General features: G+C 41.6%; 7 protein-coding genes across 9 annotated transcripts; 6 read left to right on the plus strand and 1 right to left on the minus strand.

Annotated features, from left to right (window-relative positions):
• Positions 1 to 742: 742 nt before the first annotated feature.
• LOC140313930 (claudin-4-like) lies at positions 743 to 1,886 on the plus strand. Its single transcript, XM_072391918.1, has one exon. It carries the CDS (start codon positions 841 to 843, stop codon positions 1,462 to 1,464), a length of 624 nt encoding a protein of 207 aa, XP_072248019.1. The 5' UTR covers positions 743 to 840; the 3' UTR covers positions 1,465 to 1,886.
• Positions 1,887 to 4,429: 2,543 nt separating this feature from the next.
• Positions 4,430 to 7,459, plus strand: LOC140313931 (uncharacterized). The gene is made up of 2 exons (XM_072391919.1): positions 4,430 to 4,945; positions 6,628 to 7,459. The coding sequence occupies exons 1-2, from the start codon at positions 4,477 to 4,479 to the stop codon at positions 7,386 to 7,388; spliced, it is 1,230 nt and encodes a 409-aa protein (XP_072248020.1). The 5' UTR covers positions 4,430 to 4,476; the 3' UTR covers positions 7,389 to 7,459.
• Positions 7,460 to 8,451: 992 nt separating this feature from the next.
• On the plus strand, positions 8,452 to 13,380 carry LOC140313932 (claudin-4-like). Its single transcript, XM_072391920.1, has 2 exons — positions 8,452 to 9,100; positions 12,374 to 13,380. The coding sequence occupies exons 1-2, from the start codon at positions 8,625 to 8,627 to the stop codon at positions 13,047 to 13,049; spliced, it is 1,152 nt and encodes a 383-aa protein (XP_072248021.1). The 5' UTR covers positions 8,452 to 8,624; the 3' UTR covers positions 13,050 to 13,380.
• A 1,656-nt stretch (positions 13,381 to 15,036) lies between these two features.
• Positions 15,037 to 15,672, plus strand: cldnj (claudin j). The gene has a single exon (XM_072391672.1). It carries the CDS (start codon positions 15,037 to 15,039, stop codon positions 15,670 to 15,672), a length of 636 nt encoding a protein of 211 aa, XP_072247773.1.
• A 2,940-nt stretch (positions 15,673 to 18,612) lies between these two features.
• On the plus strand, positions 18,613 to 21,151 carry LOC140313946 (claudin-3-like). The gene has a single exon (XM_072391937.1). The coding sequence runs from the start codon at positions 18,744 to 18,746 to the stop codon at positions 19,416 to 19,418; it is 675 nt and encodes a 224-aa protein (XP_072248038.1). The 5' UTR covers positions 18,613 to 18,743; the 3' UTR covers positions 19,419 to 21,151.
• sbds (SBDS ribosome maturation factor) lies at positions 21,075 to 23,744 on the minus strand. Its single transcript, XM_072391936.1, has 5 exons — positions 23,497 to 23,744; positions 23,213 to 23,342; positions 22,922 to 23,122; positions 22,109 to 22,273; positions 21,075 to 21,965 (listed from the first exon to the last, which is right to left on the minus strand). The coding sequence occupies exons 1-5, from the start codon at positions 23,622 to 23,624 to the stop codon at positions 21,840 to 21,842; spliced, it is 750 nt and encodes a 249-aa protein (XP_072248037.1). The 5' UTR covers positions 23,625 to 23,744; the 3' UTR covers positions 21,075 to 21,839.
• Positions 23,745 to 48,482: 24,738 nt separating this feature from the next.
• tyw1 (tRNA-yW synthesizing protein 1 homolog (S. cerevisiae)) lies at positions 48,483 to 103,490 on the plus strand. 3 transcript variants are annotated; one of them, XM_072391927.1, is made up of 16 exons: positions 48,483 to 48,622; positions 48,872 to 48,999; positions 49,229 to 49,360; positions 49,631 to 49,732; positions 50,575 to 50,769; positions 51,435 to 51,713; positions 52,469 to 52,591; positions 61,589 to 61,706; positions 65,382 to 65,434; positions 65,539 to 65,657; positions 66,898 to 67,007; positions 73,056 to 73,233; positions 77,932 to 78,067; positions 82,165 to 82,275; positions 94,916 to 95,083; positions 101,818 to 103,490. In XM_072391927.1, exons 1-16 carry the CDS (start codon positions 48,559 to 48,561, stop codon positions 102,037 to 102,039), a joined length of 2,238 nt encoding a protein of 745 aa, XP_072248028.1. In that variant the 5' UTR covers positions 48,483 to 48,558; the 3' UTR covers positions 102,040 to 103,490. The 3 variants fall into 3 exon arrangements, with proteins under 3 accessions (XP_072248028.1, XP_072248029.1, XP_072248030.1); XM_072391928.1 differs by lacking the exons at positions 82,165 to 82,275; positions 94,916 to 95,083; positions 101,818 to 103,490 and adding an exon at positions 81,179 to 81,591; XM_072391929.1 differs by lacking the exons at positions 48,483 to 48,622; positions 48,872 to 48,999; positions 49,229 to 49,360; ... (1 more) ...; positions 50,575 to 50,769; positions 51,435 to 51,713 and having other exon boundaries at positions 52,483 to 52,601; positions 61,605 to 61,706.
• Positions 103,491 to 118,665: the final 15,175 nt, after the last annotated feature.

Consider the following 118,665-nt stretch of genomic DNA (forward strand, 5'->3'; position numbering starts at 1 on the left):
TCTGTTACTGGAAAGCTAAGGTTAGTCAGAAAAGTGTTCTTTTGAAAACTTTTTCATGCACATGCTCTTGCTTTTCTCCTACATGGATGTGGCCTGTTTCAGTTAATATGATCACAGTTGGTTTTATTATGGATTACGGAAACAGGAATTGTGTTTTATCCACTTAAAAACACTTTCTGACATATTTCAGTCTCAGTAACTGGGCGCTTGGAGACGAAAAAACATGTGGATGCTCTACTTTTTCCTCAAACTGACAACATCAGGAGCAAATATCAACTTTTAAAAAGGCATTTCTATACATTTTGAGCCTAAATAAAGTGTCCTGGGAGATATCAAAGACATGTAATCTGTAGGGATTTAAGAGGAATCTTGATAATTGCTTGTTCGAGCTTTAAAAGACGCACTCAAAGAAATCTGCTTTTCATCCACTGATGTTTCAAACATGCATTATTTTGATCTACCCTTCTGCAAAGTAATTTGCCGCAACAAGAAACCAGCTAAAACTGTTTTTTCAAGGTGTGGTGGCCACTTTTTTTGTTTAATCTTTGGTGTGCTTTTCTATGCTGAGCACATATGAGTCACTCTATGGTGAAACAACAAAACCTGACATGATTACACATGTCTGGCACAGAGGGGGGGGGGGGGGGTGTTACAGAAACCACGTCACAGCTGTGTGACAGTGTGTCAGCATGTGTCAACCCCCTACTGAGTTAACTGTATAAAAGACCTGCTCCAGCCTTACACTGACATTCATTCTTGGGGATCGCTCAAGTAAGACTTTCAGAGACGAAACCTTTGGACCTATATTTTTTTGGACAACTGCAAGAAACTTTCTGAGACATGGTGTCAGCGGGATTTCAGATTTTGGGCATTGCCCTGGCCATTATAGGCTGGATTGGGACCATCATTGTCTGCGCTCTGCCGCAGTGGAGGGTGACGGCCTTTATCGGACAGAACATTGTCACGGCTCAGACCACGTGGGAAGGCATCTGGATGACCTGCGTGGTTCAGAGCACAGGCCAGATGCAGTGCAAAGTTTATGACTCCATGCTGGCCCTCAGCCAGGACCTCCAGGCAGCCCGCGCCCTCATCATCATATCTATTCTGGTTGGAATTGTCGCCCTTCTCCTCGGCATCGCAGGAGGCAAGTGCACAAACTGCGTGGAGGATGAGAGCTCCAAAGCCAAGATCGGCATAGCTGCTGGTGTCATGTTCATCATTGCCGGTGTTCTGTGCCTCATCCCTGTTTGTTGGACAGCTCATTCCATCATAAGGGAGTTCTACAACCCGATGCTTATAAACTCCCAGAAGAATGAGCTGGGAGCAGCACTCTTCATTGGTTGGGGGGCCTCTGCCCTGCTCATACTGGGGGGAGGACTTCTCTGCGCCAACTGCCCTCCCAAAGACAGCTACAGTGCCAAGTACACAGCTCCCCGTTCAACTGCACCCAAGGACTACGTCTGAGCAGCAAGAAGCCAAACGAGAAGCCAGAGAGACTGAGAAAAGACTTGATATAAATGCTCAGTGGTCCATGAAATGAATTCATGATGCCACTAAAGTATTTTGCAGTGATTTAGTTGTGTCCAGTGCTTAGTTTGATGCTGAGTTACAGCCCTTCAAGATTAATTCCATCTAAAGATGTGAACCCCACCCAAACAACTGCCACTGCATCACAAAGGGCTTCATCTGCAGGAGGGAAAATGTCTGCTTAGTTACTGGAAAAACATTTTTATATGAATCTATAGTGTTTTTTGTTTTTTTTACTTGTATCAATCATTTCCATTCATTTAATTCATTTTGACCCTTTTATATATAACTTCTTTTAAAGTTCTGCTTATGAATAACTGTCTGAAAACTGTAAATAAAATTGTTTCTGTTAACACTCAGATATGCGGTTTTGTGTGCTTTTCTTCGAATACTTTTAAACGTTTTATTTCAATTGTTTTGTGCTGAGCTAAGAAGTCACAAGGTGACACCCTGACTTCCTTTAAAGAACCCATAAATTTTAGAAAATGTAAAACTAAAACAATATTTTGTAAAAGTTAAACTAATTCTCAGATTAACTTGATATATACTCTTTACAATTTAATACATTAAAGACCCTGTAAACTAGACAAAGCAGGTGTCTGAAGAGCTTTATTCACACCAACGCCTCATTTCTGATGTCATTTTTTAAAGAAACATTAAAATACACCTCAACACATATTTTTACACCACTGCAGGAACATTGAATCAAGCCTTTCCCTATTTTAAAGAAATTATTTGATAGATTGTTGTTATTATTACCATTACCATTAAATTTTTCACATTCTTGCTGAAAAATACATTTTACAAATGTCTCAAAACCAAGAAGATGTAAAAATGATAACAGTGGTACTTCTACAGCAAAGCAAACTAACCCTAATGAGAGTAACTTGTGCAACACTGCCCCTTGCTGCAGGAAAAGAACACTTCCTGTAGTTTCTGTCACGTGTTCATGCTAATTTCATGTTTGGATATTAATACGTCATAAACAAGCACAACATTTCACATTAAGCTCATCTTGTTTTTGACAAACCAGATAAGACAATTAAGATCTTTTATCCGGTTTTGCACAACCTCAAAGCAGCTCATTTCTGTAGGAAACAATGGTCATAAAAAGCCTGATCGAAAGCAGAGTGAGCATAGAAATACCCTAAAATGCTGCCTTTATATGGCAAAACAGCAAAAAGATAAAGATGTGACAGTAGCTAAGCTAAAGATAATGAGTCAAATTAAAACGTCTTGTTGTGTCAGTGAGTTTTTATTCTCCTCTTCTATTAATTACCGCTCAGTCTGCCCTCACCTGTGGTCGCGAGCTGTGGGTAGAGAGCGGAAATGTGCGTCCTCCGCAGGGTGTCTGGGCTCTCCCTTAGAGATAGGGGGAGAAGCTCGGTCATCCGGGAGGGGCTCGGAGTAGAGCCCCTCCGCATCGAGAGCTGGAGGAAGTGGCCGGGGACAGGGACGTCTGGGCTTCTCTGCTCAAGCCGCTTCCCCTCGCGACCGACCCCCGGAGAGGCGGCAGAGGATGGATGGAGAAATTATTCAAGAGTTCATAAGTCAGATTCAACAAGTCATGTCATCCTAAGACTGTGGTTTAATCATTGCTATGTGAGAAAAGTTCGAGTTTTCCCAGCTGTCCAAACCATAGTGTGATGTGCAGTGGTTTCTTTAAGGTTCCGGGTAGGATTAAACATCTGGGCTGCAACAAGAGTCCAGTTGAACTCACAGTAAGCTGCGATGTGGGTCTGCAGTCACAAAACTACAGATATTCAAAAAATTATCCACTAAAGGCACATCAAGTACTTCTGCTGGTTTTTTTTATCACGTTACAATACAAAATATACGTCTTTGTGAAAGTTGGTCATTCAAATAGGACATAAGAAGCCACAAGAGGGGAAAATATCGTTGTCACAGGATGTCCTTCTGTCCTTGTACTTAATATATATTATTAAGTATAAAACATAGGAGATGCCTACAATCAAAGGAGATGATTGTAGGCACTGGTTCAGTGCTTCTTTTGCTGAATAAGATGATAAAGGGAGTAATGTCGGTTCTTAGAATTAAAATGTCAGCTTCATGGCTGCTGCTCAGTACATTTTACTCAGAAGGATTTCTAAGCGTAAAAGATATGCTGACCAGCTTTTTTATTTGCTCAGGGAAATCTTTAAGTTCAGGTAATGAAGACTGTTAGCAAGATGTTTTGATTGCATTCACAAGCATGAACATTGTTACCACTGCAGTCTTTTAGCACTGCTGTGCTGCAACCTGAGTTTATCTGACAACCTGCAGGAATTACACACACCTGAGGGAGAGCTCCTCCCTGCAGCACCTAATGTACGGCACAAAGGTTACCCGTTATACACATTTATTTCCCCTGCTTTCACTTTGGAATTTACATTAACCCTCTCAGTGTTTTTATCTAAGTGAATATTTGTCAGTGCCATATTTTCTACTTATAACTAATTATGGTTTTCAAAGAAAGGGACAAAATGGCCCCTTTCAGAAAGTGTTCGGGACGTGTTCCCAGTGATGCAAATCACATCTACATATTATATTGTTGGCCACCGTTTAAGAGACAAAGTAATGCAAACATAAGCAGTAGATTATGTGAAAAATGCATCTCAATAAGGAGTATCAAAGTGAAGTGATGTTTTTCAAAAGTTAAGATTCATATCAAATAAACTGCCAGATTTTTTTCATAATGACCCCAAAACTGTGTGAATACCATGTTGCTATCTGACCTTGAAGCTCTGGTTTCTGGCAGGTCAGCACAGCTAAAGGGCACCGGGTCTTTGTTTGTGTGCAAACTCTTTTCAGCCAATAGGAGCAGAGGGCTGAGGTATCACATACCCTCATGTCTTGGTTCCTTCTTCTCACACGACAGACTATAAATTCAAGCTTTCACCGTTTCAGTTTTTTTGTTTTTGACTTACGTGGAAGGACTAAAGCCTAAAGATGGTCTCCCAGGGGATTCAGATCACTGGTATGTTGATGGCTGTGATTGGCTGGCTCTTTGTCATCATAGTGTGTGCCTTGCCCATGTGGAAGGTCACTGCTTATGTTGGAGCAAACATCATCACTGCTCAGAACGTTTGGCAAGGCATGTGGATGAACTGTGTGGTGCAAAGTACAGGCCAGATGCAGTGCAAGGTGTACGACTCCATGCTGGCTCTGCCACAGGACCTGCAGGCGGCCCGTGCCATGATCATTATCTCCATCCTGATGGGAATCTTTGGCGTGATCTTGTCAATCGCGGGGGGAAAATGCACAAACTGCATTGAGGATGAGCGATCCAAGGCGAGGGCTTGCATTGTTTCTGGTGTTACATTCATCGTCTCAGGGCTGCTCTGTCTCATTCCTGTCTCCTGGTCTGCCAACACCATCATAACCAACTTCTACAACCCAGTGCTGCTCGGAGCCCAGAGGTACGAGATCGGAGCGGCGCTCTACATCGGCTGGGCAGCTGCCGCCCTGCTGCTGATGGGAGGGGGACTTCTGTGCTGGAACTGCCCTCCCCAAGATGAACACCCCCGCTACATTACCAAATTCACACCTGCGAAGTCAGCCTCCACTTCCAGAGAATATGTGTAAGATGGTTCCCCATCTCTGCATAGACTCTCGAGGTCACAAGAATGAAAAAGCAGGAACTAATTTGCTTTAAAACTAATCATCAAACTAAATGTTCACAGACAATGTAAATATTCCACAGGCTGATTGATCAGGTTTGACAGAATTCTGTCTTTGTAAAAGTGGCATTTTGTTATGTGAAGCTCAAGCTTCAGCTTCTATGTTACTGTAAATGTGATTTGCCTTTAATGAAAAACATTTTAAACATTAAACATTAGTCTTTTTTCTCAAGATTTCACAAGGATGTAATCGTCTGGATTATCTTTCAGATCCAGCGCTGAAAGTCTTCGTGTATAACTTTCACTTAATCAAGAAACCATCTGCCCTCATAGCAGAGTGGATTTGTTTAACTGCTCCATTTATATCTGTCGTAACCTGAAAATTCTGCGCTTACTTGTATATCTTCAAATGTTCTATCAATATAAATAAACTATAATTCAATTATTACTGTTTAAAGCTGTCAAAATGATGAGGATTTAAGAGGATTTGAGCACATGGTGTAAGGAGAGGATTATGCTTTCAAGTAGTTTTCAACATGCACAAATGAATGGGTAATGTCCATGTTTGTGTACACAACATTTAAGGATTAACTTATCACACATTTAAACCTCAGTGACACTTAAAATGTGTCCTTTAAATACTGTTTAAATTCTTTAGATTCTGCGCTTTGAAACCTTAAATGAAACTTGAATAATCTGTCGCACCAGGTGAAGGTTTTATGAGATGAGGGAATTATTATCCTTTAGGTGGTTGCACAGCTGTTGGATTACGGGCCTTAGTTTTTCTACATTAATGACACATTACACTATGAGGTTTTAATCATGTTCTGATACTGAAAACCGAGGAAATGTTGGTGTGTTTTATTTCTTACACGACTGTGTTTTAAAAGTCTTGGCTGGAAGCTATGGTTCAGTGACCAGGCAGAGTATGGAGACACAATCAATCAAGAGATAAGCAACGTGTCAACTTTGCTTCCACTGAATTCGTGGTTATAGCTGCCAAAATAATAAGAAGCTTGAGTAATACTGAAAATATTTCCCTCTATAGTAGCTGTTATGTCTTGTGCAATTCTTTGTTTTTGTAGAATCAGTAAAGTGCTATTTCACTTTACTGATTCCTAACCTCCCGAAGACAAGTGCTAACTTTAGCTTTGTGTTTAACTGCATTATGAGCCCTGAGGTCCTTTGTGACAGAGCAGGATTTTATCATTTTCCAGCCTCCAATTAACCCACTGTTGCTGGACAAAAAGAATCTGCATATTAAAGTGCGTTTTTCAAGACCCAAAGGAGGGTATTGTTTAAAAGTGAGGGCCACACCTTTTTCCTTCAACAGCAGGAATCTTGTTTGACCAGAAGAACTCACCTGACTACAGGACAGCCCTCCTCCTTCACATCCTGTGACAAACAACAGGTGACAGAGCCGTGTCACTCCGAAAGGGATTCAGACCTGCACACTGAGAAACTGCTCGCTCCTGCCGCTGACAAACCCTCTTCACCATGGGGAGGCTTGGCAAAGAAGTGGCAGGCCAGGTGCTAGGCTTCATAGGCCTTGTTCTGGCTGCAGTCACCTGTGGGATCCCCATGTGGCGAGTGACCTCCTACATCGGAGCCAACATTGTGACGGGACAGATTATATGGGATGGGCTGTGGATGAACTGTGTGATGCAGAGTACCGGACAGATGCAGTGCAAGCTGAACGAATCTGTGATGAGGCTGTCGCAGGACCTGCAGGCTGCCCGCGCACTGGTCATCATCTGCCTCGTGGTTGGCCTCATTGGCTTCATGCTCACGTTTATTGGAGCCAAGTGCACCGGCTGCCTGAAGAAAGACGCATCAAATGCCAATGTGGTCATCATCGGCGGCTGTCTCATCATTTTAGCGGCTATCCTGGTCCTGATCCCCGTTTGCTGGTCTGCGGCTATCACCATCTCAGACTTCGAGAACCCCTTGACCATCGAGACACAGAGGAGGGAGATCGGAGCTTCTATTTACATTGGCTGGGCCTCTGCTGCATTTCTTCTGATCGGAGGGATCATCCTGACCACTTCTTGTCCTCCTCAAAGACCCATGTACCCCGGCTACCCACCAGGACCAATGTACCCATATGCACCGGCGAACCCAGCAACATACGGCCCCATGTATGCCCCCCCATCCAGCCGGCCTTACACAGCCACAGGCTCATATGTTGCCAGCAAACCTTATGCGGCACCAACCGCATACTCTGCTCGACAGTTTATTTAAAACTGAAGGGACAAGCAGAGTTCAGAGACTTTAATATCTACCGTGATGGCTTCTGAATATTGACTTGCTATAGGAAAGTAAAATCATACCAAAATGCATTTATTTCCACAGGATGGTTTGTATACCAACGCACTCTGGTGTAAAATTAATTCACTCAATCGCTGTGAGCTTTGATTGTTAAACGCTTTGATAAAATGATTTCTCTGTTGCATTTATTCACGGCTGAAACACAGCAAGAGAAATATTGTGTCTTCACAGCTGTGAACCCTGACGGATGCATCTCGCTATGAGGAAGTCACTGTTGATATATTTATTTCCTTGAACACAGAAAATGTTTTGTAAGACACGGTGATGATTTGTAATGTGTTTGTCTTCTCTAAATGCCACTTTATTATTCAGATTATTCAGAATTTCAATAAAAACTTTGAGTATTTTCACTGAACTGTTTGTGGAGTCATTGTTTACTGTATGTCGATAAAAGGAAATATGCATAAATGAGCTCTGACATGGCAGAATATCAGAGCTCATCTTTACGTCTGTGCATGTGTGTGCTGATGGTAGAAAATAATAAATCGTATCATGTATATATAAATATCATATTTCCCTTCCAAACTACATTTTAAAGTTGAATTTAGAGAAAATAAAACGAATACTTTAATACATTTAGGTTCTGGTCTCAAGAACTAATTTAAATCCCAAAAAAAATGATCAACTGTCCCTTTAATTGGCATCAGGGTAGTTATTTGATTCTGTTTTGCTGACAACTGAACAAAAGTAAAGCTGAAAACAGGAAATTTTACCATAAATGGAGACAGGTGGTGAAACTCTAGATGTCAGGAGCAAAATGTTTTCTAAAACCTGAAAGTAACGACTGGACGTGACGTCCCAGAAACCCGTCCAATCAGCAGCTGGTCACAGGCAGAGCATTGTTTGAATGAAGAATGCAGCACCTCTCCACAGACCTAATTTGAATAGAGCTGTTTCTCACTGATGTTCATCTCATCGAAACTATACCTCTTCTTCAGATTGACAATGTGAAGAATCTGGCTGAACCGGAGAATCACTGCTTGCACTGGTTTCAGGTCAGAGGTAAAGACGTTTTGGCTCCACCTTTAAGAGCAACATGCTTATAATCGAAGGAAGTCTGTCTTCAGTCTACAGTCTACTTTACAACCAAAGCTGAGCGGCTTCTCTGACTCTTTGTTTCATTCATCTTCAAGTGACTTAAACCTCATCATGGTGTCTATGGGACGGCAGATGCTGGGCTTTGCCCTCGCCATCGTTGGTTTCTTGGGGACGATCTTGGTGTGTGCCTTGCCCATGTGGAAGGTAACAGCTTTCATTGGGGCCAACATTGTGACTGCACAGACCATCTGGGAAGGCTTGTGGATGAACTGTGTGATACAGAGTACTGGCCAGATGCAGTGCAAGATCTACGATTCTATGCTGGCACTACCCCAGGATCTCCAGGCCGCCAGGTCCCTCGTGGTTATTGCCATCATTGTTTCTGCTTTCGGTATCGTCCTGGGAATCGCTGGGGGAAAGTGCACCAACTTCATAGAGAAAGAGCATTCCAAAGCCAGGGTGGCCATTGCTGCTGGAGTTGTCTTCATCTGCGCCGGGGTTCTTGTTCTCATCCCTGTGTGCTGGTCTGCCAACACCATCATCAGGGATTTCTACAACCCCATCCTGACCAATGCTCAGAGGAGGGAGCTGGGGGCAGCTCTGTACGTGGGCTGGGGCACAGCTGCGCTTCTCATCCTGGGGGGTGGCCTCCTCTGCAGCTCATGCCCTCCCAAAGAGAGCCCAGAGTATCCAGTCAAGTACGCCGGTGCCAGGTCCACAGCCACCAGCCGGGCCTACGTCTGAGAGCTCTGTTCTGCGGAGAAAGACTGCTTTGATATTCTTCAGTGATGCACTTTTGATCTGGGTTTCTGACAGCACCACAGGTTGTGTGACTGAGAAATGATTCTTCAGAGAAACCGAGAATCGGTCGTGGGAGAATGAGAGAGTGCTTCTTAAGCTACAAGAAACATAGCATGAAGATGTGGAGTTAATCACGATACTGGCTGGGAAGTCTTCCAGCCGTCATAATTACTGCAGTGAATGAGAGCTTGTTTATATAAAGCTTGCATTACACCTAATTATTGTCTGAATGTCTGCAGGCAGATCTAAGCTATGCTCTGATGGAAAGAAATATCTACAGTACTGGTATATTGTAAATTTATTGTATGAAAGATTCTACAGCTTTCTGTTCGGTGTTAATATCTGTGAACTGCCTTTATTCACTGAAACATGCTGATTTGTAATAAAACATTTATAATTGATCTTATTTGTCAAAGAGTCTTTTTAAATCAGTTAAAAGTATTTGTGGTTATCTTTAAAAACTGCCCATCAGCTCTTGTATAGTTTTGGGTTCACTTATTTTGTGTGATGGTTTCTTTTTAGTAGTTTAAAGTAGAAAAAAACCTTACTTTTTAAAGTGTAGACATATTCACTGATTGCATAAAAAGAAGAAAATCTTAAGGTTAAAACTCAGAGGACAAAAGGCGGAACTTGGCAGTAAAAAAACAAACTTTGAGGCTTTGTTTAAACTAGCTCAACCTGTTTTACAGCATGAAGTCAAAGCCTTTTTGTTGGTTTTGTGTGTTGGTTTCAACAAGTATCACGATGAGCCACACACTCTTTCCACTGTCTGAATGCAATTGTAATTGATTATATTTGAATACACTCTTTGTGACTTTGCAGAGCTGTTTTTTTTCCCACTGTTGATTTGCCACACCCTTATGAAAATGTGTGGCTCATAGATGTATTTCCCCTTTTCTTGTAATTTGTGGACATTTGTAAGGCAATAGAATCAGACAGAATAGCTTCTTATATCTTCATTTGTAAGTCGCTTTGGATAAAAACATAATTTACGAATAAATACAGACGAATCATTTCATGCATTTCTTTATTTGATCTTTTCATGGGTTTCAGATGGACCGTACACTTTACTACTGGCACGTTTTTGCTATTATCTGGAAAAATGTCAGACAAAGTCAAAGTGAAAGCAAACCACAACAAAACAAACCCAACTACAATATAAAAACACCCAGAGACTGATTATTTCTACCAAAAATGAGAATAAAAAGTAAAAACAAAGGTGAAACACCTCTATGTTGGGTCAGACCCCATCAATGGTAAAAAAAACTCTTTTCCTGATGACAAACAGACATAGTGACCCCTCTTTTGGGTGGAGGTGGAGGTAAATGTCCCAAAGGTATAAAAAGGCCCTAAAGGTTGCAGTAACACTGCCAAAGCCCTTTAATGCAGAAAGTTTAAAATCCGGTGCACCTGTTTCAGCGTGACTCTTAAAAAAATGTCTGAGTCAATGCTGGGAAATGACTCCCATATGTCTTATTTACAGGAATCCAGCAAGCTTTATTTGTCTATTTGTGTATCTTTTATCTATGACCAGCATCTGAGATAAGTGGCCATTCTTGTTAACCTCAGTAATCAAAGGTATTCTGCAGTTTTATCCCAGAAATATGAAAATTTCAACAACAAACGGATAAAATAGATATCGTGGTTTTGTTATTAGTAATCGTAGTCGAAACTCCTTGACTTTCAGGAAACAATGTCTGCATTTCTTCTGTGGTCCAGATTATCTGAAGCATGATGTCAGCATAGCATAGTGGGAAGTTTGACTGGTGTGGGCACACCTTGTTCTGTTGTTTCTTCTCACTTGGTGTCACATGACCAAGCTGGCTACCACTCCAGGAAGCAAAGCTACGTAAACCGGTTCCAGATCAACAACTGCTCATCACAACATAAGCAGAAGTACACAAACTCATACATGTATAAAAAATCATAGCTTTTATACTCACAGACACCAAAAATACCTGAATTTAACTACTTTGTTGAATAGAAATAAACTAAACTGAATTGAAGGATAAAAATCAAACCTACATAACATTTGAAGCACCTGAGGTCAGAATAAATAGTTTTTATTTGGATTTTCTTTTCTTCTCGCGGAGGAGTAGCAGAATAAATGTTAGATGTTTCTTCTTAAACAGGCACAAGTGAGATTTTCCAACTGTCATCCATGTGTAAAAGTTCACAAAGAAGGGAAATAGTCCTGCCTAATTTGTAGTATGTCTGACATATTTATTTTAAGCTTTTGAATATGGGGAGGGTGATGATAAACCTGCTATAATAATGATGAAGGGTACCATAACAAAGACGGCTTGGACAAACGGAGATATGACTACAGGAGCCTTATTGAGTGACATGTGAGGAGGCTGTTTTCATCATATTCTGTTTCAGATTTCAAGTCCCTCTCCAGGAATTATAAATTCCTTAGAAACTCCCCCTTGAAGTTCCTCAAATTGTGCATTTTGTTCAGGTTTGTGAGTTTTACAAAAACTTATGGCCTGAAAAATGGCTCAAGTACTGAGTTAATTCAGCTGTATGTGCTCGAATCAGATGTTCTCAAGAAGAAGAAACGGAATTATACAATGTTTATGCAAGTAAACGTATCAGATTTTAATGCTATCAATAATATCAGAAATGCACAGCTCCTGCTTCTACTGTCTGCTCCACCTAGTTCTTTGGCTTTTACTAACTTCTTATTTAATTAGATCATTTAATTCCTCATATAAATTAAATCAGATGCTCACTGGGATGTTGATGCTGCCTGTTAAACAATCCTGTGCTTGAGCCCAACAGCAATCAAACTGACATGCGCTCAGTTGCAAACATTCTTGCAGAAAGTATTCCAAGAAGCCTAATGCTTCACCCCCCCTCATCTTTACACAGAGGAATTATTGAAACCCTAACCTTTATTGTCCCTGCGTACAACAAAACCTGCACTGCTGGATTTGTTTGGCAGCCCTTCTAATGTTCCCTCAGTAGCTTGGCTTTCACACCTCCCATTCTTTTGCTGCCTCAGATGCACATATACACCTGATCAGCTCCGAGTTTTCTCTCAGAGACACTCAGAGAGACTCAACGATGGCTTCCATGGGGATGCAGATGGCAGGCTGCGCCCTGGCCCTCTTTGGCTGGATCGGGGTGCTCGTTGCCTGCGCCACGCCCATGTGGCGGGTCACAGCTTTTATTGGCAACAACATAGTGACATCGCAGACCATGTGGGAGGGCATCTGGATGAGCTGCGTGGTGCAGAGCACTGGACAAATGCAGTGTAAGGTATACGACTCCATGCTGGCTTTGAGCACAGACCTCCAGGGGGCCCGTGCTCTGATGGTGGTTTCCATCATTGCAGGCATAGCAGGACTCCTCATTGCTTTTGTTGGTGGCAAGTGCACTAACTTCATTCCAGAAGAAAAAGCTAAGGCCAAGGCCTCGGTGGCAGCAGGCGTGGTGCTGATCATAAGTGGAGTCCTCTGTCTTATCCCTGCTTCCTGGACCGCCAGCATTATCATTCGGGACTTCTACAACCCTCTAGTCATTGACGCACAGAAAAGAGAGATCGGGGCGTCTCTTTATGTTGGCTTTGGGGCTGCGGCGCTGCTCCTCCTGGGAGGGGGGCTTCTATGTGCCAGCTGTCCCCCAAAGGAAGAATACAGCCCCTCTGTGAAGTACCTCTTAAAAAGTTCTGAAGGAAACAGCAAAGGACAGTCATACAAATCTGTTACACCGACAAAGACATACATCTGAGTTTTGGTTAAAGGGACAGTTTTTGGTGGATTATCCTGAAGAAGAAGGTCGGCAGTAATCAGCTGCTGGGAAGTATGATGAAGAGAGACACTCACACACATAAACAAGCTACAATGAAGGAACTCTGCACTTTACCCTCATAAGTTTAAATGAAGACCCTCAGGGTTACTTTACTCTTTGTAATGAATGTGTATATTTAATGATTATTTTAAGCAACGTAAACTCTTTGTTTTGTATGTTTCAAACAGGTTTAAACTGGAAAAAAACATTTATAATGGCACTATGAATCTTCTTGGTATTGTACTTTCTCATTAAATGACCTTGTATTGTACATGTTTCCTGTGATAACTTCTGTTTAGTTGCTTTTGAAAAATGCAAAATGCAAAAATACTGCAAGAACCCGTTTGTCAGGTACCAGATCACTATCTAAGGAACCAAAATGGTGACTCAGCGACTCGCAGTCTTGTTGGTTGAAGTGTTTTATAAATCATGAGGCATGACTTCCTCTCATAGGTTTCGGTTAGCACTTTAAGAGCCTGTTGCATAAATGTACACAAAGAATTACTTAGACAGATCATTTAATGCCCTTTAATAAGATGTAAAACATTGTTGATGGAAGGTTTTCTCCACAGAATTTCTAAAAAAAAAAACATTCAGTCTGAATTAGTTTCCAAAGGTGACCACAAGCTTGAGGTGTTGATTTAGTACACGACGTGTACCAGCCCGGCAGAAATATTGTTTCCTCATGTTATCAGGCTGGAGATCAGAGAGAAGTTGGAGTCACATTACTTAGATGCCACAAGAGATCTGAGAATACTGCAAATTTCCCCGAGAGCTTCTGCAGTTTTACTTCGCGACACAGTGAATTTCTGAGTTATGGAATGAGCATGGCATAGAAATAAAGAGAGATGCTTTAATAAGACTCCCACCGTCCAAAAACGTGCGTGTTAGGTTAACTGTGGTTAGCACCGTCACCTCACAGCGAGGTTTCAGGTTCGATCCCCACCTGGATTGCATGACCTGCATGTTCTCCCCGTGTGTGCGTGGGTTCTCTCCGGGTTCTCCAGCTTCCTCCCACCGTCCAAAAACATGCGCGTTAGGTTAACTGGTGTCTCTAAAACTGTCCTTAGAGTGAGTGTGAGTGTGTGTGGTTGTTTGTCTCTGTGTGGCCCTGTGATGGACTGGCAGCCTGTCCAGGGTGCCCCCCGCCTCTCGCCCGATGACCGCTGGGATAGACTCAAACCCCCCCGCGACCCGACCGACGGATTAAGCGGGTGTAGAAGATGGAAGGATGACTTTAATAAGATCAGTTGCAGACATGTGGAGACACTATTCCCACCTTTTCAAAGTTTGCTGTCAGTATTTACAGTCACTTCTAAAGTTTGCCACAAGACATACTAAAAAATACTAACCAATAATTAACTTGTAATAATCATTATAGAAAAGAAAGATACTTCTAGCAATATGTGCATCAGTTACAGTTTATAAAGTCGTGGTTTTTAAACTGAAATATATCGAATTTACGTTGTATTTTACTTTATTAAAGGCCTGAAGCAGTGAGAGCAAAAGACGACACGCACCCACTTTGGGAACACGTGATCGTCTCGTTCATCTTTTGTCACACACTGCTGCCTGGTGGCTCTTTGCCTCCATTGCTGGAGAGTCTGCAAATGTTTGTCTAATGATGTCAGCAACAAGAACAAATAATACAAAGGAAAAAGATATATATGTTTCAGAATAATATATGTTTGAAATGTTGGTTTTGGCCTCTTTACTTGAACTTTAATACAAGGCTTAAATTATTTGCCAATTCTTGCATACTGTGATAACATGAACTGAACTGAAATCCAAATATGAAGATTACATTCAGTCCTTTTGGATGATCCCCAGCAGCATAATGTTATGATATGATAAAAGATCACCTCTCACTCTTTGCTCTTGCCAACCTTCTGTGTTTCACAGGGTGTGAGAGTCTGCTCCGTCTCCCATGGCCCTGCAGGAGCTGGGCATCAGTCTGTCCATGACAGGTGTTGCTGGGACCATCCTGATCTGCGCTCTGCCCATGTGGAAGGTGACGGCATTCATTGGCACCCATTTGGTTGTCATGCAGGTGTTCTGGGAGGGTTTATGGATGACCTGTGTCAGTGAGTATACGGGTCAGATGCAGTGTAAGCTCTATGATGCTCTGCTGGACCTGTCCCCAGACCTCCAGGCAGCCCGCGGCCTCATCTGCATCAGCCTGGTGTTAGGATGTCTGGCATTTCTCATCTTCATCCTGGGAGCACGATGCACCAACTGCCTGAGTCACCCTCAGATCAAGGCGAGGGTTGTGCTCAGCTCTGGGGCAATCTTCTGCTTGGCAGCCCTCACCACTATAGTTGCTGTTTCTTGGACAGCCAACACCATCATCACTGATTTTCACAACCCTCGAGTCCCAGAGGTGCTGAAGAGAGAGCTCGGCGCAGCCATTTACATCGGCTTTGTGACATCTGGGCTGATGTTCTGTGGCGGGGCCGTTCTATGCATGAACTGCCCACCACAGAGGGCCAGATTCGCCTCTAATGGGTACATGCTGTCCAAGACAGCCACACGCAGCAGCTACGCCATCAAGAACTATGTATAAAGTTAGGATACACACACATCTGAGTGTAGAGTCAAGTTTATCTGTAAAACACATTTCATGCACGAAACAATTCAAAGTGCTTCACATAAAATAAAAGCATTACAGCGGGGAGTGGAAGAAGCATTAAAAATACATAAAAGAATATAAAGAGAAAGAAATAAAATAATTCAAATGAACAAAAACAAGCAACAGTCTGGATAAGTTAAAATATGTTGTGCAGATTTCATGCATAGACACATGAGAAAAGAAATGTTTTTAACCTGGATTTAAAAACATCTACATTTGGTGACAGTTTAATCTCCTCTGGCAGTTTTTTCCACTTGTTTGCAGCATAAATAAACAGCTAAATGCTGCTTCTCCGTGTTTAGTCTGGACTCTGGACTGGACCAGCTGACCCGAGTCCTTGGAGTGTGAGAGATGAAAACAACTCAGATAATAGTCACCACTCTAGGATAAATGTTTTGAATTGAACCGCAGTGCCAATGATGAAAAAAAATGATGTAGACCCCTTTCAATACAGTCCAAAGAGCAGTGTGTAAAATCTATTTGTCCTAATCTTTGAAGGCCATCATGGTATTTGTAGTTAAATGTCTCCATATAAGGAAAATATATTCAGGAATCTAAGCTTTTGGACCCTTTCAAGTTTCAGACTAATCATAAAAGGGATTTAAATTCATGTTTTATCATCACTGAAATACATGAACATAGGTATAAAGCGCCTTTGGCAGCACTGACAGCCTCAAATGTTCTTTCTAACGATCCAACAAGCTTCAAACACTTTGCCCTGAGATGTTTATTGCTTAACAGGTCCTCCAATCAAAATGAGCGAGTAGGTTGGTTCAAACCCTTAAATAAATCCACAGATTGTCTTCTAAACTACAACCCTGACAGGCAGCATGAGGGAAATATGACTCACATGAAAGTTTTAACTTTAGCAAACATCTCATAAGTAGGAGGGAGGGCGTGGCTGGCGCAAATGTGCACAATTATGCACGTTCAACAGTGGGAATGAAGTTCCCACAGACACAGCACCTGTTTTTATACACTCAGCCGATAACACAACAACACTTTAGTGAAACAGTTTTTCTCGTCTAGTTTTAGTCAACAGCATTACTTGATTGGGAGCAGAAATAAAAAAACTTCTTGTTTAGATTAGGAAAATCTTTTTAGATGCCATTTTGCTGGTTTCCTTGGCAACATGTAAACTAAACATGCCACTTTGTCACCTCTTGGTTGGGTAATAACATCACTTGTTTAGCATTAGAAATCAAAGCTACTCAGTTATGGTTAAAATAAATGACTAATAAGTAATTGAAATCAGCTTTTTTTTTTTAGCAGAACTGCTCAAGCTCAGCCAGTGTGGGTTCACTCCAGATGTTCAGGGTCCAGAACCTTTCGGCATAAGTCCAGGATGCTAACACAGTTTTCTTGAAGTCCCTTCTGTGTATTCCTGCTTGTTTGCTGTGACTCATCCTCTCCAGCCTGAGATTCTTTTGTTCTACATACATCTTTCTTGCCATCCTGGCCGGTATCTCAGCCCCTGCAGCAGAAGACCATCCCGCAGCATGATGCTGCCAGCGCCATGTCTGACTGTAGGGATGGTACAAATGAGGCGATGCTCAGGTTTCCTCCACATATATCACTGCAGACTGTGGCCAAATAGTTTGTGTCATAAGATCAGAGGATTTAGAGGATTTAGCTTCTCATGATGTGGGAGTCATGCAGGTGCGTCTTTGCATGCTCTTAGCAGGCTGTCTCTGTGGTAAATGTCTGATTTCTGGAGTGTTACACTTATAACTGCCGTTCTGTAAGGTTTCTTATCACCACAAAGGAACTTTCCTCATACGTCAGTCACATAAAGGTAGCGTCTTTCGGCTTGTACTTGAGGCTGATGTTAGCTGCTGTGCTCTTTAAGGGCTGCACACATTCTCCTGTTCCCTTCATTAGATCTGGGCCGTGACACAATCCTTGCTCACAGGTCTAAGAAGAACAAATCTCTCAACCTCCTGCACCGTACACCACTAACATAAGCAGGGCTTACTTGGGCTGTCAGTGTCAGTTAATATTTGAGATTTGTTTAATGTTTTATTTCTAAAAATCCCAAAACACTCAGAAAAGGTGTTTTCTTTTGACGCTGTGTAGAATTGTGTGTAGACTGATAAGAAATATTCATTTTAAGATGCATCCGAAGCAACAAAATGTGGAAAATTGGAAAGGATTTGAAAACCTTCTGTCTCAACTATTCTTCTAATACTGTTATTATGAACTAACATCTCAGGTTTAAAATACTGTAGCTGTATTCTTTTTAAGAGGAAATGTGCTGCCAAGTCATTCCACAGATAAGGATAGAGAATATATTCATAACCTTGTAACCTTGTATGTGTTGCAATCTGTAGAAAATGACATATGTCATGTTTTAGTAACCATTTTAAGTGATTTGTATTGTTGTATAACACAAAATAAAAGCTGAGGAGTAACCATGTGTCATTTGGATCATATTCTGTAGGCAGCTCCCCAGATGTCTTATCTACACTCCTTCTGAGGGAACAGAAACACCAACACAAGTACCTGAAAACAGTTTAGTGCCAGAGTTCAGAGTCCTTTCACATGTTAACATCATTCTGACTCATCAAATGCACTTGGAGGCAACTCTCTGAGTTTCCTACAAACACTTTAAATCCAGTTCAGGAACAGAATTAAGGCCGAGCGGCTGAGCGCTCAGAGCACAGTGGGAGCTTTGTTTTTCTCTCTGCATAGAAACTGAGAGAAAGGGAATGTTTTGAAACCATGGCAGAGCAAACAGGGATTTCCCTGCTCCACCCAGCTGTAGCCAGGCCAGTGCCTTCATTTTAAGGATACCAAAGAACTGGTTTCCCCTCTGAACCGACATGCAAAACAGACACACAAACACGCCCACGCAAACTGTCTCTGCTTCACACACACACCGTCTCTGCTCCACACGGTCACACACACATTAAAATAACACCCCACCCCAACAAGCTCTGCTGCCAGCTGTTTCTGGTTCGGCAGCTGGGCCTGAAGTGAAGAGGAGGACGAGGCAGGCCGGAGTAATGAAGTGGCAGCTGGAATTCGCCGCCTTTGGTTTAGCCCTTATTGGATGGATATGTTCCGTTCTGACACGCTGCCTCGCCCTGTGGAAGGTAAGCGGCACCCTCAACAACATGACGGCTACTCTGCCTGCTTACTGGGATGGGGTGTGGCTAGAATGGGATCACTGGGATTTGGCCCATGATGGCAGCCTGCACTGCTCCTTCTACCAATCTCTCATGTCTCTTTCTGGAAGTTTTCGGACATGGAGAGCCCTCATCATGGCGGCCATTGGAGCTGGGGCTTTTGCAGTAGTTATTGGAGCGGTGGGGGTGGTGTGGTTCCCTCGGCGGGGCCAGATCAAAGTGTTTTCTGGTAGTCTCTTTGTTGTGTCAGGAATCCTGCTGCTGGTTCCCACAGCCTGGACATGCCATCACACAGGGCAGCCACTGGAGGGTGCTGTGGTGCTAAGGAGGGACTGGGGACCTGCCCTGTACCTTGGATGGATCTCCTTTGCCTTGATGCTGGCCGGGGGGCTGTTTCTGACCACAAGATGCCCCAATGCTGAGGGGCAGGCGGAGCATCCTCAGGGCAACAGGAACTTAAATGTAGAAGAGGAAGCCAATCACCCACTGAGCAGGATCAACAGGACTGCTTTCACACAAAGTCAGTATGAGCGCAGATCAGAGCCCATCTGAGAGGAAAGTGGTGTAAAATCTAACTGCGAGTGTGAGTGATTAAACTGAAAAACCAATAATGTTTCACATGAATGTGAGTAGCAGCTGAGGAACATCTGTGGCTGCACAAATGACGCGTATCAGTAGTCGTTTCACTAATATTTAACTTCAGAGAGCAGAGGTGTTTTATTGATGGGGTTTGCATCTTGTTTTGCTGTGTATATCATTTCTAACAAACTACATATTTACAGCATGGTTTCAGAGTCAATCCCCATTCCCAAAATGTTGCTGAAGGATCAGCTCTACAGCCGCTGTGGAACCTGTTTTTCTTTTCTTTTAAAGGAGTGATGACCATTCTTCCTTCTCTGAACATTTTGTGTCCAGTCATGTGTCTGCGCTTTACAGCATGAGGAGAAATCAGGTCACATCTTACTCAGCGTGCCACTCAGCTCTTGGTACAGGTCATGGCTGAACAACTCCTTTCACAGGTTTCCCAGTATACACAAAGAATCCCACACAGATGGTTTGATCATCCAAAAAAAGGGACACGTAGTTCCACTGGTGACCCATGGCTGCCCGAATCCAGTGCTGCTGTCTCCAGAGCGACTCCTGGGCTGTTTGAACTCAGTCATACAGGCTTTTGCTCCTTCCTGAATACATTGTAGCTTTCAGAATTTTGTCTTGTATTGTTATCTATACGCACAAAGTCATCTCAGCTCAGACTGATTAGTGGTTTCAGCTACTGGTTAATAGATGAGGGGCATAACCTGCCCTCATGCCTAATCTGTGCTTACTTCTGTACCTGTTCTACTTTTATTTGAACATTTAAATTGTAAATAAATTTAGCACTTAATGCACAGTTCAGTGTCTCTTACTGTGCTGAAGCTTGAAAGTTATTCTTATTAGTGGCTTTGGATAAAATCATCCCCTGAATGACTTTTGTAAATGTAAAATGGCACTTCTGAACACTGAGGACACAACATCTGACGGAGGGTTTCAACATGTTCCAATGTCCTCAGTCTGTAAAAGTTAATGATCCCAAAAACATGTACTGTACCTGTATTGCACAAATTAATTGTATTAAATTAAAGATGAGGTTTTCAAAGTAAGAGACGGGCCTCCTGTTTGACGGTCTAAGTGGATCAAAGAGATATTTCATGGTGGAGTGTAAATGTGTGTAATCTGGCTGGTCAGACATTCATTACTTTACTGTTTTTCCCCACTTTCCCAAAGGCAGACTCACACACATGGCCGAGGACAGACCTTCTTTAATTAACTGGCTAATCTGAACCAAACTAAGAGCGTAAACTAAGCAGGAAGCGGTGACGTTTGGTTCTATTTCTGCACAGCTTGTCTGAGCGGAGGCTCCAAGTCTCATACTTTGAAAACATTGTCTGTTCTGCACCCTGTGGAGTGGGAGAAATGTCTCTTTACTAATATATAATGTCATTTATCTGACACTGAACACTTGAGTGGGTTAAGGTGGACAGTAATTAGGAACCCCACATTCTCTCTGTTGCACTTTTTCTTGACAAAGAAGAAGAGTGAATGACAAAAAGGAACCAAAGTGTTCTGAGGGGAAAATGTACGACTCATGGACACACATTTATAAATCTACACTGATGTTAAGGTCGATACTTAACAACATAGAAAGCAAGAAACACTGAGAACGAGGGCACAGTCCAAACACTTGAACTTTATTCATTAATTTATTCCACAAACTTTATTTGTCCAATGTTTACTGTGAAGCCAAAAATGAAACCTGACAAAAAAAAAAGTCTTTCTTTCTGTTGTACTTCCAAATCGGTTTTAACTAAAATGTTTTGGGATTTTAAATGCAAAGCTTGTAGATTTCTTCCTCAATTTTGCAAATAAAATGTTTTTTCTGCTGTTTAGTTTGTAATAAGAAAATGTGGGCTGTGACTATTCTTTAAGACCACTTAAGACTGAATGTTCCGCACACTCTGCGTTACTTTCCTTTAAATCAGAGATTAAACGGTGATGTGGAGGCTTTAAATGGAACAGTTCCCATGTGTTTCTGTTTCCCTTGCAGCAAAAAAAGACCCTGAGTATACACCCCAAAAAATAGTTCTATATCTGTTTGTTATAAAGCCAACCCATTTACAGATGAATACATACTGCTGGGTTAAAGATGCTGAGCGTGACTACGAGGCACATGAAAGATGATGACAAACTTATGTACTTACATAATAAAAAAGAATAAATAAAAGAATCCAGATCAGAACAACTTACCAAAACTTTCCAAATATATTCCTGTCAGCATGCAAATCAAATCTAAAACTAATTCTTTCAACATTACTGCTGGTAGAAATGGCTGAAAATAAAGTGAATACAACAACAAACGGCTGTTTCCAGGAGTTTTATGCTTTTTTGTTCCAGTGTTACTGTGAGTAAAGTGCAGAGTCTTGACGAGCTGGGTTACTATAGTTTCTCATCTCCCTCCTCCACGTCCTTCAGGCTGAGTACCTCCAGAGTGCCTTTGCCTTTGGTCTCACAGCGAATCAGCTCATTGATCTCCCTGTAGCAGCCGGGATCCACCAGACAGACCTGAGAGTTCAAGGGCAGGGAAAGTAGAAGATAGTATAGGCTTATTATTGGAAAATAAAAGGAAAGCATTTGGCAAAACTGCAAAGATCTAAAGCCTTTACTCGTACTCTGTGGATATTACTGAATCATTCAAACAAACTCGCCATTTCAAGCTCCTCATCAAAGTCCTCATTCTCCACAACCTGCAGAAGCGGTTTCAGCTTCTCCTTCAGCCTCTTGGCCTCCTTGGCTGGCAGCACCAAGCGCAGCCTCATGTGGGCTCTCTGGATCTCCATGGTTTCCTTCAGCTGCCGGATCACTTCCAGAGCCTGGGACCAATAGGACAGAACGGTTGGTTTTAGAGACTCAGCAATCAAGAATAAAAATCTACTTTGTTCTAGACTTAGAATAAAAAAAATATCAGCTAATATTTATAGTCTTAATTATCAGACGCTTAAACCACTGGTTCATTTTTTATGGCCTTTCTGTGACAGGACACCTCAGCATCTCTGAGGAAGATAAGATGTTTAATTAGCAGGTAATCTCAGTGTTAAAGGGGAAAAGATTTACTCCCTCCAACATGAAACTCCCTAGAACTTTACAAGGTAACAACGGAACAATGCTGCCTTATATGCTTTGCTGCAGGAATGATTTCTGCTGGTAACATCTGTTATGATGCGTAACCATGTCAACGGGACAGTTGTTTAAACCTGTGAGCAGCTGAATGAGCTTTTCTAACCATAAACACCACGTGTGACATCATCAGCTAAGCATCACTCCATCCATGGCAACCACTGAAGATTCCAATCACTCCTCTCTCTGCTACACTTCAACTGTCAACAGTTTGTCAATTGATTTCTATTTTTATTTGACTTTGTTATCCATCTATAAATATATACTGGAGCGATTCATTTTCTTTTTAGGTTAATTGAACTGGACTGAGTAATCCTAGATGAATGAACACAGGGTCAGCTCACCTGCTGCTTGGTGTTCTGGTTGGTCTTGACAGAATAATGGATGTCCTTCATCGACCGCTCGATGAGGCCGACTGTGTACGGCCTGTTAGTGTTGGGGTTGACACACTTGTCTGCCACAATTGTCGCAATGTCCCTGAACATGGTCTCCAGCTGAGACTGCCTCTCCTTGTCTGACACTTGGAGCTCTCCTTTGGCCACGATCTGACCCAAACAAAAACATGTTGAAGGAAACAGCAGGCAGAAAGCCTCACATACATTTAGCATAACATGTCGAGACAGACGAAATTGTACCTGTTTGCAGATTTCTGTCTGATCATCTATCCCAAAAGCTTTAATCAAATCTTCTTTCTTTGCCATCTGACCTTTGGACACATTAACGAAAACAGAGTGCGTCTGCAAAACCTCATCAAGATCTTTTTCTCTGGAAGAAAACCACAAACAAGCGTTCATTTTCAATAACCTATCACTTGTAATAAGCTAAGAACAGCAGCATTTAAACTGATGGGTTAGTGATTTTAACACATTATGAAATACTTTTTTGAACATTGTGGATGTTGACGTTAAATGTGACTTACGCTCCCGATCTCCAGCTCATAACTTTATTCTTGTAACAGGCGATTTCAAACCGCTTCCCTCCTTTCTTAATCCGTACCACCGCCACATTCGTCAGTCGGATTTGATTCGTCGGCGTAAATATAGACATATTTGTGTTTAATAAGACACACAACTGTGTCCAAAGTGCTACTTAAAAGAAAAATGACGCTATCAGTATCAGCGCCGTTGCTGTCCTCTAAGTGTGTTTTCAACGAGTGTCCTCCGTGAAACATGGAAATAGAACAAGGGTTCCGCTTTATTTAATTTGTTAATGTCAGGCAGATTCGTTTCTAAGCATAGATATCTATATCTTCTCTTACAAATATATTACATTGACTACAAATTAAGAATTCGTATAAAAAATTAGTATCTGCAAAATTACACATAATTTTCAACTTTTAACTTCGCGTTGACGCAGTAAAGAATGACCACCGGAAGTACTACCAAAATAATCACCACAGAACAAGAGTATTGCCATGAGATACGGTTTTTATTTCTTGTTAAAGAAATTAACATATTACAAATGTCTTAAACTAGAATTTCCCACTGATGAATGTGAAGCTGTCATCCGAAACAATTAATTTTATAGATCAGAAACGTTACCATACTCTTACGTCATATTTGACGTCAGCTGTACGAGGACTATGCAGCTTTTCAATCTGTAGCAAAAAACATTGATTGTGAGAATTAATTAATTAATGATTAAGCATTCTCAGTATTGTTTTCCTGTTTCGTTATTATTCCATACGTCTTTTGCCGCTAATTAAACTATTTTTGCACAAACGTTCAAGCTCTTTCTGGACATTTGGCGTTTCTAACTTTTACAGTTTTTGTGCAAATTTTCCTCCCTTGAAAAGTAATGGCAAATCCTTTCAAATCATTAAAAAAAAAAAAACCCTCTTTCAAACTTAACTACTTCCGCATTCTTTCAGCCAGAGACAAAATTCAAACTTTAAAATGTTCACATGACATTCAGCTTTTACTGAATAATGCAGCTTTTTAAAATATTCAGCCAATTTTGAACCATCACTGTTGAAAAATTTTGTAATTGAATTTACTAACTTAGAAATTGATAAGTTCTGAGATTACAATGCATTCCAGTGACAGAATGTTCATGTGTAGAGTGGAGGCTCCAACTGACAAAGTGGAAGAATACAGATTCTTAAAGAAAAGTTTTTAACCTGTCACCGTTTCCAAATTCTTTAAGCCACATAAATAATTTTAGCATTAAAACGTAGGACAATTTGTCCTCTTTCAGCCAATGTGACTTTAATAGCCTTCAGAACATTACTTTTTAAATTAAAAGCCTCTGAATCATAGTAGTACCTTTCAACTGCCAGTCCTTTTTGCATTTTTCTTATTTTCTGTAGTTTTCTGCCTTCATACAGCTCCTTTCAAAAAGCTATTATTCCATATGTTTTTTTAAGCTCAACTACTTCTGCATACTTTCATCAATTTCAACTATTTTGGTCTCAAAAGCTTCAGCTCTTTCAGGAGATTCTGGCTTTGGCTTTTGGTGTTTGTAACTTTTATATTTATATAATATTTAGCATTCTATTCAAATTGTATGCAAATTACTGGGAAATACTTAAAAATGTCCCTCCTCTTTTCAACCCAACTACTTTAGCATAGTTTCAGCAAGAGACACAATTAAAATTTTATAAACGGGTCACAAGACATTCAGCTATTACTAAATGCCATGGACGTCTGAACTATTTTCTGAAGGGGGGCTGATGATCTGGGCTTGTTCTGCAGCCACAGGACCTGGGCACCTTGCAGTCATTGAGTCCACCATGAACTACACCATGAACTCCTCTGTAAATACAAATATGAATCACCATGCTGACAAAGTCAGTGGTTTAAAAAGAGGAGGTTTAACTGCTCAAATGTGTCTGTCTTTATTTAATTTCATGTTTTAGTTCCTTCAGACGCTCAGAATAAAAGTTTTAGAGGACAGTTGATAGTTTTCAGCCCCCCTCAGACTTTAGGACTTTAAACAAAACTTTAAGCTGAATGTTAACCTGCTGTTTTAATGCAGAGACATTGTGGCGTCAAACAGAAAACACATTTGTTAGGACCCGACTCACATGGACACAACATCAATTCAAGTTAAAAAATAATTTTATTAACTCACATCAGACTGAATTAATACAGCAAATCATTTATTATGGGCTGTGGACATCATTTAAATCAGAGGTGGATCATATTTCTGAGTGAAAGACAAATGTAAATGCTGTAATTCAAGAGGCTTTATTCATGCTGAGGGAAGTTGCTGAGCAACAGTTATGGAAAAGGGGGATAGTAGTAAATAAAATAAAATAAAAGATTTAACAGACAAATAACAAATAAGACAAAATAAAGCTAACATAAAATAACATAAGTAACTGAGTACAATATGTGCGGTGTGCAAATAGCAGCCTCAATAAAGAAAACAATGAGCAAATAGATCAGAAAATGAAACTAAACCAACACAATAATCAATATATCAGCACTTGTGGAGAAGAGCAGAGTAATCAGACTGAAATCAGAACTAAAGGAGCCAAAATAAGATGGAAGGAGCCACAGGTGTCCTAAATCACACAAATCACCTCCCAGCAGAACAAACAGACACTCGTTAATACCACAACCAGCCACAAGAGGACCCACAGGGTCATCACGAAGGTCATCATGAACATCATTTAAAGCTGAGCTCCCAGTGAAATGGATCTGAGGTTTCTTCTGGAACACATGACCTTTGTTCACTCTTCAGAAGGAAAATCCAAACCCAAATGAATACATGTACTTTTCATATTTGATCATTTCATGATGGCACCAGCTGTCCCTGTATTCATTAACCAATCAGAATCCCGTTTGTTCACAGTTTGGAGGAACTGGGTCAAAATTCAGACTGAACACAACACAAATGAAGTGGAACATAGTCTAAAACTGTTTGGCTGTCCTCAGGTAATCTTTGTCTGTTTTCTGTCTGTCTTTATTTGTCCTGTCTTTTTGTGTTCCACTGTTGCAGATTCTAGTCTTCTGACAAAAAAAAAAATAAACTGGTAAGATTAGATGGTAAATGAGGGCTGGTGAAGGAACAAAAATGTTTTAAAGAATGATTTAAATCAACAAAACAACAAAGAACCCTTTTGTTCAGCATTTAATAGGCTGGATGACCGATTGGTCAGCTGATGTCACCTCCATCAAACCTGGGTTGACTTACTGAGCTGATAACCAGCATCATAGCACCGCTCAGTGAGATCTTCACTGTGTTAAAAACTAGATGAATAAGTTGAACCTGCTCTGAAGTTAAGGCTCTGATGAGCTTTCTGAGGCACAAAGTTACAGATCTTTTCCCATGAGTCCATCTCTGGATCAGTATGTTTGTGATAAAGATGCAGGTCCAACATGTTTAAAGACAGTGGGTGCTCAGAACATTCCTCCAGCCCATAATTCACCATTTAGTTCTGGGATAAAGACACTGTTCATGACCTATACATCTCTGTACCATCTGCTCTCTTTGGGCCTCAAACTGGACAGCTGAAGAGAACATGTCCAATGTGATCAAGGTTTGCATTTAAAAGAAGGAGAAAACACATGAATACAAAGTCACACTTCATTCTCAGTTAAACAAATCAAAAAGTTGTGGAATCCTTCATCCAAAGCTTCTTTGGAACTGGAGGTCCCGTCAGGTCCAATGATCCCAACTAGAAGTTATAAATCAGAAAAGTTCACATTAAAAAATTACGTAAATGATTATTTGTTTATCAACAGAAATTAAGAAATTAAAACTTACACCCAGAAGCAGAAACGTCCTGAGAACTCTGAGAAGTAGGGTCCGATGATCCGCAGGTGGGGGGGTCCAATCCATAGGTGGGAGGGGTCCGATGATCTGCAGGTGGGGGGGTCCAATCCATAGGTGGGGGGGTCCGATGAAGTGGTTTCAGAGAGGGGAGTGACCGCCCCTTCACAGCCCCCGAATACTCTGATTTCCGATGGCCCAACCGAGGCTACTAGACAACAGGTTTTACCCACGGATGGGTTTCAGTCACTTGCTCAACAGCAAATACTGATTTTAGCAAAGAAACTTGGAAAAACTTACACTAGCAGACACACAAGGCTCTATCCGTGCAGTTCCCAATACTTTCAGTGTGCTGTAGTGAGTTTTTAGAAGCTCTTGCTTTGGTGAGAGGACAGCCCACCGAGAGTTAACCACGGAGTGGTTTCAGAGAGGGGAGTGACCGCCCCTTCACAGCCCCCGATTACTCTGATTTCCGATGGCCCAACCGAGGCTACTAGACAACAGGTTTTACCCACGGATGGGTTTCAGTCACTTGTTCAACAGCAAATACTGATTTTAGCAAAGAAACTTGGAAAAACTTACACTAGCAGACACACAAGGCTCTATCCGTGCAGTTCCCCATACTTTCAGTGTGCTGTAGTGAGTTTTTAGAAGCTCTTGCTTTGGTGAGAGGACAGCCCACCAAGAGTTAACCACGGAGTGGTTTCAGAGAGGGGAGTGACCGCCCCTTCACAGCCCCCGAATACTCTGATTTCCGATGGCCCAACCGAGGCTACTAGACAACAGGTTTTACCCACGGATGGGTTTCAGTCACTTGCTTAAAAGCAAGTACTGATCTTAGCAAAGAAGCTTAGAAAAAAGTACACTAGCAGACACACAAGGCTCTATCCGTGCAGTTCCCAATACTTTCAGTGTGCTGTAGTGAGTTTTTAGAAGCTCTTGCTTTGGTGAGAGGACAGCCCACCAAGAGTTAACCACCGAGTGGTTTCAGAGAGGGGAGTGACCGCCCCTTCACAGCCCCCGATTACTCTGATTTCCGATGGCCCAACCGAGGCTACTAGACAACAGGTTTTACCCACGGATGGGTTTCAGTCACTTGCTCAACAGCAAATACTGATTTTAGCAAAGAAACTTGGAAAAACTTACACTAGCAGACACACAAGGCTCTATCCGTGCAGTTCCCAATACTTTCAGTGTGCTGTAGTGAGTTTTTAGAAGCTCTTGCTTTGGTGAGAGGACAGCCCACCGAGAGTTAACCACGGAGTGGTTTCAGAGAGGGGAGTGACCGCCCCTTCACAGCCCCCGATTACTCTGATTTCCGATGGCCCAACCGAGGCTACTAGACAACAGGTTTTACCCACGGATGGGTTTCAGTCACTTGTTCAACAGCAAATACTGATTTTAGCAAAGAAACTTGGAAAAACTTACACTAGCAGACACACAAGGCTCTATCCGTGCAGTTCCCCATACTTTCAGTGTGCTGTAGTGAGTTTTTAGAAGCTCTTGCTTTGGTGAGAGGACAGCCCACCAAGAGTTAACCACGGAGTGGTTTCAGAGAGGGGAGTGACCGCCCCTTCACAGCCCCCGAATACTCTGATTTCCGATGGCCCAACCGAGGCTACTAGACAACAGGTTTTACCCACGGATGGGTTTCAGTCACTTGCTTAAAAGCAAGTACTGATCTTAGCAAAGAAGCTTAGAAAAAAGTACACTAGCAGACACACAAGGCTCTATCCGTGCAGTTCCCAATACTTTCAGTGTGCTGTAGTGAGTTTTTAGAAGCTCTTGCTTTGGTGAGAGGACAGCCCACCAAGAGTTAACCACCGAGTGGTTTCAGAGAGGGGAGTGACCGCCCCTTCACAGCCCCCGATTACTCTGATTTCCGATGGCCCAACCGAGGCTACTAGACAACAGGTTTTACCCACGGATGGGTTTCAGTCACTTGCTTAAAAGCAAGTACTGATCTTAGCAAAGAAGCTTAGAAAAAAGTACACTAGCAGACACACAAGGCTCTATCCGTGCAGTTCCCAATACTTTCAGTGTGCTGTAGTGAGTTTTTAGAAGCTCTTGCTTTGGTGAGAGGACCGCCCACCAAGAGTTAACCACGGAGTGGTTTCAGAGAGGGGAGTGACCGCCCCTTCACAGCCCCCGATTACTCTGATTTCCGATGGCCCAACCGAGGCTACTAGACAACAGGTTTTACCCAGTTTTTAGAAGCTCTTGCTTTGGTGAGAGGACAGCCCACCAAGAGTTAACCACGGAGTGGTTTCAGAGAGGGGAGTGACCGCCCCTTCACAGCCCCCGATTACTCTGATTTCCGATGGCCCAACCGAGGCTACTAGACAACAGGTTTTACCCACGGATGGGTTTCAGTCACTTGTTCAACAGCAAATACTGATTTTAGCAAAGAAACTTGGAAAAACTTACACTAGCAGACACACAAGGCTCTATCCGTGCAGTTCCCCATACTTTCAGTGTGCTTTAGTGAGTTTTTAGAAGCTCTTGCTTTGGTGAGAGGACAGCCCACCAAGAGTTAACCACGGAGTGGTTTCAGAGAGGGGAGTGACCGCCCCTTCACAGCCCCCGATTACTCTGATTTCCGATGGCCCAACCGAGGCTACTAGACAACAGGTTTTACCCACGGATGGGTTTCAGTCACTTGCTCAACGGCAAATACTGATCTTAGCAAAGAAATGGAGTTAACCAAGAAGTGGCTTCAGAGAGGGGAGTGACCGCCCGTTCAGAGCCCCTGGTTAGTGATTACGACAGTGGCCTTGTCTTGTCGGCCTGTAGGTCGGTTAACAAATGCTACAACCTCATGGCAACATCCCAGTTAAGAGTTAAAGATGACGATAGTTGCCTTGTCTAGAAAAGAGATATGATAGATACGTTTTAAAGACTATGTAAGCTGCCTTGTCTCGTTGAGCCGTAGGTCTTTAACGAGCCGCACAGCCTCACGTCAACATCCTCGATAAAAGATATAATAGACAAGTTTTAAAGACTATGTAAGCTGCCTTGTCTCGTTGAGCCGTAGGTCTTTAACGAGCCGCACAGCCTCACGTCAACATCCTCGATAAAAGATATGATAGACAAGCTTTAAAGACTGTAAATTGCCTTGTCTAGAGAAGAGATATGATAGATACGTTTTAAAGACTGTCAGTTTCCTTGTCTCGTCGGGCCATCGGTCTTTAACAACCTGCACAGCCTCACGGCAACATCCTCGATAAGAGTTTAAGATGACGATAGTTGCCTTGTCTAGAGAAGAGATATGATAGATACGTTTTAAAGACTATGTAAGCTGCCTTGTCTTGTTGAGCCGTAGGTCTTTAACACGCCGAACAGTCTCACGGCAACATCCTAGATAAAAGATATAATAGACAAGTTTGAAAGACGATGTAAGCTGCCTTGTCTCGTTGAGCCGTAGGTCTTTAACACGCCGAACAGTCTCACGGCAACATCCTAGATAAAAGATATAATAGACAAGTTTTAAAGACTATGTAAGCTGCCTTGTCTTGTTGAGCCGTAGGTCTTTAACGAGCCGGACAGTCTCACGGCAACATCCTCGATAAGAGTTAAAGATGACGATAGTTGCCTCGTCTAGAAAAGAGATATGATAGATACGTTTTAAAGACGATTTCAGTTGCCTTGTCGAGCCGTAGGTCTTTAACGAGTCGCACAGCTTCATGGCAACATCCTAGATAAAAGATATGATAGACAAGTTTTAAAGACTATGTAAGCTGACTTGTCTTGTTGAGCCGTAGGTCTTTAACAACCTGCACAGTCTCACGGCAACATCCTCGATAAGAGTTAAAGATGACGATAGTTGGCTTGTCTAGAAAAGAGATATGATAGATACGTTGTAAAGACTATGTAAGCTGCCTTGTCTCGTCGAGCCGTAGGTCTTTAACACGCCGAACAGTCTCACGGCAACATCCTCGATAAAAGATATAATAGACAAGTTTGAAAGACGATGTAAGCTGCCTTGTCTCGTTGAGCCGTAGGTCTTTAACGAGTCGCACAGCTTCATGGCAACATCCTCGATAAGAGTTAAAGATGACGATAGTTGCCTTGTCTAGAGAAGAGATATGATAGATACGTTTTAAAGACTATGTAAGCTGCCTTGTCTTGTTGAGCCGTAGGTCTTTAACACGCCGAACAGTCTCACGGCAACATCCTCGATAAAAGATATAATAGACAAGTTTGAAAGACGATGTAAGCTGCCTTGTCTCGTTGAGCCGTAGGTCTTTAACGAGTCGCACAGCTTCATGGCAACATCCTCGATAAAAGATATAATAGACAAGTTTGAAAGACTATGTAAGCTGCCTTGTCTCGTTGAGCCGTAGGTCTTTAACGAGCCGAACAGTCTCACGGCAACATCCTCGATAAAAGATATAATAGACATGTTTTAAAGACTATGTAAGCTGCCTTGTCTTGTTGAGCCGTAGGTCTTTAACGAGTCGCACAGCTTCATGGCAACATCCTCGATAAAAGATATAATAGACAAGTTTGAAAGACTATGTAAGCTGCCTTGTCTCGTTGAGCCGTAGGTCTTTAACGAGTCGCACAGCTTCATGGCAACATCCTCGATAAGAGTTAAAGATGACGATAGTTGCCTTGTCTAGAAAAGAGATATGATAGATACGTTTTAAAGACTATGTAAGCTGCCTTGTCTCGTTGAGCCGTAGGTCTTTAACGAGTCGCACAGCTTCATGGCAACATCCTCGATAAGAGTTAAAGATGACGATAGTTGCCTTGTCTAGAAAAGAGATATGATAGATACGTTTTAAAGACTATGTAAGCTGCCTTGTCTCGTTGAGCCGTAGGTCATTAACACGCCGAACAGTCTCACGGCAACATCCTAGATAAAAGATATGATAGACAAGTTTTAAAGACTATGTAAGCTGCCTTGTCTTGTTGAGCCGTAGGTCTTTAACGAGTCGCACAGCTTCATGGCAACATCCTCGATAAAAGATATAATAGACAAGTTTTAAAGACTATGTAAGCTGACTTGTCTTGTTGAGCCGTAGGTCTTTAACAACCTGTACAGTCTCATGGCAACATCCTCGATAAAAGATATGATAGACAAGTTTGAAAGACTATGTAAATTACCTTGTCTTGTTGAGCCGTAGGTCTTTAACGAGCCGAACAGTCTCACGGCAACATCCTAGATAAAAGATATGATAGACAAGTTTGAAAGACTATGTAAATTACCTTGTCTTGTTGAGCCGTAGGTCTTTAACGAGCCGAACAGTCTCACGGCAACATCCTAGATAAAAGATATGATAGACAAGTTTGAAAGACTATGTAAATTACCTTGTCTAGAAAAGAGATATGATAGATACGTTTTAAAGACTATGTAAGCTGCCTTGTCTCGTTGAGCCATAGGTCTTTAACGAGTCGTACAGCTTCATGGCAACATCCTCGATAAGAGTTAAAGATGACGATAGTTGCCTTGTCTAGAAAAGAGATATGATAGATACGTTTTAAAGACTATGTAAGCTGCCTTGTCTCGTCGAGCCGTAGGTCTTTAACGAGTCGCACAGTCTCACAGCAACATCCTCGATAAAAGATATAATAGACAAGTTTTAAAGACTATGTAAGCTGACTTGTCTCGTTGAGCCGTAGGTCTTTAACGAGTCGCACAGCTTCATGGCAACATCCTCGATAAGAGTTAAAGATGACGATAGTTGCCTCGTCTAGAAAAGAGATACGATAGATACATTTTAAAGACGATGTAAGCTGCCTTGTCTCGTTGAGCCGTAGGTCTTTAACGAGCCGAACAGTCTCACGGCAACATCCTCGATAAGAGTTAAAGATGACGATAGTTGCCTCGTCTAGAAAAGAGATACGATAGATACGTTTTAAAGACGATGTCAGTTTCCATGTCTCGTCGGGCCATCGGTCTTTAACAACCTGTACAGTCTCATGGCAACATCCTCGATAAAAGATATGATAGACAATTTTTAAAGACTATGTAAATTGCCTTGTCTAGATAAGAGATATGATAGATACGTTTTAAAGACTATGTAAGCTGCCTTGTCTCGTCGGGCCATCGGTCTTTAACAACCTGCACAGCCTAACGGCAACATCCTCGATAAGAGTTGAAGATGACGATAGTTGCCTTGTCTAGAAAAGAGATATGATAGATACTTTTTAAAGACTATGTAAGCTGCCTTGTCTCGTTGAGCCGTAGGTCTTTAACGAGCCGAACAGTCTCACAGCAACATCGTCGATAAAAGATATAATAGACAAGTTTTAAAGACTATGTAAATTACCTTGTCTAGAAAAGAGATATGATAGATACGTTTTAAAGACTATGTAAGCTGCCTTGTCTCGTTGAGCCGTAGGTCTTTAACGAGTCGCACAGCTTCATGGCAACATCCTCGATAAAAGATATAATAGACAAGTTTGAAAGACTATGTAAATTACCTTGTCTAGAAAAGAGATATGATAGATACGTTTTAAAGACTATGTAAGCTGCCTTGTCTCGTTGAGCCGTAGGTCTTTAACGAGTCGCACAGCTTCATGGCAACATCCTAGATAAAAGATATGATAGACAAGTTTTAAAGACTATGTAAATTGCCTTGTCTAGATAAGAGATATGATAGATACGTTTTAAAGACTATGTAAGCTGCCTTGTCTCGTCGGGCCATCGGTCTTTAACAACCTGCACAGCCTAACGGCAACATCCTCGATAAGAGTTGAAGATGACGATAGTTGCCTTGTCTAGAAAAGAGATATGATAGATACGTTTTAAAGACTATGTAAGCTGCCTTGTCTCGTCGAGCCGTAGGTCTTTAACGAGTCGCACAGTCTCACAGCAACATCTTCGATAAAAGATATAATAGACAAGTTTTAAAGACTATGTAAATTACCTTGTCTAGAAAAGAGGTATGATAGATACGTTTTAAAGACTATTTCAGTTGCCTTGTCTCGTCGAGCCGTAGGTCTTTAACGAGTCGCACAGCTTCATGGCAACATCCTCGATAAAAGATATAATAGACAAGTTTTAAAGACTATGTAAGCTGACTTGTCTTGTTGAGCCGTAGGTCTTTAACGAGTCGCACAGCTTCATGGCAACATCCTCGATAAGAGTTAAAGATGACGATAGTTGCCTCGTCTAGAAAAGAGATACGATAGATACATTTTAAAGACGATGTAAGCTGCCTTGTCTCGTTGAGCCGTAGGTCTTTAACGAGCCGAACAGTCTCACGGCAACATCCTCGATAAGAGTTAAAGATGACGATAGTTGCCTCGTCTAGAAAAGAGATACGATAGATACGTTTTAAAGACGATGTCAGTTTCCATGTCTCGTCGGGCCATCGGTCTTTAACAACCTGTACAGTCTCATGGCAACATCCTCGATAAAAGATATGATAGACAATTTTTAAAGACTATGTAAATTGCCTTGCCCAGATAAGAGATATGATAGATACGTTTTAAAGACTATGTAAGCTGCCTTGTCTCGTTGAGCCGTAGGTCTTTAACGAGCCGAACAGTCTCACGGCAACATCCTAGATAAAAGATATGATAGACAAGTTTTAAAGACTATGTAAGCTGCCTTGTCTCGTTGAGCCGTAGGTCTTTAACGAGTCGCACAGCTTCATGGCAACATCCTCGATAAAAGATATAATAGACAAGTTTGAAAGACTATGTAAATTACCTTGTCTAGAAAAGAGATATGATAGATACGTTTTAAAGACTATGTAAGCTGCCTTGTCTCGTTGAGCCGTAGGTCTTTAACGAGTCGCACAGCTTCATGGCAACATCCTCGATAAGAGTTAAAGATGACGATAGTTGCCTTGTCTAGAAAAGAGATATGATAGATACGTTTTAAAGACTATGTAAGCTGCCTTGTCTCGTTGAGCCGTAGGTCTTTAACGAGCCGAACAGTCTCACAGCAACATCCTCGATAAAAGATATAATAGACAAGTTTTAAAGACTATGTAAATTACCTTGTCTAGAAAAGAGGTATGATAGATACGTTTTAAAGACGATTTCAGTTGCCTTGTCTCGTCGAGCCGTAGGTCTTTAACGAGTCGCACAGCTTCATGGCAACATCCTAGATAAAAGATATAATAGACAAGTTTTAAAGACTATGTAAGCTGCCTTGTCTCGTCGGGCCATCGGTCTTTAACAACCTGCACAGCCTCACGGCAACATCCTCGATAAGAGTTGAAGATGACGATAGTTGCCTTGTCTAGAAAAGAGATATGATAGATACTTTTTAAAGACTATGTAAGCTGCCTTGTCTCGTTGAGCCGTAGGTCTTTAACGAGTCGCACAGCTTCATGGCAACATCCTCGATAAGAGTTGAAGATGACGATAGTTGCCTTGTCTAGAAAAGAGATATGATAGATACGTTTTAAAGACTATGTAAGCTGCCTTGTCTCGTTGAGCCGTAGGTCTTTAACGAGTCGCACAGCCTCATGGCAACATCCTCGATAAGAGTTAAAGATGACGATAGTTGCCTTGTCTAGAAAAGAGATATGATAGATACGTTTTAAAGACTATGTAAGCTGCCTTGTCTCGTTGAGCCGTAGGTCTTTAACGAGCCGAACAGTCTCACAGCAACATCCTCGATAAAAGATATAATAGACAAGTTTGAAAGACTATGTAAATTACCTTGTCTAGAAAAGAGATATGATAGATACGTTTTAAAGACTATGTAAGCTGCCTTGTCTTGTTGAGCCGTAGGTCTTTAACAACCTGCACAGTCTCACGGCAACATCCTCGATAAGAGTTAAAGATGACGATAGTTGGCTTGTCTAGAAAAGAGATATGATAGATACGTTGTAAAGACTATGTCAGTTTCCTTGTCTCGTTGAGCCGTAGGTCTTTAACGAGTCGCACAGCTTCATGGCAACATCCTAGATAAAAGATATGATAGACAAGTTTTAAACACTATGTCAGTTTCCTTGTCTCGTCGGGCCATCGGTCTTTAACAACCTGCACAGCCTCACGGCAACATCCTCGATAAGAGTTAAAGATGACGATAGTTGCCTTGTCTAGAAAAGAGATATGATAGATACTTTTTAAAGACTATGTAAGCTGCCTTGTCTCGTTGAGCCGTAGGTCTTTAACGAGCCGAACAGTCTCACAGCAACATCCTCGATAAAAGATATAATAGACAAGTTTGAAAGACTATGTAAATTACCTTGTCTAGAAAAGAGATATGATAGATACGTTTTAAAGACTATGTAAGCTGCCTTGTCTCGTTGAGCCGTAGGTCTTTAACGAGTCGCACAGCTTCATGGCAACATCCTCGATAAGAGTTAAAGATGACGATAGTTGCCTTCTCTAGAAAAGAGATATGATAGATACGTTTTAAAGACTATGTAAGCTGCCTTGTCTCGTTGAGCCGTAGGTCTTTAACGAGCCGAACAGTCTCACAGCAACATCCTCGATAAAAGATACAATAGACAAGTTTGAAAGACTATGTAAATTACCTTGTCTAGAAAAGAGATATGATAGATACGTTTTAAAGACTATGTAAGCTGCCTTGTCTCGTTGAGCCGTAGGTCTTTAACGAGTCGCACAGCTTCATGGCAACATCCTCGATAAGAGTTAAAGATGACGATAGTTGCCTTGTCTAGAAAAGAGATATGATAGATACGTTTTAAAGACTATGTAAGCTGCCTTGTCTTGTTGAGCCGTAGGTCTTTAACAACCTGCACAGTCTCACGGCAACATCCTCGATAAGAGTTAAAGATGACGATAGTTGGCTTGTCTAGAAAAGAGATATGATAGATACGTTGTAAAGACTATGTCAGTTTCCTTGTCTCGTTGAGCCGTAGGTCTTTAACGAGTCGCACAGCTTCATGGCAACATCCTAGATAAAAGATATGATAGACAAGTTTTAAAGACTATGTAAATTGCCTTGCCCAGATAAGAGATATGATAGATACGTTTTAAAGACGATGTAAGCTGCCTTGTCTCGTTGAGCCGTAGGTCTTTAACGAGCCGAACAGTCTCACGGCAACATCCTCGATAAGAGTTAAAGATGACGATAGTTGCCTCGTCTAGAAAAGAGATATGATAGATACGTTTTAAAGACTATGTAAGCTGCCTTGTCTCGTTGAGCCGTAGGTCTTTAACGAGCCGCACAGCTTCATGGCAACATCCTAGATAAAAGATATGATAGACAAGTTTTAAAGACTATGTAAGCTGCCTTGTCTTGTTGAGCCGTAGGTCTTTAACGAGTCGCACAGCTTCATGGCAACATCCTCGATAAGAGTTAAAGATGACGATAGTTGGCTTGTCTAGAAAAGAGATATGATAGATACGTTTTAAAGACTATGTAAGCTGCCTTGTCTCGTTGAGCCGTAGGTCTTTAACGAGCCTAACAGTCTCACAGCAACATCCTCGATAAAAGATATAATAGACAAGTTTGAAAGACTATGTAAATTACCTTGTCTAGAAAAGAGATATGATAGATACGTTTTAAAGACTATGTAAGCTGCCTTGTCTCGTTGAGCCGTAGGTCTTTAACGAGTCGCACAGCTTCATGGCAACATCCTCGATAAGAGTTAAAGATGACGATAGTTGCCTTGTCTAGAAAAGAGATATGATAGATACGTTTTAAAGACTATGTAAGCTGCCTTGTCTCGTTGAGCCGTAGGTCTTTAACGAGCCGAACAGTCTCACAGCAACATCCTCGATAAAAGATACAATAGACAAGTTTGAAAGACTATGTAAATTACCTTGTCTAGAAAAGAGATATGATAGATACGTTTTAAAGACTATGTAAGCTGCCTTGTCTCGTTGAGCCGTAGGTCTTTAACGAGTCGCACAGCTTCATGGCAACATCCTCGATAAGAGTTAAAGATGACGATAGTTGCCTTGTCTAGAAAAGAGATATGATAGATACGTTTTAAAGACTATGTAAGCTGCCTTGTCTTGTTGAGCCGTAGGTCTTTAACAACCTGCACAGTCTCACGGCAACATCCTCGATAAGAGTTAAAGATGACGATAGTTGGCTTGTCTAGAAAAGAGATATGATAGATACGTTGTAAAGACTATGTCAGTTTCCTTGTCTCGTTGAGCCGTAGGTCTTTAACGAGTCGCACAGCTTCATGGCAACATCCTAGATAAAAGATATGATAGACAAGTTTTAAAGACTATGTAAATTGCCTTGCCCAGATAAGAGATATGATAGATACGTTTTAAAGACGATGTAAGCTGCCTTGTCTCGTTGAGCCGTAGGTCTTTAACGAGCCGAACAGTCTCACGGCAACATCCTCGATAAGAGTTAAAGATGACGATAGTTGCCTCGTCTAGAAAAGAGATATGATAGATACGTTTTAAAGACTATGTAAGCTGCCTTGTCTCGTTGAGCCGTAGGTCTTTAACGAGCCGCACAGCTTCATGGCAACATCCTAGATAAAAGATATGATAGACAAGTTTTAAAGACTATGTAAGCTGCCTTGTCTTGTTGAGCCGTAGGTCTTTAACGAGTCGCACAGCTTCATGGCAACATCCTCGATAAGAGTTAAAGATGACGATAGTTGGCTTGTCTAGAAAAGAGATATGATAGATACGTTTTAAAGACTATGTAAGCTGCCTTGTCTCGTTGAGCCGTAGGTCTTTAACGAGCCTAACAGTCTCACGGCAACATCCTCGATAAGAGTTAAAGATGACGATAGTTGGCTTGTCTAGAAAAGAGATATGATAGATACGTTTTAAAGACTATGTAAGCTGCCTTGTCTCGTTGAGCCGTAGGTCTTTAACGAGCCGAACAGTCTCACAGCAACATCCTCGATAAAAGATATAATAGACAAGTTTGAAAGACTATGTAAATTACCTTGTCTAGAAAAGAGATATGATAGATACGTTTTAAAGACTATGTAAGCTGACTTGTCTTGTTGAGCCGTAGGTCTTTAACAACCTGCACAGTCTCACGGCAACATCCTCGATAAGAGTTAAAGATGACGATAGTTGGCTTGTCTAGAAAAGAGATATGATAGATACGTTGTAAAGACTATGTCAGTTTCCTTGTCTCGTTGAGCCGTAGGTCTTTAACGAGTCGCACAGCTTCATGGCAACATCCTAGATAAAAGATATGATAGACAAGTTTTAAAGACTATGTAAATTGCCTTGCCCAGATAAGAGATATGATAGATACGTTTTAAAGACGATGTAAGCTGCCTTGTCTCGTTGAGCCGTAGGTCTTTAACGAGCCGAACAGTCTCACGGCAACATCCTCGATAAGAGTTAAAGATGACGATAGTTGCCTCGTCTAGAAAAGAGATATGATAGATACGTTTTAAAGACTATGTAAGCTGCCTTGTCTCGTTGAGCCGTAGGTCTTTAACGAGCCGCACAGCTTCATGGCAACATCCTAGATAAAAGATATGATAGACAAGTTTTAAAGACTATGTAAGCTGCCTTGTCTTGTTGAGCCGTAGGTCTTTAACGAGTCGCACAGCTTCATGGCAACATCCTCGATAAGAGTTAAAGATGACGATAGTTGGCTTGTCTAGAAAAGAGATATGATAGATACGTTTTAAAGACTATGTAAGCTGCCTTGTCTCGTTGAGCCGTAGGTCTTTAACGAGCCTAACAGTCTCACGGCAACATCCTCGATAAGAGTTAAAGATGACGATAGTTGGCTTGTCTAGAAAAGAGATATGATAGATACGTTTTAAAGACTATGTAAGCTGCCTTGTCTCGTTGAGCCGTAGGTCTTTAACGAGCCTAACAGTCTCACGACAACCAACCTTAGAGAGATCCAACCTGTAAAAAAAGTCAAGTTAGTCCACTAACCTTAGAGATCCAGATCCAACCTGTAAAAAAGTCAAGTTAACCTGTAAAGAAAGTCAAGTTAGCCCACTAACCTTAGAGATCCAGATCCAACCTGTAAAAAAAAGTCAAGTTAACCTGTAAAGAAAGTCAAGTTAGCCCACTAACCTTAGAGATCCAGATCCAACCTGTAAAGAAAGTCAATTTAACCTGTAAAGAAAGTCAAGTTAACCTGTAAAGAAAGTCAAGTTAACCTGTAAAGAAAGTCAAGTTAACCTGTAAAGAAAGTCAAGTTAGCCCACTAACCTTAGAGATCCAGATCCAACCTGTAAAGAAAGTCAAGTTAACCTGTAAAGAAAGTCAAGTTAACCTGTAAAGAAAGTCAAGTTAGCCCACTAACCTTAGAGATCCAGATCCAACCTGTTAAAAAAGTGTGCCATACCTTTTATCCCAGATCCAAATCTAAATTAAATTCTGCTTCATTTGATCAAAACCTTTTTTATGGACTAACCAGCAACTAACACGACAGTTTGGTATTTCTGGACTGATAATAAATTTTAATGAGGTCCTTATAGAAGAGGTTGACATTAGTGGCCGGGAAGGGGTGTTTATATGGAGGAGGTCAGAGGGGAATGGGGGAGAAATGAGGGCTTAACTTATTGCAACAGCCTAATTACAATTAAGAACTTGTACAGTTTGGAGAGCGCCATAATGTTTGTGTAGTAAAATGGAGCCAGGCTTACAGTGTGTCTTATCAAAAAAAAAAATCACGAGACTACAGACACCAGCGAGCACCAGACTAAACACCAGCTTTGTAAGTATGAAAAATAAAAAAGGAAAGGGCTCAGTGCCCAAAAGGGGGACGAAGGGCGCGGCAGCCAAGAGGGGAGAGGACAAGGGCGCGGCGGCCAAGAGGGGAGAGGACAGAGGCCCGCGGCCAAGAAGGATGAAGGGCACGGCGGCCAAAAAGAGTTAAAGGCCTGAGGCCAAGACACAGAGGCAATAGGGTGGCATACCTTTTGATTTAGTAGCTGGGAAGGGGTGTTGATATGGAGGAGGTCAGAGGGGTATGGGGGAGAAATGAGGGCTGAACTTATTGCAACAGGCTAATTACAATTAAGAACTTGTACAGTTTGGAGAGCGCGATATCAATGTTTGTGTAGTAAAATGGGGCGCCGCAAACGTGCTTACAGTGAGTCTTATAAAAAATCACGAGACTACGGACACCAGCGAGCACCCGACTATAAACACCAGCTTTGTGAGTATGAAAAATAAAAAAAGAAAAGGGCTCAGTGCCCAAAGGGGGGGGGCAAAGGGCACGGCGGCCAAGAATGGAGAAGACAGAGGCCCGTGGCCAAGAAGGGTGAAGGGCACGGCGGCCAAGAAGGGTGAAGGGCGCGGCGGCCAAAAAGAGTTAAAGGCCTGAGTCCAAGATACAGAGGCAATAGGGTGGCATACCTTTTGATGGTCCAGATAGAGATTAATCTAAACCGATTTTACGGACAAATTAGCAACTAAACGTTTTTTCTTGGAGAGATGATAAATCCAGATGAGGTGCAGTCGTCACTCAGCGAACCTGTAAAAAAATCTGGTTAAACCACTAACCTTAGAGATCCAACCTATAAAAAAGTCAGGTTAGCCCACTAACCTTCGAGATCCAGATCCAACCTTAAAGTGTGCCATACCTTTTATCACAGATCCAAATTGAAATCAAATTCTGCTCCATTTGATCGAAACCTATTTTATGGACTAACCGGCAACTAACACGACCGTTTGGTACTTTTGGACTGAATAATACTAATACATTTTAATGAGGTCCAGTCGTCACAGAAAACCTGTAAAAAAGTCAAATAAAGAATCCAGACCAACATAAACAAGAAAGTGTGTGGTACAAACTCTATATGTAGTGCTGAACTGTTATTGAATAAACGCTTCAACAGTCAGTTAAATGTAAATTAACGACACAAATTTACAGTTGATGTAAATTTGTGCTGTTAATAGAGAATTGAAGAAAAGACGTTGTGATGTTGGAGCGCAAAAATTTTATTTGGAAAAAAGGAATAGACGAAGCACGCAATGTAAAAGAAAAGTAAGACTTACAGTTCGCTCATCTACCTGCGGGAGGAATTGTGGGGGGGGGTTAATGGCACAAAATAACTGATGATACAGCTGAAGTAACACGAGAGAATTTGGTGGCTCCCCCCTCAAGTTGGGGGATGCTGCACCACTGTGATGGAAGTAAATCTCCATGCTAGCCCTGCACATGAATTTCATGTTGAAGAGGCCACAAAAAATGTGTGGCACAGGGCCAGAGGTTTTAAAGGTTCACAAACTTCTCTAGTGTTGCTTTAACTGTGACAATAAGCTCAGACCTCATTGTGGCATCAAATTCTAAATCAAGGCACAGAGACTAGTCGTCGGAGAACAGAAACAGAGGCACGGCGGCCTCCCAAAACCACAGAAAAATGGCGCTTACTGGTTGTAGATCTTCAGATGATCTGTCTGTGGAAGAAAGAAAAAAGGAGGGTGTTAAGTTTTACAGAAGCAGTTTGTGGTTCAGAGGTTCATTCAAACTGAGACATAAGAGTTTTTAATCTTTTCATTGGTTTTGAAGCTCCATTTTGTTCAGAAGTGTAGTTTGTGACCATTAAGCTACAGAGTCTGGATGCGTTCATGTTTCAGCTGTAAACCTGAAATTTATCATAGCTTCTGCTGCTGTATCAGACCAATTCAACTGTTTCAGAGCCATTTAAAACAAACTTCTGATTATTGGGATCATCCAGCATAAAAATTAAATTTAACACATTGTTTTCAGTGTATTTGAGGAGAACAGATCTGCTCACATGCTTTTATTCAGTTATATGAAACCGATTTACATGAGAACTCAGGAAGCATCTGGCTGCAGACAAGATGGCCGAACTTGTGGAATATGATGATGATGTAATAATAAAACGGCACCCCTAAATTTTAGTTTTATGGATAAATGCCGAAATGGGAGGAAAGGTGGGGGAGAAGGTGCCTCATTTAAAGATACATTCCAGTGATCTTATTTGGTTATTTCACTTCTTTTGAATTTCTTACTTTTATTTTATTAAAGGGTGTTCCTAAAATTCTGTTCGTAAGCATTTACAGATCTCCAGGATACTGTGCAAGTTTCATTGATGAATTTTCTGAATTATCGTCTGATTTTAACCATTTTATCTCGACCAGGGATTTTAACATTCACATAGATAATATGACTGATGGTAATGCCAAAGAATTTTCTTCTGTGCTGGACATGTTTGGTTTGTGGCAACATAACAGAACCGACCCACCTTCGAGGTCACACTCTGGACCTGGTCATTTCTAAAGGTGTTGATATTTCTTCTGTTGTGGTTGTTTATTTGGCCTCGTCTGACCATCTCTGTATTTTATTTGATTTATTGAGAATGTTCAAACAACCGGTTTCTCAGTTAAGAAGAGGTACATTAATGAGAAAATAAGTGCTGTGGAGCCTCAAATGGGACGAGGACGACCAACCATCAACATCCCGTTCGAGCCCATTGAAAGCCATTTATTAAGTGGTTTGAAAATAAAGGAAATAGCGTAGCTGTTTGCCGTAGGATGGTCCTCCGACAGATGGCCGAACAGCTCCGCTATTTCCTTTATTTTTCAATAACCTCGAACGGGATGTTGATGGTTGGTCGTCACGGGCATCAGACCCAGATATATCATTAGATTCTACCTGCTCAGCTAATTCTAACAGTGTTTGAGGGAGCGCTATGATCTGTGATGCGTCCTCTAAAGACCCGGCAATTCAATCAATTTCCCTGCACATTTGCAATGTAATGCAATGCAGATGTACACAGCGCCCCCTACCGAACAAGATGGGTAGCTCAGTCAGCAGGGAGCTGAAGGAGAGCGGCTGCTGACGTCACTCTGCTGGTCACTCAGATTGTTTTTTCGTTTTCAAATTGTGGGCAGTACTTTGCAGGCAGACCACGAATATGAAAAAGCAACGTCCGCTCCGTTTTCTTTTGATTATGGTATAAAATGTCTCAAAGAAGAAAATGCAAATAGAATGACTGATTACTAATTTTATTTATGAGTCCAATAATGCAGCCACATTCTTAAAATGAAAAAGCATTTCTGCAAATGCATTTTAATTTAAATTTTGGTCACGACTCGCTGCCACAGCTGCAATGCTTTTATTTTATATGAAGCACTTTGAATTGTTTTGTACATGAAATGTGCTTCAAATAAATTGGACTTTGACTTAATATCTGAAAGGACACAGTTAAAGCACTTCATTAACTTTGGGACCAACAATTGATCCATTTGAGGTGTGTTCGATGCCCTCTTTAAACTTCCACCATCTTGTCTTCAGGCAGATTCTCAGAATTCATGTAAAATGTCGGCTGAAGCCATGAACAGAACCTTGACGGGTTATCTGGTCCCAACAAAAGGCCGATAACCAGTCAGAATGTTTTATGAAATCAAATCAAACAGGATCTAAGTACCTTTGGGTTCTTCTTTCTGTGGCTTTTGTCTCCACCCACTGTGCGATGTGTTCAGGTCCAGTCAGTCCAGCACAGTTCTGTTGATGAGAATCAGAACATCAAAACCACATCTAACCAAGATGTTGGATTGGATCAAAGAACAGTTTCAGTGCAATCTGTTGGTTTCCTTCGCTTGGCTACTTTTTTTTTTTTTTATAAATTGGGTCTGTATGAATTGGACCAATTCAACTTTAATGAACTGGAACTGAATCTTTGAAGCGTTTTGAGCTGACATTGGTTGTAATTTGGCAATTCATAAATAAAACTGGATTGAACTGATGTTCCAAGGGCCCAAACAGTGCTTTATGAGCTCCTTTATTCTGTATTTTACTGGCAGCCAGAAGAGGCACTTTAGTGATGCGTTCAAATGCCCGTGTTTGTGTCGGAACTCTGAAGGAGTTGAAGCCATCCCGTTGATTGTTTGGATGATCCTGCTGATATCGCATTACAGTAGTTTACACTGATCAATATGAATGAAAGCAGCTGTAGTGATGCTGATAATAATCAATGAAACTGAAATCAAATGCAAACAGCCGATCAGCTCTTATCGTGCACGCGCTTTACAGCGCAGGTGTGTCAACATGGAAGCTCTTCAAGTCTCATGTAGGATGTCTGAAGTTAAGTTAAGACAGGGTGCCTTTTTAAAATGATCGTTTTAAGAAGGTTAACGTGTAAACTGGACTTATTAGAGAGAATAAGTGAGCGATGAGGCACACCTGCCGGCTCATTGGAAACAGGAAACAATCTGCGGGAACACGTGGGAAGATAAATGTTTTTGGAGGGAAAATATGTTACTTCCCATCCTCGGTTTCCCTTGTGAATAAAAATGTTTATCTTTGTAACCTGCAACAATTCGATCCACAAACATTTAACTCATTGGTTTCTCCGTAACAAACAGGCGTATTTACGCATTTTGCGGACTTAAAGCGGCTGTTCTGCTATGATCCGCCTTGAATTAGAAGCGGATTGAGGGCCTCTCTCAAACCTGTTGATAAACTGCTTTAAAGTTCTGTTAACTCGCAGCTTTACGTGATAAACACGCACAGAAAAAAACGCTTAAATCAACCCCACCCAGAAGCAAAATCAACCCCACCCAGAAGCACCATCATGTCCAAATCAAACTTATTCCTTACCTGTTGGGATGCGTTTCCAGGCCTCGGCAGTCAAACACAACTCTGCTCGGCGTCAGAGTTTGTGAGGCCACGGTTCCCCGCAGCTAATATAAACTCCCACTGATTGAGCGCTCACGTGCGCGTTTACCTGCACGCACACCTGCTCTAATCTGGCGGAGCCAGTTAATTCAGGCCTCATCCGTTTTCTCTCTGCTTTACGTGTTTTCTATGAGAGGCGTTAGATCAACACTTTACACCTTTGTGAAATCCCTGAGATGTTTCCTGTCTATTATAATAATAATATTATAAGGAATGGAATAATATCAAAACCATTCGCTTAATATAGAGGAGTAAAACAGGGATGCTCAATCTCTCCACCACTATTTGCCATATTCATAGCACCTTGCGCAGTGACAATGCGCCAGAATCACAATATCCAAGGCATCCGTGTTTCCAATTACCATCCCAAGATTAGCTTGTAAGCAAATTACATTTTATTGTACCTCCAGTCCACGTCCAATTCACTACAAGAAGTGACAAAGCTCATTAATCAGTTCTCAAATATATCAGATTACTCAGTAAACTGGACTAAATCAACCATCCTGCCATTAAGTGGGGGATTGGATGGCTGCATCCCCTCCCTTACCTGTTGGAAACATTAGATACTGTTGGATGAACTTTCTCTGACCGGTGGAAAAGCAGCAGTGAAAATGTCAATATTACCCAAAATCAATCATCTTGTTACAATGATCCCAACCTGCTACCAACTGGTTTCGATCACTGGACTCTATAACACACAAATTCTTTCAGGAAATAATAAACCAAGGATTGCTTTGCCTGAGATATTCATTCCCATCCTGACAGGTGTGGAGCTACCGGACCACCTCCCTGGGACTATGACAGTCAGGTGGAGTGAGGATCAGAAACACCAGCACTGGGTGCGTTTGGTCTGTAGAGCTTGGTGTAACTTCTCAGTTTGTCCCTAATATTCCCTTTATCCCATATTTCTTCCTGCAGGTCATCTCCTCAGTGGTTATATCTTTCTGCAGCGCGTCTGTTCTCTGTGTTCTGATTCGTGGGAGGCAGAGAGCGAGTTGACAAATCAAAGAAGAAAGCTTTCATCACAGCCATACTTGGAGTTCTGTTGGTGTTCTGTGTGGTGCTGATGTCCACGGACTGGTTTAGTCTGCCAGACCGTTTGGTTTTACCTCTGCTGTTCGTGCACAGAGCAAAAGAACTGCCCTGCTGCAACTGAATCAGTGGCTGAACAGTTCTAAATCTGAACATTACCTGTTGGATGAGATAATAATTTACTTCCATACTGAATCCATGTTCATTGTGTGTATACTGGGAAGAGATTGAATTTATCAAGTTTTGTTGAAAATTAACATGAAGACTGATATTAGGAATGGGAATATTTAATGTGTTTTAATAAATCAAAATAAATAAATCAAAGTAAATCAAAGTCAGCTTTTTAAAATATTACAACAAATTTGAAATATGACAGCTTCAAAAACATAAATAAAAGAAATACTTCTGCGAGGGCCAAACCCTTTCATCAAATCAGAATTTGTTTGCAGGAACAGCTTTTTCTATAGTTTATTTTAAATCTTAAACGAAAAAAAATCATTCTTGAATTCCGTGTGACTTACGGAGAGCTTTAGAAAGATAAATGTAGTATTTTTCAATGGCAGAAGAGAAATCTAACAAGACGTACATTACTGTCCAAAAGCAAGTTTACATGTTAAATGACTGTCTTTGAAAAATCTGCATTTCATCTAACCTGCGCTGATGCCAGTCTGTGATGTTTCAGACAGGTGACTCTCCCAGTTCCCTCAGTGGTCTGAAGACGACAGCATGTTGCCTTTGTGGAAGTTGGAGTAAATACCCATTAACAGTATTAGTAATTGGCAATATTCACTATCTTATTGTGAGTTTATTTATCCACGTGTCTCATCCTAATTGGAACGTGTTTAACAGAAATTCATGTTCCTAAACCAACATTACAGAAGTTCGTAAACCTTAAAACTACGTGTTTTTGATTTGTTTTGAAGTGCACTTGGCTTTGTTCTGCCCGGGCCCAGAAACTTCCCCGGAGCACCTGGGAGCCAGTACCACAGTTCAAGATTTTGGTTTCCAGCCCCGCATCACACTGTGAAAAAAAATCTGCTAAACTGCGAAGAGTTGCTCTAAAGCAATATTCGATAAGTATGAACATTCACACTATGTGCTTGTTGTTTGTTATTAAGTACATTGTGTATCTGTGAAACTGCCCTTGGGTGTAGGGAGGCTGAGATACTGGAGTTAACAACCTTGGCTTCCAGCCTCCCACCACATCGTTGTGCTTTACAGTCACTTTGTTTTGATGGCTGTGGTGTGACATCCCACAGCTGCAATGTTGTCAATGTCACATTAAGCTAAAGTACTAATCATGTACAAGGCTGTAGTAACACAGGGTGAGCATTTTAGGGGAATATAAATACACATTTAAATTTGCAGCTCGTCTTTCACAGTATTTTGAAGAAATATTTTGTAATTATTTTCAGTCAAATATTAAGTCATGAAGTCAGCACAATATTTCGTCAAATCAGACAATAGACAAAACTTCTGCTGATGACATAAAAAAAAAAACTTTTATTTTTATATTCCAAGTGGAAGTGTTTTCTCGTTCATGGTGAGAGCTTGATTTTTAATTTTGCCAAAACAAACAAACAAAAAAACCCTCAACAAATTCAAATTTCTATCAGCGCGCAGGAGCCACACAAAGAACTACATATCCCAGCATGCACCGGCCAAACACTATGGCTGCAGACTACAGCGTTAGCTTTTGAGGACTGTTTTGTTTTATTGTAGTACTTACCTTTTGCAGCGATGCCAGGTTTGTTCGCAATTATTTTGCTTTTCACGGGCCATGTGTCTGCTTTGGATACTAAAGGTGAGTTTATTTAAATCTTTAATGGAACCTAAGAGTAACTTTACGTTATGCTTTAACTAACAGTAGTAGTTAGCATGTGTTGCTAACCACTCACCCGTCTTTCAGTTGCTGCAGGTTAAAGGTTTTATCTTGTTGTCTTGCCACTTGCTCTGATTTTGTGTGAGCTGTTCTCCGACAGAACTGTCGTAATTTTATTCATATGGTCGATCCGATAGCAAGGACTCAGTTGGATGTGTATTATTCTTTCAGTCTCGCATGGTGCCCAAAGTGCCAGTGACAACTATCTGGTGTTGGTATGGCACAACAGGCTGTACTTGTATTCCGCTGCTGCACTTGTCTTTGGCGTCTGGTTCTCCCTGAAGGTAGCTCTGAAGAAGGTGAGTTAAAACGTGCTGATATCAGGACAATTTCGTATAATTTTAGACTAGTTTTCTGTTAGCCTTTGTCATAGTTTCTCTCAAATTGTTTCCAAAGTGGCTGCTAGTTTGGAGTTTTTATGCACCACTCATGTTGGCAAACATTTTAGGCTTGTGCATTTAAGAAAGCTTCACTAGAAACACCAGCCACTGTGGTTTTGAATGAATTCTCTGCCTTGTTGTGTTTTAGAAAAGCTTCACAGAGGGTGCCGGTTTGTTGGTCCACAGACCTGCAGAAAACCAGGGCCGCTCTGACAAAGACGCTGAGGTTCATGTGTCAGGAGTTAAAATCTTCTTCGGCTCTCAAACCGGAACAGCAAAGGTACAACTTATTATTCGCTGCAAACCTAAACTTCCTCACTGACTCATGAAGCTAACAGACATGATGACGTTGCAGTATGATGTAAAAATCCATCCAGCCACACAAACAGTGGAGACGCTCAGTTATGGAGACAAAATTCTAAACACTAACAGAGAAATACTTTGTCAGGCTCTGACTCAAGTTATAACTGATTAACTAAAGCTGGAGGACAGTTTGCAGCTTTTACAAGGTCAGTTCTGAGATGTCAGATAAGCATCTTTGTGTGTTTAGGGTTTTGCAAACGAGCTGTCGGAGGAGGTGAAGACTTTGGGTATCGCAGCCGAGGTGGTTGACATGAAAGACTACGATCCTGACGATCGACTTGCAGAGGAGGTAAGAAAGGTTGAAAGGGAACACGCTTTGTCCTGACTGAGGAAAAGCAAAAAGCAAAACATTCTCCTCTGTAACCTTTATGAAGTAAGTGCCTAGTTTATCTGTTAATTGTTGCAGCTTTGTCTCTACAGAGAGACTTCAAACTGTAAATGCCTGCAAACAGGACTTTGCAGCGTTAGCTTTCAGGCTAACTGGAACAGAGTTAGTCAAAGGGAAATGAAGTTAAACTGCGTTGCATTGAATTCTTGAAAGCAAACGGAACAGTTGTATTGCGAGTCAGCCTCTTTCTTCTTTTTCTACTGGCTCGATTCTTCACACAGCAGACTGTGAATAAACGTATCTCACTATTCCTGCTCAACCGAAGGAAGATGGATTACTTTCATTGGTGTTTCCTTTTTATTTTGTGGGCACTGGCCCCTTGTTCTGCACTGAGAGCTGAATAGGAAAGTGATTGGCTGGCAAGCAGCAAAAAAAGAGGAGAACTATTTAATCAACAAGAGAATGATACGGTTGGCAGTGACAGAATACCTCCACATGAGCGATGACTGCAGGCACCAGACGCTCCGTGCACGCTGCTGATCGCCACGGTGCGCTGACTCACTGTCCAGCCATCAGTGTTTGGTAGTTTGTTACATGAGAAACCAGACTATGTCTATTTAATTTAGATAGATTCCATGCTTTCCTCATAGGAAGCATGCTCAGTTTATTATTCCATCATTTTGTTGCACAAGACGAAATAAACAGTTTAGTGTCATTTAAAGTAACCAAAAAACTGACTCTGATCAGGAAACAAAGGTATCCTCTTTTTGTTTCACTGTTCTTGTGATTACCTCTTCATTCAGTGTGTCAATAAGTCGGTCTGCGTGTTCCTGGTGGCCACCTACACTGATGGACAGCCCACGGAGAACGCCGAGTGGTTCTGCAAGTGGCTGGAAGAGGCGTCCACGGACTTTAGATATGGGAAGACCTACCTCAAAGGCCTCAGATATGCAGTATTTGGTCTTGGCAACTCTGTCTATATTGGCCACTATAATACAGTAAGAAATTGTTTCTACATTAAAGGGGAACTCCGGTATTTTTAAACCTGGACCTTATTTCTGGCATGAAATACGTTCATCTCCTCACAGAGAACAGTTTGGTGAAAGTCGGCGTCCTTCGGAAGATATTTAGATAACTCGAGATCCATATAACGGAGTGAACGGGGCTTAGAGGATGCAGCCTCTAAATAAGGCATTATCTGTCTTTATTTCACCAATACTTTAAGATGAATGAATGAATGAACGTGTGCTATAGCTCTGTTAGCTCATAGCTGCTGTGTTGTTGTTATTGGCGGCTATCGGGGGGCTAATAGAGCTATAGTACACGTTCATTCATTAATTCTTCTTAAAGTGTTGGTGAAATAAAGACAGATAATGCCTTATTTAGAGGCTGCATCCTCTAAGCCCCGTTCACTCCGTTATATGGATCTCCAGTTATCTAAATATCTTCCGAAGGATGCCGACTTTCACCAAACTGTTCTCTGTGAGGAGATGAACGCATTTCATGCCAGAAATAAGGTCTGGGTTTAAAAATACCGGAGTTCACCTTTAAGTCATATTGAAATAATAATACTATTATTAAAATGTGAACTATGTTATCTAGTAAATATTCCAAGAATAGCCAGATTTATTTAACCCTCATTCAACCTGCTTTTCTTTTCCAGGTGAGTAAAAACATGGACAAATGGCTGTGGATGCTGAGTGCAGCGCGGATCATGACCAGAGGAGAAGGCGACGGCAATGTGGTGAAGAGCCGCAATGGTAGCATTCAGGCGGATTTTCAGGCCTGGAAGGTCAAGTTTCTGAGTCGCCTGCAGGCGCTGGCAAAGGGCGAGAAGAAACGTTGCAGTGGGGACTGTAAGAATGGAGGCTCCTGCAAGAGCAAGAGGAAAGACAAACGGGATGAGGAGGATCAGACGGCTTCACATGATAACAGCTCTGAGGTAATGACAGCCGGAACAGTTCGGGAACATGTTTTGATCTTACTCAGGCTCTTAAAATACCCAAACCGCTCTTACAAGTCTCACTAATGAGATGCCATAAATTGCTGTGCATGGATTGCAGTGATAACCACCCTGTCAAAATATGAAAGTCCCATTTTCTTCCATCAGTCTCTTGAAATTGCACATTTCAGAATTTCACATTTTATATGTTCACACACACGGTTTTCATATGCATGGCAGCTCACACAGATCATCTGTTGTCATGGTATCGGGTACCACAGAGCCAGCTTCAGCTGAGACTTCCTCCTCTCTGTCTGCAACACTCAAGAAGAGATGACATTCAGCCGGAAGAACTGCGGTGAAGGGTCCGTTGTGATCCTTCGACCCACTTTCCAGCACCATTAATCCAGCTGCCTCATATTTGGACCGAACACTAACTGCCAAACACAGGTTTAGTTTTTTGGGTCACCAAGACCAGATGATAAAGTACAAAACATGTGTTCCACATCAGCATCCTCACTCGGTCATTGACGAGTTTTTAATTGGTTTTAAACTGGAAAACGTGAATCGATCTGCTTTTGGGAATCATTAAGGTTTTTAAAGGGGAACTCCGGTATTTTTAAACCTATTTCTGGCATGAAATACGTTCCTCTACTCGCCGAGAACAGTTTGGTGAAAGTCGGCTTCCTTCGGAAGATATTTATTTAATAAGATATTTATTGTTTTTAATCACCTTTTTGTCTTTCTTGTTTCAGGTGGATTTGATAGAATCCAGCAGTGATGAAGATGAGTCTGGTCTGCCAGATGAGACAAAGCCAGGTTCAGTGGTGGACATGGAGGATCTGGGCAACATCATGAACAGCATGAAGAAAGCAAAGGTCAGCCTCTGTCCACAGGCCGAATGACACGTTTTTCTACTGCATACGCTTCGTTTAGTCTTCTGGAAATAAGAAGGTGATCTTATCATCAACAAAGATCATTCACACAGTCACAGGAACCCTTATTCAGATGACCAGAGTTGTTTATTTCTACTTATAAATATGACTTGGGTATATAACACCTGCTTTTCACCTCGTAATATTACTACCAGGTGGTTGTTTAGTCACGCTAACCTTGAACTAATCATTCAGCGAGATATTTACATGCTGGGAATCAGTGTGGTAAGAAGCTTCCATCAGCTTCGTCCTTTCTAATCTTTGTCAGTAAAGAGAAAAAATGGTGTCATCGAAGGAAAAATGGCAGATGGGTTGATAGACACCAGACCCCAGCAGATGAGAAGTGGAGGCTTGCGTAATCTCGAGGACGCCCACTTCACAGATTTGTGAGGAAAAAGTGACTCAAGGAAGGCAGGAAAAAAAAAGAGGGGAGGGAGATCATCCTCCCCTGTTTTAGGCTGTCTTAACACCACCTGTGCAGAGAGGTGAGCGTACAGAGTAACGGGAGTTATTACATTTTCTTTTAGTTTTCCCACCCTGTAAGAAAAGGAGCTGTTACGAGGGTTTTGTAGCAACTTGAACTATTTATTTAAAAAGAAAAATCATATCACTGTTTTTGCCAAACGATATATGACATCAGATAATACCGTTTCTATTGAAATAGTCTGACGCCGTGTTGGAGAACCTGTTTTTCCTGTAACGCTGAGCCTTTTTGTGTATTTGTCCTCACTCACAGTGCAGCCGCATACCTCTTCTTCTTCTTCTTCTTCTTCTGTGAGCCACGCATACTTTTTAAAATGAGCAACAAGCGTGAAATTTAACATCTGCGGCTGCTTCTCTTTCAGTAGGGTCACCACAAACACCCTTTTCTTCCCTCACCTCTGCAAAGCGGCTTCAGCTTTGCGTCATTTCGCATGTAAACACAACTCAAGTCGGTTCAGCCATCACTGCATTTAAAAACTGATCCAAATGGCCTTGAAAAGCTCCATCTGAGCCGTGGGTTTAAGGTACAGTTTGTAAATCCTGAAATCTTCACTGCTTTGTACACAGTGAGACTTCATGGTGCATTCAAGTGCATCTTATAAACCTAGGAATCTATAGAGCAGAACATTCTTTAAATTTTTCACTGTTTGAATAAATACATCCGTCATTTCTTTCTTGTCCCATCACTTTTTCAGGTCTCACACAGATTCTCTCTGGATTTATTTGCCCGTATCCTTCAGCTCTGATTCGGATGTAATTGCCTCATTTGACAGAAATCAAAGAAAACATTAAGTAGTGTCCAAAGAGAGTGGCTTCCTCCCACATTCTGACGTGTTGGCATAACAACAGAATGTTATCTCATAAGGAAAAAGCCTTTCTGAAAGACCCTGTTCACACCTTTCATTGAATGAATTTTCACTGACCACTCGTGCTTTGGTTTAACCTCCTCACTTTGTGCACTTTGCCATAATTCTGCTTCAGTGGAGAACACACATGCATCTGCACCAGCTTAACTGAGTGTGGGAAACATCAGCTTCAGTCCTGTGACTCTTCCTGTGAAGAGTCCACTGATCTTAATGATTTGAAGTATCTGCTGTCATCTGTTACCGTCTGCATCACATTTATTTAAACAGCTGGACCATACCATCAGCATTTCCACTTTTTGTCCCATGGTTTGAGGTGTGATTTTACTGTTTCGTGGGATTTGTTGTATTTTATTGAAGGATTTTTAATAAGTTTTAACGTTACTTTCAGTTTGAGCCTGTTCCAGTGCTCATTTCTGTTGGTTTTGCTTCTTGTTTGTGTTTCACACCTGCCTTGAATCAGTTAGTTTATCAGCTCTTTGTTTTTTGTGTTCAGTGAAAGATCCTCCTCCTTGAGTTGCGTCCCACCTTGTTCTTTATCCTGTTGATCCCCCATCATTGGTCGCCCATGTTTAGCTGTCCTTCTTTGTCTGTTCTTGGATTTTCTCTGACTTGGCAGCGCTTTGGCTTTCGTTTTGCTAAAGTTTTAGATGTGAACCTGCCTGCCTTCCACCTGTTAGCCCTACATTTGGGTTGTGCTCCCCTGAACCAGCCTCATGGCACACTGCACTTCCTTCTCCTGCTGTGGTGTACTGGGACCTGAGTCTAAAATTGGTGCTGACAAATGTTTATCTTGACATGCTTGACTTGAAACATTCAAGTGACCATATTTTCAGGAGGCTCCCTGGCTAAGTGGGCCTTCCGTGTCAGCCAGGATGCATTCAGGTTCACTGAGCTGATATCACAGAATACAGCCTGAACACCTTAACTTCAGCCATCCACACGGCCGTTTTGGCTGCGTTTCCGCTGGCGATTTGATGATTTGAGAAGCACGAAAAGATGTTGTGAAATAAATTCTTAAAGGTGTTTGACGAAAGCCACACCTTCTGTTCCTTGAGCATAAATGCTGTTAAGTCGAATTTTTATCCTCACATTTGGATGCCTGAGTGACAATTTTGCCCCGTCCTGATAAATTGGTGCAAAATTTGCATAATTTGATCACACAGAGCCTTCATTGTGAAATGTAATTGGCTTGAACATTAGACATTTGCCAAGAGACAACACTCACTCAGCCAAGCTGCATATTTCTGATTGGAAAATTACATTTAACTGATTTCCAGTGTTGAACACGTTCGTGTGCAGTTCACTCAAGGTTTTCTTTGTTCTTAATTAATATACTAAAGTCGTGAATATGGTGGAAGATTCTTAGTTTTTTTTTAAAGTCTTTGATCTTTGGTGACGAGGGCTGAGTAGAAAATAATGTCTGTGATGCAGCTTTAAAGGGAAGCTGGAGATCAGCCGTCTCTTTGGCTGGGTTTGTCCACTAGGTGATGGCAGAGGCTCTCAGTTGTTGGCAGCTGAAATCACTCTGTGACCTGCTGGTCTTTGGCGGAGCTGGAACAGCACGTTTTATTAGTTTCCTTTTCCCTGATAACTCCTTTTTTTGTGAGAGACGCAGTGCAGCAGAGGGTGACCGTGTACAGTAAAGATGATGCTGCTTGGGTGGTTGTGCAGTAAACCCTCCAACAAACATGAAATCAGGTAAGTGTCGTTCAGCGCTGCTGATGATGGGCAGGAGGTTTTATTCAGTGCACAAACATCATATCTGCATTAATCCTGTGTCAGTCAGGCTGTTTGGTTTAGTTTTCAGTCGTAAATCCTCTTTAAGGACCTTAAATAAACAGATCTAAAAACTCATTGTGGTAAAACTCACTTTAAATAGATTTGAAGACATTTTATGAGAAAATTGTATATTTAAATGGTTTCAGGCGGAGGACACAACTTTTTAAAGCTGAAGAAAATATGGTTTGTTGACGCTGGGCTCCTCGTTCGGCCCTGTTTTGGAGCCATAAAATCAGTTGGATTGGTTGTAGCGTTTGATGTTCTGTAGCCGTTAACACGGGGATAAACAGAGATAGACTTGTTTTTAATCTATAATTAATTAGACGAAGCATCTGTGTCTATCTAAACCATAATCTGATATCTCAGTTGTGTTTAATGACTTCATCAAAGAGTAAATGCTTTTTTTCCACCATGTGTGTGCTAGTTAATGGACTCCAGCCCATAAATAGCAGAAAGCTGTTGAGCCAAATATGATACAGATGGATTTGGTTATACTGATGTCCATGACTTGGAGCCAAGCTGGAATAAGGGCGACTGCAGAGTTAAACTTCTTGGTTAATACACATTTCTTCAGATCTGCCCAGTGATAGACAGGTTTGCATGCTGTGATTGGATCCAGAGTGTGCATTCATATTGCCAAACTTTAAAATATATTGGTCTTTGGCTGTAGCTCTGTTTGCATTCTGCCAAGTGTCAGCAAGATTCCTTTCCATTGTTGCACTGATTTCTGCACAAATGTTCATAGCACTGGCATTGAAACTTCGTCCTGAGAATCCTCCGTTTCTGCCAGCGTGGCCCAATTCATGCTGCGGGACTGTTGCCCAGTAGAAGTTGGTGTGAAATGGATCATTAACCTGTCCTGCTGCTGCACAATATTCTTGGCTCGGTTTTGGTGTTTTCAGCACTATGTCCACAGGGAAAAGGCAGGCACGAGATGCTACTATGACTCAAAACTCCTTTGGATCATTTCAAAACTGCCTTTCTGTCAGTGTTCCAAATGCTCTGAAGTTCAAGTTATTTTCAGCTCTCATACAGTAGAGAGCTGACCTCAGGTCACCTGACCGTGAAACTGTAGGCGACTGTGAAATAAAACTGCACTTCACAGACTAACTACTTAAATTGAGTTACTCCAGTGCTGCATTTTGTGATGATTATTATTATGTTGCTGTTTCTTCAGAGCTAAAGCATGCAGCTGTACGGTGTGTTCAAGTACTCTGCGGTCAGATATCTTGGAGTACAATGTCTTACAGAAAAGCAGGAATGATTATGTGATGCATCACTTTTACTAACCACATTTACATTAGGGGGTAAAATCTTGTTCTGACTCTTTTGGTTTTGTCTTCTTTCTGCTTCCTTCTTGAATTCTGGTTTATCCAGAATCCATGGTTCCTCTGCAGTTTGGAACTGTGCTGTTTAAAGGTCCCTATCCCATGGTTTTTGCTGCCATTTTTGAGTTCAGCACCTAGTTTTTACACGAGCACAGTGCCCGACCCAAATTAAATAAAAAAAAAATGCTGAATTACCACTTCATGGTTTTATATCTGGTCACACTACAGCGTCTGCTCCAGCAAATAGCTGTGAGGTTTACAAAAGTCTTGATCCACTCCTCGTTCCTAACTCAACTGATGAACCAGTGCTGTGTCTGCATGTAACAAGTGATTTAGCTATGAACCGATTTCTGATGATATCTTTAGGCTCTTTGTTACGAGCAACTTGGTGCTATGACACGCAATTTGTTACCATGTCTTTGTATCCATAAAAAAAAAGAAAAACAGCAAAGATAACACAGTTTGACAGACAGAAAATAGGATTTCTGCAGCAACAAGGTGATTCCCAAAGAGCTATTAGCTGAAAACTTGGCATATCTCAGCATGGTGTGCAGTGTGTCCTTAAAACATTTGAGGAAACTGGACAAGTGGAGGACAAAAGAAGAAGTGTCAGGCCTAAAAAACTATCTACAGCAGATGAACAGGATCTGAAAGTGATGTCCTTAAGAAAGAGGAAAAAATCCAGCTGTGACCTGACAGGACCTGAGAGATGCATCTGGACCTTCAGCTGATCCATCTACTGTTGGCCCAAGCCTCATCAGAAATGGGCTCCATGGAAGGGTGGCTGTCAAGAAGCCATTCTTAAGGAAGGGAAACAGGGAGAAAAGGCTGAGCTGTGCCAAATGACACAAGAAGTGGACTGAAAATCAGTGGCAACAGGTCTTATGGAGGGATGAATCCTCCCCAGAGCCCGGACCTCAACATTATTGAAGCAGTGTGGGATCATCTGCCAGAGAACGGAACAAAAGGCAGCCCACATCCAAAGAAGAGCTTTGGGATGTCCTTCAAGAAGCCTGGAGAACTATTCCTGAAGACTCCTTAAAGAAATGACAGAAAGCTCGTCTCAGAGGGTTAAAAAAACAGGCACTGTATTGTCTGAATGAAGCTGTGAGGACCAATAACTTCATTAACCTGTGTCTGTCTGACAGAATGCGGCTGCTTTAACAGATCTGAGCTTCCTAAACCTCCAGTCTGGTCGGTATTATCTCACATCATCGCACTTATAATCAGAATAAAATGAAACATTTCATGTTTATCCCTCTCTTTGTTGCTCTGGCCTTAATCACACGTGTGTTACGACGGCAGTGTTGTGTCAGGCTTCCACAGAAAAACATGGCGCCGTGAGACGTCCCAGTTCTCAGTCCAGAGTCCCAGGCTTAACTGGATGTCTGCGAGCTCTCGAGCACGAGTGAAAGCCGAGCAGTGGAAACTGGAACTGCAGCCAGATAAATCGGCAGGGCTTCACGCAAACGCCTCGGGGACAGATTGTTTCTCTGTTGGCTTCGTGGTGTGTATACTGTCAGAGCTGTACATGTCACAGATGCATTCAATGAAGGTGGACATTTGTGCTGGCAGTGAGAGGCACACAAGTCTCCTCTTATTATGCGCTTTATATTGCAGACGACACAATTTTAACCCCAGTTTAGATATCTGGCTAACTTCAAAGCCACTTTTGAGCCTCATCCTCCGGATGATTACACCAGGAGTGACTGATGCTATCCCTGCTTCGTACGTGTGTTTGTGTTTCCATTCTCCTGCCGCGATGACTGGAATAGACTTTATAGTTTCCTTAAAAGTAATGAAAATAAACTACAGTCTAAGTCAACTTTCAGAGATGTGATTTTTTTCCAAATATAATCCATCAAACACTCCATCTCAGAAAGAGAAGTAAGCGTTTTCTGGCACAGGATGAAGGCAGCGTCAGCTGTCAAAGAAGCATCTCTCCGAGGGGCAACTGCTGCTGTCAAGAGTGAGAAACCTTTCCTGGAGTCGAGGCTGTGTCTGTTGATGGTGGGCACAGAGCAGAAAGGGTTGTTAGAGCGCTATAAAAGCTTTGATATTTCCATGTGGAAGGTGAAAGTACCGCTTTAAGCAGCTACACTGCAGGTAAACTGCTCGTTCTTGCACAGACTGAGCAGTATTCAAGCAGCTCGTGTTGGGCTTCATTCTAAGTGATGTTTGGTCTTCTTTTGCAGAGCTTGTGAGATGGCAAAGGCAGGTTAATTTATCTGCTTTTTCTTGATGAATCAAATTCATAAAAGTCCTGCATCCAGGGCCCCTGAAACATCACAATCATAAGCTATTCAACAGTTTTTCATATAGCTGCAAGTTAATTTTCTGGTGAGGGTAATGAAGTTACTAATCATGTAAAGAATAAAATTAATACATTTTTTCATGAATGCCTCATAATAATATAATTTTGTCTCAGTAAATTTGGAGAAATTGTTCTTTTTTAATGGAAAAGCTCTAAAAAGCCAACAAAAGGGCACCAAACAGCAGATTAGAGGTCTACAAATAAGTTTTATCGAACAGGTTTAAGTTTTTCAGATTATTTGAATTAAACCTCATGTCTGACTGGGTTAAAGGTCTTAATTATCCCTCTTAATGAGAGGACTGCATGCACTGGAGGTTAGCTCCAGATTAGCAAACTCGGAAAGAGAAACTGTAACAGGGCTAAATGAGGATAATGTTAACTTTAAACTGACTTGTGATCCTAATAACTTTGCTGAAGCACAGCGAGCTTATTTACCACTGAGCGTTTGAGTCCATGTGGCCACGAACACTGATGCCCTGGAGCGCCCTGGAGCGCCCTGCAGGGGAATCAGTGAGCTGTCTTAGCTCTTCAGGAATCTACACAAGCAATATGAACATTCATCGACATTAGCTGACACCGTATGAGCTGCTTAGGAGGGCTTCTGTGCTGGCAGCAGTGACATATAAATCCCTATAGACGGGCCAAGGAAGCGGCAGCAGTGCAGTAATTGGGTGGAGCTGTCATTTGACATGGTTAATCACAAAGGCAGGTCATCTGTTGCACCTTTCTGAAAAGAAATACCTGCTCCTGCTCCTCCGGCAACTTTTCTGGGATGTAATCAATCTTCTATTTGAGTACTCAGCATATCTCTGACATATTTAGCCTGATATACAAATAGCAGGAGTGTAATTCTGGCCTGAGAAAAGGTGTTAATCTATCAAACTAATGGGATTCAGCAGCTTTGGTACAAAAAAACTGCTTTTGTGGTTTGAGTTCCAGCATTTATCATGTTGCAATGTCGATTGTAGAGAAGCTTTAATGATTTTTATTTTGTTAACTTCACAGAATGATAAACAATTATGGACTTATGATCAAAGAATGAAAAGAAATATGGACAAAAAACACTTTTTGTTGATTACTGAAGTGAGAAAAAATATATACACGTCTTTAAAAAAGCCTCTTTTTTCATTTATTAGTGCACTGTTACTTTTAATTTCATCACCTTAAACATTTGTACAAGGATTAAACTAATTGGGTTAAGCTTGAAATGTGGACACCCTACTTCTTGCAGAGTCTTAAAGCCTTATTAACTCATTAAGCCCTTTACAGGCAGATGAAGAATTGCTGTTAATTGGGGAGTGTCAGCTGATGACGCTGAACGAATTCTCTTAAAATCTCTGAAATAACTGTGGATCTAAAAAAGAACCTTATTTGTCCTCAGATCTGCAGAAGGAGAAATAAAGAAACCAAATCTCCTCCAGCCGGTAGTTTCCACTGTCCAAAAATGTGAACAAAAACTTAAAAAGAGAGAGAGAGAAGAGGAGATCTGTGAGAACCGAGCAGTGAAAGGCAAAATAAAATCCCTGTATGTCTGCCAAGGACACGCAGGGAGGCTGAAGGATGGTGGCGCATTGATCCACTCTGCAGGGTCGATGCTCAGGGTCAGTTTGGACGCGTCCTCCGGAGAAACCATTACCTGAGCCCTCATCAGATAAACATCTCAAGTATGAAAAGGATTTCTGTTTAAGCCGGAGAGCAGTCCTTGGATGGAATTTGGTTTCTTGGGTCACATTTTGACAGAGAAAATGCGTGTGTTGCATGAGAAGAACTAGTTGCTCTGTTAGTAACTTAGAAGTTACTCAATTTGTGAAACTTTAACTTATTTACCATCAGCCTATGTCTCAAAATGTGCCCTGTACGTGTATTATAATGACTGCTGTGATTACGGTGTTATTGTTGGTTAAATACCTGAATTAGTTCAATATTTCTTCTTCTCTTACTGGCTTTGAGTATTACTCCTTTATTTCTTCTGTGTGTGGAAATATGATGTCTCCATTATCTTTATTTCTGCTTAACTTAAACCTGAGAACACAATAAAATCAGCATTTATAGCACTTAATTAATGATTTGCTTGCAATACAACAACAGAGCCATACTTACTTCGTTCTTCTATGTCTTTATTTGAGTTTTGAAACAGTAACAGAGGGAGAGTTTTGTGTTTTTCCCTCAGGGCAAAGAGGAGGGAGAAGGTCAGATGGTGAAGCTGTCCAAACTGAAGAAGGTTGAAGATGAAGGGGAGCAAAGAGAGATGATCACCCCTGCTCTGAGAGAAGCACTGACGAAGCAAGGTGAGGAAGAATTTAGAAAGCAGGTTGGTAGTTACTTCTGACTCTCTCAGTTAGAGTTTTACGACTCTTCACACTTTCCAAAGAACATCTGGTGACTGTGGACAATAAATTCCCATTATCCGTCTGAACTGCTTTGTAATTAAAAGAGTCGTCGGACTCCAGCTGTTTTACACTTAACCTTTCTCTTTCCACAAGGCCAGTAATAATTCACTTTAAAACGCACGTTATGAGCCGTGCATTTCTTTAATTTCAGCTGTTAATCTTAAGTGTCAGGCCAGGAACTCAAGGTGGATTCTAATCTTTTTCATTATAGTTAAAATTGACATTTGTGGCGGCGTTCATTTATCACTATTATATTGAATTTAATGATCTGAAAGGTAAATTATATTGCTGTAGTGTAATAAATGAATCCTTTTTAGTCGTCATAAACAGTCATTGTGCATGTTTACTTTTAAAAACTCGAATTGTTTGGTTAGACTGACAAAAAACTGATGTAAAGGAGCCATTTCTGAATGATCCGACTCAACATGTCAGAAGTTCTGACTGAAAATCAGCCCATTCAGACGACTTGCTGTCACTTAAAGCAGTTCCAGGCTGTCGCTCTGCTCTAATAAAAACCTGATTTCATAACTGCAGTGTCAGCTCGCACTGGGATTTCTGCTGATTCAGCTCCTTCCAGGTGGAAACGTTCTGTCTTTAAGTCAAACCACAGACTCGAGGCTTGAGGTCTGTGACGTGAGCAGAGCAAAGCATTAAGATTTTCACCTTTAAACCACTGAAGCATCGTTTTAGTTGTATGTTTGGAGTTATTGTCGCAGTGGGATGCTACTTTTAGTGTTGTGAGATTATGTTTTCCTTCAAATACAACTCCAGAAATGCTGCTTTTGGCCGTTTCTTTTCTTCTTGACTTTGGAAGTCATGTCTTAAACCTCATGGAACATCTTGCAGTTGATCAGGTCCTGAAATCCCGTTTCCTTCTTTCTGTTCTTCCTCCAGCTGTTGGTTTAAGATGATTGAAGGTTCTGCCAGAGGAGGAGTTTAAAAAGTGGGAAATGTGTTGTCTAATGGGACTTAATGATGCGGTTCAGTCCAATTCACCTCTTTGTAATGATGCAAACATCTGATTGTAAAAGCACAAACAAGAATCCTGCACATTTTAAGAGAAGAATATGAGAGAATGATATTTGAGGATTAGGTATTAAGTCATTTAAACATGTGTGGCTGCAGAAATGATAACTCAATGTGCAGGAAATATCTTTTCTTTTTTTCTTTGAGCCACAGTCTTAGTTTTTTAGCTTTCATTAGATCTAATTAAAACATTTCACTATTATACTACTGTTCTGTGTACTATTCAGTTCAATAGTATTTATCATTTTCAGCCAATACCTTACTGTTAGCTTACGTAAAACACTATAAATAGGACTCAGTTTGCAAGACTTCACTTCATTTGACCAAATGTTGACCTATTTCATGTGTTTATGTTGGCAAGAGTCAGTCCTGGGGGGCACCTTGTTTTTATTTGGAGTAAGAGAACAAAGGATGAAATGTTGGCATTGAATCTTGGAAAGCTGTTGGCATGGATGTAAAAGTCATGCTACTCAAACTCTTGCGCAGTGTCCAAGAGAGTTTAAAGCTAGTGATGTTCATGGCAAAATGATTAGCGAGCAACTAAGCTTTGAAATGCACCCGTTTTCACCAATAAGAATAATAGTAGAGAAGATTCTAATCAAAGGCACAGAGAAACAAGCTGATTTAGATTTGAAGGGTACTGCATGTGGGGCATGCTTGAGATTTAATCTTTGTTGAGCATTTTAGTAAAAAGTGATCTAATTTCATGCTTTTTGACTCGGTTACCAGACTTTTGAAGAGTCCTGATGGATTTTTTTATCCTACAGGAGGTCAGAGAAGTGCCATTATTTTACTTTGGTTGAGATGAAAAAAGGCTTTAATGATTTAGTGATAATTTCGATTGGAAACAAATCTCATTAACCCTAATCAATAGATTATTGTTTCTCGTGTTGTTAGAGCTTGTGCGTCTGCCCTCTCGCTGCAGTTTTGCTGTTTCATGGACGTGTTTGTCTGAAACGTGAGGAGAATGATAGAGGGTCTAACAGACGTTAATGACCCGACTCACCTGTCTTAAAGCATTTCTGGGGTTTGTTGTAGCATCTAATCTGTATTTAAAACCAGAGTTTAAGGTGGTTCACGTGTCTTTTAGAGCTCAGAAAAGTAACTGCAGGATCCAGAAAAAGTCCCTCTAAATGTATTTGGCTGATTTAACAACCAACTGATGAAAAACATCCTCTACCTGCTCTTTTTATTTGCTGCAGGCAGTTAAGGGTGAAAGATGGAGTCTTACAAAAAGCATGCATTATTAAAATATGATATTTTTCACTATATGAACACTGGAATCACGTAGCTTTTCATTTTTTCTCTGTCTTCAGGTGCTGTTTGCAGCAGCAAATCATCTGTAAAGTCACTAGTATCAGTAACTGACCCTGTGCATGTGCATGTGTGTGTTCAACAGGTGCCAACCTGGATGGGTTAAATCCGGAGAAGACATTTCTTGTATTTACATGAAAATAAAGTCTTCATCTTAATCTTAACACATATTTCTATAATCAAAAGAAGCTACAAGTTTGTTTCATTGTGATGTGACTACAGTAGCTCAGATGGGACAAACCAAATGCTGGCTCCAGGGGGGGTTTATTGTGTTTTTCTTGCCACTGTAGCTGCTTCTTACACACTTGGATGGTATGGTTGCGGTGCTGAGTGTTCATTTGGTTGCTGTTTGCAGTTTATGCTGCTCGATGTCAGCACAATGAACGTGTTTTAAGCTAAATCTGAAAGTGTGTCGAGACCTGGGACTGTAGATTTCTACATCTGGTCCTTGCTAGTAGAAAGGTTATGTTCTGGGAAAATCCTCAGGTACAAAACAGTTTGATTCCTTTAAATTGTGTGTTTGTGCTGTTGGAGCTGGTGTGTCCTCTGGTGCTGATGGTTATTGGCGAGCTGTTTGATTCGAGCGTTAAATAAAAAGAGTGCTTTTTTTTTTACTCAGCTCCATTCAAACCTTAGATCTCAGGCACACCTTTGTTTCATCAGTTTAATAGCTGCTAAAATCTATATTCTGTCATTTTCCGAAATAAAAAGTTTGACCGGAATCAGGCTGTTCTGAAAGTCCTTTTCCATGAAAAAGGCAGAAAGGCCTGCTTGATAAAGCAATCCTGTTATCACGTTCTGGTATTTCTTCAGCACATTATGTAATCTAGATAAAAATATTCTCTTTGACAGATATCACAGAGGAGGACGTGTTAAAAAGAAAGAAGCTGACTCATACAAACGCTCATAGCCAGTAGTTTGAGGCTGTGGGAACGACAGAAGATGGCACCCTTCTGAGTGAAGTGCATTTGTGCCACAGCTGAGTCTGAAATGCCTTCCGTGGCACGCCTTTGACCAGCAGCAGATCTCTTTGTTGGAGATGTTTGAGGAGGTTTATCAGAGGATTGTGAGAGAAAACGAGCTGATGAATGTAGAGCAGGACCACACTGACATTCCTCACATGAGAATACAACTTTCCATCTGCTGAACTCGGCCTGTGTGCTTCTGTGTCATGAAGGAGCCAACGAATCGAAAGCCTTATTCTGAAACCACAAGCTTTATCTCTCTGTGCAGGATATAAACTAATTGGAAGTCACTCAGGAGTGAAGCTTTGTCGATGGACTAAGGTAAGGGAATTTGGCCTTTTTAATCGATCGATACGTTCTGTTCTTGGATTTTTGATAACCACTGAAGCACAGATCACATTGAAAGTGTTGTTTCTGTTGGTCAGTCCATGTTGCGAGGGAGAGGAGGTTGTTACAAGCACACATTCTACGGTATTGAGTCCCACCGGTGCATGGAGACCACGCCCAGCCTGGCCTGTGCAAACAAGTGTGTTTTCTGCTGGAGGTAAGTACCACTGAAGACTTCAAAGGACTAGTTTTTACTGCTTCTGTGCCCCTCTCAGTTAGGTTGCTAACAGATCTGTCATCAGGGAGAATCCAGAGAGGTAAATACATTTTAAACTGTGATTTATCAAAGTTATTAGGCCCTCTGGGGCCCAGCCAGATGCTTCCAAGCACTCGAATGTCTGCTACAAATGATCATTCTCTGTCTTAAATGTGGATCAGTCACAGACCTGAAGACAAAGCGAGAGCCCAAATCAGCTTCAGCATTTATTTAAGGTTCTGCTTTGCAAGAGAGCAACATGCCAACAAAGTGGGATCGCCTCAAGTTAAGCAGGCAGCCATTATGAGTTCAATGCCTGCATTCATTGACTTAAACAAACTGCTTTATCTCATTGCTCAAGGCCACTCCTTATCAGGGAGTGGAGTTATGATCCACATGCAGGAGATGAGTGGCCTAAGAGTCGGACACTGATTCATTGTGACACTCGTGAGAGAACGGCTCTCTCTTACTCCACTGAAGCTCCATCTGAAAAAGCAGCTCTTTTGAGCTCCGAAAGGTCGCTGTCAGAATGTGCTGCAGTGAACCGCGACCCTGTCACTGCAGATAGACCAGTCTGTGTGAGGGCAGCTATGTGGGAAGACAGGAAATAAGCATTTTCAGGGCGCAGATTTATTTCTACAGATGCCATCACCCTCCACCTCTCTGAGGCAGCAGGTGAAACATCAGATATGCATGCAACAGACTGAAAGAGCAGCCTCTGGACTGCACATGGATATCATTACGTGTTGTTAATGTGGGAGTTTGAATCCAAGAGAAGATTCTAAGTCATCCGTTTAATGAATTTGCACATGATGATTTGGATAATAATGAATCGGGTTATAATTGGATTGAACTGCCTTTTTAGTGCATTCAGATGAGTTTTATGAATCCGTGAACTGAATTGATATGAACACCCAAAGCAGGGATGGTAGGAAGTTTTGTCATTTACTGGTATTAAATGAGCCTGGTCTAATTGCCTTGGACTGTCTAAATCGGAGTAATACCCGAAGGAGTCGCTGTGTCATCTGACATCACAGCATCGCCACAGACTGAGCACTGATGTCGTGACGTGTCCCGTTGGTTCGTTTTGGTCTTTAAGTGTCAGCCGAAACCTTCAAATAGGGGATGAAGATTTAGCCTTTTATATAACCACATCCTGCTCTCTAATCCTTATCTTTTCGTGTTTCTTCCCCTCTGACAGACATCACACCAACCCTGTGGGCACAGAGTGGCGATGGAAGATGGACCCCGCAGGGAAGATCCTCGAGGATGCGCTGGAAAAGCATCAGAACATGATACGACAGTTCAGAGGTAAAGTCTGTAGGTTTATTTTCCCACCCGTTGCAGTGTTAACAGGACAAATGTGCAGTATTCTGACTTCTTGTCACGTGCTCTGTGCCTCATTGCAGTCTTCAGTTTACTTCTTCTGACCTCATCATAACCTTGAGTGTAATGAAGCAGAGTGAAAATTAAAATCCTGCTGTTGCTTCACAGCCTCGTTTTGCTACCTCATAAATCACTTTTCAACTACTACTCACCCCAAACACACGCCGTTTTATTCCCCCATCTGACTCCTCCACTTTTTACTCACTTTATTTACTCAGAATGTATCAACATTTCTTCTCCAACCTTACTTAGGGCTCCGCTGAGCTCTCAGCATTTAAGCTATGGGAGTATTTAACAATAAAAGCAGACTGGCATCCTTCATTTGCACGACTTCTGCTGCCGGCAGCAGCCAGCACTGGCTGAGTGTGGCTGGTTTGAAGCCAGAACAGAAATTAGTGATCATTCTATCAGTGTGCCCTCAGCAGATTTTCTTTAAATTGTTTAGAGAAATGTGTGATGAATTTTTTATCTATTTGGAAAACTACTTTCAAAAAGATTTAAAGCCCGGAGGAAGATGTTATCATTGAGTCATTATTAGCAAAACTCAGAGAAAATGTCTTTCCGACAACCTGAAGAGACAGTTTCAGGTTTCCTGTTTTGTCGACCAGGTATCCAAAGAAAAGGCTATAAACAGATCAAGAGTCAGATCCTCAGGGCTGAGAAGCTGTGCTGTGCCATATAAATGTCAAAGATTTAATATTAAACATTTTGAACCTTAGAGCAGCAGATAACATTTGGCTATGTACAGATATTGCCGTGTCATCATGTTTTTACCAGAGAGTAGAGTCTCGTAGTCCCTGCTCATTAGCTCTGTATCGTGGCAGTTTATTCAGCCACATGTGCGTGTTAGTGTCAGTGGTTTCCTCGCAGTGCTTTGAGCAAATTTCTAATTTGTCTTTGAGTGAACAAACCACGGTGGTTGGCGCCGTCGCCTCACAGCAAGAGGCTTCCTGGTTTGAATCCTGGCTGGGGCCTTTCTGTGTGGAGCTTGCATGTTCTTCCTGTATATGTTCCTCCCTCCGGCTCCCCCCGGCTTCCTCTGGCTCCCCCCGGCTCCCCCCCGCTCCCTCCCACTGTCCAAAAACATGCATGTCAGGTTGATTGATCCCGTGAGTGTGAGCGTGGACGCTTGTGTGGCCCTGTGATGGACTGGCGACCTCCCCAGGGTGCTCCCCAGGGTGCACCCCGCCCCTCGCCGGATGACCGCTGGGATAGGCTCCGGCGACCCTGAGTTGGACTAAGCCGGTATCGAAGATGGACGGATGGATGAACAAACCATGTTTTTTAGCTGAAAAAGTCTCACAAAAAAGAAACAAGACCCCAGCATGCATTGTTCTGGTTTTCCTCAGCTCTACAAGTGCCTCGAAGGGCTCCAAGTTAGGCTTTGGTTTTGTCTTAGCTGCACGTGTGTGACCCAAAGTGTTAGATGTCTGATGTCTTCTACACCAAGCCAACAGTTGGCCATGCTTATTCAGCTCAGAGAATCAGGGCTCAAGAAGGGAGGCAGCAGAGATGATGGAAAGTAGACGGTTAACTTAACATGTCACGTACACCTCCTCATTTCTCATCTTCGTCTCTCACATAGCCACGTGGAGAAACTGAGGAGCAACTGATAGTCATGATTCAAGAGAGAGGAGCTCTTTATTTCATTACATTTGATGTGTTCAAGGGAGGTTTTGTTTGCCTAGAAGCTGGCGACGTGAGGAGACAGCAGGGAGACTCTCATTCACGCTGGTTCTTCCCGTCTGTTTGAGATATAAGATTCTTATGGTCATAAATTGGATTCTGAATCATTTTTACCAGATTATCTTTTAATTGGATTCGTGTTTTATTGTCTGTGTTTAGTTGTGACCAGCACAAAGGGTTGCTCATTTATCACAGCTTTTTCAGGATTTATTCAAAGATTGATTTAGCATCTTTGGTCTTAATTAACTTTCACCAGAAGGGGGCAAAGTTTTACCAGATGAGCTGAATGTTTTCATTCAGTTACAGTTTTTTTTTTCTTCTACTGCTTGACAGTAAGAGACAAAAAACTTTTTTCTTCAGCTCTGTTGCCTGTTGATTTCTATTGGCTGCTTTAATTTTAACTGAAAAATAAACTAAGCTAACATATGCTTTATATATGACTTCTGCTTTATTGGCAAGAAAAATGGGTCCTTGTTTGGGTACTCTTTTGGTAAACGATTTCATTCCTTTACTGCTACAAAAGTGTCTCCAGAGAAGAAAATCAACACCGATATTTACTTTAAATTTGGATATTTTTCTGTTATTTTGTATCTTTGCTGGGGGTTATGGCGAAGGTAATGTTTGCTCGCTATTGTTTTCATTATGGTGCTTCTCTTGACTTTTTCTCATCTCTATTCTCTGTTAGCTGGTAGTTTGTTTATTTGCTACAGCCAGAGTTGGCTGCTCCTTCTTCTTCTGTTGGCTTCTTCTTCTTCTGGGTGATTTCCCTCTAGTGGTAAAACAGGAAAGTCTAATCTGCCAGTTTCAATCTTATGTTTATGTTTATGCATTTAGCAGACGCTTTTATCCAAAGCGACTTACAGGTAGGCATGTAGGGTGAGGGGGTCTTGCCTAAGGACCCCTACTGGAGGCAGTACATTTCATGTCAGGGATTTGAACTCAGGTCTCCCACATGGAAGGTGGCAATCATACCACTACACTATCCAGTCCCAATCTTAGCTTTAAATCTTAGTTTTAAATCTTAGCTGCATAGTTTCTACATGGAACACCTTTAAAACCTCTTGTACTAAAGAATCATCTGAATTGAATTTTTGATCTTGAATGTTTTAATCTTGAATTTCCCCCACTGGGGGATGAATAAAGTATTCTCTGTTTCTATTTGTGTGATAGAGATAAAGCATCTTTTATTTCTTATCTTAGGTGCATATGGCTCGACAGTATGTCAGACTCTGAATTAGCTCAGCTTGCTGTCCTCTTTCAGCCTAACTACTTATTCTTGTTTCCTTTGATTGAAATGCAGAAGGCACCTCTAATATTCTTCTGTTGGATCGTGGTTTGCCCTTGGTCCCTTTTCCGGCTCTTAAAAGAGCTCACCTGATTAGCCCGCTTTACCTCCATGCAAGTATTCTTCAGACCGTAGCTGATCTTGCATCTTTGCAGTCAGAGCCATGCTTCTCTAACCTCAAAGCTGCTGCAGATCCCATTATAAAACACTGAAGCCAATGTACTGAAGTAATGATAGATATGACAAATGTTAAAAGCCTCTGGGACATATCTTCTTCAAAGGACCATTATTGTTAATATCATTCTCAGAGCAGTTAAGCAAGATGTATTACAATGCAGGTCGTCACAGAAAATGTGATTTCCCAAAGTGGAACAGGAGCACAAACTGATGTTGGCCATAGTCTTCTGAAAGAAACTTTGGTTGCAAAAGTGTTGCAAAAAACTGCACAATTAGTCTATTTTATATATGTTTACTAAGATACAATTGGCTTTTTTTATAAAAAATATAAAAATACCAAAGCAAAAGCCGACATAAACTGACTTCGGTCATAATTATCTTTCCAGGTGCACCATGAAATCATATTATGCAGCTCTTACCTCCATTTACAGTTGACAATGATACATCTTACTCTATACAGCATAATGGACTATCCAGACAGAGACTGAAACTCTGAGTGCAATTAAGTAGAAAAGCATCTGCTCTGACCACCTGATGATCTACCATATGAAAGGTCTCATAAAATTGTGGTTTTAAGTGTTGCGCAACAGTTTATTGTGAAAGTTATTAGCCTTCTTTTTTTTTTTTTTATACAAAGACGTCAGTGTGGCCTTAATGGCTGAAACCAGGAATACGTTCATGAATCCTTTTACTCGGTAGAAACTCAGCCCAGAGGTCACCGATGACTTCTGTGTCTCAGTGAACTGAGGATTCGTTCATGCTTTGTTGAATGATGTCAGTACTGATTGTAAGTTGTTGAGGAGAAATTTACGCGCTTCTTTGAGTCATGGAGAGGGTTTGAAACAACTTTTATTAGAGATCTGTGATAGCTGAAATGACTCGTTTTGACTAATTGTTGCTGGTTCAAACATATCCTCTAGTTTTTTCCTCCTAATTAGGTGTCTCATATAGTGGGCTTAATACAGCTCCAGCTCTCCCACAACCCTGAAAAGATTGAAGTCGGTATAAAAGATGGGCGAGGAGGTCGATGGACAGATACAGACTTATACATTTGCACATTTAGCCCGATGCTTTTGTCTTCGATGACTTACAAATGAGGAAGAACTTTTAATCTTCAGTGCAGTAAGAAACCCTGGTTTACCCAGAGAGTAGTTAAAGATGTGTAATACAATGCTTTTCAATTGTACAGATTCACGAGTCAAAATATGGAAAATGGCCTCAAGTTCTATGAAAAAGATTTTATTTTGAAAATATTTGATTAAATGTAACATTTAACAGCAAAACACAGCTTCCTCCTACTTTGACTGTGTCTCCCCACCTGACTGAAACGGGCACGAATGGCTGAGTTTGAATGTCGTGTTCACAAACCGTAACAACCGGTCCTTTCGTAAAATTTGAAATGAACAGATTTTACAAGCTGCGGTGCAGATTGAACTGGAGTTGGCTGAGATAGAAAGGCAGGAACAAAATGATGGGACCTGAAGTTTTCTTGTTTAAATATCTCCCTGGAACTCTGTTTAGTCCTGCTGTGGAAATGGAGGGGTTAGATGAAAGTCCTGGAAAAGCTTCCTGTGGTCAAAATGCACCTGGAGTCAACAAAGGAAGCTTAAGGTTCTTTATAAAAGCAGTCTTCCAATAAATGAATGAATTTTATGGCCCTCAGTGAAGTTAAATAACCACTGACTCTACATTAATCTGGAGAGACCTGCTGGGAATGAATTGCTGCGCTCAGAAGCTGTTGTGTTGGACCTGATTCTGCCTCAAACAACAACCCTCAGCAACAAGGCAAACAAGGTTCTGCTTCCTGATACCCACTTCTCTGTCTGAGGCTACATGAAAAGATGGAAACGGCAGAACTGTGATATCTGTGCAGCATCTCAGACTCTCGGCACGTGTAGAATATAAATATCCCCATTGCTGCAGTAGTTTATGTATTTAAGGTGTTTCCACTTGTCCCTCAGTCTGCTCGCCTCGCTTCGTTCAGCATGATTTCTTCTGGGAGACTCATGATTTTTGATGTCTTTGCAGTTATTGCTGTAAGATGTCAAAGAGATGTTCTTAAAACACATGAAGGCAACAGTCCAAAGTTGCATTTACTGTAAGATCACACGGCATCTGCTGTGGCTACAGGCGCATCGCATTAGATGGAATTTATTCAACTTCTCATCAGGCTTTTACTGTTTCTTCCCTTCATTGTAAGTCCTCACAGTGTCATGCAGCTGTTAAAATGCTTCTGCCATCAGCACAAAACACCACCATAAAGCAGACTTTAAAGTTGCATATCTGCGTAACTGCATATCTGGATAAACACAGACATCATCTCTGCTGCTGTTCACAAGGTTATTGTTTCCTAATGTTTCTTATTTTGGTTGCTCAGTGCTTCTACTTTATATCTTGATCCAAATACGGACTTGCCTCAGTTATCCTGCCTTTGGCTTCACTGTAACCGGCTTAACCTGCAACAGTGAACTTGTTTTCTGACTGTGAGGGGATTCTTTTGATGGTCAGGATCTTATCTTATCGAACGGATGTGGTCAGAGCTGACAAAGACTTTCAGAGGACAAGACCTGAAATGAGGGCTTCTGGACCTGACCCAAACCTCCTCCTCTGCTGTAATTCAGCTCATCTTTCATGAGCACCGTACGTCTCTGGTGTGCATAGTTATTTGCGAGTAATTACTCAGTTTGATGGCACTTCAAATCGGTACCTTGAGCTGCCGTATGCCACAGCTTTTTGCATCAGCGCAGCTCTGATTTATCTTTTCCTTTTTGTTTTATTGGTTGCATATCAGTTAAGATGTGTTGTTCTGACTTTTGAACTGTCAGGTGTCCCTGGAGTGAAGCCTGAGCGCTATGAGGAAGGTTTGGCAGTGAAGCACTGCGCCCTCTCCTTGGTGGGTGAGCCAATCATGTATCCTGAAATCAACACCTTCATTCGCCTCCTCCATCGCCACCACATCTCCAGTTTCCTGGTCACCAATGCACAGTTCCCAGAGGAAATCAGGTCTGTAAAAGCATAACTCCTGTTTGTGGGTGATCTCTATGGGCTTTGTTTCAAAATAACTCTGTTTTGGCTTATTGTGATTCTGTAGAAGAAACATATCTTTCAAAGTCTGGAGGACGAGTGTGTTTTTAGCATTTCGATTGCATCACATTTACATTTCAATACAGTGTTGTTGGCTGTGGGACAGCTTTCATTCAACCTTAGTTGCATTGTTGAGGGGGCATTGAAGAAAAACAGCTATATCACTCCAAAATATCTCCATGAGCAGCTGTTATTCAGTCTAAGTGCCATGTTTTTATGTTGTATCCCTTTACAACACGATTGCTAATGTTCACACCCTTGTTTAAGTGTGTAAAGAGGCAAGTTTCCTACTTATCATGAGCAGCTGGCTCCATAAAAGATTTCCTGCTAGTGGTTTAAAACCAGAAATACATTTTAGTCTGTCGGGGGCACTAGAAAACGCTCTGAAACTCTGCACCGACACATCATTTTACAAAAACTGAGGTAAACCCTCACTGCATGTGGTCTTAGACACTGTGTACTTATAGCCAGCATATGAAAAATACATAAAAGATGGCTTCTTGTGCAAGACAATTCTCAGGCAAACATGCTGTGGCTCTTTCTGCTTCGTATTTACCATCTAAGAGGGCTCGTTTTCATCTGTACAGGATGGTGATCGCCAGGCAAATCTATTTATGTTGCACATTTCATATAAAATGACAATTCAAAGTTCTTTACACCGAGCATAAGAGAGAGAAAAACAGCATAAACCGAGAGAACAATAAAAATCCCCCCGATACAATGCATCAAGACAATGTTCCTTAAAACGGCATTAAAATGCAAATTAGAAGAACAGAAGAAAATATTCATTAAACTCAGGAAAGTACAGACAAATGTTGAGAATATAAGTTTAAATCAGAGTGTCTCAACTCAGAGAAAATAGGTTTTCTTCTAAATGCAAAGAAAGAAAGAACAGTTTTCAGTTTAGTTTAGTTTGGTCACAGTCAAGCAGCCGATTGAAGCAACAGACAGAATACTGATGAGAAGTAATCTCAGTGTGTTTGGGTGGAATTCTGAACGCCACCGGCTGCTCAGGTGTGTGTTCACACAGCACGCAGCTTTGCTCAAGTGTAATGAACCCGAGGAAGAGAAATTTAACAGGTTGCCATTGAATCGGGTTTGCTCATAACGCTAACCGAATAACCAGTATCCTGCCTGCTGTCTGCCAGGCCTGCAGAAACTCAGTTTAACAGTGAAAGTGGCTGTTATTCAACACTGCTTAGCTCCCAGCAGTCACAGTTACTTCGGTGCCTTTGTTTTCGGTCACGGCAGAAACCTCGTTGTTGTCTTCAGACACATGTTGAGCAGGCGACTTGTTAAAGGCTTCTCTGTAAGCTCTGCATTGATCTGACATCGATGCATAACTCAAGCTTTACGTGGCCCTTCCTGCATTGCTTGAGTCTAAACTGTCACATTAATGGGCAGTCATGCACATTGTGGGTTCATTTGATGTATGGCAGAGGAATCCAACAGAATCAGGATCACTGAATAAGTAGATAACAGAGCTGCCCAAAGTGTCCGACTCCAGGGTTTTTCTCACTAATATACTGCAAGTGTGTTTTTTTTTGTTTTTTTTCAACAGCTGAGCAAAAATGAACCAAAAGAGGGATGAAGATGAAACTTCTCTAGAGTCAACAACAGTTATGCTTCTTAGTCTCTGTGCATTTCAGCTGCTTCCATCCACAGCTTGTGTCCTCAACTCAGACAAATATGAATGAGTTTGGCAACATGTTGTGTGGTCACCGTGGCTCTCAATCAGTGCCTGTCTGACTGCAGCACAAACAGGACCAGTGTCTGAGGAAGTGATGCTGTGGCTGTGACGGACTGGTAAAGTGTTGGTGTTTCATGTCTCTGAAAAGGGCTCTGCACTGTTAGATCAAATAATAATTAGATAGCCAACTGATATGAGTTCTGTTTAAATATTATATATTATATTATATTATTATGCAAAAATCCCTTTTCTAGCTCTTCTACACTAATATATTTGAATATTAAAAACAACAACCGCGTGCGCTGCTGTGGCCACTCCCTCTCTTGGTCCTCGTGTCTGGGCCAACCAGTCAGATTCTGCTCCCCTCCCTACGGACAAATTTTCTCATCCAGACCCACTTCCTGAACTCTCCAGCAGTGGCCAACACCCAGTCTCCACCCAGTCTCCACCCAGTCTCCACCCAGTCTCCACCCAGTCTCCACCCAGTCTCCACCCAGTCTCCACCCAGTCTCCACCCACCACGCCCTACAGGTTCTAAAACAGCAAATTTCATTCATGGCAGCGAAGAAAAACGGTTGGAGGTATGCTGAGTTTGAGAGCTAAGCATGTTAGTTGCTCTGTTGTTGGCTGCAGTGACCCTGCATAAGACCCGAGTCTCAGAGGACCTACGATGGAAGTGGATAAAGTTTATTTTTGATCTGTGTGTGCCAACCATTTTGACTTGGACTGCTTCCACAATTTGGGTCAGTACAATGCAGGACTGGCAACAAAACTTTTCCTAAAAGAGGGATCGATACTGACCTTCCGTGGGGAAAGAACAGACTATGTAAGTGTGCTTTGTGTTTCTTTTGTCTGATTACTACGAGCTGATGCTAACCGCTAGTTAGCATTAGGAACACACAGCCCTCAGCTGGGCATCGCCGCCATCCCAGTTGAGAGGCCTCCAAGATTCACAAGTTAAAACGTCTTTTTTTTTTTATCTCTGTTAATGGTAAAGGAACAAAACGTATGTAACAAACTAGAGAAATCGAAAGGTTGGCACGCTGGGCGGAAGAGGGGGGCGGAGTCAGCAGTAGCAGCTCATTTTCATTTAAAGGGACAGACACGAAAACTGACCGCCTCAGAGCAGAGTGCTACAGACAGCGTACAGAGAGGGCTGCTGTGCTTGATCTGTGAGGAATTTGACCAAATGATTTCACAGACATGGTCATTAAGGTGCCTGGGACCTGTGTGAACTGGTGGAAAAGGGGTATAATTGTTCTCCTTTAATTGATGTAGTGTTAGTGAACAGTTGGTCTATCATGAGCACCAGAAGTCTTTTGGCTTTGGCCTGCAGTTGCTGATGGTGCTGGAAAGATGCCCAAGTAAACGGAGCCAGTTACAATATCCAATACAATACTTTGTTTAAAGCCCACAGATAGAATATCTAATGATTGCTGAGGTGGTTTAAGCTGCTGCACTCTCTCTTTGAATTTTGTCATTAATTGCAGTGAATTCAGATTCTCTTTTTGCAGACATGGTGAGGTTATAACTGCAGTGTCGTGTTGTTGGGTCCCTTAATGGGACAGAGAAACAGCAAGGGTCAGGTGAGGGGTGGGACTCTTCAGGCTGTCTGTCTGTGAACGCTGTCCTTGTGCGCTAGTTGTTTGGGTTCTGCATCCCAGAGGCATGACGTGGGTCTGAGGGGACAGGCTGAGGAGACTGTTCCCAGCTCTGCATCTTCAACCCAGCAACACAGCTCTGTATTAGTGTGCCTTCCTTACTGCATGCACTGGAACAGCATGTTAATGTTACAAATGCATCACTAACGATGTTAGCTTGCACAAATGTAGCATTATTCAAGTTCTACAATCAAAACTCTCGCAGAACGCGTTTACTTCCATAAGATCAAATGTTTGCAGACAAGAATATTTTGGTTGTTTTTCCTCAGTGAGTCAGTTGTTCACAACTTTTAGAACTGCCTGAGCCCAAAAAAATATGGAAATATAACTTTTTGAAGGGTAATTTTGGTTTACGCTGACCTCCACAGAAAAGTGCAGCGACAGCATAAAGTACCAGTGAAGTTTGTTCACGACCAGCCATTTATTTTGTAAGAAGAGGCATGACTGCAGCTGTACATTTAAAACGAGTAGAACATTTCCAGATGTTGGAATGGTTTCTGCAAAGCTCCATGTCATTTGACCTCTTCCAGGCTGTCACCACATATCTTACCCAGGTTCATACATCAGCTGATCAGCCGGTCACAGGCCCACTTATCACAGACTGATCCAGCAAGGTGAAGCAAGGAGACCAGTCGACAGCCATTTTTCCTGTCCTCCAGAGCCACCTGGGTGGAGATAAGCTGCTGTTTCTGCTGCAGTCTGTTGAGTTATTCAGTGCTGCTCTGATCAGGGGGAAATGTTGGCTTTTATGTACAAACATCTGTCAGAATTTAGAAGCTTTTGCTTCAGGTGAACATCTTATGACAAAGAACTGAGTTGTTTTATGATAATTTCTCAGTTTTGGATCTTTACGTAAGAAAAACTCTGAGTTTTTGAAGCTTCTATCCTTTCTCATACTTCTGTTCACTGCTGCAGTTCATCCTTCTGCTCTCACTTTTATTAGCAGAGTTCAATACTGAGGAAAATATCAACGATGTCTTCATTTGAAAAAAGTTTGCCTGATGTTTGTGTAAATGAAGCCATGAGAAACATTAACACACGTCTGTTTTTGTTACCCATCTCCGGTCTGAAAAGATCTTTCAGCCTAAATGTTTGACATTCAGAAAGTCTTAATGAGAAAGTACACAGAAATGTGCATTAGTTGGTGTTTTCTTTTGTTGTGTGCACATGCATGTACTTCTCCTCTAACTGCCCCATAGACTGTGTTCTGCCTTTCTCATCATTTTTGCCCGACTCGCTTCCATCGATATCTTTTCTCATTTCCAGGAGCCTGGTGCCAGTTACTCAGTTGTATGTCAGTGTGGATGCCAGCACCAAAGATAGCCTGAAAAAGATTGACCGACCGCTTTTCAAGGACTTCTGGCCCCGCTTCCTGGACAGCCTCAGGGCTCTTGGAGAGAAGGTAAGCTCCCCACTTCACTAATTTGGTTTCCACCCAGGTGGCCTTATCAGTGAGGGATTGAACTGTATGTCGCTTAAACAGAAAGTTCTGCTTAAAAAGGAGAAAAACAGATCAATTGCTCTCCAGCTGTAAGCTGTGCATGCCTCACTCACCCGGTACGTTGGTGGCATTTTCTCTGAGGTGTGACTACAGTGAATTTTGTAACATCGCTGAAGTTCTTCGGTGCATAAAACCCCAAATTAAAATGAGTAAACATGTGGTTCAGGCGTAGTTCAACTCGGTCCTGTCCTAAAACTGTAAGGTCTAATTAAACGACAGAATCGTCCTAAATCACGTTAAAAACATTGCTGCATTTTGTTAAACCGGTTAGTGATGATGGAGATTAAACAGGGCTCATAAGAGCTAACTGCACTCAAGCTAAAACGATGATGGTTATTAGTTTTAAACCTTTTCAACAAGCACTCACAGTTTTGATGTATTTTATTTTTATAGCACTTGAAGTCAAATCTCTGAATATTTTAGTTGCCATGAACTCGTTGCTATGGTGCTCTGCCAGGTCAGAATATCTGTTCACATCAGCTTTGATTAAGTCTGTTTAATTTCATTAAACATTAAATTATCTCACAGCATACGGTGCTGCTTTTCAGCCTGTAAATGAGCTGAATTAATGAAAACACGATAATCCAGATAAAACCGCTCCAGTGCTACATTCCCTTCGGCTCTCATTCTGTTTAACCATTATACTTCGGCCCATTTGTAATGGTTCTGTCTCGTCTTTCGTCATAAATACGCTGAACGACAGGATTTTAATGACATTGATCCCTGAGGATTTCTACTTTTCTTTGTGGACTTCTCACTGAGTTAAATGTGTTTTGTATTTACTCTTTCCTGCATGATGACTGCGAGCTGTCTCAAATGATAAGGAGCACTTCAGACCTTTAATATGTTAATCAAGAGGAGAAAGGGGCTTATTTAGTGACTGATTTGTAGTCTTTAACATGTCAACATTAAGTTTGAATTGTGCCATTTTGTCTCGTAGAATAAAAACATGCTAAATGAGCGATGTGCGTCCACGTGAACTTCTACAGCTTGACAAAGTTCATCCGATCGCCCTGCAGGTTTCATGACTTTGAGTAAATCAGTTCTCGCTGTTTGTGTGTTACGTAAAAATTATGCTTTGGTCAACGACCAGACGACTGAGAAACTTGTGGGCTTTAAAATCTCGTTTACAAGCATCAGCGACGAGCTTCCCGTCGTTAATGCTTCAGGAAGCAGTCGGCCTGAGGTGATCATAAGTGGAAGGTTAGCATAGATCATTGCAGTGCACCTGCGTCGTCTTTTTATTTTTTAAGTCAACGTGAGGCTCCTGCAGAGTCGTGGTCCTCCAGTTGTAATGTTGCTGGTTTTATTCCCAACTTCCCCAGACGCCATACATGGAAAAGTTCTTGGTTTAGGTGCTGAAACCTAAATTGCCCCCCCCCCCCCCCGTTGTGTTCTTCGTTGTGTTACCGTCAACTAAATGAGCTGTGCTGCAGCGGCGGGCGTCGATGACATCATCCCAGTAGACGAGTGTGTAGAAAGCCCCCCGATAGCCGCCAATAACAACAACACAGCAGCTCTGAGCTAACAGAGCTTTAGCACACGTTCTTTCATTCATTCTTCTGAAAGTATTGGTGAAATAAAGACAGATAATGCCTTATTTAGAGGCTGCATCCTCTAAGCCCCGTTCTCTCCGTTATATGGATCTCCAGTTATCTAAATATCTTCTGAAGGACGCCGACTTTCACCAAACTGTTCTCGGTGAGGAGATGAACGTATTTCATGCCAGAAATAAGGTTTAAAAATACCGGAGTTCCCCCTTAAAATACAAAATTTTTGATCAGTGACAGGATACCGAACAACGATGGACTGTTGCATACGTTCCAAAACAGCCTTTTCAATCAGTCTGTAACTACTCTGTACATTACTGTAAACTGGGGACATTACTTCATACATCCATGAGTGTTGATCAATCCGACCGCCTTTATTCAATCAGTTTTTGACATTTTTCAGCAAGTTTTAATGAGCTGTTGGTGAATAGTCAATATTCATATCTTTTTAAACACGTTTTGTTTCCATGAAGCACTGCATAATGTTTCTCATTCAACGCTCGTACAGCATTCATCGTTTTACACATGCAGCGCTTTTCCTCTACAGTCACACTCCAGTGAGCATATTGGGGACAATGTGGGACTCATGTGTTGGAGCCGGGGGTCAAACCACCAACCTTCCTTTTAGAGGACAATCACTCTTCCTGCTGAGTCACGACTGCCCCATTTTAAGAACAGTAGCCTCTGGGAACAGCGTGATGATGACAGCAAATATTAACAGGCCCATCAAAACTGTTGCATTTCATCCAAATCTGAACCCCATATCTGCATCAGCGGACACATAAGCCCAAAGCACATATTTAATCTTGGATGCTGTTGATATGAAAACTGATTGCTCACTCTCCAAGTGGCTAAAGGTCCACCCCCCTGAGGCCAGGTAGGTGACAGCAAAGTCCTACTTTTGTCATAAAGTGGCACATTTCGTGCATATTTCAGGTAATCCTGTTCGACAGTTTCATGAAGTCATTAATACATCTAATAATCCATCCGGTTCACCTGCCTCAGCATTTTCATGTGTATACAGCATAAGTAGATTCACACCAAAGGTGGGATGTTTTCCTTTATGTGCATTTCTTTATTATTATGTGATTATAATGTTGCCTTTGATCCCTCCGTGGGACTGTGCCACAGTAACTAAATGTAAGCAGTGGTTTGGCCTTTGGCGCCCACAAGCACGACTTTAATTCAAATAGGAGCTCTTGATATGCCCCAGTGAATATGTTATAAATGCTTCTGAAGGGCGTGTCTTCAGGGGAGCATTTGCATCAGAAACCCTTGTATTGACACAGCAGACAACGTGAATACGAGGGAATTTTTGTGTGAAAAAATATGTTTAATTTGCATTATAGATTGAAATGATAATGATGATTATTATTGATGTACCTACATGTGTGCTCCTCAACCCAATATTATGGTCTATCTTTGTCCTCATCTGAAAATAATCTGTTTCTTTTGCCATCAGCCCTGTGCCTCATTCAACTCTATATGTTCCCAAGTCATTTCACATTTCATGGTGCACTCCATCTCCATCTCCATCCATCCATCCATCCAGGGCACTTATCCCTCTCTGCTCTGTGTTTGACTGCTTTCCTCCTCTCCTCCACCTGGCCTCCCTGTCAGTGCACTGGGAATTGATAGAGTTGTGCCTCAGTGTCAGATATGGAAGAGAGGCAGCTTGAAATACCTCACCTCCCTGCTGCCACTGGCCAATTATCCCTTCCCTACCAGGCTGAAAGATAACCTCCAGTGCAAGTTGGGAGAGAATGAAGGAAAGGGTGCGCTCTCTTCTCCCATTATTCTTTACTTGTTTTTTTTTCATATTAACCATTTGTCACGTCATTTCTTACCATTTCTTTCGTGTCGTGTTTGTCTTTGATTGCGTATTTTCTGCTTCGTCACATTGTCAATAATCAACTTTCTGCTGCTGTGCATCAAAAACAGCTTGAACGAGGTATAGATCAGATGTTTTTTCTCCCGACACCCACCCAAAGCTGCAGATTCTGTACGTGTAAAGAATCTGCAGCTGATTCAAAGCTATTGTAATTATCAGATTTATTTTATTTCAGTTGGATGATGTCTGCACATCACAAATGGCACAGAGGGATCTTATATTCAAAACCTGCTGCTGTTTGAGTGATATAGACCTTTGTGTCCATGTGAATTATTATAGCATCAGGAATCGCATGATTTGGAAAGTTTTACTTCAGCTTCAGAAGGAAAATCGATGGAAAAATAGAATAAATTGATGGCGTCAAATTCAAAATAAGACGATAGTCGTCTAGAACTAAATCCCTCAGTTTTTGTCTTTATTCTATTTTAGATTGAACACGGAGCTTAATAGTTTTTAAAATCTTTGCCCACTATAAAGAATATATGAACATTTAGGAAACTGGCTTGTTTGTTTCCTCTCTTATTGACTCCTTCATCGATCCCCGTTTGTACATCCAGAGGCAGAGGACCGTGTACAGACTGACGCTGGTGAAGGCCTGGAATGTGGAGGAGATGCAGGCCTACTCTGAGCTCATTGCTTTGGGACAGCCCGACTTCATTGAGGTCAAGGTAAGACTCGACAGCATCTCTGGAATCTTATTTCAGTTCCTACTTTACTTCTCTAAACCAAATGAATCAGCACCAGCTACTTGGCTGGTTTAAATGGAGTCAAGTTCTTGATGGGTAGCTTCAAACATGTCTCACAATACATGCATAGGTTTTACTCTCCTTGTGGAGTCGCTGTTACTGCAGGGACGTAAGTAGGAAAAACATGTTGCCAATCGCTTTAAAACCTGTGTTAAATTAGTTCAAAACTCCCAAACGTACCTGAATATTTCAAATGAGGCAAATGAGCATCTGCCTTTGTGGCACTCGGAGTCGAGCTGCGCCTATAACCTCTTATTAATCATCAAAGCCACACTTCACTTCCTTCAGATGATGAATAATTTCTTATTTTCAAGCTTCATTTTATTTATCATTGCTCAACACATGGAATTATATAATGAAACAACAAGACGCAGCCCAGAAATGTCAAACAAAAAAACATGTTTTTGATCAGGTTGGAGCTGCTAAAAGAAGCTGAAATTATGGTCAGAAGTGGGGGTGAGTCGTGATATTTGTGATAGAAGTGTTTTTATTGGCTAAAACGGGTCCGTTTGTTCCTAAATCAGCTGATTTGACAAACATCTGATTGTTTTGTCACGTTACAGTCGATGGCATCACAAAGATGATTCTCCGGGTAAAACATCTTCTTTTCAACACCAGCATCACTGGCATAAAACATCAGTCCTCCCCCCCTCGTCTTAGTGGAGTCTCGTGGTTTGTCAACCCGGAAAATGTTAAACTCGCTGCGGCTGAGTCACACGCCATCTACTGCATTCACCTGTGACTGAACAACAGTCCGAAGGGGCGTTTGATCCGTCTGTGCCGGCTGGTTTGGGAACACCAGAAAGGAAAGAAATGTAGCTGCTTTTTAACTTTGCCTTTAAGTAGCCATCTGGCCCAGTTTTTAGTGCGATTGTGCACATACTTGGATGCGTCTTACACCCGTTAGCAAACTCGGACAGTACAGGTTCCAGAGTGGCAATACTGAATGTTATATATATATGAGAATAGGTCCGGTATGTTTTGTCTGACGCTCCGTTGAACACGGTGGGTCCAGGTAAATTTCAGAGTATTTAATAATAAACAAAAGGTTACGAGTGGCCTTCCCATTACATCGCGCTTGTATCAAAGCCGTACAACTAAACTAAAAGCGGTCAGCAAAAATGACGGCTACCTAACTCGCGTCTCTCCTCTCCAGCGCAGGTGATTCAGCAACTATTGTAACCTACGACAACCGTGTGACCCAAACCCCACGTATCACCGTGGCAACCAGACCAAACAAATACAAATTCCAAATAATGATGAGCAAAACAATCTATGGCTCCCACACTGAATATGGAGACAGTAGAGGAAGAGCATCAGATATCCTGTCATGTTGGCCTCCACACATTTCTGTGCACGTGTACAGCTCACACTCACAGCAAGGGTACACGAAGCAGCCGTCACACACACGCACGCACACACATAGTAAAAAGCAAGTATATTTTCAGCCCAAGGAGCCGGTGGGTCTAGCCTTTCTTATGCTGAGCAGTGTGCTTCTGTCTCGTGTCATCAGAAATAATGCATGCTTCAGTTAAAAAGCTGGACGGATGAAATGAAAGTGTAGCGAACACGTTGGGAGCTGCTGGCTGCTGCCTCTGTGCACATTTCCAAGCACTGCTGTTTGTTCTGTTAGATGAAGGTCACAAACCATTTTACACGGGCTGATTCTGCCACTATTTGTCTTTTCATTTCTCCCAACAAACAGACTCCAGCGGAGCAGGGCTTCTCCACTATACTTCCTTCTGTCTTTTTATTCACCATCTCAGATTTAAGACTCAGTTCGCACAATCCTTTATGTAACCGTATAAGTGGGATAATTCATTAGAGGGGTGGGCTGCGTACCACACTGACCTCATCCTGGTCATTTGGCGGGCACAGTATTATTAGTGTGGGTGGCACCCAGCGGCAGTCTGAGCTATGGTTGTCATAGTGACGAATCTGCCTGAGTCTGAGTTCATTATTCATTGCATCACATCGAGGTATGATCCCAGAAAAAATGGAGGAAGAAGCAGGAGAGGGGGTCAGTGGATCTTTTGTCTGTAAGTGGCAGCACTGTCTTCAGCAGAATTATGAACACTTTTTTTTTTTAGGTTGAGTTTAAAGGTTCTACTGATTCAGAGGAATTGTTCCAGATTATTTTCACTTTCCTATCGTGTGCATCGAGACGCACGCCTGACATTTTCAGGGAATATCTGAGACTAAAAATGTCAGAAGTGTGAAGCAGAGAGCCTCCACGGCACTGCTGGCATAACAACAATCCTTCTCTGAGGTCGTAAACCACGATCATTAACGCTGCCACAGTTGAATGAGTTTTCCCTTTACCTTAAAACCCAAAACAATTGTTTGCTTTGTTTTTAAAAACTAAGGAGATACGTTATTGAACTTTTTGTTTTGATCACGTATCAGAGTAAAAACTGTGTTGTCTGCAGTTTTCCCCCTTTAAAAACTGCCTACACTCATAATTAGTTGCCTCAACTTTAGATAGCAGAGATCAGAGAGAGTCCTGATCTTTGAAGTCAACCAGAGTTTGTATTCAGTAGTAGCCGATACTATTTTAATTTCACTGCGTAGGTGCGAGCTGATTGCTTTGAACATATTTCAGCCCTTGCACATGAATACACACATCAAGGCACTGATGTGTGTATTCATTTCATGCCTCCATCATCCTAAATGTCCTAAAAAGGCAAAAGAACATGAGATGCATTCATTAACTACCTTTTCCCACACGGAGCTCGCCTTTGGAATACCTCCCCACGGCCTCTCAACCTGGGCTACTTAACCGCAGGACACCCCCCACAGGGATCCTCTCACTCTGAGCTACTGCTGCTGTTACTTCCTTTAACCTTCTGTTCTCCAGTCACAGTTTGCTGAATTGAATGGTCTATATTTGGGAACTGCTCAGTAAAAAGTAGTCATCCAGACAATAGCATGCAAGACAAAACGTTATCCTGCAGGTAAGACACACCAGAGACTTATAAAGAGTAGGAATATGTAGCAAGAACACTTTCCAATGAAGGTTTCCCAGAACTTTCTTCATTACAAGCCATCTGTTGGATTGAGTTAGGAACAGCAGCTTCAGACTGTGGCTTGGCTTAACCCTCCTGCTGGAAACATTTACTGTAGCCATAGATAGTTTGTTAAAGTTGGTGCTCAAGTGGGACTGGGGACAATTTTCCAAAAGCAGTAAAATAGTAAAATCTGTTTTAGTGTCTCAGTATGTTGCTGACATCCCTGCTGAGGACGGAGAACTCTCCTGTCATAACATGCATCTGATGATGTAGAAAAAGGAGCAAATGCAGGACAGGTGGTGACTTTAAGCCGTTCCTTTGTGTATTTAGCTGCTAAACTTAGAGACTGTATCATAGTTTGGATTTGAACAGTTAGCCTGCTTTGGTGCTTTTTAAATGAGCAATTCCTACCTGAACTCTTAACTTCACAGGGATAAGAATAAAAAATGAGTACATTTGATGATGCAATGTTACCAAAAACATTTAGATCAGTTTTATAATAAAACATATCTATGAACGTTTACATCTTTTACATCCAAGAAGCTCAGATTTAACAGTAGATTCTTACTTTTTAGGTTCTGTGCAACATTTAATGAGTTTTTTTATTTGCTGGAATTAAAAAAATATGGTTTATGTGTCCTTATGCTGTATAGGTCCTATGTGCAAATGACACATTTCTGTAATATACTTCAGTGAAAAAAAAGGACTGGATATCTGCTGCGTTTATAAGGAAAAAGAGAACAAATTGCAGTAATCTGTGCAACAGGCACACAAATCAAACATATTAACCAGTTCAAACAGATTAACTATGAAAGCACAACGTTTTCACTAAATAATGAGATGAGGGAGCTGGTTTCATGCTGAGAAGTCGAGGTCAAATGTATGTGACAGCAAACAGACAGCAGGGCCACATGCACTGGTGGGGTATGTGAAAGTGTTTCTGAGCCTGTGAGAGTCAAACCTGGCTGCCAGCAGGGAGCCGGGCTAAAGCTAACAACATCAGACTCCTGTCATCATTCCTTTGGTGCCCTCTTATGAACACTGAGGAGGAGCTGGCTGGGTGACGCAGGTTGGTTTGGAGATTCATTGCAGGCCTGTTGAGAGGTACCTAAAATGTATTACAATAACAGACGGGGACTTTGTTCTTGTAAAAGACACTTGATGTCTCCTCTCTGATGAACTGTGGTCCACTTTTTAAACTGCCTTCCTCTGCAGAAGTGTTCAGTAGCAGGCATGTCCTCTGAGTAATCTGTGTGGAGCTGGACGGTGTCTCGGGTCCTGTTCACAGCTCTGACTGATGGAGGACGGCAGTTATCTCACATTACAGTCACCACATTTTGTGTCTTTTAGAAAATCATCACATGTGGATGATTAAAATGAGGAACCCATTGAAAATATATAAATGACTTCACTTTGAGGATTGCATCCATGCGTGGAAACGTTAATGACTTATTGGCCTCTGTAGGATGTTGTCGCTAAGCTTGTGTCTAAGTGAATTTATCAAGATGAAAAGAAGATATTTAAGCTGAACGGTGTCGGACGTGAACATTTGTGAACTGGTTAATGTCCAGCCTGCAGAGGTGGATGGGCTGACTTTTCCAGTTAATACAAATAATAATTCACTAACCCATTAAGCCCTGAGGAGCCTAACAAACATGTAATTCTTATTCATCTCCATTCAGTCTTGTTTGCTCTTATATCAGAGCCTGTGTGCTCCAAAGGATGTTGTGTCTCTTTAATGTTTCGTAGTAACTTCAGTTACTACAGAAAGCATCTACCTTCCATAACAGACCAAATATGAAGAAAAACGGGACACCTCTCCGCTTTCCACGGGTGGCAAAGGTCAGATTGGGAGGGTCCACGTTTTGGAATGAAATCATAACAAAATATTGTTGATGTACAATATTCTCTGTGCATTAATGTTGAAACAACAAAGCAGACACTGCACAGCTTTTACTGCCTCTGCTCTACATGCCAGGTCCATTCTGAGCACATTTCCAAAAAGCTTAAAGCGATTATTGCTCTGTTTTTGCAGCAGACGTTGCATGACCGTATCGATGCTTAACACTGGGTGCTGCTACGTTGTTCGGGCTATGGGAACATTTAAGCCGTGACGCTGTGTCCAAGCTTTTTATTTCCTGCTTTGTTTGGTTTGCTTTACAAATGTGTTTAAATTAAGTTGTACTGCTGCATCATCTGAATATGTATTTATCCAGAAAGGAGAAAAAAAGCCAATCAGATCTTGTTATTATTCTACAGACCATGAACGTGTCGCTAATTTTTCCAATCACAATGTTCATGCTTGAGTGTCACCTTTAATTTGATCACAGTAACTGAAAAAGCAATTTTTCTCTCTTCGGCGCTTTTACTCTGTGGCCTTTATTTCATTTTTATTCTCCCGTCACTTCCAGCCTCTGAGTTTTTGTCCTCATGTGACGGTTGAAATATTTTCCTTCTGTCCAGTCTCCAGCATTCACTTTCAGAAATAAAGCTGAAAACATCACAACAATCAAGAGTTGTTAAAGCGGAGGATTGTTTTTTTTAAATCTGGATCTTATTTCTTGCATAAAATACTTTCATCTACTCACCGTTAACAGTTTGGTGAAAGTCGGCGTCCTTCAGGTGCTATTTAGATCACCCGAGATCCACGTTTATCCATATAACTGAGTGCTCTAAATAAGGCTTTATCTGTCTTTATTTCACCAATACTTTAAGACGAATGAATGAATGAACGCGTACTATTGCACTCAGAGCTGCCTTGTTGTTGTTATCGGGGGGCTTAGGGGGGCTTATGGGGGCTTTCTACACACTTTCTACACATCAATGCGCGCCGCTGCAGCATCCAAAAGCATCGATCTTCCCCTTTAACAACTCTGAGTGCTGTGATGAACGCAAAAGAAGTTGAATCTCCAAGTTGGGACCTCAGATAAGGTTTAATCACCCCAACTTGTGCATTTAGGTCGGGTTGAAAGGTAGTTTACCAAGTAAACCGAGTATTTTATTTGCTGTTCTTTGTCTATTTGGACAATAAACTTTTTAAGTTCAGTGAACTATAAAACTGCTGATTAAGATTTGTTGTTAATAGCAAAGCGAAGAAGCTCTGACTTCACACTAGCATGATGTTAGGTGGTGGGTGGCGATAAAAATGCTGGACAGATTTACTCTGATCTCAGTCCGTCACCTCACAGCACCCCACAAAGCTCAGCGGCTCCCTGAATTACGTATTTTCAGACCAAGGTGACCCCAAAGGGACAGGGTTGTGTTTAAGTAATCAACAGCTTGCTTCATGGCTGAATTCATCAAGGCCTGTTCATGAGTTTAGAAAAAAGGACTGAAATGATCCGCAGAGACTCGCTGTTCTATTGATGATTCCTCACGCAGTAGGTGTGTGTATTGATCCACCACAACATGACATTTCATTATATCAAAGTGAGTACAGCTCCTACAAGACAGCTGGAAGCACTGGAGTGAATTTATAATCAGAGCACCTCAGCAAATGTGGCTGTGTGAGAAGCTGAGATGTTTAAAAGATTAAGCCACACCCACTTTGAAAGGCCTGCACTGCTTCCTCTAATCGAACAGAGACGCAGTGAAAGGAAACACTTTTGCAGTATTTTTGTATTAATGATAGATGGATTATGCAGCGTTTTCACTTCACAGGCCACATGAACACATTCACACAAGCATACAGCACATTTTAGGATGTACAGTGTCACAGGTTACTGAATACTTCACTCCCTGACGCACAAATCCACCCAGCGATGGATGCGTCGGCAGCCATGTTGGGTTCAGTGTCTTACCCAAGGACACTTTGACATGTGCTCAGGGAAAATCGGGAGACATCTGAGCTTTGATTGGCAGACGACTGCGCTTCCTCCTGAGGTATAACCGCCCCACTTCATAGATGGTTCTGACATCATAACTCAACAGCCTGAGTTTTAGTCCAACTTCCTCACAAATGCATTGGTTCAGTTGGTGGTGGTTGTGACAGAGCCTTTTTTATTCTTATGTTTCATATTGGCCTCCCATTCGCCCAGAGTCCAGCTCTTTGGAGCACCTTCCTTATTTCCCTGTTTGTAAAGATTTCTTCTTGGTATAAATTCCAACTTCTTTGTTTTGTCCAAGTCTGACCTTCAGATTGGAAACAGAACTAGTCTCACCACATCCTGACAATCAATTATTTAGCCGTCTCTGCGATCTGAAGGGTCACTGTCGGGGTGAACGCTCAGTCACTTCCTAATCTCTCCCGTCTTTTTTTTCTGCTCAGTTATCTCTCCTTCGTCGCTCTTCCTGCCCCCTCACTTTCCCTCTTCCCACCTATGATCACTATATTGTCTGTTACTGAACAGATAAAAACCCTCTGACTGCTGAGCTGTGAGCAAGCTATCGACTTCAGCATCATGAGCCTGTAATTAGTGCACCCCACGCTGGTTTGATAGAAGAAGTTACTCTATCTCATGACCAGCTCTCCAATCAGCCGTCACTGCTGACCAATCAGAGGACATTGAGCCCTGCGGCCCTATTCCATTTAAATTCGAGGACCAGATACCTCAAACATGCTGTTGTAAGTTAATTTAAACTTCTGTAATTCCAATACACCTTTAGTTGCTTTAGACCAAGTCGAGGATCCCAAAAGATGAGAGTTTGTGAGATTTGTACAGGTTAAGAATGTCAGTAACGTAAGTAAAAGAGCTCACGTATTAGCAGTGGACTTACTCTAAGAGGACAAAGAGATCTCGATCATGCAAGAAAAACACATCTCAGAAGAAGCATCTGCATCTCTTACATTTTCTCCCTCCTTATTCATAAATGTCCATTTGTCACCCTTCTCTTAATGCAATGATTTAAGTAATGTGCATGAGTTTAATCAAGATAAAGTGTGGACCTGTAAAAATGATGAATAGCATGGATATGTGCTTGTCCACAGCTACCAGTGGCAAGATCTTTCTTATCGACCCATTAGTTATTCATCATTTTATGGTGCAACCCAGTGCTATTCACCATCCACTGTTTGGTTGTTGTCCGGTGTGTGATTTATCATCCCAGTGCAGCATCGATGCCACTTACCTGCCACTGGTCGCTCACTTCTTTGGGAAAATAAATAACAGAGAGAGTGAAAGAGTTGGGTAAAGGTGTGAATGTGCAGAGATGAATTCAGTGGAAGGCACAGAGGTGCGGGACACGCACTGCTTTTTTTTTTTGGGCTTTAGTAATCAATATTTATGATTTTCATTGAAGGTGGAACAAATAGATTATCTGAAAAGGTGAAGGGCTCTCATTCGTTTGCTCCATCTCCCCCACACACTTACCCAGTTGATACAGTACATTAATTCCTTCCATATAGATCTTTACCCATCTCTCCCATTGCTCTCTCCTGCCTTCGCCATTCCCGGTGATTTATACCAACTCCTGGATAGTTGATCTTTATTCAGCGGGCCTCCAGGCAAGGCTGATAACACCAAGGTCTCTCATCAGTTCTGTGCAGCGTTCTTGACCCACCTCCCCCCAGCCACCCCCTTACAGTCTCTTCAAACTCAGCCCCTAATGGTTCTGTGCACTTTGTTTGTTTCTGTTTTGCTTGTGCAGTGGAATCACAGCCCCTCAAGACTGGTGTGGTTCCATCTGCAGATCCCCAGCAGATAGCACAGATTAGATGTGAATGGTGCTCTGAAAATAGACAAGACAATGGGAGAAAGTTTGTCTTATCTAAAGGGTGCGAGTAAATACTCCAGTGTGGAAATCCACTATATTGGTTTTAGAAGGTTATCTTGACATGGATCTTGTTAAATAGTGAAGTTTCTGATATTTATTCTTCTTTGGAGTGTTATCCAGAATAATGCTCTGGAAAAGCCAAAAATGGCTCTTTCTAAACACAGTGAGCTGAAAGGTGGTGGCAGGAAGGAGCATTAAAGTAAATAAGAATTACAGTGGAAATGCAACAATGAGGTGAAATTACATGTATGATTTTCGACCGTTATTTATGAAGCGGTTTCGTGTCACAAGTTTTTATCTATTCAGTTCTCGTATATGGGACCCGTATAGTAAATCTGCTCTGAGACTCTGCAGGTAATAAGTTTTTGATTTCATTTGTTTTCTCTGAGGCTCAAAGAAAATTGCTATTCTCCACCGGAATGTGCCACAGCATGAATAAAGCTCAGGCTGCTTATACACTGGTGTCTTTGTATTCCCAGTTTTGTTGAGACTGAACTGAAAGAGAAAGGACTCTGTTCTTTCTCTTGATTTTTCTATGCAACTCGCAGACGTGTCCATAAACACATATTCAATAATCACCGGCTGCATTCGGACAGAAACATTCTAAGAAGTTCTCACATTCTCACATGAGTCGGGGGCCTCGACAGGGACTGATGTGACGCAGCCGTCTGCCACAGACGTGTTACTTTAGCGCCACTCAGCAACAGAACAAAACCCGTGAAAAGTAAGGAGAGAAGAAAACAACAGCACCAAGAAGCTAACATGGAGAGCGAGGAGGCCGCCGTGTTCATGGTCTGCATGACGGTGATATTAATCATGGACGATCACATCAGGCGTCTAAGATGGAGGCTGGAAGAGCTCACAGCGAGAGTCAGGAGACGAAGAATCCAGCAGCGGGCGATACTTCTTCGTTTCATGGAGGAAAGAAGGAGAGCAGAGCGCCGCAGACGACGTCTGAGTTTAACTTATTAAACAGGCGCCGGATGTGTCCGTGTCGTATGAGTAAATGTTTCAGACAAGGGGCGGAGCTTCCAGCCACCAAACACCTACGTCACGTTCCTGTGGAGCCCAGTAAAGACCCTAAAGGAGCTAAAATGGTTCCAGGAACTGAGGGCCGTGGTCCCTGGTTCCTGTATGTCCGAATGCATGAAAAAAACGGCCCTATTCCTGAAAAGGTTCAAGGAACTGCAAAAGGTTCCTACAGCACCTACTGTGGTTTTTCTTGCTGATAGTTACCTAATTGAGGATCGGAGGGTGTTACTTTTCTACAAAAAGTTCCTCTATGTGCAAGGATGGGTGTGTCTACTTGGATTACTACTTTTGTGAAGACTCACCAGAGTTTGGAGAGCTATGACAATTTGGTCCTCCTTCCTTCAAAGTGCATTAAAGGAGGTTTAAGTTTTAATTAAAGTTAAGAAATTAGTTTCTGTTAGACTGTCAGACTTGGGCATTTTGGTTGTGGTGCTTAAGGTTAGCATAAGGGGCTCTAATATTCTGCATATTTGAATGATTGTGTTTGAGCAGAAGGGAGAGCACTCCCAGGCGAACCATTACCCTGATGTGTATGGCTTTAGGACCATAGTTTGGAAATGGCTGCAGTGCTGCCTTGTCCATGAGCTCCAGTATATAACTCTGATGGAAGGCAGCCATCTGAAGTGTAATTCAGCTCAGTTGCAGATATTGCAAAGAGTAGAACGCATTATAAATCACTGAACAAACTCAAACTGATTTGGTTCTGTATAGTCCTTAAATGTAAGTTGTGCTCGGCTAACTGGCAGAACCAGGCAGTTCTTCAGTCTGTGGAAATGTTTCTCAGACATGTCTTCTGTACAGACATTTTTAGTTTGGTAAGTTCAGGGAGCGTTGTTCACCTCTATTTGTAAAGTCAATGATTGCTACATGTCTTTGGGAACTGTTTACAGGTGAAATCAGTTCTTAGAAAACTTATTATTTTGGTCTTTATTTGAGGAAATACTGCTGTAAACACCCCTTTGATCTATTTTTTTCCTCAGAAAACTTTCTTGTACTGTGCTGCAGTTTAACCTCATGCTCATGCAGGCACCCGGCTCTGTTGTTGGCATAATTGTACAGCTTGATCCTGGTCAAACAGGAGCTTACAGCAGAGGTCACTCGCTCCAGGAAGCTGGCTTGAGATAGGGCTGGGGACCAGGCGAACCCAGGAGGCTGCCAAGTAAAGTCTTTAGCTGGAACGCAAGCCTACTGGAGGCTTGACTGCTAGCTCAAGAAGTGCTGGCTCGCCTATGAGCGAGCAGAGCGAATTCTCAGCAAACTCAAGCCTATCTCACAGTTCCCTGAGTGCTGCAGCTCCTTGCTTGGCCTCGTGTCTGCTGTGTGTGATCATAGAAACTGAACTCACTGGGAGTGGGGCGAGTTAGCAGCTCTGAGGGAGCTCAGCTGCAGAAGCTAGCAACCCCTGCAGTCTTGTACAGTTCCCAACGTTTTCTTGAGAATCGCTTCAGAGATGTATAGCTTTATTTATTTTTTCTTTTTAAACTATGATTTATTGAGGCTACATATATAAGATAGTATATTGGGCATATAAATGTAATACTGAATTACAGAATTGGTCATTGCTTTGCATATGTTTATAGTCATATCTTAATAACTTTAAAGCCACGAGAGATATTTCTGGTGGCAAAAACTTGTGCACAGATGAGTTTTTAGAGAATTTATAACCGTAGGTGAGGTACTTGAAAAGCAAGCATATTCCCATTAGATGCCTTGGTCTGAAGCGACTGCTTCACACAGAAAGATGATAAACTATGAATAAAAGAACAGCTTCTCTTTCTTTATGTGATCATTAAAATAACTGGAACTTTTCTCTGAATAGTCTTGTTGTTTCAAAGCTAAAAAAACTGATAATGCATCTAATTGCTGCCACTCGTCTTGTATCGGAGGACATTGGTTTGTATGGAAGTAGTTCCACCAGCTTCCTGATTCCTCCCTGCTCTGTCGGACTCATGTTGTCTCCTCCATGACGGACTTTTGATTTCTGCCACTATTGATCAGAAAATACTTCCACCCTGCTGCTCTTCATCTGAATTCTGCAGTTGATCAGCCTCCAGGTTTAATAGTGATAACCCGAAGTTATTGCTGTGTATATCACTTCCTGAGGTGGGGGGGTTGGTATGTTTTAGCCTCTGTGAGGCACTTTGTGTTGCTTTTGAAGTATGAAAGGTGCCATATAAATACAATTTGATTTGATTTGAATGGTGCAGGTAAAGGTTTTTTATTTAAGGATGAACAACCTTGTTTTAAAACTCTATTTTTGGTCTTCAGCGTGTGGATCTGCATTAGAGAACACTTAACTGATGATGAACAAACTACCCTTAAATATCTAAAGCTTGAATTTTCCCCAGTCGGGTCACGTCTTTACGCCACATTTAAGCATTCCCCTCAAACTAATGTTGAAACAACTCACAGCTGCCAGAATGCACCTAAAAATGGACCTAAATGCTTTTTTTTTTCTTTAAACCTGCTAAAATGAGTGCAGACATTTTTATGTGGAACACATTACTTTTACTACAGTGAGTGTAAATGGGCAGATATCCAGAGTAACTTGTTTTCTGTGGCTCTCATCTATAAAGTTTAAGGATGCTGCTTCAGTATAGATCACATTTCTGTTATAATGACGCTCGAAATCTCTATTTAAAAACTGTGTTTATGTCACCTAAAAATCCAGCAGTTCAGGCCTTGGAAAAGACGTGTTGAGGACATAATTACTGTACTTAGGTGTATAAATAGGCATTGTGTTTGTTTCCTGCATGGTTGCCTTTTGGATGCTTTAAAAAGCTCTGTGTTCGGTGCCTCTGTGTGTTCAGGGCGTGACTTACTGTGGGGAAAGCTCCGCCAGCAGTCTCACCATGGCCAACGTTCCCTGGCACCAGGAGGTGGTCGCCTTCGTCCAGCAGCTGGCCGACAAGTTGCCTCAGTATGAGATCGCCTGCGAGCACGAGCACTCAAACTGTTTGCTCATCGCACACACGAAGGTAAGAACGCCGCCGTGTTTGGTTTCATATCGTTCCAAATCTGCAGCAGAAATCAACTAAACGTGAAATTTAACAAACTGCTTGAACAAATGTTGAGGTTGGACAATGCAACGCAAACATTCCACTTCATCACGTGTTTGTTGAGTTATTTAATGAAAAACTTGGTATAAAGATTATTGATGAGCTCCAGTTTGTGGGCTCTCTGCCACCAGGTTGATTTCCACTTTTTATGACCAGTTTGTTTGATTTCTTTGGTTTTACGCCGTTTCTTTAATGACGTCATCTCGATGCACGCTCTCCTCTTCGGCGCCACTCGGCATCCGTCTTGGTTAACCATCCTGAAACAGCTGTGGATGTAAATGCACTTATGATACATTTAATTTTGCAGATAATTTATTCTTTTAACATTGTGTATCTTGCTTTATTTGTCCATTTATTTTAGTTTTCCAGATCAAATCAGACTCTATCATTGAAATGCCCTGAGATTACATGTGTGGGATTTGGTGCTCTGTAGATAAAACTGAGATGAGTTAAATCAACTCAGGCACAAAAGATAGATTAACTTTATACTAACAAGGATAACTGCAACTGGACCACAAAACAGTTTGCCTCAAACTGTCTCCAGTGGGTGATTTAGTGAATTATTAAACCCACTCAGACCCAAGGCTTTGTTGAAACTACGACCATTTGAGAGATTAAACCCTCTGCTTTCATTGGTAATCGTCAACTTTAACCTTGTATTGATATTTCAATCTAATTATTTATTTTTTTTAAGAGGTTTTTAGAATTGAAAGGCAGAAGCATGCATATATGGCATCAGCTTTGAATGAGCTAAACTCAACAGACTTATCGGTAAATACTGCAGCAGCAGCCTTTCTCTTGTCCATATTAACTTCCTCTTCTGTTCGGTCATTTTCGTTTAGACACAAATCTACACAGTTTATGTCTCTGTCCTTTTCAGATTAGCTCTCCAAACAGCTCAGAAGTCATTGCATTTTGACGTTGCCCTGCTTTAGTCTGCTGTCGGCCCCCTTTTAGAAAAACGCAGCCCTCTCAGTTGGTTTTATTGTGGCTGAGACACGCCACCCAGTAAAGAATCAGTCAGTCTTAGTGTTCGCTCTCAGCCACAGAAACTGTCCGTTAATAATTAATGATGATTAATTGTCACCTTGGAGTCCATTAGGCACCTACACCAACACACCACGCTCACACATTCATGCATTATTACAGTTTGTTTGAGGACCTAAACTCATTGGTAGTTATTAACTGATTTGTTCTTTCATGATTGGACAGAGATTTGTGTTTTAAATGTTGAACTATGGGTCTGCTGCTACTACTGGGGCCTCAATACCTGCAGAAAGACAAGGAAAGCAAATGGGTTTCTTGTCTCCGGGGTCATACTGAATAGTCACAGGCTTATTTTATGTTTTCAACTCGTCTTCAGAACAAAAATAAACTCTTAAAGTTGGATGAAACCAGATTGAGTGGTTGGATTTTCACAGTTTTACCACTTGGAAAAAAGCAATTCCATCATGGTTTACTGTGCCTGTGGAGCTCAGCTGGAGGGATGGAACCCTGTTCCTGACTAACCTGCAGGTCCAAAATCTTCCACAGGTGTGCAGTGAGGTTGAGATCTTATATACCATATTTTCATATGATTTTCATACTCCGTGACCCTAACCCTAACCCTTCCCTCTCGAGCTAATTACATGTTTTCCATGTGCAAACATCTGTCGTGACTCTGCAGACAAGCGAACTGTTCTATCCATGCTGCCTCTCAGGTCACCTACACCTAAACTTCCCATGCATGTAATCCGTCTATAGGTCATAGTGAGTGTGGATAATGGCGACTGTCCTGCCAAGTCTCACCCAAGACAGTCATCCATCCAGTTCTTTTGCTGCTCCTCTTTGTCTGGAGTGTTTTTTTCTGAAACCATTGATCCAGAAGCTTCAGACTCCAATCTTTTTACAAAGCATTAATCGGCTGCTAGTAGGGATGGAGTGAGCTTTTTTAGATTAATTTAATGCCATAAGATGTTAAAGAAATCTCTAGAACCTGCGCTTTACTGTGTGCTTAAAAAGGTTTCTCATGCAGCAACGTGTCTGCATACAGAGCCTGCCAGGCGGCTCATATTGTGGGAAACTTTCTCTCCTTCGCCAGATATCTTGCAACAGCTGTTGTACTCTGGGTCCACCTTTCGCTGCTTGTATTTGGTTGATTTTGCAAAAGCCTGATCTCGTAGCGGTGGTTGGGGGGTATTTTTGTGGCCTCGGAGGGGTGATGAACTCGTATTGTGCAAATCGGTTGCGTTTGGTCTTTAGGCTCACCGTTGACATCCAGGAAAAACCTGAAATGTGCCCAGATAGCCGTTCCTTCTTGGCACTGAATTGCTGCTGGCAGTAAAACGGAGTTAGGGTCAAAGCAGGCAGCACGGTGAGGATCGTGCTCTTTGATTTCTCCAGTGATTTTAACACAGTTCAGCCTTCACTGCTATGTAAGAACCTATAGAAAATCCAGGTGGATGCCACAGTTTGAGAGACTGAAGGTTGTGCAGCAACCGCAGATCAGGCACATTCAATATTTCACTGAACTCATTTCCACCGTCACCTTTGCAACAGAAATATAACAGACACAAATGACACCTTAATTCATATCCACCTCCTCGCCTACAGCTGTCAGAATGTCTTAATATACCCTCCCAAACAGATTTTCTCCTTCTCTTTCTGCTCTCTCCTCTGTTGCTCTCTGTAAATAATGTGGTAATAGTGCTGGTTGCTCTCAGGTCTTTTGAGTAGTAGCCCTGTCCGTGTCACCGTGACAAAAAGAACGGTATTTTGCTCTCATTGTGCCTTTTTAGAGATGTCGAGAACATACTCTACCTACAATTGAGCTTTTTTTTCTGTATTCTTATGAATACGTTAACATTTTTGTGCTAAACATCAAGGATGCTCGGTGCCCAGGTGCAGCTGGGGGTGATGGATGCTGTTTGCCAGATGCTGTGTATTTTTACTTCAGGTAATCTGAGTCCTGTGCTCTCTCAGCTCAAAACATGGTCTGCCCATCAAGCTGTGATGGAAAGATCACTCTGAAAGGATGTGTGTTCAGCAGCCTTTGATTTCGCGTTGCTGCAGCCCGGGTCTCACCTCATTCACTCCAGTCTCCTGCACCGGAGGCTCTGCTGCAAAAAAATCCCATTTCTGTCGCACCTCTCCAACATTTCTAACTGTATATCTGTCTTAAACTGAAGCTTGAAGCGCCAAATAACATGTGTTATAAAAGCCGAAGCATTGCATCATCAGCATGTTCAAAATCTGTCTCTGCCTCCAAACAGTTTCACTTCTTACCACACACACTGAAGAAGGCTGTGTGGGACTTAAATTATTCATCCCCACGTTCCCCCGTGCTCCCCTGTGCTCCCCCACGCTCCCCCACGCTCCCCCGTGCTCCCCCACGCTCCCCCATGCTCCCCCGTGCTCCCCCGTGCTCCCCCGTGCTCCCCCGTGCTCCCCCATGCTCCCCCGTGCTCCCCCATGCTCCCCCATGCTCCCCCACGCTCCCCCGTGCTCCCCCACGCTCCCCCGCGCTCCGCCATGCTCCCCTATGTTCCCCCACGCTCCCCCAGGCTCCCCCACGCTCCCCTACGCTCCCCCACGCTCCCCCACGCTCCCCCACGCTCCCCCAGGCTGCAGAGTTCAGCACCTGCAGCATCAGTTGTTGCTTTGGCGTGGTCTGAACCACTAAAAAACATCTTGGGGTCATGTCACATGCTGTGTTGGAGACGTTTTGTTACTTCAGCTGAATAATGAAGGTAAATCTTGTCATTCCGATGGCAGCCGGAGCTGAGCTCAGGCCAGGTTCACGCCTTGGTGTCAGTGCTGTGGGATCGTTGCGCTCTTTATGCTGCTTGACTTGCTTCTGTTGTGTTTGCTCCTGTTTTCTAACTGATGTCATGTGGACAAGCCTCTTTCACTGTGTTACAGTATGACGGCTTCACGGCTTCTCTCTCTCTCTCTGTTAGTGCACACTCGAAATGTCAAAGACGTACATGTGCACGCATCAACATTTAAACAAATTCTGCTTGGTTTCCTGCGCTGGTTGTAGTTTGTCTCTCGACTATTTGTTGTATTTTTCAGGTTTACCAGTCGGAGACTAAGATCTTTCAAACCTTCTTACATACAACTGATGACAGAGCTGCAGATTAGCCTGAAATCTAGACTTCCAACAGTTGTTTGCAACCTGAAAATAAGCCTAAAATCTTGTAGTTTATGCCCCAAAACACTGCCAAGCTGTGCTATTCTGCCAATTTGATGCCACATATTTCAGTAAAGCCGAATTCCCAGTAAAGCTGCAGCCAAGCTAAACATTTCCAAACTGTCACTCTGCTCTAATTAAATCCTGATTTAACAGCCGCACCATTTAAGTAACTCAGAGATGGCGTCGGTCACATGTACGGTGATCTCCCACAGAGAAAGTTGGAAGCAGCAGAGTAGCTTGAATGTTTTTCACAGTCCACAGCGTCGCCGTGTCAGACATTCTTCAGCCAGTCGCTCAATCCCACTCCTGTGCGTATCTACTGGGGAGTTCAATGGCCGAGTCGAGCTGTAACTTTCTCAGCTCAAAGGTGCATGTCGCCAACGTTTGGAAACACAAGATTTTCCCACTTTATGGTGTAATTAAAATGTAAATAATAAGCGGTGTGTTTGTGCTGGGACGCTGCTGCCTGTGGACAGACTTCAGAACCCGAACAGAGTCTCATATTTGCTCGTTAAGTGTCTTCATATATCTTCATACAGAACTGTCACTGCAGGAAGAGCACTCAGGAAATGAATTCCTGAAGGTTTAATCTTAACTTGCATAACAGCAGGTTTAGTGTGCATCAGTCTTATTTTGTTTGTGCAGCTGTGCATATGGTGTGTGTGTGTGTGTGTGTGTGTGTGTGGGCATGTATGAGTGTCTGCATCCATAGGAAGTAACAACATATCCTCATCATCATTCATTTCTCTCTTTGGGTCTTCCCTTCTCTCCCCTGTCATTCCACTTCTTCTGCCTACCTCTTTTGCTTTTATCCTCTTTCTTCTTTTCTTCCCTTCCCCCATAATTTCATCCACTTCCTCTGAGATAATGCTTCACCAAAATGAAGGCAGGTTGACTCACAGATCAGTAAGTCACCCTTTGGTGGGATCTTTTACAGTAAATTGATTATATTTGGAGACGGGTGGTATCCAGTTCTCTGTGGCATGTGTTCATAGATGAGGACACCTTTGCAGCTGGCTGAAGGAGTCTTTGTCGTGATCCTCGGCTGTTTGTTAAACCTCTCAGGCAGCTCAGCTTCGCTTTGTTACTCAGAGACTGAAATTGTTTTCCAAGATGCCGGCTGAATAAATATCCTCCTTTCTCATTACCGGAAACATTAACTCCCAATAGGCACTACTGTAATTTTTTCTCTTCTTCTCAGGCCTCATTAGCAATGCAGCAGGCAGTTTGTCCATAATAGCCGAGGCAAACGCAAAGTATCTGCACTCAAACACTCGACGGTGTTGCTCCCCATGTGAATCGTCTCCAGCAGGAAGGTCTTCACCCGTGCAAATAAGTGTTAGTCCATCACGAAAACATTTTGTATGTTTTAATTGCTGTTGTTCCCTTGAAAAAAACCTCTGTGATCTAATTTCTTTGTTTTGTTCTTCAGTGCACCAGCTTTGGTGTAAGTCTGAACATTTTAAGCCTCGGTGTATTCATGGCTGCTAAATGCTCATTTCGTGCACTAAAAGCACAACAGTAGCGCTATTTACAGCTCATCAAAAAGGTCCAAAGTGTACCCAGGTCTGAGTCTAAGTTAGTTTGTTCCTCGACTTCCAGGTCCAGTCTGACATTTCCTCTGATCACTTTTTGTGCAGAAGACCTTCCTGTTTTGCTAAAGTTCTGAGTGTGATGCAGAGCAGAGTGACAGCGGCGAAGGATGTCCGTCTCTGTGGTCACACATCTGCTGAGACAGCAAGCAGCGCATCTTTTAAATGCCTTTGTCATGGAGAACAGCTCGACTCTGGCAGGTTTTTACCTTTTTTTCTGGCAGACAAATCCATAAAGTCTGAAGTTAATGGACTGTAAAGAATTAATAAACCCAGGCAACACTTAGTCATTCCATTTTATGTTTTCTACTTTCTAAAAGATTTTTCTCTTGGTTGCCTTTCTGCCTGTCTCCTGTCTCTGATCCCTCAGTCCCTCTCAGAGGGGAACCATGAAACTCTATGAACACTCCTGAATGCTGGGGAAGTAGAGTTCATATCTTAGCTCTGTGCGCTGTCAAGCTTCGAGAGGCAGAACAATGTTAGCCTTTCCCTCACTGCTCAACCTCACTCAGGACACACTCGGATTAAGTTCCACGCTCTCTGGTCCATTTAGCTCCTTTTTTGCTCTTTTCTGTCAGATGGACGGTGAATACAGGGACATAAGAGGTGGTAATCGTAAAAAGGTCTTTTGATCACATTTGTAAATTTTTTATGAATGTTTTTAAGTTATTTTCCTCAGTTGTTCATTTAAAAAAAGCCGTATCCAATGATGAGTTTCCTCATCATGTGAGGAACGATTCAACCCTTTTAAGACACGGACTCCTGCTCACTGATCTGATTAATGTTAGCTTAATGTTAGCTTAATGTTAGCTTAATGTTAGCTTAATGTGCTAACCCTGGCTCTTACTCATTCACCACCTTGTGTCTCTCGTTTCTCGTGCTTTCAGTTCAAGGTGGATGGCGAGTGGTGGACGTGGATCAACTATGAGCGTTTCCAGGAGCTGGTCCAGGCTTATGAGGAGAGTGGAGGACAGAAGAGCTTCTCGGCCTTGGACTACATTGCCCAGACGCCCGGTTGGGCTCTTTTCGGAGCACACGAACAAGGTTTTGACCCCGCCGACACGCGCTTCCAGCGACGCAACAAAACCAAAGATATCTCTGGATGCTGATACTGGAGATGAGGAAGAAAATCAGATAAAGGGGCAGGACGAACGAACAGAATATCAATCTCTCCGTAAAGAAATGATTAAGAATGTTTTATTTTTAGTGTGGACATTTTCTCCTCTTCATATCTCATATGTTTGAATTGTTACTGTTGTGACGCCCCCCCCACATTACTTTGTGCTTCACATGTACATTTCACTTTCTGAAAGGCTCATTATTATTCATGTCTGCCTCTTTGATCTTTGTCATCATATGGCTGCACAGGGGCGGATCTTTACGTTGATAAAGTTGAACCCGGTGGTGGATTCGCCATCTGCCGCATTTCTCGTATTTTTAGAAATCCGTGCTACAACAGCACATGGCACATAAACATGTCAGGAAAAGCACCTGTATCCCTCCATCTGCCGTCCCTGGAAACGGCACATCTTTCCCAGGCTCTTTTGCTCTTCCTCCTACTCGGGGGATGGTTGTTTTTAGCGTCTCTTTAGTCTCTTAACAGCATCTGTGCAATGCTCTTTATATTCTAACTAGTTGCATTGTTTCTCATTCATCTCAGCTTCAGTTGGTTACAGTGGCCAATCCCTTGGTGATTGAAAATATGTCATCTTCTGTCAGAAAGGAAGATGTGGCTGCTGTGAAGTAACAATAAACCAGGAAACATCTCGGAAAAGAGTGACCTCGTAATAATATTAGGTGTGAACACCTAAGCTAAATAGGATTTAGACGCAGTGCAAGAAAGCTTCAGATGTCTTGAGTTATATCTCTATTGTGTATCTCAGTTCAAGAGATAATCCAAATTCATTCACAGACTTGCAGTCACCATATTCTCTAAGTCTTGGGTCTTAGTTAAATAGACACATTAGGACACAGGTCAACTTTGAATGTATTTAAAATGTGAACCAAACACTGAAATGTGCACATTAGGTGAAAAAATGTGTCAAAAAAACTCATGAAAACGTCCTTTGGTGCAGCAGGCCAGAACAACCCTGTTATTTTAATGAACTCGGTTGTAAAAGTCCATTTGAATTTGTTTCATGTAAATGAAAGTCTTGGTGTAAATGTTTCTTAAGTTGTTTTTGAAGGTTTCTGATGTCGCAGTGCCTCCCTGTTCGAGAGAGAAAACTGTGTATATTTCAATGTAATAAAGAAATTTGATTGATTTACTTGGTCATTGTTGACTTTCATACAAAACTGGCTTCTAACAGTTACATTAAGGCAGTTTTTCTTTTCTTTTTTATCACACATTTGACATTTTAAGACCACAATAATTGCAGCAGAAGCTGTTTAGACTGCACTTAAAGGCCAGCAGAAATGCACTAATTGGACAAGATTGTAGGCATAAAAGTGCAGTTGGAGAACATATTCACACTTTCTGACTATTTAACTGTTATAGTTGTGAAATGCATCATTTATTTTTGTATTTTTGTCCACATAATGAAACGGTAACAAACATGTTGGCTGGTTTTTGTCCATGTGACGTCATGTTAGCCATGATCCATGAATAAAATAACTTTTAAGCTCTAATGTGTATGTTTTAATTACATTTAGTTATATTTTGCATTGCAGATAAATGTAGCTTCTACGTGTTATGTCTTTATATTTATATTTCTGGTGGTCTAATCTTCTTTTTTAAGGATCCATGCAATGCCACACGTTTTTGGCTCATTAAGAAGATGTGCGGTGCAAGATGTAAGGTGAAAGATTTATACAGTTTACGACATACAACGGTAAAAGGAACATAAAATTGCACCATCTCTGCAGAAGGTGATTGAATTGCACCGTCTTGCCAATGTTGTGATGTTTTTATTGATCTAAAAACTCAGAGGAACTCATATCATATTTACAGAAACTGGATGATTTCAGATTCTTTTGTTTTTCAGGGAAACTTTTTAAAGACAAATTTGGACTTTTTCACACACATGCTCGTTTTCTGCTTTCCAAGTTTTCTTGCTAAATAATGTTTCACTTTTCCACTTTGCTCTCAGTCAGTTAGGGATTGTAAAATATATACGTAGATAGGCTTAAGTATTGATAAATACACGGTCGTACGTGTATCATATCACCTGAACGCTTCCCTTTATTACAAATGTTATCATCTCACGAGCTTTTGGCGTTTTTATTGTAACGCCACATGTGGATAAATGGACCTGTGACACATTTTCACGTGAGACTGGTGGGATGATGTGAAGCTTACAGGTCTTTAGTGAAAACACACTTGGCTGTACACAGACGGTGACAGATGAAGACCCACGTGGCCTCTGTTCATCCAAAAAAACCAGTTCCTTCAGTCAAACTCCCATTTGAAAGCAAGGACCCAACAGCTGGAGATCAGTTTTAAAGACTCAAACAATTGAGGTGGCTCAGGCATCTGGTGAGGATGCCTCCTGGACTCCTCCCTGGTGAGGTGTTCCAGGCTCGTCCCACTGGGAGGAGACCCCGGGGGAGACCCAGGACACAGTGGCCGGGGACAGGGACGTTTGGGCTTCTCTGCTCAAGCTGCTGCCCCCCCGACCCCCGGAGAGGGGGCAGATGATGGATGTTCTTGCTTGGATTTCAGTGTAGTTCTTTGCAGGCTGAATAAAAGAGCGAGCTTGATGTTTGTCATGAGAGGAGCAGTCCACCGAACACCGTGTCCTTACTGTGTGTTTCTGTCCTGCTTTGGTCCCAGAGTCTTTGTTTTTTTCAGCCGTTTTAAGTCTTTAAGTCGTGCACCAAGATGGGAGGCAGCAGGTGATCATGGGGCTGTAATCAGTTCTATCAGCTTCCTCTCAGAGCTTCGACTCGGGCATAATCTGAGTGGAGGTGTCTCCTAATAGCAATGTGCCTAAATCTCAAGGTGTGAAAGTGATAATGGTTCCTCCAGGTGGGTGTAAATGTGTTCTGTGTGATTTCATGTTTGTTGAATAGTGCAGGGGATTGGGAGGAGTCCGGGGGGGTTCAGACTGTTTGCACCACCATTACTCGGGGTACCCTCTTATCCTCAGCTGCTGAGTCTGTGCGCATGTAGACTTCTTTATAACCGTGTGCTGCGGTCAGCCTGTGTGTGTCCTGTTTGAGTCTTTACCCCCAGCAGCTCTTCCTTCCTCTGTTAATTCTGTCGGAGTCCATCTCTAGAACATCTCCCCTCATACAGTAACTGGCTCTTGGATTAGCCAAGCCTTCAGTAGATTCCCCTGATCATCAAGTGACAGAATACTAATTCAGTGTGATTGTTCATTATGTTTCAGTGGGATCTGGGCAGAAATCAATTGAATCTAACAAAATGTTATTAGAGGACAGAGAAATGGTTCATTCCAGTAACCATAAGTTGGATTTCTATGGATTTGCCCTGTGATATTTTTGTGATCAATGTTATGAGACTAATCTCCTTAATGTGGTCTACGGCAGCATCAGTTTCCACCAAGTCCATCCAAATTAGGCCTAAAACAGCAGAGGCGTATTTTAACTACTGGATCTATCACAAACACACACACAAAACCTGTCAGTTGGTGTGCATGTTCATGGTCCCTGCGATTTTATATCTACCTTTGTGAATAAATGTGTTCTAACTATCTGTGAAATTTCTGAAAAGATTGACCTATAAACCTGCGTGCAGCCAGCTGTGTTTATGTCTTTACCCGAGCAGTCAAATGTCTGTCTGCACATAAACCCATTCAGACGTACATGAAGTTTTAAGCTTTCAGGAGAGCTGGAGCCTGAAGTTTTAAGCTTTCAGGAGAGCTGGAGCCAAATGTTGAGATGCTCTCTGCAAAAGCTGAAATGACTGAAAATGATATCTGTAGAACAGACGCACGTGTCATCACAGAGGCAGGGGGCCGTGATCCAGAAATGGTTTATTTCAGCCATTAAAAAGTCTGATTTTCTAGATGTTGCTTCTAATGTAGTTTTGTCATCTATCTCTTAAAAATACTTTCAGACTCAGTTGAATTCTTTTCTGTTGTAACAACTGAAGCATTGATCATTTATACAGAACTGTGCAAAAGTCTTAGACGTGAAAATTAAATGTAAATTCAGGGTTCCTTTTTAAGCAACTTTAAAGTCAATATCTGGTCTGAGCTCCTTTATTCTCCAACACAGCCTGAACCCTCTGAGACGAGCTTTCTGTCATTTCTTTAAGGAGTCTTCAGGAATAGTTCTCCAGGCTTCTTGAATGACATCCCAAAGCTCTTCTTTGGATGTGGGCTGCCTTTTGTTCCATTCTCTGTCAGATGATCCCACACTGCTTCAATAATGTTGAGGTCCGGGCTCTGGGGAGGATTCATCCCTCCATAAGACCTGTTGCCACTGATTTTCAGTCCACTTCTTGTGTCATTTGGCATAGCTCAGCCTTTTCTCCCTGTTTCCCTTCCTTAAGAATGGCTTCTTGACAGCCACCCTTCCATGGAGACCATTTCTGATGAGGCTTGGGCCAACAGTAGATGGATCAGCTGAAGGTCCAGATGCATCTCTCAGGTCCTGTCAGGTCACAGCTGGATTTTTTCCTCTTTCTTAAGGACATCACTTTCAGATCCTGTTAATCTGCTGTAGATAGTTTTTTAGGCCTGACACTTCTTCTTTTGTCCTCCACTTGTCCAGTTTCCTCAAATGTTTTAAGGACACACTGCACACCATGCTGAGATATGCCAAGTTTTCAGCTAATAGCTCTTTGGGAATCACCTTGTTGCTGCAGAAATCCTATTTTCTGTCTGTCAAACTGTGTTTTCTTTGCTGTTTTTCATAGATGCAGCTAAAGAAACGGGAACAAATGATGTGTCTCTGTGACAGGCTGCTGGTAACAAAGTGCCTAAAGATCCAATTTAAAATGGCTTCTTTGCTAAGTTGTCTGTTCTGTGTCGACACAACACTGGTTCATCCCTTGAGTTAGGAGCCTTTTTTGGTTTTACAGAGAAAAGACACATTCCTCTGAAAATGCTCAGGTACAAGGACTGAAAATGAGTGAAAAAGCAGAAAATCTCCAAAGAAAAAGGCATTTGAAAGGCCTTCAGAAAGCTGGAGAACTATTGCTTTTGACCACTTTAAAAGATTAATAGAAAGTCTGGCTCCTGTATTATATTTTATATCACTCACTGAATCAGACTTTCCCCCAGTTCTGATAATGATTTCCTACACAATAATGGTCAAAATAGTTTCTAAAATCACCTCTAGGATTCCAAAGCAGAATAGCACACGTCATGGTCTGAGTCAGTGTGTGACCTGGACTCTGATTCATTTTTCACATCACTTGAACCATCAGGACACTTTTTAAAACCAGCAACACAACTCTGCTGTTGACAGATTAACACACATGGCCTCTTTTATTTTGAAGAGGTATTCAGAAGTATTTTTATACTCACTCATCGTTTTGTGCTGCTATAGTGCATCACTTAAAACCCATCAGACTTTAAACTGATATTTGTGCCCACAAGTGTGAGTTGGCTGCCGTATTAGTTTTTTTTTTTGCTTCCGAGCTGCCGTGATGTGAGAGAAGAGATGTGGGGAATGACCTTGATTAGCTCATATGCAAATCCTCTCTTCAAGCAAAGTGACTCAATTAGCCAAATGGCCGTCTAATGAAGACGCTGTCTTTCAGACTGATGCTTTGTTTTTAAATGAGTATTTGCTTTCTTTAAATGGATTGACTTCCCGCCTGACAACTGACTGGTTGCGAGTCACATAGCAATCTGATGAATCATAGAAAAATCTGTCCCTAAAAAAGTGTTGAAATGAGGGCCGGGTGTGGAGAGATTAGGAGAGCGATGTGCTAATTGCCTGCTGTGTGTCCTGGATCATTCTTTCTTTCCTCAGGCTCAGCTGTCATATGGTCTGTTTCACAACTCATTGCTTAAAGGGGAACACCATGATAAATTTTAACACCATTTTTACCTCATGGTAAGCGATTAAAAGCTCATTTGAAGGTTAAATAATTCCCTGTCTTGTGTGCTTTTGCTTAAATGACCAGTTTTATACAGACTAACATATTATTGGTGGCTGCAGGACACTGTTCATATTAACCTTTGGAAATAATAAAAAATAAAAACAACCTCTCGAAAGCTTATTTTATGAAAGCAAAACCTGCGTGCACGGCGCAGAGCAATTAAAAGAATCAAAAGGAACTTCTTGTTTGCATGGTGACCTGAGCTGTGCTGCTTTTGGATGTAACAGCACTGTGAGAAAAGCAGTTTCTGCTAATGAGCTGCTTCTTTATAACAATCAAATCAGCTCCTACAGCAGCTCTTAAAGAAGAAAAAACGTGTGTATGCGAGATGTGCGAAAGAATGACTGACAGGACTCTTTGCTCCTCTTATTTGCTTAGACTTACTTTGTCCTTGAAGATTCACTCTGTGAGTTCTGTAAATCATACATCTGAGAATTAATTAAATATCCTCTGACAAAGAAACATGAGAGCAGTGATTAAGATTTTATGTACATGCGCTGAAAGAGTCTCCAATGCAGACCATAACCTTCCAATCCCATCATTATGGTGAAATGGGAGAAACATTATGGTAAAACCACACAGATTATCAGTCAGCATTAAAAAGCAGCATAATTTCATGATTATTGAATCAACTTACATCATTTCTTTTTGTTCAGAGTACTTTTTTGAACTAGACGTTTCCAGGAACAAGTCCCACAAATGTGTAATTCGTGCACACTGATTGCAAATATTTAAGATGAATTTCTGCAATAACTGACGTGCAAATGCAGGAATCATAAAAAAAAACATTAAAAACAAAAATAAAAGATATTTAATCCTAGCAGATGACATCAAGAAACCCAAAGAGGTTCACAAAACCAAAGTGCAAACAGCTGATAAGTCTACGAATATCTTAAACGTGATTTTACGTTCATGGCCGTGTGCACAAGTGAGAAAGGAACCGCTGCTGAGCATCAGATGCAGCCTGTTCTCCTGTAACCTTTAAGTCTTGTGGGCTGCCATGTGCTGGTGAGTTTGATTGATGAACGAGCCACGGGCAGGTCGGTGGGCAAGAAGCCAGTTGACTCACACTAACCTGATCATTATCCATCAAACAGTCAGATTCAAATAAAGACACTTGAATCAGCACAGAGACTGAATTTGTTTTATTGATTCTGAAACATACGAGTGTTGATTGTGTGTTTCTCAGATTGAGGCAAACAGAAAGTACACCCATAATGAGCATGTGTTGTTTGCACCTCACTCATAGCCCACTTTGTTGAGCTCTGCATGTCACCTTCTTACTGAAAATGGCCCAAATTAACTCGATGTTTCGGTTTATTTACCCCTGATATGTTTTTTCCTGCTTCCTGTGTGTTGGTGCACAGCCTGCTTTGAAATAGCCAGTTTGGATTTCCGACAGGTTGCTAATGAAAAAAACAGGTTTTACATCTGAGTCACACTGGCATGAGTTACCAAAAATAATGAAATAAGGAAATGATTGTTTACTGCTCCACAGAAAAGCTTTATCCAGGTACTGCAGACACAGGCAAAAAGGAGGGAATTGTGGATTAAACTGAAAAGTTGGTCTTCTAAGGAGGTTCGCTTGAAGCTTTCTGAAAAGAAAATAGTATTTTTTATCTCCAAACAGTCATTAATGAGCCTCGGGATATTTATTTCAGTGATGTGGGTGCTGAGTGGCAGCAAAACGAGTCCAACAACTCCTTCATAACTCTGCTGCAGTTTACCTGCATCATTTTCTTTGTTTGCAGATCATTTTTCTGCTCCATGATGTCTGCTAATAACACAGGAACCATTGTTTTCCAGGCAAATTTTGCACTGAGCCAACAGCATGTCGGTAAACAGGCAGAATTTGCTGCTGTAGTAAAAGTGGATCGCTAAAGTGTTTCTTTTGAGTAATGAATGCCTGATTGAGCTTTTGTGTGAGAGGTTGGCAGTCAGTCCCTAACACTGTGAAGCTCTTCTCTTTGCACTTGGTTACTGTGAACACATGACCAGTCACAGAACACAGATGCCTCACATTTGGTTGTTGAGAGAAACTAAACGTACTGTAAGTGCTACGTCTGTGAAGAGAGCTTGGCAGGAAAATGACTGACCAAATATAGGCACAAGAAGACCCTGACATTCAGAACACGGCACATTGGAGGGACGATCAAAGTAAAGGAAATTTAAGATATAATCTCAATCCCTGCAGTATTTCAGATGATCGTGATTGTTGTAAACACATGCTGCAAAGGGTCGAGAGGCTTCAGTCAATGTAGGAAATGTCACTGTTAGCTGCAGTTCCATTTAACAGAAAAGCGCCCTTATGGAGGAAAAATGTTGGAATGATTTGGGATTTTTTGCTGCATATCCTCCATCTGTTTATTTATTCTAGTTTGTATGTCAGCAAGAGAACTGTGGGGCTCAGTCCAATCCAATTTTAGTTTTATGAGCTCCATTATGGCTGCAGTCATTTAATCATTTAAATGACGGAATCATTTGAAGATGCCTCATCTAACTCAAACACTTTCAGTCAACTACAAAATTTAAAAAGAAGTGTTGTACATTTTCACAAGTATAAGACATTAAATCTTTGGCAGTAGAGCCATGAAACTGTTCAAGAGCAACACCAGCTTTGCGTCTCTGTGACCACTTTGTTATTCCCCTGTGGATGAAAACACTGTGAACTGGAAGAAACTGTGCGGTGCAAATGGAGGTTAATGTAAGTCTCTTCCACAGGGAGCGGGAAAACTAACTCTTGACCATCTGATGAAATATTTTTAAGGTTCAGCAGCTGATATTCATGGTGGTTTGAAACGCAAACGTAAAATGTGAGGATTGAGTCTACATAGTCCAACAGAAACAATTATTATCTGAATCTTTGAATCAATATCTGAAATGAAGATGTTTTTTTGACATTCTGGGTTATTTTAAAGGGATATTTTCTTTAATCTGTATCCTACAACTGATCATCTGTGACTGATAATTCCCCTGGTCTAATCCTACAAGACCAATGACAGTAAAAATTAGTTAAAAGCCTGTAAAAGCACAAAACTGTACCATCAGTTAAATATCTGTAAAAGCAGTAAGCTTCATCAACAGCTTGATTGTTCTTTGGTTGAGAAAATACTGACGCAGGTAGCTGCCTGATGCAAGAAAATACACATTTAAAAATCCAGTTTCTTGAATTTTTATCACCAAAATGTCTTGCATTAGTGACACTTCATTATCACTCAGCAAGTCCTTCAGTTAAAATGTCAAAAAGATAATTTGTCCTTACTGAGCACTCCTCAAAACTATCGTTCGTACAGGCTGCAGGAGGGAAAAACGAGTCATATATAAATGTTTCCACATCAGGGCAAATGGCATGCAGAGAGGTAGGATGGTTTGACTCTAAGAGGCACTTTCAGCCGGGGGTGCACTCAACAATGGGACTTGAGTTGAGCACCCAGATGTGACAACTCGAACAGATTTTACTAATAACTTTTGCCATTTCTGGATCAGTTTTAGGCAATAACATCGCTTGTTTTGGGGTAGAAATCTAAGCCTTTTCCAAAAGGTTAAAGACTTTGTGGTTAGGACTAAAATGCATTCTTTATACTACACCACTGTCACTTTAATGTATTTTATCTTGATTTTTTGGGAGCATGAGAGACTCCAATCATTAGTACTGATTGCCTTCCAGAACTGTTTTCTCATTGCAGTGTCGTAGTGTGAAGCTGCCTCAGTCAACCTGGTTGTTTTGATCTGTTTCCTTAGAATAAGTCAGAGAACATCAGTTACAGAAAGTATAAACTCGCATTTGCTTTGGTTCGTTCTGGTCTTTTGGGATACTGATAAATGAGAAAGCATGCAAAGTAAATCCAAGCTGCAGCTCTGCAGCAGTCAAACAATCCAAATGAACACGAAATGTGATTATTATCAAACTGTTTACTTTGGAAAGCTCTGCTCTGCATCGTGTTATTTAATGGTGAACAATTCAAAATCAACACAGTAAATCATCACCACTTTAAATCACTCTGTGATTCTTTTTCAGTCACGATTCTCGGGCAACAGGAAAACGTTGTCAGACCTACAGAAAGTAACCTCTAACCCTGACCCACAGCAGAAGGTTTAAGAGCTATGTTGATCCACAGCCAAAAAGGTTAAAAATTGTACAACTCATTCCCCTATAGAGATGCAGCTTAAGGCTCGCCACATGAAGATGAGGATGTCCATGTTCGATGTCTTGGTACATGACGCTGTACACATTGGACGCTGCTCATAAGGTGAAGCAGGGGAAGGTGGAGGCATTACTTTACCAACTTCCATTTTTGGCAGGTGAGTTCGAGACAGTTTTCTGTCTACTTTGTTTTAATGGCTATGGCTACATGTTAGAAAATACATGGGTACAGCTAGAAAAGTACACATGGTTTGGGGTTTTACTGTTCATGGTTCATGTCACGTCTTGCGAATGCTGTCCTACTGTCACGATTGCACTTGGTTGTGGTGTTGAGGTTGTGTTCTGAGTTCCAGGTGAGGCTCAGCAGGTATCCGGGAAGTCCAGGGCGGAGTCTGGACTGCTTGCCTTGCCCCGTCCGACATCCTTGGATATCTCTGTCGACCTCTTCACGCTGTCCAGATTAACACCAGAACTCCCTGCTTTGTACCTGCCTGCTCACCTCGCCGCTACTGGACTTTTCTGTGGACCCACCTCACACTGTTATCCTTAATAAATCAGTTTCCATCTCTCAGTCTCAGCCTGGGTCCCTCCCTGTGAGGATCGGCTATCGACTGTAACACTACTTTGTTTTGGACATGGGAACACACGTGCCTACATACTGGTTATACTGGGCTGAGTCATTTGATCTGTCATTTGAATACTTCAGATTTTACTGCAAAGCAATTAAACCATAATAGAAATAATTTGTCCTTCCGGCAGTAACAAGGCTTAAAGTTGCATGATCCAAACAGACTGCTTCTTCTATCTGTCAGAAAACATATTCACACACAGGAATTTCTAATGACTGGACTGTATTTACTCACTCATCTTTATTTGTACTACTTCCTCACAGAGAGCATCATATAGCAGGCAATTTAGAGTAGCTGGTTAACAGATTCTGTCTCTGGACTGTGGGCGGAAACTGTAATTCTCTAAACTACCCAGAAGTGTGAATCCCAGTGTGAATGTTTTGAACTGGCTGTGTGTGCTGGACAGCAGCTCATCCTGGCTGCTCCTTGTGATGCATGTTGGAAGCTTTTGCCTCCATGACACCTGGTTATACCGGTCAATCTTTTTCTTTACCCTCAGCTAATAATATAGCTGTGAGTTAGGACCAAAAATAAACCTGGTCTCTGGTTGCTGCACAGGTCCATTCAGTTTGAACTTGGCTTTGGAAACAAAACATTGTTTCATTGTCTTTCTGATGCAGACTACTTAGAATTCAGGATAACAGCTTGAATAATAATCATGCAGCGCTCAGAGTATCAGAGTGGTGCTTGTTCAGCTTTACAGAGAAACACCCTCGTTTCATCTCTCACAAAGATATTCAGCAGCCAGAAGCTTTGTGATCCTTAGCAGCTGACAGGCAGTTTGAACAAGGAATAATTTGGTTGCAGCAAATCCAGAACAGAGGTACTGACGCATTAGATTCCGTTCTGAAAAAGTTAGATGAAGCCACAGGAGGAGACGTTGTGACTCATTCTATCAAGAACACACACATAGGGTACATACATCCACAGATGCTCAGACAGGCCGTCACACTCACACATGCACACACACACACACACACCTCATGGTGATGAGCTCTCTGAGGCTGGACTGGTGCAGGAACTGAACACAGATTGGATATGTGATAGATAATAACTGTGTGTATTTAGATGTGTGTTAAAGGAAAATATCAGAGGAGCTTGCAGAGTCTCTGACCTGAAGCACATGATAAACCTGAACCTAACGGAACTGCAGGGGCTGCAGTTTACTTGAAAGTTCTTGCTTTAAATTGCTTGAGTAATGATTTGCAAAGTTTACTTGTTTACTCATTGCAGAGGTTTCTTAACAGCTGTGTTTAGTTAATTTATGGAATTATCATTCGTCGTGTTTTTTCTGGCTCCTATAAATAAATGCATTCTACGGTCATCAATATCCAATCATCTGATCCCTAATGGGTCCTAGAAACAGGTAAATACAACCTCAGTTATTCATTTAACAAAAGCTAAGACAAAATGCAAATCCAAACGTGCTGCTGTGCATTATGACCAAACATCTCCACTTTGCTCTGGTCTGTCCAAAGGACATTGTTCCAGAAGTCTTGTGCTTTGTTCAGATGCAGCTTTGCAAACCTAAGCTGTGCTGCCATGTTCTTTTTAGAGAGAAGAGGCTTTCTCCTGCAGCCCTTCCAAACAAGCCATCCTTGTTCAGTCTTTTTCTAACTGTGCTGTCATGACCTTTAACCTTTAGCATGCTAACTGAGGCCTGTAGAGTCTGAGATGTAGCTCTGGGCTTTTTCACCCTGGGGTGACCTTTAACCTTTAACATGCTAACTGAGGCCTGTAGAGTCTGAGATGTAGCTCTGGGCTTTTTCACCTTGGGGTGAACTTGCTGGGACGTCCACTCCTGGGAAGATTGACAGCTGTCCTGAATGTTTTCCACTTGTGAATAATCTTTCTCTCTGTAGAATGATGGACTCCAGATAGTCTGGAAATGGCCTTATAACCCTTCCCAGATTGATGGGCAGCAACAGCTGCTTCTCTAAGATCATTGCTGGTGTCTTTCCTCCTTGGCATCATGTTAACACACACCTGAAAACTGACAGAACCTCTGCCAAAAAGGGTGCACTTAGTTTTTCACACACTGCTTCTGTATTTTTGCTTAGTTTTTGTTGTATGAATATGTCATAAAAGTTGTTCAGATTATTATGTCCTAATATATAAACCCTCAGAATGGAAATAGGGTGTTTGTATCTACCTCATGAATACTGGGTAAACTGAAACAGCTGCTGCTTTATCAGGCTGCTTCCATCATATAGATGTAATTGTGCTCTCATTACATAAAGAGTGTGAGTCTGAATGTAAATAATAGAACTGGATGATTGGAAGCTATAATCAGAGAGTTTGTTTTTTACTGTGTACTCTGATTGCGGCACTACGCTGTAAAAATGAAGCCGTTATATAAACAGCTGAATTCTAACGCTTCAGGTCAGTGGCTTACAGCACTGAGGGGGGGTCACATCCACAAAACAGCACCTTCATCTCATTTTTTAAAATCCATTTTTCTTGTATCTTACTCAACAGACCACAGTGCAGGAAATGTTGTGGCTTTGTTTCTTTGTTTTCTGATGGACATATGATGTGTCTGCATGCTGTAAAAAGTCTTCAAGAGACATTTCTGCTAAGATATATCAGATGTAAAAGTCGTCCAATGCAGTGAATCACAGCTGTCTCATAAGTTTGGTTTTGTGGTGTTCAAAGAAAACTGTAAAATCTTTGATTTCATGAAGAAAAATGCCATTAATAGACATGAATTATGTCCAGCAGGAGTGAGACTGTATAATAACCATATTGTCCGCCTGTTTTCTCATACTAAGTCACACTTTAAACGCCTAAAAATGGGAAAATTAGTTGTTGTTATCAGGACCGTAAATATGCCTTTTTTGTCTGCTGGCATTCCTGGTGCACACGATGCTTTGAATTTCGAATCCCGCTGCTACAATACCCGGTTAGACATAGGCCTTCATTTGATTAAAATGACAGGAATAAAAATAATGAAAGGGAGTGGGTGTGTAGGAAGTGCTCTGCCATCAGCTCTGCAGCCTCAGAACAAATCGACCACTGACTTCCAGCACGCATATTTAACAGAAACTCTCCTCTAATCATTCCTCTTTTATCATCTTTCACACCGATCCTCTTCAAGAAATGTATTTTCTTGTCATCTTGGTAACATATTTGCTGTCATTTAATACACTTTGTGTATTGATATAGAACTGTTTTATGTACCAAACAATCATTCTCAATCATTTTGGGGTTAATGGGCTAAAAAACAAATATACAAGACCTGAAAAAACACTGGAAATTCAAGTGACAATCTTTGGGATGACAAATGAATGCTCCACTCACTGAGCCAAAGAAATTTTGTTATTGTCAGTCTTAATACGTACGAGCATGGCAAAAAGAAGCACAATGGTGTGAAATGACTGAACTGTACTCAAAAGACACATGAAATGTCAAAACAAAATCTCCCGCGAACAATACAGATTTGAAAGTGTTGCATCTCTTGGTCCTCTTTCATGGAGAAGATGGTGGAGACAAAAATAGAGCCATCTATGGTAGTTAAAGCAAATGTAAAGTCTTGATATATGTGAAGTTGACCTGATTTATTTTATATAATATCTTAGAAAGATTTCAGTGGATGAAAGGAGCATAAGATGATCAACCACTGATAAGAATGTATTTCAGGGCTGGGAAAAAAGTTAGATATACAGTAATATGCCAAAGTATCGAGCCCCCCTGCATATCTTTGCCAGGAAACAGGAAAGAGTTGCAGCGACTCATTCAAACATAAAATTAAAGACAGTATAGAAGGCAGAAACAGTTTGTACAATTCTAAGGAGATGAAAGTGAATATCTGGTCTGAGCTCCTTTATTCTCCAACACAGCCTGAACCCTCTGAGACCAGCTTTCTGTCATTTCTTTAAGGGGTCTTCAGGAATAGTTCTCCAGGCTTCTTGAAGGACATCCCAAAGCTCTTCTTTGGATGTGGGCTGCCTTTTGTTCCGTTCTCTGTCAGATGATCCCACACTGCTTCAATAATGTTGAGGTCCGGGCTCTGGGGAGGATTCATCCCTCCATAAGACCTGTTGCCACTGATTTTCAGTCCACTTCTTGTGTCATTTGGCACAGCTCAGCCTTTTCTCCCTGTTTCCCTTCCTTAAGAACGGCTTCTTGACAGCCACCCTTCCATGGAGACCATTTCTGATGAGGCTTGGGCCAACAGTAGATGGATCAGCTGAAGGTCCAGATGCATCTCTCAGGTCCTGTCAGGTCACAGCTGGATTTTTTCCTCTTTCTTAAGGACATCACTTTCAGATCCTGTTCATCTGATGTAGATAGTTTTTTAGGCCTGACACTTCTTCTTTTGTCCTCCACTTGTCCAGTTTCCTCAAATGTTTTAAGGACACACTGCACACCATGCTGAGATATGCCAAGTTTTCAGCTAATAGCTCTTTGGGAATCACCTTGTTGCTGCAGAAATCCTATTTTCTGTCTGTAAAACTGTGTTATCTTTGCTGTTTTTCATAGATGCAACTAAAGAAATGGGAACAAATGATGTGTCTTTGTAACAAAGTGCCTAAAGATCCAGTTTAAAATGGTTTATTTGCTAAATTGTCTGTTATGTGTCGACACAACACTGGTTCATCCCTTGAGTTAGGAGCTTTTTTTGGTTTTACAAAGAAAAAACACAATCTGAAAATGCTCAGGTAGAAGGACTGAAAATGAGTGAAAAAGCAGAAAATGTCCAAAGAATCCAAAGAATAAGGCATTTGAAAGGCCTTCAGAAAACCTGGAGAACTATTGCTTTTGACCACTTTAAAAGATTACATGAAATGGCTGCTTGGAAGGAGATGGAAAGAAATGAGGGTGGCTCAAGACTTTTTGACATCACTGAAGTCTTGTAACTTCTCAACCAAACGAACATTAGCAGTAACACCTACATATATTCCAGCTAACTGCTTACCTTCTGTGACTCCAAAACAGAAAAATAGAAATAAAATGCCATGAATTTAACTTTTATTTCACAGCAGGCAGCATCAAGCCCAACTTATTCTTGTCTAATCAAATGTATTTAATTTATTAATGGATGTAGTCAGAGTACATGTGATGCTCGCTGTCAACACCAGAAATGGTCCAAAGTTACAGCTGGAGGGTCAGCAAAAAACAGCTTCCCTCATTTATTTTAGACCACCAGATACTCCCAGACTTCCAGGAAGATGCAGACTCTTTTGTATTCCTCCACAAATTGAACCTGTACTGAAATCATTCATGAAAACTGAGAAACTGTCAGCTTGTCTCATTGACTGCATTGTAAAATTTGAAGCAGTTATTTAACTTTCAGCTCTACGGGCTCTGTTGTCTTTGAAAAGACACTTGGCACCTTTTCATATTCATTCCATGAGAGCTTGTATCACTTTATTACTCAGCTCTGTGTGTGTGTGCGCGCGTGTGTGTGTTCATCACTTGTAGCAATTCACACAGTTCCAAAACAAGACCCTTTTAATCTTAACATTTACCGGCAGACTGTCAAAGTGACTCTTCTGTCATCCATCACACAGTTGTTGGCTGGCTAGTCTTGCTCATCGTTTTTTTTTTCTGTTTCCGGGAAAAAGAAATTGTTCAGCGCCCCGGAACTTGGATTACGTTTTATCAAGCAGGTTTTGGCTGGAATCAACCAAGTGCCACTTCAAGACTAACACGGGCCAATCCAACAAATTAATTTTAACTTTCTGGAAAGAGGAAGGTTTGGAAAAGTTGTGGCAGCTTGTTTGTGTCCACCGATCATCACGTATTCATCACTATGTTTATTGAACCAAAGGGATTAAAAAAACATCCTGAAACTGGATTTTGAAACAAAACTATCTGAAAATTAAATAAAAGAAGAGACTTCCAGGATTAACTTTTCCAGTTCATTAAAGCGATAAAAAGCCTGTGGCACTCAATGTTGTGGTCTTTTGTTAGTTGTTTTTACCACGAACGGAGTTTTGTT

Source organism: Leuresthes tenuis, unplaced genomic scaffold (genome assembly GCF_036924035.1).
Source record: "Leuresthes tenuis unplaced genomic scaffold, fLeuTen1.0.hap1 SCAF_9, whole genome shotgun sequence".
Lineage (NCBI taxonomy): Eukaryota > Metazoa > Chordata > Actinopteri > Atheriniformes > Atherinopsidae > Leuresthes > Leuresthes tenuis.

Bases quoted from the DNA above. Each gene is read 5' to 3' on its own strand.
- LOC140313931 (XM_072391919.1), top strand. From the start codon at position 4,477: ATGGTCTCCCAGGGGATTCAGATCACTGGTATGTTGATGGCTGTGATT. The intron at 4,946-6,627 runs GGTACGAGATCG...GCTCCTGCCGCT, and splicing joins AGTGCTGCTCGGAGCCCAGA to GACAAACCCTCTTCACCATG.
- LOC140313946 (XM_072391937.1), top strand. From the start codon at position 18,744: ATGAAGTGGCAGCTGGAATTCGCCGCCTTTGGTTTAGCCCTTATTGGA.
- cldnj (XM_072391672.1), top strand. From the start codon at position 15,037: ATGGCCCTGCAGGAGCTGGGCATCAGTCTGTCCATGACAGGTGTTGCT.
- sbds (XM_072391936.1), bottom strand. From the start codon at position 23,624: ATGTCTATATTTACGCCGACGAATCAAATCCGACTGACGAATGTGGCG. The intron at 23,123-23,212 runs GTACAATTTCGT...TGTTTGGGTCAG, and splicing joins AGACAGAAATCTGCAAACAG to ATCGTGGCCAAAGGAGAGCT. The intron at 22,274-22,921 runs GTGAGCTGACCC...TATTGGTCCCAG, and splicing joins ACCAGAACACCAAGCAGCAG to GCTCTGGAAGTGATCCGGCA.
- LOC140313930 (XM_072391918.1), top strand. From the start codon at position 841: ATGGTGTCAGCGGGATTTCAGATTTTGGGCATTGCCCTGGCCATTATA.
- tyw1 (XM_072391927.1), top strand. From the start codon at position 48,559: ATGCCAGGTTTGTTCGCAATTATTTTGCTTTTCACGGGCCATGTGTCT. The intron at 52,592-61,588 runs GTCAGCCTCTGT...TTTTTCCCTCAG, and splicing joins ACAGCATGAAGAAAGCAAAG to GGCAAAGAGGAGGGAGAAGG. The intron at 65,435-65,538 runs GTAAGGGAATTT...TCTGTTGGTCAG, and splicing joins AGCTTTGTCGATGGACTAAG to TCCATGTTGCGAGGGAGAGG.
- LOC140313932 (XM_072391920.1), top strand. From the start codon at position 8,625: ATGGTGTCTATGGGACGGCAGATGCTGGGCTTTGCCCTCGCCATCGTT. The intron at 9,101-12,373 runs GCTGGGGGCAGC...AGACACTCAGAG, and splicing joins ACCAATGCTCAGAGGAGGGA to AGACTCAACGATGGCTTCCA.